This window comes from Lissotriton helveticus, chromosome 1_1 (genome assembly GCF_964261635.1).
Source record: "Lissotriton helveticus chromosome 1_1, aLisHel1.1, whole genome shotgun sequence".
In the NCBI taxonomy this organism is placed as follows: Eukaryota; Metazoa; Chordata; class Amphibia; order Caudata; family Salamandridae; genus Lissotriton; species Lissotriton helveticus.
The window spans coordinates 132,003,673-132,125,568 of record NC_136057.1 but is presented as its reverse complement, the minus strand read 5'-3'; the positions used below and the strand labels follow the sequence as shown (position 1 = coordinate 132,125,568).

At 47.1% G+C, this 121,896-nt stretch overlaps 1 protein-coding gene across 1 annotated transcript; it reads right to left on the bottom strand.

Annotated features, from left to right (window-relative positions):
• Positions 1-539: 539 nt before the first annotated feature.
• On the bottom strand, positions 540-118,137 carry LOC144769680 (uncharacterized). Its single transcript, XM_078653895.1, has 4 exons — positions 117,995-118,137; positions 86,331-87,739; positions 37,949-37,969; positions 540-3,185 (listed from the first exon to the last, which is right to left on the bottom strand). The coding sequence occupies exons 2-4, from the start codon at positions 87,022-87,024 to the stop codon at positions 1,732-1,734; spliced, it is 2,169 nt and encodes a 722-aa protein (XP_078510021.1). The 5' UTR covers positions 87,025-87,739; positions 117,995-118,137; the 3' UTR covers positions 540-1,731.
• Positions 118,138-121,896: the final 3,759 nt, after the last annotated feature.

The following is a 121,896-nucleotide window of genomic DNA, read 5'->3' as shown; positions in this document are numbered from 1 at the left end:
CGAAGCACACAGCCTTTGACCGTGCGCAGCGTGAGGTTAGCCACAGGACCTCGCCTGCTGCCAGGCCCTGCCTCCAACTACCTGAGGGCAGCTAACCCCTGCCGTGCACGTTCAATAAATTAAAGGTTTTGTGACCAGGCCCTGCATCCAACCCCTCGCACACATGCAACCCAATGCCACACATGGTCTTTGGCCATGCACGTCATGATATCGTTAGCAGGCCTCCCTCTGGACAGTCTCTGCACTAACCTCTTAACCCCTTGGGTGCTCATGACGAGCTCAGCTCATCATGAGCTACGGCGCTCCGGTGCTCATGACGAGCTGAGCTTGTCATGACCGCGCCCGCCCCGTGGAACGCTCGCACGCTGGGCTGATTCCCCTGCTGTGCTGAACGTTCCATGGGAACGGGTGTGACCATGACGAGCTCAGCTCGTCATGAGCACCGAGCGCCGTAGCTCATGACGAGCTGACCTCGTCATGAGCACCGGGGCGCTGTACGCGCACCCCCGCCCCCCAGCACAGCGGGGGAATGTGCCCTGCAGACAAGGGGTTAAGTGCAGCAAACCCCACGCCACACACAGCCTTCTGCCATGCACAGGGTGTGGCTGGTCTTGCAGGCCGCACTTAGGGAGACTAATGATTTTGTCACAGCACCAGAATATATAAAACAAGTGGACCTATTGGCTCCATTAAGGGGTGAGCATATCAATATACTTAAAGCATATAAAGCATATTATATATAAATCATCTTTCTCCAAAAATCATTAATGTTTTTAATCAAATCTATATTTCAGTAATTCCCACAATGCAATCTTTAATAACAGTGATTTTACAAAAATGTTAAAAAAGGTTTTAATAAAAACAATCATCATGTCTATGAGTCTTTTGTTTAACATCGTTTTTATTATCAAAGTAGTTTGCAGTCTGCAAAATGTTAAAAGAAAGACCCAAAGACTTTTTTATTAAACAAAACCAATATATCCCTGAGTCTTTCTTTTAACATTTTTTCAGCTCACAAAATGGTAGCAAAAAAAACACAAGAGGGCCTTGCACACAAGCTGAAGACCGTAGAGCTCCAACTGGGAGTGTTTTTGAAAAATATGGTAAGTTCTCCTTAGGTCGTGGATTGAAAGACCCTGGGGACTTACTTTTTTTATCCTGCTAGAAAGCTGCTGCAATCCATGTAGCTCCCCCCACAACATTAAACACATGCTTGGTGGTCCCCTATGACCTTCTAGGAGCGCCACCAAAGTGTACAAAAATGCTTTTAAAGCCCTCACAGGGCATTATGGGGCACTCTTTCAAGAAGCAGCGAATAATAAATGTATGGCTCCTGCCTCTCATTTATTATTCTTTTATTTTTTGTTCTTTTTATCTTGGTTGTTCCATACAGCTCTACTCCCCGAGCCTTTACAGACTCTAGGGACACCATCTCAGGAGCGTATGCATTTATTTAGGCAAGCGGGTGTGCACATCTGTGAGACCTCAACTCAGGGCTATTTTCTACTTTATAGGGAGGGAGGCTGTGTACCCCCTCCCAGAGCTTCTGAAGATTCCATAAAACTACTTCCACATTCATTGCAATGGTATAGTTTATCCCCAGTGTTTGTTTGTTGATGTCTTTGTAGGTCTGATAAGTGACTAAAGCTCTTCACTGTAATTGAATGTTTTTCCCTGCATGTTTGTTGATATCTTTGTTGGCCTGATAAGTGATTACATTTCTTCACATATTCAGTGCAATTGAATGGCTTTGCCCTCTGTGTGAGTTCCCTGATGAATCCTTAATGACGACAAGTGTCTAAAACTACGGTCACATTCATCACAGTGGTATGGCTTTTCCCCTGTGTGGGTTCTCTGATGCATCCTTAAGTTTGAGGAGTTACTAAAACTACTGCCACATTCACTGCAATTGTATGGTTTCTCCCCAGTATGTGTTTGCTGATGTCTGTGTAGGTTTGATGATCGACTAAAGCTACTTTCACATTCACTGCACCTAAATGGTTTTTCCCCTGTGTGAGTTCGCTGATGTACTTTTAGGAGTGCTTTTTGACTAAAGCTCTTCATACATTCACTGCACTTGAATGGCTTTTCCCCTGTGTGTGTGCGCTGATGTCTTTCTAAGGTTGATAAGTGACTAAAGCTCTTCACACATTCACTGCACCTAAATGGTTTTTCCCCAGTGTGTGTTCGCTGATGCTCTTTTAAGTGTGCTGATTGAATAAAGCTCTTTGTGCATTCGCTGCACCTGAATGGCTTTTCCCCAGTGTGTGTTCGCTGATGCTCTTTTAAGTGTGCTGATTGAATAAAGCTCTTTGTGCATTCTCTGCACTTGAATGGCTTTTCCCCAGTGTGAGTTCGCTGATGAATCCGTAATGCTGAAGGGTCACTAAAACTACTGCCACATTCTTTGCAATGATATGGTTTTTCCCCAGTATGAATTCGCTGATGAACCTTTAATGCTGAAGAGTCACTGAAACTACTTCCACATTCACTGCAATTATATGGCCTTTCCCCATTATGTGTTTGCTGATGTCTTTCTAAGTTTGCGATTCTACTAAATCTCTTCACACATTCACTGCACTTAAATGGCTTTTCCCCTGTGTGTGTTCGCTGATGACTTTGTAGCTGTGATAACCAACTAAAGCACTTTGCACATTCACTGCACTTGAATGGTTTTTGACCTGTGTTTGTTCGCTGATGAATCCTGAGATTTCCAAATTCATTGTAATGGTATGGTCTTTCCCTTGTGTGTGTTCGCTGATGTGTCTGTAGATTTGATAACTGACTAAAGCTCTTCATACATTCACTGCACTTGAATGGCTTTTCCCCTGTGTGTGTTCGCTGATGAATCCTTAGATTCGAGGAATCACTAAAACGACTTCCACATTTATTGCAATGGTATGGTTTTTCCCCAGTGTGTGTTCGTACATGTTTTTGTAGGTCTGATAACCGACTAAAGCTCTTCAGACATTCACTGCACTTGAATGGCTTTTCCCCTGTGTGAATTCGCTGATGAAACCTTAATCCAGAAGAATCATAAAAACCACTGCCACATTCACTGCAGTGGTATGGTTTTTCACCTGTGTGTCTTCGTTGATGACATTGTAGGGTTGATAAGTGACTAAAGCTCTTCACACATTCACTACATCTAAATGGTTTTTCCCCTGTGTGTGTTCGATGATGCTCTTTTAGGTGTGCTGATTGACCAAAGCTCTTCCCACATTCACTGCACTTGAATGTTTTTTTTCCTGTGTGAATTTGTTGATGACATTTTAATAGAGGTGAGAAATTAAAGCTCTCACTAAATGTGTATGGTTTTTCTTTCTTGGTTAGAGTCTGTGGGTCAGGTATATATCTGTCTACATCACAAGACTGTGTTTCCTGATGGGCCAGCATGGCTGATAAAGCACTTGAGTTATTCTAATGTCCTGTATGTGGTGGTATTTTGCACGTTTGATTTCTGATTTAACAATGACGTGCAATATCCATTAATCACTTGCTACACTCATAATATGTATAAGGTTTCTTTGTAGACAGTTGTGTCTATAGACTGGATAATGATTATGCACGCTTGTGGGTAAAGATTCATCTTCCTTCTGGCCAGTGCATATTTGGACAGTCTGTTGTTTTGCAGACAGCAGAACTCCTCTTTCCTTTACTCTTCAGTTGCCTGGCTCCACTCCGTTGTGCTTTTCTCTTGCTCCTGTGGTTTGGCCAGGAGGAGTTTACAATATACCTACAGCACTGAATGATGGTCTGTTCTTACTTTAAAAAACAAGGCACCGCTATAACCACATCATACCGATCCAATTAATTTTCTAGGGGTCGTTTCTTAGTTTTGTCGCACAGCTCACACTCTTACATCCACTGAAGTGCCCTTGATTGCTTCTTCCAGGCTCTGTAAGTTTATGTGCAGGTTCCTCTGTCTCCGACTGCATAGATGTTTTCCTGAATAACAGAGCTCATGGTTGGTGAGTGTTGTTTGCTGATTTGCAGTTTTAGTTTCATTATTCATGGTAATTACATGAATTCAATGCAAGTTTTCTGTTGGATGTAAAGACACATAAAATTACTAACACAAAACATAATGGAATGTGATTTCACAATGTTTAACTGTCTGTAAAAGAAATCTCTTCTTTACCATCTTTAAAACATAGCAAACAATTTTTCACCATAAACTGATATTTAACTAAAAGTTCTGTTGCTCAAGTCAGATCTTATTAACTTCTGAAAAGGAGGTGATTTACCAGTGTTTACAGAGTAACTTAGTAAAGAAAGGGCCTCACAGAGCAACCATGTAGAACAAGGTAGAACTTAAACTAGATGCACAGTGAGAACATTTAATTTAAACAACAACAGATTGTGGAAAAATTGAGGAATCAGGCTGTTATTTCAGTAACTCTTCAAGAAGTATATAACAAAGGTTACTCTTCCAGAAGGTTATAACAAAAGTAACTCCATTCACACACTTCTTCTCAATGCTTTCCTGTTCATACTTGATCAGCTCAAATGCCATCTCCTTTCCTTACCTTGCAGTTCATTAAGTCACCTTTGACACTTTCAACAGCTCCTCTGGTTCAAATATATCTGGATTCTTGTCACCTGTAGAATTTGAGCATTATTGTGGGTTGAGGTGGGTTTCCTATCGCCATAACATTTGTCCATCTCCCTATAACTGGTGCAGCTTTCAGGGCCTGGTTATGGCCCTGAAATACAACTTAAAAAAGCAAGTCTTAAGTTTTTCCTAAAGTAGATAAAGTTCTGTAAGATGCAGCTCCTTCCAGGGCTTTTTTGTAAAACAGAATGAGGGGTTCATTTTAATGCCCATCTTTTACATTATAGGCACAGATAAGGCACACATTGTTTCACATCATTAAATAGTCAATGATATCAGCCATTTAGTCCTTATAGAGAATCCATCCCAACCAATAACTTACCTCTCATATTCCCGCATCAGATGTGTGCATATTAATCTTTTTTTCCCTTTTTTCTACCTTTATATGGTATCTTACTTAACATTGTCTGATTGGGGTCCAGGATATACTTTGTGACTGAATGGGTATTTGGTAGGGCGGGAGGAGGTGTCCATTGTTCACAGGTGATGCAGAAATTCTACTTTTTCATATTTCTTATATTCAAGTTGACCTAGTTTCCTGTCCTTCAGCTCCCCTACACTGTCTGCATCCTCACTACGCAGGGTTCAGCAAAAGTTAGATAACGGCTTGATAGTCAAGAAACATCAGGTGTCAGCATGGGGATTACGAGCTTCAATTCAAAGGTTTGCCTGGGAGGCACTAACAGAGGAGGCGCACAGTTAGGTGCTCATGAGGTACAAAAAGAGGAGGTGTACAGGTAGGTGCTTATGAGGTACAAACAGAGGAGATGCATAGGTACGTGCTTGTGAGGTACAAACAGAGCAGGTCCACAGGTAGGTACTTATCAGGACTAAACAGAGGAGGGGCTTATGTAGCTGCTTATGAGGTATAAATAAAGCAGGTATACAGGAAGGTGCCTATGAGGTATAAACAGAGGAGGTGCACAGGTAGGTGCTTATGAGGTACAAAAAGAGGAGGTGTGCAGGTAGGTGATTATGAGGTACAAAAAGAGGAGGTGCACAGGGAGGTGCTTATGAGGTACAAAAAGAGAAGGTGCACATATAGGTGCTTATGAGGTACAAAAAGAGGAGGTGCACAGGGAGGTGCTTATGAGGTACAAACAGAGGAGATGCATAGGTACGTGCTTGTGAGGTACATACAAAGGAGGTGTACAGATAGGTGCTTATGAGAACTAAACAGAGGAGGGGCTTATGTAGCCGCTTATGAGGTACAAATAGAGCAGGTGCACCGGTAGGTGCCTACGAAGTATAAACAGAGGATGTGCACGGTAGATGCTTATGAGGTATAAACAGAGGAGGTTCACAGGTAGGTCCGTGTTCCTCTCTCGGTCTGCTACCATCTGTTCTAGACGGGGTATTGGTGTACACTGTATTCGATTCCTGATGCCTCACATGGGCACTTGCTGCATGGGTGTTAAACCTTAATTTGAGGTGGACAGAGCCTCAGGAAACACAACACCAGGAGGCTGCCTGCCTCAAAGGTGAGAGCCAGGTGAAGGTTCAGGTATCAGATAATATGAAGAGAAAAGCATCTGATGAAACACTCACGGACATTACAAGAAGAGATTGAAGGGTTAATTTGCTATCAATCCTCTCTCTCAAACTCAACCCCCTTTTTCCGTGACTCTTGGACTATATCTGCTTCTCGGCCCTCTTTTATTGCTGCTGGTTCTAGCTCCTTCTTCAAAACTAGTTGCAGACTTAGTGCCTGATATACACTTTCTCAGACAGGTTATTGCCTCAAAATGTGACAGATATTCCGCCCTCCTTATTACAATTGCCACAGGATTAAATGCACTTTTAATAGAGTGGATGGGATAGCAGTCACATTTGTTAGGGAATACACCATCTGCTCAAATATAAATGTTACTTCCTGTCGATGATGAATGGTACTGCTGCCCATCTGTCCCACGACTAAAATTCATAACTAAGATTGTTACTCCTGGGGTCACGCTTAGAATCTCCTCGCGCCCCAGCGTTCCAGGCGGAGACTCTTCCGGCCTTCAGATGACTGTCAACCAACCCCCCCATTCCTACCTGTCCTGAGGAAGACCCGCTGTGACCACCAAATGCGGCACCATAGGGTTGAAACATCAACACTTATGCTAGGTCCAGTACTACCGGGATTCTATACAACGCAAGATAGGAATCTCTGGAGTGAAATCAGCTTCTGGCCTACAACACACTTGTATGTATATAAATAACCATGATTTCACTGTATATTTTGTACACCACCTGTGCACAATTGTCACTTCTACTCACTTTGTATTCCTGTAAATAAGTTATCCTGACAGTCTACCTGTGTTTTGTGAATATCATCTAATAAAGTAATTCTGATATAAATAATAACCACAAACCAGTTATATCAGTTCTTGTTCATTAAGTGCTAAGTAATATAGCTCAGTTCTTATTCTTTAAGTGTTGAGTGTTTGACCATATGATGCGTGTTCCAGAGATTGCTTTCCAGATTGCATTTTGAGCATTCTCAACTAACGTTTGTTCTACCCGACAGAACCATTTCTTGTTTAAATTGAAACGTACCCAGATTCTGAGGGACACAGGGTTACCCCTTTATACTTAATCAAATATAAATCAGACCCTTGTTACACATTGGGTCTTTTGAGTGTTTTAAAAGGCTTCGTTTTATTAAAGGCAAGATATTATCTCACCACTGCTGTGACCTGCAGTCATAATGCCATTACCTAAATTGGGAGGACATATGGACTTTCATGATGGAAGTGAGCAGGTTCCAGCATCTACTTTGGTCCACACTGCTTGTGAATACTATATGGGAAATAAAAACGTCTGAACTAGCAGGGGCCTGATGATGGTATCCCAAAAATCACTACTGGACCAATTGGAGGAGATGTACCATGTGTTTTGCCTGTACCTGACTGAAAATCTTTCTCTTCTACTAGTAATGAATGAGCCTTGATGAAGTTCCAGAGTGAGAGGAAATTCTGATAGGAAAGTGGTTTATTTCATGGTGTGATTGTGCATCCTCACCATGGTATGAAGGCACAATTTTGTATTAGACCCACTCAGTTTTATTTGTAAAACCTTAGCTCAGTCCTGCGTAGCTGTAGCTTAAAGCAGTCAGGCGTTATCAAAGGAACAAGTGTAAAGCATTAAGAAGTATCAAACAGTCGAATAAAAAGGAAATACAATACAATAAAAATTTAACAGCACTTTATATACAAAGATTCTAATTTTATCTTTAAATAGACACCTCAACGACAAACATCCACTAGAGTGTTCTAGAGATATGAATTCATAAATCACTGCTTTTCACTAATGCAATAAATATTTGGTTATCTATTGTGACTCATGGTTTGGGGTTAGCCATAACAGGTAACTTGAAAGTGGGTTCAAGGGCACAATTGTGTTGTCTGACTTCATAGGGAGCCAGTCACAGGGAACAGTCAGGTCCAGTAGTTATCGCTTGGTTTAAGCTGTCTTCAGGGCCACGTCCTACAGGCGAACTGTCGTAGGAATCAATGGAGCGGTCCTGATGCAGGAGATGCAGGATGCTGAAGTTCCTATGGTTGAACTGCGATAGGAATCAATGGAGTGCTCCTGATGCACGAGATGCAGGATGCTGAAGGTCCTATGGGTGAACCATGTTAGGAATCAATGGAGTGGTCCTGATGCACGAGATGCAGGATGCTGAAGGTCCTATGGGTGAACCATGTTAGGAATCAATGGAGTGGTCCTGATGCACGAGATGCAGGATGCTTAAGGTCCTATGGGTGAACTGCCATAGGAGCCAATGGAATGGTTATGATGCAAGAGATGCAGGATGCTGAAAGTCCTATGGGGGAAGGACCGTCACCCACGCACTCATAACCAGTAGACTCGAATACGGCAACGCCCTAAACGCCGGAATCAACAGAACCCTTCTACACAAACTCCAAACCATCCAGAATGCTGCAGTCAGACTCATCTTCGGGACTCCGCGGCACGAACACATGACCCAACACCTACGAGATCTCTACTGGCTCCCCGTCGAGAAGAGGGTCACCATCAAACTCCTCACCCACACCTACAAATCCCTCAACAACATCGGACCCAAATACCTCAACGAGAGAGTATCCTTCAACGCACCCAAGAGGAACCTCCGCTCCGCCGACCTCGCCCTGGCAGAGGTCCCCCGCATACGCAGAAACAGAACAGGCAGGAGAGCCTTCTCCTACATCGCGGCCAAGACCTGGAACCATCTCCCTGTGAACATCAGACGCTACCCGACCCTGCACGCGTTCAGGAAGGACCTCAAGACCTGGCTCTTCAACTGATCGGGAGCTGCTTCCCCTCCCCCACCCCAGCATCTTGAGACCGTCATAGGTGAGTAGCGAGCTTTATAAACCCCTGATTGATTGATTGATTGATTGAACTGCCATAGGAATCAATGGAGTGGTCCTGATGCTAGAGATGCAGGATGCTGAAGATGCTCAAGGATCCTGAGGCTGCAGAGCTAGTGTCATTGGTCTTCCTGTGGCGACCCCTTGGTCTAAGAGCGCGGGGGAGTGGCTTTGGCCACAGGGGTCGATGTCCCGTAACGTCTAGTTGACTAACAGTAGAAAAACCAGTTGCCACTGGTCTACTGGTCTTCTGTTACAGCAAAACCAGCAGTTCCTAATAACTTGAAGTAAATGTTAAGTTATGTTAAGATGTTTTATAGAGAGCACAGCTGCCCCAGCAAAGGGGCGTCCCAGCGCTAATAGAAGACAGAACGGGAGGCAAGCGACAGAAGGAGGCCTAAATTGAAGGGAAGAAGTGGGTCTTATTAGCCTTACGAAAAGCCAGGTAATTATCTATGCTGCAAATGTGTATAGGAAGTGAGTTCCAGAGTTTATCTGCTAGTGTGCGGAAAGAGCGCCCATCAGCTCGAACCCTTCTTACCCGGGGAACAACCGCCAGAAGATGACCTATTGAGCTGAGTTGGCGAGCGGGGTATATGATGAGAGCAGGTGGGCCAAGATGCCAGGAGAGGAGAAATTCAAGATCTTAAACGCAATGCAGAGAGACTCAAACTACACTCATCTTGCCACTGGCAGCCAGTGAAGCTGACGAAAGGCACTGGTGGTGGAGAAAGTTCTAGGAAGATGAAGAAGAGTTCTGGCGGCTGCATTTTGGACCCTTTGCAGTCTCACAATCTCAGACTTGTTTGCATCCAGGTAGAGCGAGCTGGCGTAATCCAGTCTCAACAAAACTGAGGCCTGAACAATAACCTGCCTGATGGATGGATCGAAATAACCCAACAGCGGTTTGAACCCCCATAGTATACCAAAACACGTCCCTGCCACTTTCTTAGTTTGGACCTGGAAGCTGAGAGCCGAGTTGACCCAGACACCTAGGTTTTTCACCACCTGTTTGGGGGCGGGTGCACAACCCAGGGAAGCAGGCCACCAGCATTCACTCCACAGCTCAGGATCTTTCCTCACTAGCAAGACCTTGCTGGAATTGAGTTGGAGCCAGTTGGCAGTCATCCACCCAGCGACAGCACCAAGATCTCTCTGAAACTTATGGGCATCCTGCACACAGTTCTGTGCTAGGCTACCAAATTGCACTCTGACATCTCTTCCTGGTCCAGCAGACTCAGGCGCAACTTTTGTGGGTCAAGACGCGGTTTCTCAGGCTGCACCTTGGTGTCCAGTGACGTTCAGGCTTTTTGGCGCTGAGCTCTCAAGGCTGCAGGCTTACCAGTTTTAATGGCTTTGTACCTGTAACAGGGAGTCAGCCATCTGACTCTTGGGAGTCACCTGCTCTGGTTGGGGCTTGTAGACAACTTCTCCATTAGGGGTCAACACAGGCACAGCCCTTTCTTCGCTAGTCCAAAATTAACGCAGGCCCAGTCCAGGCGTTGGTGCAGCCTCTTTTTGCTGGGCACAGAGAACAGCAGGGCAGTCCTTCTATGGTCTTCTCTCTGGTAAAGACGTTATCTGAGGTCTGGGCGCCAGTTCTATACCCACTACTAGCTTATGGAAGATGTGGCGACTAACTAGCCAATGGGCTACAAAATCCCCTCCCAACCTGGCAGAACAATTCTCTCAGTGTGTTGGACGCCCTAGCACAGACCAGAGGTGTGGTTACATAGAGGTACACTTTGCTTCAAAAAACCATTTAATAAACTTTGCGATTGGTTTCATCTTCCCTCCTTATTATTGCTACCTCCAGGTGGATCATGGACTCCAAATATATTTAAGGTACCACCTACTCTAAAAACAATGAATGTTTGGAAAGACAAGGAAACGTTGTATATGAAAGAATACACAAATAGCAAAAGGATTAGATGTTGCTTTGTCATTGTGTATTCATGTAATTCTTTTCGTATTTTTATGTTATTGTTGTTTCTTTTTTATATTATTTGCATTGGTATTTGTTTGACAATAAAATTAAAGTATTAACAAGTTCACACAAGCAATTGAACAGAGAGAGACAGGTTGTATCAATTATGTAGTTGAATAATTTGAGATGATAAATTCATGCTAACATAATCGAATTAAGCTCGATATGTGGTCAAGTCATCTGGATATTTTCCTCACACTTTCCACATTATCTGGTTGTGCTAAAACAAAAGAGTAGCCCCTTCCATGTGGGACTATTGTTTGCAATTTAAAGGAAGCTTCCCCTTTAAAGCTTGCTATGGGCACACACCTACTCTGGCCATCCTGCCAGCTGACGTCACACCTCTTCCCTCGGCAGGTCCTTTGTTCCTCTTCCTGAGAGTCATTCTCATATCTCCCCAGGAGGGCAGAAGGATGTCTCCGGGATGCAGCTTGTTTGTAACCATAAACGGCTACAGAAAAATTTTGGGCAACAAAGTATCAACTTTTGTGCAAGAGTTACAATGATTTGTTTGATACCTTGAAGTTCCATCCTTAGTAGTCTCATTTGGAATGTCGCTGTGCTGAGTTGTCTGTGTGTAACTCCATTCTCGCCAATGGGGCTACTTGCCTTTCCAGAGTTAAAACAACATTGTGGATTTTTTACTATCAGGACATATGAAGTCAATAAAACACATGTCCTTCTTTTTAATATAATGCATCCTACCTTTAGATAAAGGAAGGTTTTGGGCTTTGCCATTGGTTTAAATGGAAAACTTGAGTTAGCAAGTTAAAAATGCTCTATCAGCCGGCAAGAGCGAACTGGGAATCATATTTTACTTGGTCTCACTTGTGGTGGCACAGGAAGTGCTGAAGTCCACGGGGGACACATAACTTACAGGCACTAGGTATGCCTGGTACCATATACTAGGGACTTATGCTAATTGTGGGTAAACCAATTAAACATATATGTTTTAAGGGTCAGAGCTCTGGCACTGAGGTCTGAATGGCAGGACTTATTGCACCTTCAGATTTTAAAAACTAGCCAATCCAAAGGTTTAGGGTCATCATGCAAGCGCATTGGCTGTGTCTTTTAAACTGGATTTACAATGAAGAAGTCTTTTTCACTAACTGGTGGACTGGCCGTGAATTCTTCTGTCCTGGAAATTTCAATGCACTGTTCACCTCTCTTGTGCGATCTGCATGTGAATAACAAACAAGGAACCCTCAGGACTTGTACTTCTCAATGTTGATGGACAAATACAAGAGACATTTGTGAGTGCTGCACTTTTAAATCTTTGTATTGATTCAATAGACAAGACAAAACAAAATGCTTTTGGCGAAGAGCCCAGCTTGTGGGCCATGCTCAATGAAACGCTACATGGTGCATTTACAATGGAAGCAACCAATGGAAAAGGAACAACCCAACACTCCCCTCGCTCTGGGCTCTCACCACACCTCCCCTCCTGAAACCTCCCCCCCACCCCTGTTACATCCGAGAAGGTGTCTAGAGCCTATAGTGGAAATGTTAGAGGCCCTACGGTTGGGTGAGATCGTATGAAAGCGAAGAAAGTCGCAAGAGGCGCATGTACCTAGGGCAGGTGACTTCGCAGAATTCAGAGCATTGGAGAGCGATGAAAGGATGCCACAGTTCCAAGAAGAAAACTCCGTCGCCTTGGAGGGAAAAGGATATGCGCTCCATCCCCAGCACATACCACAGCCTATGCAACCATCTCTATATCGAGGGTGCCCTATCTGATCCACATGCTGGCAAGATATTCTGTAGGGCAGCCCATAAAGTTAAAATACCTATCTGTTCCGTTTGCGTGATTTGAGGGGGCATGTAAGTCTATCTGAGACACCTAGTATGATATCTTCCGGGAATCGTAAAATAGTGGTTTTGAAGGGTGGTCTATGTCATCTAGGACCTGAGGCCAGTACGATTGATGCTTAGGATATTCCCATAGAATGTGCAACAAGGTGCTGGTCGCTGTGCATCCCCCCTAACATCCTGCCAGTCAGTTGGGGTATCTCTTCTGCATTCTATGTGGAGTGAGATACCATATGTCACTATCTTGGTAGCAGACTCTATGCTAGAGGTATTGGGTGCTGAGTGCCTAACCCTATAGTAGATATCGTCCCATTCTTTCTGGGTCAGTGTGCGCTTCGTTTCTGTCCCGCGGACCTACCCTCATGTTCCGGAGGGAGTAAGATATGATAGAGTTCTGTGATGAGTCCCTTAGTGGATTGTTTAGGTAATAGACAATGTTCATAGGGGGTTAGTTTTCTCTCAGCTCCCTGACGTACCTGGGGCTGCATCACCCAATGCCCTCTTTTCTGGTAATGGTACCCTTCAGTCTCTGGAATGGCAAAATCCTCTCTGAAATCTTCAAAGGACAAGGGTCCCTGCTCATTAAAAAATGTCCTATTAACCTGTGGCCGTGCTGTTCCCATTGGCGAAAAGCCATCTGATCTAGACCTGGGGTAAAATCAGGGTTGCCTGATAGGAGTGAGAGGCGAAGGGAAAGTGGTGAGGCTGTTGCGAGTGGCTATGGCATTCCAAGTATTGAGAGTGACTTGTACTACCGGGGAGTCGTAGAGAGCCGGGGCCTGGAAGCCTCACGCAGGAAGGGGATCTTCCACAGAGGCTGCCCAGCCTGCACTCTCTCCATAAAAAGACATTGATTCTCGGGCTCCGGCTGAGCCCACTTCAGCAGGCAGCGAATCTGAGAAGCCTTATAATCAATCAATCAATCAATCAATCAATCAATCAATCAATCAATCAGGGGTTTATATAACATGCTACTCACCCATGAGAGTCTCAAGGCGCTGGGGGGGGGCGGCTCATGATCAGTCGAAGAACCAGTTCTTGAGGTCCTTCCTGCGCGAGTGCAGGGTCTGGGAGCATCTGATGTTCACGGGGAGCTTGTTCCAGGTCTTTGCTACGATGTAGGAGAAGGCTCTCCCGCCAGCTCTGTTTCTGCGGATGTGGGGTACCTCTGCCAGGGCGAGGTCGGCGGAGCGGAGGTTTCTCTTTGGTACGTGGAAGGAAACTCTCTTGTTGAGGTATTTGGGTCCGATGTTGTTCAGGGCTTTGTAGGCGTGGGTGAGGAGTTTAAACGTGACCCTCTTCTCTACGGGGAGCCATTGGAGGCCTCTTAGGTGTTGGATAATCTGTTTGTGACACAGTGTCCCGAGGACAAGTCTGCCTGCGGCATTCTGGATGGTTTGGAGTTTGTGTAGAAGAGCTCTGTTGATTCCGGCGTAGAGGGCGTTTCCGTAGTCCAACCTGCTGGTTATGAGTACGTGGGTGACAGTCCTTCTGCAGTCGGCGGGGGATCCATTTGAAGGTTTTACGGAGGATGCGCAGGCAGTTGAAACTAGTGGAGGCGACGGCGATGATCTGGCTGCTCACGAAGAGGGAGGAGTCCAGGATGATACCGAGGTTTTGTGCGTGGTCTGTGGGGGTCGGTGGATTTCCGAGGGCAGAGGGCCACCAGGTGTTGTCCCAGGAAGAGGTGCAGGGTCCAAGGATGAGGACCTCGGTCTTCTCCAAGTTGAGCATGAAGCAGCTGTCTTTCATCCAGGCTGCCACATTCTTCATTCCTTCCTGTAAGCAGAGTCTGGTGTCTTCTGGATTCTCCGTAAGTGAGAGGATGGGCTGGGTGTTGTCGGCGTAGAATACAATGTTGAGCCCATGCCGTCTGATGATGGCGGTGAGGGGGGCCATGTAAATGTTGATGAGCGTAGGGCTGAGTGATGATCCTTGGGGTACTCCGCAGTTGATATCGGTGGCTTTCGAGAGGAAGGTAGGCGGATCCTCTGGGTTCTGCCGGAGAGGAAGGATTGGATCCAGTTGAGGGCGCTTTCTTGTATCCCCGCGTTGTGAATTTTGGCTGCGAGGGTGCAATGTGAGACAGTGTCAAAGGCTGTGGAGAGGTCTAGAAGGATGAGGGCAGCAGTGTGTCCCTGGTCGAGTAGCCTGCGGATGTTGTCCCTGGCGGCGAGGAGGGCGGTCTCAATGCTGTGGTTGCAGCGTAATCCAGACTGGGAGGCGTCTAGGATGGAGTTCTCTTCAATGAAGGTGGTCAGCTGAGTGTTTACGAGTCTCTCTGCGACTTTGGCCACGAAGGGGAGGAGAGAGATGTAGTTTTTAAGGTCTGTAGGATCAGCAGTAGGTTTGACCACTGCCCGCTTCTAGTTGTCTGGGCAAATGCCAGCAATGAAGGAGGAGTTGATGGTCTGTCCTAGTTCAGGTGCGATGGCGGCAGCGGCCCTGTGGAATATGTGCAGTAGGCATTGGTCCATTGGGGCCCCTGAGTGGGTTTTCTTCATGGTTGCGGTGATGTGTTCAATGGTGGCGGGATGCCAGGTTGCGATGGTTGGCTTATTGGCGGCAGTGGGGGTGGTGGTGGTTTCCTGGTGTCGGTTTGCTGAAATTGTCGTAAAGGGTCTTGATCTTCAGATGGAAGGAGCTGAGCTTGTCGCAGAGTTCCCGGGAAGGTGTGATGTCTGTGGCTTCACTGGTGGGTTTTGCAAACTGCTGTATGACGTTGAATAGTTCCTTGGAGTTGGTTGCATTGGTCTGGACCTTGACTCTTATAAAGGTCAGTTTGGTGTCTCTTATGCGCTGGTGATATTCCTTCAGTGCGCTTCTGTGGTTATTCCGTGCTAATAATAATCAAATTTGGGCATTCCCTCGGTTTGGGATCTAAAGCACTTGTTCCTGCTCATCCTCGGTTTCCTATCTGCCATACAAAGGAGAAGAACTCAGCCTGGAGTTGGTTCAGCATTCCCAGGGGCGGCTCGACAGGCAGTGTCTGAAAAAGGTAAAGGATTTTGGGGAGTGCGTTAATTTTGAGAACTGCCACCTGGCCTAGCCATGAGAGGCTGAATGGGCGCCGGTGTTGTAAGTCGCGCCGTATCTGTGCTAGCACGAGCGTGTAGCTTAAGGAGACTGTCTCCGCCGTTGAGACCGCACTCATAAATCCTAGGTGCAGGATAGTTTTGTGATCCCATCTGATGGGGCATGCCAGGGCTAGAGAAATAATGGTGGACGGCTGTACAGAAAACCCTAGTGCTTGTGATTTGGAGACATTTACACGAAAGCCCGATGAGGAGGAGAACTGTTCTAGTTCCGCAAAGAAGGGTGGGACAGATGACCCTGGGGTCTCGAACATGGCTATGATATCGTCCCCGTACAGGGTAATGGTGTGCCTTTCCCCTCCAAAAAGAACCCTATTGATTTGCTGGTTTTCCCCTTATCTTCTGGGCCAGTGGCTCCATGTAGAGGATGAACAGGAACAGGGAAAGCGGGCACCCCAGTCGCCTGCCACTGGCTAGCAGAAATGGATCAGACGTATAGCTAATCACTCGGACAGTGGCCGAGGGGTGGCTATGATGGAGCAAGGACTCGTGGAAAAGAGACTTGCTCGGAAGCAATCCACTCGTTTAACTCATTAACAAGTTATTAATACAGTTTCGTGAAAACTAATGCGCACCACATGAACACGCGGGTTAGTGAAGCTTGCGTATGTATATACTAACGCGGATAACATTGAGGAAGGACTAATACCGCTTTAAACGGGAAATCTGTTTTGCGCATGTGTCAACTACATCTACGTAGGATGATGAGCTAATGTTTGGAGGGAAATTCTTGCTCATGGAAAGAAGCTTTTAAAATGGAGGCTTGAAGGCTCACATGCATGGCACCTGCTTAGCTGAAAATGAAAACAAGCTATTTTGCTAATGCGGGGAAAAGTATTAATAAATAAAATGGGATAGAGTATAGGTGGGTGGTATACAGTGCAACCACTTTATTTGAGAAACTAATATTTGTCTTTTGACTTTTATCATTAGTGCTTATTTGGGCCTCTCTTGTATAACTGAACTGAACTGGGTGATGGATGCCTGTGCATGCTCCTTGGAAGGGAACCATGAAAATGTTGACAGTGTACTTGAATAGAAGCCAAGGACAGGAAGGTTTCCATGGAAACAGGATGGTGCAAAGTTCAACTGTGAAGAGTTGTATTCATGAATAAGTTTATATGTTTCAACGTCTATAAAATTTGTGAATTGGAATATAATTTATGGATAAACAGTAAGGGGATGGGTTTGTAAACAATGACTAGACAGAATTTAGTGCAAAAGTTATAATTAAGATAGCTTTAGTTAGTTAGATAGAGCAGAGAAGAAGAGGCGAAGCAGACGTATGAGAGAAGGGGGAAGCGAGAACAAGATGCTGAGATGCTGATGGAGAGCTGAAGAATCGCAGACCTGGGTGGAGGGAGCCGATTGCAGAACCTGAAGCAAAACTCTCTATCCTAATTGATTTGGGTTAGATCAGAAGACTGCGGAAGAATCTCCAGGAGGAAGAGAGTGTCAGAGAGGGGTGCGAAGCAACCGTTGGTATTCTAGAGAGGTCTTCCACACCATCATTGGTAACTATAATTTCTCGTTGTGAGAAGTGGCCTGATAGGTGATGTTTCCAATTCTGGAACCACCTATTATCAGACCAAACAATCCCTTATGGTGTCAGGTTGTAAGTCAACCTTATTAGACAAGCTATCCTAGGGGTAGCATGGACTAAGCAGCCTAAAGGCTTAACTTAAGAGGTCGTGTTAAGCGAGCTGTTTTACCACATACAATCCTGTAATATCAAATGAAAGGACACCACACAAGTATATATTATAAAAATATATGTATTTATTACTAAAAACAATCCCCAGTATTCTTTATGAATAAAGGGGCACAAGCGTTAAATCAAAAGCACAGTTTAAACATACAAAGTTGCACAATTATGGATGAGGGCGGGGGGCCACTCAAACCATATACTAAACAAGTGGTATAAGAGATACCAATCGAACAGTGGTTAGGCCTAGGGCCTAGGGAATCGCTGGGAGCAGTCAGGACAAGCAGTGCTGAAGTCGGGAGAGGCCCACGGGATTCGGGAGCAGTGCGGAAAGCGCACGCATGCACTAATGTTAACCAATGGTGCGTAAAAGTTGTAAAGTTAAAGTTTAAGGACACTTCCGCTGAACCTAGAGGAACAAAACTTAAGACACAGACCCTAGAGATGTGTACCAGTGTGGGAACACCGGCGGAGCAAAGTTACCTCACCCACAGGAAGCGGGTGCACAGGGTCGAAGTTGAGTCGGGTTTCGTCACGCAGGCTCTTGGTGCTTGAAGCTGAAAGGGCTGCAGGCGGGGTGAAAGAGAAGTGTCCGGTGGAGTCCAAGGGTGGACTCGAGTCGAAAAGTACCTGAAAGCAGAGGGGACAGAGTCTGGGTCACTCAGCAGTGACCAGGGTGGAACCAGGACGGAACCAGGCAATGTCGGGCGCAATCAGGTCGCTGTCGAGGAGCTTCTCTCCGCTGTCACGTGGGCTCTGGGGCATCTACGACGTCCAGGAGCAGGTCACGATCTGTCCCACGCAGGCTCTCGCCATCGGCGCTGTCGGCTTCAAGATTGGAGCAAACAACACTTGGCAAAAGCAATCCACGCGGAACCGGGAGATTGCTTCTCACTCGAACCAGGAGGGTCAGAGTGGGGGCTCCTTTTCAGGGGAGCTGGTGCAGATCTGGAGCAACCAGATTCGCAAGTCGATTTCAAGTTTTCGTCGGCACAGGGGCCACTAGCCGGCTGGCAAGTGACCGGGCCAACGCGTTGAGCCAAAAGAAGCAGAAGGGCCCCACGCAGCACTCGTCGAGTGTGGAGGGCTGAACTTCGGTGCAAGTGTGGCTCAGGGTTGGGGCTTCTCAAACCCCGGTGTACAGCTTCGAGGGTCACTCGTGGGCTGCACGGTCAGCGTCTCGTGGTCAATTCAAGATGGCGTGCCCCACGCTTCCGGTCGCCTCCACGGGTCTCAGCTCTGCAGGGACTGTGGATCGGGCTGTTGGAAAGCAGGCAAGCTTGATCTCGTCGATCTCTGTCGCTCGAGTTCCGGCGGGAACTGCAACAAAGTAGACGTCGATAGCTGGATGGTGCCTGTTTGCACAGGGTGGTCACTCCTTGACCACAAGGGAGATTCTTCGGGCTTCTACGTCGAGTAGGATGTCGAAGGGTCCAGAATTTCGTTTCTTATGTTTCTTCAGGATAATCTGAAGTGCATTGGCACTGCTCCCAGTCTTATACTAATTTTGGGGGCTGGATTACCTGCTAGGTCCCCTCCTATGGGTGGGACCCAGGAAGTGGGTGGATACACCCCCTTCCTTTGATCCAGGCCGCCCTGGCACGAGGGCTGGAGTGCCCCAGAACCGGTTTGGCCGGATTATGCAAGGGGCAGCCTTGTGCGCCCCAAGCAGTGTCTGGTTTCTTTCAAACCTCCCTGCTACAATCCACTATCTCCTGTCTGGAGGGTGGTAACACCCCCCTGCGACAGGAAACCCTTTGTCCAGGCCCCATTTGGCTGAGTTTCGGTCAGCTGCAGGGGGTCAGACTCTTGTCTGTGGCAGAGGCATCCATTTTGTGGATCTAAGGCCTTTTTAGAAATTAACCGCATTTAAGCAAAGTAACATGTCTTACCCCTCTAGAGGGGTGGAATGCTATCCCCGTCGCCAGAACTGGCGAGGGGATAGTATTCCAAATTGTATGACACCTTACACGACATGTTTTGATAAAGCCAAACCAAAGTTGCTATATAACCGCGAGGATTATAAGGCACTTAAGAGTATATGGTATGGCCTTATCCTGAAACAGCTTAGGGAGTTGTTCCCGATGGCTGCAGACAGGCTCAGCTCATGCTAGAGCTCCATCTCACATTAAACCACGCACTCTGCCTCCAGGATTGATGAGGCCTTCCATAGGAGTGGCTCACAGGTTTATGTGTCCAGATATAGGTTTAGATATAGGTATACTATATCTAAGTAAGGGGTGCTTACACCACCTTACCCCAGCTGAGTGATCAGCCAGTTGTGTCAATTTAAGAACCAGCCAGGGGTGGCAAAAGATATGCTGCAGCCCCTGGTAGGCCTTGGTGGCCCCTAGGCCCTGGGCACCTATAGTGCATTATACAGGGGCTGACAAGGAGTCCATTTCCAATTGTGGTATGTACCTAGGGTACATGGAATCCATTTTACAGAGAGAGCAGATGGCCTGGGGCCCTGATTAGCAGGGAACCAGGTCAACTAAGTCAAAAAACCAGCTAAACACAGGCAAAAAATCTGGGGTAACCATAGTCAGGTAGCCACCTTCCTACATAACCCCCCCCCCCCCAAACGAAAGGAGATAAGGCTATCCTTGGCCAGGTAAGCCTATATTGCCTGAGTGGCCATATAAGGAAGTACCTGCACTAGCATGGGTACCCCCTGTCTCATGGTCCACTAAGCAGTCCCTCACCCTTGGGGTATTAGAGGGTCTCCACCATAGGGAATCACTACCTTGGGTGTGTTTATGCAAAGTTAAAGGCTGGTTTGGACATGGAGTATTGAAGTGGGGCCCCACTAAGTTAGGGCTCAGCTTCCTCCAATTATCTTCCACCATGTGCGCCTTTCTTTAACTGAGTTGCACTGTGCTCTCAGGGTCAACCTCTGGCTACCTAAAGCTGGAGGCTGGGTCCCTCTGTTTGGCTTGCTGGAGGGACAGTTCAGGTTTGGGCCCTTTGGGTCCCAGGTTTGGCTGTGCCCAACAGAATCCATCTGTGGGAGGTCCCTAACTGTTTTTAAGGGGGCACCCTCAGGAGTTTTTAAAGTTTTCACCTTACTAGGGCTACTAGTTTTGGTGCCCCTAATCTGTTGATGGGGGTGCTTTATTTGACAGGGGGCCCTCTGGGTCTCACTGTCCTTCTTGTCCTCTGCAGCCCTGGGCTGGCTAAGGCAAGGGAGAGAGGGGCAGGTTACCTGCTCCAGACTGGGTCCCACCTGAGAAGGGTCCACTGACATCAGAGGCTCTGTCAGGCTAGGCCTAACCACCTCTGGGGCAGTTCCTTCATCAGGGGTAAGATCAGTTCCCTGAGGAGGCTGATCCTTTCCTAAAGTCTGGTGAGGGGGAGATTTCTCTTCCTCCTCCATGCTCTCAGTTTGTGTGGAGTTATCCATCATTTCAGGCTTCACAACACACATATCAGTTTGAGTTTGGGCTGTGGCCATCACAGCCCCACCAACCTTTTCAGGAGGAGACTCAGTTTGGGTTTCTGCTGTTATCATAACAGCTTTGCTATTCTGTTCAGGAAGAGCTTTTGCTAAAGATGGGGCAGAGAGTTTCTCAGCCCTACCAACCTTTTCAGGAAGGACATCTTGAATTGGGGCTGTAGACATTACAGCCCCACTAACCTTTCCATTGGAATTTACCATTCTAGAATGGATTTCTTGTTCAACCTCAGCCCAGGCTGAGATTTCCAAATCATTACCAAGTAGGCAGTCTACAGGCAAGTTTGATGACACTGCCACTCTCTTTGGGCCAATGACACCGCCCCAGCTGAGACTTACTACTGCCATGGGATGATTGGTTTTGACGCCATCAATGTTTTTTACCTGGTATGTGGCACCTGGTAAAAGTTGCTTAGAGGGGACTATACAGTCAGCCACCATGGTGATGCTAGCCCCTGTGTCTCTAAAAGCTTCAACTTTCAAACCATTGATGATGGGTTCTTGTCTATATTTGCTCAAAGTATTTGGGCAATCAGAGAAGTTGGCAAACCCCCTGCCAGTCTCATAAACAAGATCATTTGGGGATGGGGACCTGGATAGGCCAGGGTCCTCCTGGGCTCCAAAGGTAAACCCACCCAGATTCCTGGGTGTGCTCCCACTTCCTGGGGGGTTACTGCTGACAGTAACAGGAGGTGTTGAAGCTGGCTTTGGAGGTATATTTTCTTTATTGTTATTCTTGGGACAACAGTTGTCTGTTTTGTAATGCCCAACCTGTTTACAGGCATAACAATAAGGCTTTTTCTCTGTTGAAGAAGTGTCTTGGGACCCACCCCCATTCTTGGAGTTTTGGGGCCCTGGGGAAGTCTTTTCTTTATTTTTATCCCCACCCTTATCTTGAGGCTTGGTAGACTCCTTCTTCTGGTTACTGTCCTGATTCTTAGGCCTAATCCTGGTTCTGACCCACTTGTCTACCTTCTTTCCCAATTCTTGGGGAGAGGTCAGATCAGAGTCCACCAGGTGCTGGTGTAAGAGCTGGTTCTGACAATTACTTAGGATCTGCTCCCTCATAATCAAATTATACAATCCTGTAAAGTCATGTACTTTGCTGCCATGTAGCCAACCCTCCAGAGCCTTAGTTGCACAATCAACAAAATCAGTCCAGTCCTGTGTCTGTGTCTTCTGGGTGTCTCTGAACTTCAACCTGTACTGTTCAGTGGTTAAGCCAAACCCATCTATTAGGACACTCTTCAGGACTTTGTAATTGTTTGCATCCTCATGTCTAACAGTGAGGAGCTTATCTCTCCCTTTCTCTGAAAAGGAGTACCATAAGATTGCTGCCCACTGTTCCTCAGGAACCTGCTGTACCATGCAGGCTCTCTCAAGAGCAGTTATCCACTTGTGGATGTCATCCCCTTCCTTGTAGGGGGGCACAATCTTTGTCAGGTTTCTACTATCATAGGACCTGGGTTTCTCTTTAGGAATATTGCTGCCACCAGTGGCATCTAAGCCACACAATTTTTGCTCTCTTGCCAAGGCAAGTCTAGCTTGAGCCAAGGCTACCTCCTCCCTCTCTATTTGGAGTTTGACAGCCCTCATTCTGGCCCTATGCTCTATCTTCTGAGAGGCAGTCATACCTCTCTGAGATTCTCTTGAGGCACTAGAAATATGAGAGTCCCCTGAGGGAGATCTCACTCTTCTGTTGCCTGGGAGAATGATATGGTTGGATCTGGGGAGGTGTTGGCCCTCTCCATTTCCCAGTAGGTCTAAGTTGGCCTGGTTAAGCCTGGCAACTTGGACCTGGCTACCCCTCTGATCCTGATCTTCTGGGTCCTCTACATCTGAGTCCTCCTCCTCCTCTTCTTCCTCCTCTTCTCCTTCCTCTTGAGGGGTATCAGTTACAGGGGGGTTCACTCCATCTCCTGATTCTAAGGGAGCTTCATTTCCCTTCTCTAAGTCATCCTGCTCTAGAATGGCTATCAGGATAGGACAGGTGGGACTTCTGCCCCTTTTTAACCCTCTTGATATGCACAAGGCAATCAAGTCCTTTCGGGTTAATTTGTCATAGCTGGAAGTTGCCTTGGTAAGGTCAACTGTCACAGGAGCAGACCCTGAGGCTTTTCCTGTGTCAGACATGACTCTAGTGTGGTGTAAGTGATGCACCTACCTACACTAAGTGTTTCCCTACTGTACCTTGCTAGTGAGTTGTAGTCAGGGTGTGCTAATCCCTTTAATCTACAACTACTAAGTTCAGTAGAACTTAAGTATGCTAAGCTTTTGATTTTATATGTACCTAGAGGTACTTGATGTGATCTTTCAATTTGATAAAAGATTGCAATGGTAAAACAACAGCAAGCTCAAATCCGCACCGCTGCTCACCAATGTGAGAAGTTGGCCTGATAGGTGATGTTTCCAATTCTGGAACCACCTATTATCAGACCAAAAATCCCTTATGGTGTCAGGTTGTAAGTCAACCTTATTAGACAAGCTATCCTAGGGGTAGCATGGACTAAGCAGCCTAAAGGCTTAACTTAAGAGGTCGTGTTAAGCGAGCTGTTTTACCACATACAATCCTGTAATATCAAATGAAAGGACACCACACAAGTATATATTATAAAAATATATGTATTTATTACTAAAAACAATCCCCAGTATTCTTTATGAATAAAGGGGCACAAGCGTTAAATCAAAAGCACAGTTTAAACATACAAAGTTGCACAATTATGGATGAGGGCGGGGGGCCACTCAAACCATATACTAAACAAGTGGTATAAGAGATACCAATCGAACAGTGGTTAGGCCTAGGGCCTAGGGAATCGCTGGGAGCAGTCAGGACAAGCAGTGCTGAAGTCGGGAGAGGCCCACGGGATTCGGGAGCAGTGCGGAAAGCGCACGCATGCACCAATGTTAACCAATGGTGCGTAAAAGTTGTAAAGTTAAAGTTTAAGGACACTTCCGCTGAACCTAGAGGAACAAAACTTAAGACACAGACCCTAGAGATGTGTACCAGTGTGGGAACACCGGCGGAGCAAAGTTACCTCACCCACAGGAAGCGGGTGCACAGGGTCGAAGTTGAGTCGGGTTTCGTCACGCAGGCTCTTGGTGCTTGAAGCTGAAAGGGCTGCAGGCGGGGTGAAAGAGAAGTGTCCGGTGGAGTCCAAGGGTGGACTCGAGTCGAAAAGTACCTGAAAGCAGAGGGGACAGAGTCTGGGTCACTCAGCAGTGACCAGGGTGGAACCAGGACGATACCAGGCAATGTCGGGCGCAATCAGGTCGCTGTCGAGGAGCTTCTCTCCGCTGTCACGTGGGCTCTGGGGCATCTACGACGTCCAGGAGCAGGTCACGATCTGTCCCACGCAGGCTCTCGCCGTCGGCGCTGTCGGCTTCAAGATTGGAGCAAACAACACTTGGCAAAAGCAATCCACGCGGAACCGGGAGATTGCTTCTCACTCGAACCAGGAGGGTCAGAGTGGGAGCTCCTTTTCAGGGGAGCTGGTGCAGATCTGGAGCAACCAGATTCGCAAGTCGATTTCAAGTTTTCGTCGGCACAGGGGCCACTAGCCGGCTGGCAAGTGACCGGGCCAACGCGTTGAGCCAAAAGAAGCAGAAGGGCCCCACGCAGCACTCGTCGAGTGTGGAGGGCTGAACTTCGGTGCAAGTGTGGCTCAGGGTTGGGGCTTCTCAAACCCCGGTGTACAGCTTCGAGGGTCACTCCTGGGCTGCACGGTCAGCGTCTCGTGGTCAATTCAAGATGGCGTGCCCCACGCTTCCGGTCGCCTCCACGGGTCTCAGCTCTGCAGGGACTGTGGATCGGGCTGTTGGAAAGCAGGCAAGCTTGATCTCGTCGATCTCTGTCGCTCGAGTTCCGGCGGGAACTGCAACAAAGTAGACGTCGATAGCTGGATGGTGCCTGTTTGCACAGGGTGGTCACTCCTTGACCACAAGGGAGATTCTTCGGGCTTCTACGTCGAGTAGGATGTCGAAGGGTCCAGAATTTCGTTTCTTATGTTTCTTCAGGATAATCTGAAGTGCATTGGCACTGCTCCCAGTCTTATACTAATTTTGGGGGCTGGATTACCTGCTAGGTCCCCTCCTATGGGTGGGACCCAGGAAGTGGGTGGATACACCCCCTTCCTTTGATCCAGGCCGCCCTGGCACGAGGGCTGGAGTGCCCCAGAACCGGTTTGGCCGGATTATGCAAGGGGCAGCCTTGTGCGCCCCAAGCAGTGTCTGGTTTCTTTCAAACCTCCCTGCTACAATCCACTATCTCCTGTCTGGAGAGTGGTAACACCCCCCTGCGACAGGAAACCCTTTGTCCAGGCCCCATTTGGCTGAGTTTCGGTCAGCTGCAGGGGGTCAGACTCTTGTCTGTGGCAGAGGCATCCATTTTGTGGATCTAAGGCCTTTTTAGAAATTAACCGCATTTAAGCAAAGTAACATGTCTTACCCCTCTCAAGGGGTGGAATGCTATCCCCGTCGCCAGAACTGGCGAGGGGATAGTATTCCAAATTGTATGACACCTTACACGACATGTTTTGATAAAGCCAAACCAAAGTTGCTATATAACCGCGAGGATTATAAGGCACTTAAGAGTATATGGTATGGCCTTATCCTGAAACAGCTTAGGGAGTTGTTCCCGACGGCTGCAGACAGGCTCAGCTCATGCTAGAGCTCCATCTCACATTAAACCACGCACTCTGCCTCCAGGATTGATGAGGCCTTCCATAGGAGTGGCTCACAGGTTTATATGTGTCCAGATATAGGTTTAGATATAGGTATACTATATCTAAGTAAGGGGTGCTTACACCACCTTACCCCAGCTGAGTGATCAGCCAGTTGTGTCAATTTAAGAACCAGCCAGGGGTGGCAAAAGATATGCTGCAGCCCCTGGTAGGCCTTGGTGGCCCCTAGGCCCTGGGCACCTATAGTGCATTATACAGGGGCTGACAAGGAGTCCATTTCCAATTGTGGTATGTACCTAGGGTACATGGAATCCATTTTACAGAGAGAGCAGATGGCCTGGGGCCCTGATTAGCAGGGAACCAGGTCAACTAAGTCAAAAAACCAGCTAAACACAGGCAAAAAATCTGGGGTAACCATAGTCAGGTAGCCACCTTCCTACACTCGTTAATTGATGAATGTTGTTTTCTCTCTGTCCTCTACCTCTCTGAGCATTGGTTATTGTATGAGTCTGAGGCAAATGTATGGAGTTTCATTAATTGAATTTTCCTTCCATGAATGACGGTGATTGCACTGTGTATTTGAGATGGTTCACATGCACTTGAAATTTAGATAAAGATTTAAATTACAATGGAGTCTGTGGTTATTTCATCATAATTTAAAGTATAAGTAAGTTAGTTTATGTTATTCTCACCATCAACTCGTTCAACTAATGGTCCATCGACCAGAGGAAAGAATTTTTTGATCCGTGAAGGATTAGTTAAAAGCGAACAGAGGTATTAAATAACTAATCCTGAATGTTGTGAAAATCAACAAACTCGAAGCCAGCGGTTTTACGCACTGTGAGTTTATGGGCCCAGGTTACTATATGGTAGTGGAGTATCTGTTGTGTTGAACCTCTGGATCTGCTATACCCTCTGAGCACCCATTTACGGAATCGGCTGCCTATCCCAAACCACCCCAAGGGTAGCCTCCAGGACACCCTATCAAACATTTTTTCGGCATCAACAGTTAGCACCAAACGATCTACTGGTTGGCGGTGTGCCTTGTCCAGGTGGTGGAGCAGCCTCCTGGTGTTGTCGTTACATTGCCTCGTTGCCACAAATCCAGCCTGGTTGGGTTCAATTAACCCGGGCATTAGCGGGCCAAGCCTGGCTGCCAATATTCCGGTAAAGAGCTTAAGGTCGATGTTCAACAGGGAAATAGGCCTGTATGAGGCGCAGAGCTTAATATCGTTCCCGGGCTTGGGCAGAACTACCACTGATGAGATCAGCATCGTGGGGGGCATCTCAGATCGTGTTATTAAATCATGTTAGCATTGGGTCCAGGACTGAACAGAAGGTTTTATTAAAAAAATGGGGGTGAACCCGTCTGGGCCGGGTGATTTAAGAAGCTTGACCCTTGCAATGGCTGAAACTATCTCCTCAATTCGGATCGGGCTATCTAGCAAGTCGGCCTGGGGGGATGACAGACATGAGGGTGTTAAACCCTGAAAATATGCAGGAGGATTCTGCTCTGGTATCTGCGGTGCTGAGTAAGGATGGGCATAAAAATCTCGGAAGGCGCAAGAGATATCCTCCTCCCAGGAAAGTTCAGAGCCCACCTCATCTATAATCAGTGGGACAGCCGCTGCCTAGTGCTGCGTGCGGAGGTTATGCGCTAACAAGCGACTGCATTTGTCTCCACCTGTGTAAAATGTATGTTTAAGCCTGAGGCCCGCATATTCTGCTCGGTCCAAGTCTAAGCTGGTGAGTTGTTCTTGTGCATTCTTTAGTTGCCTCCATACCCTCAGGGCGCCTGTTCTCTTGTGGATCCCCGCTAGTTCAGAGACGTGCTGTGAAAACTCCTCCCGCTTCTCTTTGTGTATCCTATTGTCTGCGGCGGATGTGGCTATTAGGTCACTCCTAGCTACCAACTTAAGTGTTTCTCACAGGGACACTATGGATACTTCAGGGGTGTCATTCTCAACTAAGTAGTCCTGTATCGCCTTGTTGAGAGGGGTGATGACTTCAGGGCGGTGAAGGAGCGTATCTCTAAGCCTCCATGAGAAGGGAGGCGAGTGATAGGGGGAGACAGCAGGGTCATAGTCAGAGATGGTGGTCTGAGAGCACCTGGGGCTCAATGTCTGAGTCTGGTATGAATGAAGGAGATATGGCGACCCTAAGAAATAATCCAACCGGGCATAGGTACCTCGGGAGTGAGAGTAGAAGGTGTAGTCCCTTGACAGGGTGAAGATGACGCCACACGTTGAGCATGGTCGTGTAACCATTGACGCACATTGTTAGAGATAGCGCCAGATTGTCTCAGCCTCTGAGCCGAGCGATCCCACTGCCCATCGAACACAATATTCAAGTCGCCCCCATGAGTATTTGTCCATCGAAGGAGGATGTCAAGTCCGCCACCACCTCCCAAGAAAACGCCTCCTGGCCCTGGTTGGGGACATAGATGGTAGACGGCGTGAGATCACGCTGCCCCACCATTAGTGAGAGTGCAAGAGTCTCCCAGTGATCTCAAGCAGCTTTGAAATGAGAATGGCCACTCCGGCTTTTTAGTTGGGAGGGAGGAGAAATATTGCTGAGGAAAGGCCTTGGAGCGTAGCCGATGTGTATCGCTGCGCAATAGGTGGGTCTCCTGCAGCAGGCAGATGTGTGCCTTGGAATTCTGTAGATGAGGCAAAACGGCTCTGCGTTTAACAGGGTTATTGAGCCCCTTCCCGTTAAGGGTCAGGAATTTAATACTCATCTGGGCAGGTGGGGTAGACGCAGCCCGTGGTGAGTGCTATAAGGAGAAATGCAAAAAACAACAAGTGATGGACTGAATGTGGATCAATGTCACACACTCCCCCAGTCAAAAGATCTGGGCCCAAATCCATCGTTTTTTTGCACTCCACACCACCCTGGGTCAGATAATGGCTTTATGCAAATCAGCTCTGACCCTGTTGCCCCATGGGAACAGTCCAGTCCGAACTACAACAGCCATATCTTTCCCAGACCGGAATCAAGCATCCGAGGACCGGACCGGTTTCGAGGTAACACCTCTCTTCAGCCCGGCTAGCTTGACTCCAAGTGGTGTGGAGTGCCTGGGACCCACGTCTGGGCATCCCCAGCGCACTTAGGGCGGCAATTGCAAAAAACAACAAGTGATGGACTGAATGTGGATCAATGTCACACACTCCCCCAGTCAAAAGATCTGGGCCCAAATCCATCGTTTTTTTGCACTCCACACCACCCTGGGTCAGATAATGGCTTTATGCAAATCAGCTCTGACCCTGTTGCCCCATGGGAACAGTCCAGTCCGAACTACAACAGCCATATCTTTCCCAGACCGGAATCAAGCATCCGAGGACCGGACCGGTTTCGAGGTAACACCTCTCTTCAGCCCGGCTAGCTTGACTCCAAGTGGTGTGGAGTGCCTGGGACCCACGTCTGGGCATCCCCAGCGCACTTAGGGCGGCAATTGCAAAAAACAACAAGTGATGGACTGAATGTGGATCAATGTCACACACTCCCCCAGTCAAAAGATCTGGGCCCAAATCCATCGTTTTTTTGCACTCCACACCACCCTGGGTCAGATAATGGCTTTATGCAAATCAGCTCTGACCCTGTTGCCCCATGGGAACAGTCCAGTCCGAACTACAACAGCCATATCTTTCCCAGACCGGAATCAAGCATCCGAAGACCGGACCGGTTTCGAGGTAACACCTCTCTTCAGCCCGGCTAGCTTGACTCCAAGTGGTGTGGAGTGCCTGGGACCCACGTCTGGGCATCCCCAGCGCACTTAGGGCGGCAATTGCAAAAAACAACAAGTGATGGACTGAATGTGGATCAATGTCACACACTCCCCCAGTCAAAAGATCTGGGCCCAAATCCATCGTTTTTTTGCACTCCACACCACCCTGGGTCAGATAATGGCTTTATGCAAATCAGCTCTGACCCTGTTGCCCCATGGGAACAGTCCAGTCCGAACTACAACAGCCATATCTTTCCCAGACCGGAATCAAGCATCCGAGGACCGGACCGGTTTCGAGGTAACACCTCTCTTCAGCCCGGCTAGCTTGACTCCAAGTGGTGTGGAGTGCCTGGGACCCACGTCTGGGCATCCCCAGCGCACTTAGGGCGGCAATTGCAAAAAACAACAAGTGATGGACTGAATGTGGATCAATGTCACACACTCCCCCAGTCAAAAGATCTGGGCCCAAATCCATCGTTTTTTTGCACTCCACACCACCCTGGGTCAGATAATGGCTTTATGCAAATCAGCTCTGACCCTGTTGCCCCATGGGAACAGTCCAGTCCGAACTACAACAGCCATATCTTTCCCAGACCGGAATCAAGCATCCGAGGACCGGACCGGTTTCGAGGTAACACCTCTCTTCAGCCCGGCTAGCTTGACTCGAAGTGGTGTGGAGTGCCTGGGACCCACGTCTGGGCATCCCCAGCGCACTTAGGGCGGCAATTGCCAAAAACAACAAGTGATGGACTGAATGTGGATCAATGTCACACACTCCCCCAGTCAAAAGATCTGGGCCCAAATCCATCGTTTTTTTGCACTCCACACCACCCTGGGTCAGATAATGGCTTTATGCAAATCAGCTCTGACCCTGTTGCCCCATGGGAACAGTCCAGTCCGAACTACAACAGCCATATCTTTCCCAGACCGGAATCAAGCATCCGAGGACCGGACCGGTTTCGAGGTAACACCTCTCTTCAGCCCGGCTAGCTTGACTCCAAGTGGTGTGGAGTGCCTGGGACCCACGTCTGGGCATCCCCAGCGCACTTAGGGCGGCAATTGCAAAAAACAACAAGTGATGGACTGAATGTGGATCAATGTCACACACTCCCCCAGTCAAAAGATCTGGGCCCAAATCCATCGTTTTTTTGCACTCCACACCACCCTGGGTCAGATAATGGCTTTATGCAAATCAGCTCTGACCCTGTTGCCCCATGGGAACAGTCCAGTCCGAACTACAACAGCCATATCTTTCCCAGACCGGAATCAAGCATCCGAGGACCGGACCGGTTTCGAGGTAACACCTCTCTTCAGCCCGGCTAGCTTGACTCCAAGTGGTGTGGAGTGCCTGGGACCCACGTCTGGGCATCCCCAGCGCACTTAGGGCGGCAATTGCAAAAAACAACAAGTGATGGACTGAATGTGGATCAATGTCACACACTCCCCCAGTCAAAAGATCTGGGCCCAAATCCATCGTTTTTTTGCACTCCACACCACCCTAGGTCAGATAATGGCTTTATGCAAATCAGCTCTGACCCTGTTGCCCCATGGGAACAGTCCAGTCCGAACTACAACAGCCATATCTTTCCCAGACCGGAATCAAGCATCCGAGGACCGGACCGGTTTCGAGGTAACACCTCTCTTCAGCCCGGCTAGCTTGACTCCAAGTGGTGTGGAGTGCCTGGGACCCACGTCTGGGCATCCCCAGCGCACTTAGGGCGGCAATTGCAAAAAACAACAAGTGATGGACTGAATGTGGATCAATGTCACACACTCCCCCAGTCAAAAGATCTGGGCCCAAATCCATCGTTTTTTTGCACTCCACACCACCCTGGGTCAGATAATGGCTTTATGAAAATCAGCTCTGACCCTGTTGCCCCATGGGAACAGTCCAGTCCGAACTACAACAGCCATATCTTTCCCAGACCGGAATCAAGCATCCGAGGACCGGACCGGTTTCGAGGTAACACCTCTCTTCAGCCCGGCTAGCTTGACTCCAAGTGGTGTGGAGTGCCTGGGACCCACGTCTGGGCATCCCCAGCGCACTTAGGGCGGCAATTGCAAAAAACAACAAGTGATGGACTGAATGTGGATCAATGTCACACACTCCCCCAGTCAAAAGATCTGGGCCCAAATCCATCGTTTTTTTGCACTCCACACCACCCTGGGTCAGATAATGGCTTTATGCAAATCAGCTCTGACCCTGTTGCCCCATGGGAACAGTCCAGTCCGAACTACAACAGCCATATCTTTCCCAGACCGGAATCAAGCATCCGAGGACCGGACCGGTTTCGAGGTAACACCTCTCTTCAGCCCGGCTAGCTTGACTCCAAGTGGTGTGGAGTGCCTGGGACCCACGTCTGGGCATCCCCAGCGCACTTAGGGCGGCAATTGCAAAAAACAACAAGTGATGGACTGAATGTGGATCAATGTCACACACTCCCCCAGTCAAAAGATCTGGGCCCAAATCCATCGTTTTTTTGCACTCCACACCACCCTGGGTCAGTAGTTCGGACTGGACTGTTCCCATGGGGCAACAGGGTCAGAGCTGATTTGCATATCGCCATTGTCTAACCCAGGGTGGTGTGGAGTGCAAAAAAACGATGGATTTGGGCCCAGATCTTTTGACTGGGGGAGTGTGTGACATTGATCCACATTCAGTCCATCACTTGTTGTTTTTGCAATTGCCGCCCTAAGTGCGCTGGGGATGCCCAGACGTGGGTCCCAGGCACTCCACACCACTTGGAGTCAAGCTAGCCGGGCTGAAGAGAGGTGTTACCTCGAAACCGGTCCGGTCCTCGGATGCTTGATTCCGTTCTGGGAAGGACATGGCTTTTGTAGTTCGGACTGGACTGTTCCCATGGGGCAACAGGGTCAGAGCTGATTTGCATATCGCCATTGTCTAACCCAGGGTGGTGTGGAGTGCAAAAAAATGATGGATTTGGGCCCAGATCTTTTGACTGGGGGAGTGTGTGACATTGATCCACATTCAGTCCATCACTTGTTGTTTTTGCAATTGCCGCCCTAAGTGCGCTGGGGATGCCCAGACGTGGGTCCCAGGCACTCCACACCACTTGGAGTCAAGCTAGCCGGGCTGAAGAGAGGTGTTACCTCGAAACCGGTCCGGTCCTCGGATGCTTGATTCCGTTCTGGGAAGGACATGGCTTTTGTAGTTCGGACTGGACTGTTCCCATGGGGCAACAGGGTCAGAGCTGATTTGCATATCGCCATTGTCTAACCCAGGGTGGTGTGGAGTGCAAAAAAACGATGGATTTGGGCCCAGATCTTTTGACTGGGGGAGTGTGTGACATTGATCCACATTCAGTCCATCACTTGTTGTTTTTGCAATTGCCGCCCTAAGTGCGCTGGGGATGCCCAGACGTGGGTCCCAGGCACTCCACACCACTTGGAGTCAAGCTAGCCGGGCTGAAGAGAGGTGTTACCTCGAAACCGGTCCGGTCCTCGGATGCTTGATTCCGTTCTGGGAAGGACATGGCTTTTGTAGTTCGGACTGGACTGTTCCCATGGGGCAACAGGGTCAGAGCTGATTTGCATATCGCCATTGTCTAACCCAGGGTGGTGTGGAGTGCAAAAAAACGATGGATTTGGGCCCAGATCTTTTGACTGGGGGAGTGTGTGACATTGATCCACATTCAGTCCATCACTTGTTGTTTTTGCAATTGCCGCCCTAAGTGCGCTGGGGATGCCCAGACGTGGGTCCCAGGCACTCCACACCACTTGGAGTCAAGCTAGCCGGGCTGAAGAGAGGTGTTACCTCGAAACCGGTCCGGTCCTCGGATGCTTGATTCCGTTCTGGGAAGGACATGGCTTTTGTAGTTCGGACTGGACTGTTCCCATGGGGCAACAGGGTCAGAGCTGATTTGCATATCGCCATTGTCTAACCCAGGGTGGTGTGGAGTGCAAAAAAACGATGGATTTGGGCCCAGATCTTTTGACTGGGGGAGTGTGTGACATTGATCCACATTCAGTCCATCACTTGTTGTTTTTGCAATTGCCGCCCTAAGTGCGCTGGGGATGCCCAGACGTGGGTCCCAGGCACTCCACACCACTTGGAGTCAAGCTAGCCGGGCTGAAGAGAGGTGTTACCTCGAAACCGGTCCGGTCCTCGGATGCTTGATTCCGTTCTGGGAAGGACATGGCTTTTGTAGTTCGGACTGGACTGTTCCCATGGGGCAACAGGGTCAGAGCTGATTTGCATATCGCCATTGTCTAACCCAGGGTGGTGTGGAGTGCAAAAAAACGATGGATTTGGGCCCAGATCTTTTGACTGGGGGAGTGTGTGACATTGATCCACATTCAGTCCATCACTTGTTGTTTTTGCAATTGCCGCCCTAAGTGCGCTGGGGATGCCCAGACGTGGGTCCCAGGCACTCCACACCACTTGGAGTCAAGCTAGCCGGGCTGAAGAGAGGTGTTACCTCGAAACCGGTCCGGTCCTCGGATGCTTGATTCCGTTCTGGGAAGGACATGGCTTTTGTAGTTCGGACTGGACTGTTCCCATGGGGCAACAGGGTCAGAGCTGATTTGCATATCGCCATTGTCTAACCCAGGGTGGTGTGGAGTGCAAAAAAACGATGGATTTGGGCCCAGATCTTTTGACTGGGGGAGTGTGTGACATTGATCCACATTCAGTCCATCACTTGTTGTTTTTGCAATAAGGAGAAATGCAGCCTCTCAGGTCAGGCCCATGGGTGACAACCTCCAGGAGATCTCAACAAGACCAGTGTAGCAGGCATGCAGCTAGAGTAAAGGATGTGCATGGGGGAGGAAAGGAACACATAGTATACAATAAAAAAAATTACATGAACATTGAGGATGGTGACTTGCAAACAGTCAGTGTCCAGAGCGTACTGCTCCTGGGAGAGTAGTTTAGTGTACCTGTGGCCGACAAGAATTAGAGCTCTGAGTAGTCGGGACCAGCAGTGCGCCCAGAGTCATAAAACCAACCAAAACAGGTCGGACAAAATACAGGCGGAAGGCAAAAAGTTCAGGGATGACCCTGCAAAAAGGGCCAAGTCCAACACTGGTTCTCTCTACTACAACATTGGTTGCAGAATTGAAGATTGGTTTGGAGTTTGGCAGACTGGTTATTGCATCACAAATGTGACAGATATCCCAGTCCATCTTACTACAATTGGCACTGGATTAAATGCACTTCTAATGTGGCGGGCGGGATACTCGTCATGCTTGTGATGGAGTAACCTGTCCACCAAAATCTAAGTGAGACCCTTGGTGTACATCATATCCAGTGTCATTTAAGTGTCAGCCCAAGCCGAGACCACCATCTAACCGTCCCCATTTCAGCTGGTCACTGGTAGGTCAATTCCGAAGCCAATACCTTAGAGCAGAACCAAACTAGGCGCAGAGTCCAGCTCCGAGGTCTTGGGTAATAAACGGTTCCTATATTTCTCTGAACTGACCAAAACTTGCAGACTCCTCTCTAAACAGGTTACCCAAAGGAAGGGGGTGCGCACCTCCATGGGCCTACTCTACACCATACAGCAGACCGAGTCCTGATCCACAACTTTCATCGCCAGGGGAAAGAAAGCAAGTTTGAACGGCCCTTCAAAGTAGTCTTTTCAACTCCTACTGCTGACAAGGTCGAAGGGAAAGAGTCATGGTACCACTTGTCAGATATTTGCTTGGACTCATCACTACCACAACCATCAAAGGAGTCACCATCACAAACTTTTTCTAATATGAACTAATTACACTTTGGGGACAGAAGCGCCCGTAGGGCTACCTCCGGACTTTGCGAACACTTTGCAGAAAGGAGCGCCCCTAGGGCTACCCCCGGACATTACATTGACTCTTTCATATCCCGACTAAAAATATTCACCTGTGTATTGTCTTTTGCCCTATGTGCTTTTATGTTTCTTCAGCTATGAGTCACCGTACTGGAACAGGTGAAGTTCAGCAAAGGACACCAGGTAAAGTGGTCTAGTGAGTGTCCTGGGATCTAAACCGTTTAACATAGAACTTCACCACATACAACGATTACATAGTGCACTAATACACAGCACCTGGTCTCAACATATGATCTTAGTGGGGAGCAAAGCATCTACCCAACTCCTGCTATGATTGCTCATTCACACCCCATGCAGTGGGTTCAGACTATACCTGTCCCAGGAGGTACCGCCCAACACAGCCTCATGCTGAATAAAAGCCAAACTCCAGCCCAACACTATAGCAGCACAGGAAGTCACAGTGAACCTAACCAAGTACGTTATCAAACCTGAACTCCTTTACATCCTGACACAGCAGGATGAGATCCAATCCAATGTAGACAAACTCAATAAAAAGGGGAAGGCATGGTCTTAGAACACACACAGGGCCTAAACCCATCCCCTATAAGGGTTTCTTGGAGTTCACAAGCCCTCAGCCCTGTGCAATAACGTGTCTGCACAAGTACCAACCTATGGACCAAGGCTAGCCCATAGTGTAACTGGAGGTGTGTTTATGTACAACAAGTGGAACCCCAAGGTTCGGTTTACCTGCAGAGCCATAAATTTGGGGAACAAAAGTGACAACATGTCCTGTGGAGTCAGGATGAATGACACTTTCCTGACCTCATGCCAAGACTCCTGGAAATCAGAGGCAGGAGTTACACATGGATAGAAGGTAAGAAGAAACCCAGTGTGGTCAGGAAGCTACCAGTGTATTCCTTGTGTTTTAGGGGAAGGGGACAATACCTGTTGGGGTGAACAGCCAAATGCAAGAGTATAACCAATAATAATGATATGCAGTGGGGCACCTCCACCTTGATGGACTACTAATGGTAATGCAGCGACCACGCCTACACCCAGCTGGTCCCAGACTGGAGAAGGATCTCCAGTCACCGGCTACATACCAAAATTGGTGATACCGAGAGAAGATCTATCTGCACTGCATCACCACCCCATCAGCAAAGGCACCACGCTTCTACCCCAAGTATGCAAAAAAAGGTCAGCAGAATACTTTGGTTGGGACAGATTCAAGACATTCCTAAAGAGATCTGTCTCTTCACCGATGCGCAAATAGGTGTAGGAGGTTCAACCAGCTTCATCAATGGAAGGGTGTGTATGCGCCAAGATAGGTACAGCATGCTCTACCTTCATAACATGAAAGACCAGGACAATGGCACACTGTCAATCGTCATCCAAACACTGCACAACCTACAGCTGGTCATGATTAAAGAAGGATCACAGGTTTGTTTACCTGGGTACCAAGGTGGATCGCAGGCCAATGCAAAGCCTAGTTACCAGTGGTTGTAATCTTGCTCTTGTCTGCTGCCCCCTACAACTAATACGTGACTGTGGGGGGGCGCAAGAGAGCGCAAGGCAAGATGGCCGCTCTGTAGAGAAGCTCCACCGGCCGAGCCATCAATCCGCTTAAAATCATTGTCTTCCTGTCCTGGTTGACGCCCTACCTATAGGAACCGAGCAGCGGAGTGCTACGGGCTACTTTGCTCATGCTAATCTGGACTCTGCGTGGACAGCTGGCCGAGCGAGAGGCTGGTGATTCCCCGGACCCGCGCTGACAACATGGCGGCCCAGGAGTTGCTCTGAGCGTGAGGCTTTGGTGAGCTTCTGGTGGTGCCGGACGGGGCCTGTTGGCACTGTGGTGAAGTTGCGCTGCCCAGCTGGTGACCGGTGAGTAGTATCACTTTGATTGGGAGTGGCGGGCATCCCGGTGTAAGATATGTTAGTACCTGGGGGGCGGGCCGGCTTCTGATCCTTGCCTGCGCGGCGCACCGGTTGCGGGCTTCTGGAGGCGGTGTCGATCTTCTGCCGCACTGGGCTGTTGGCCTCGCCCGCAGCCAAGCTACCGTGGACCACTGCTGAGAGCGGCCCGGCAACCCGGATGAGTGCCTCAGTGTGCCTGCTTCTCAGCTGCAGCCTACCGCGCAGCTGTACCCTACTGGGCTTCACCCGGCTGCGCTCGAGGGGACTCCGCTGACATTCGCTTTCTGGTCTTTGTACGAGAGATCGTCCTGCGGAGGGATCGCCGCGCGCTGTGTGCACTGACGACCAGCGATGGCCTCGATCCAGGGTGAGGGATCTGCGTGGTGCACCCAGTGGGCCTACTTCTGCTGCGACCGGGGGGCCATTTGATCGTCCTTGCTGTGTGGCTGAGAGTGGCATCGCACTCAGCGAGACATTGTTGGGACTAGGGGGAGTGTGCGCTACCGCGGATAGGTGCCCACCCCCCCATTGGACACCCCTCACCACTCACCCGCTCCTCTGCTGACTGTGACCGTTCACCCCGCCATCTCTGCTTGTTCTGCCCCGAATAGAGGTGCGGTGGAGTGCAGCCCTGTCGGAGATCCAGCCCATTCTCTCTCCTCTTCCCTGTGGCGGTGCTGTCGCGTATACTCCTACGGTGACCGGTGGACCTGGCGACTCGTTTTTGGGCCTGGTCCATATTGTGCTTTGGAGCGGGGACACTGACCTTCCGCGGGCCTGCGCTCTCTCAGTGGCATTGTCCGCGCAAGTCTTGCAAGATACCAGCTGACGAACCCCTGATGCTGTGAGCTCGCACTGCGGATTGGGAGGCACTGCGGGCACCCTCCCAAGTACTGGCCCTGAACGCACCTCCACCATATCCTCACTATCTTGCCTTCCTCTTGTTGCTCGCCATCTCCATGTGCTGTGCCACGACGCTGTAACGAGGGGTGCTCCACTGGCATTCGTGCTGTGATTCGCTACTGAATTTCTGTCACTGCCCAAGATTGTTGGACACTGTGTGGCGGGCAGCCCCTAGCTGGTAATGTCCTCACCATTCTCTCATTCTTTAGTTCAGCGCTATCGCTATGGGGAAGTTTGAGCGCAGGCACCTACGCCTCACATTTGAGCCCCGCAAATCGGACAAACATCTCAACACACTGCCTCTGACTCGGAGGCTGATGTTCCCAGCAACCATTTAACGAATATTGATAAAACTCTTCATGTGGTCCAGGCCAGCTTGCAGTCCATCGATGGGAAAATTAATAATCTGAACGCATGCATCACATGTCCCCGAAGCTGGATAAACATGCGCTGCGCCTGGGGGAAGCGGAAACGCGTATTTCTGGCGCTGAAGATGGCTTGCAACAGGTGACCACCGGAGCAACATCTATGGAGAAGGTGCTGGCTGTTATACAGGCCCACAATGAGGATTTGGAAACCAGATCAAGACGTAACAACATGCAAATCACTCGCCTGCCAGAGTCTACAAACACGGGCAGTCTTGAGACCTATGTGGAGAACCTCCCATTAAGGCCAGTCTTTTGAATTATAGCGATGGGGACACTGTCCTCCGTATGGCTCGAGAGAAAGGTACCATCACTCACGAGGGGAACACTCTTGCCTTTTACCTCGACTTTACTGAAGCTGTCCAGGAGGCCTGGAGAGAATACCAACCTGTTAAGAAACTTCTCATCTCTGGGCAGATACCCTATGTTGCACATAGAAGTCAATGGAAAGCCAATTATCTTCAACAGCCAGAAATCAGCGATGGACATCCCAAGACTCTTATTCGCCATAGCCGGTCCCCCAACACTGCGGCTGGGGACGACGGTGGGGGCTCCGATGAGATGGCAATGACAAATCCAGGTCATGTGAGTTGTGGATGGTGTGCACCTCTGTTTCGCTTCACTTTTGGGGTGACCTATATCACCCTGTCCGTCTGTTATGGTGGGCTCTGGCATGCGAGCTGCAGACATTAAGCAAGCACTTGACCTGTATTGATGTTATTTACCTCATTGTTTGAACTCGCAATGATTATTAATGTGGGTACTTTCATATTGTTTTATGATATTGCGATACAGTGGCCAGGAACTGTTCTCAGACTTGCTCGGCCACCTCTCATTTCACCGGGTGGGGTACTGTGCTCCAGCGCTCCCTCATGGGTATTCCCCACAGCTGGTTATTCCCTTGGTGTTGCACTCAGGGATTGTTTTGGAGGGTTTGGATGGCTTTGGCATGTTGGGGACGCTAAAGTGGGTGGGGGGTGTTGGTGGGTGGGTTAAATTTGTAGGGTTCGTTTATGTGGCTGATCTTTTTATTGAAGCTGTGAGGATTGCATATGTACCTTCACTCACTACAGTGGAATTATGCTCAATGTATAACCCGCTAAAGTTCTGCATCTAGCTCACACTTTAATCACCTGTTTAACATTGAACATACGGGGACTTAACTCACCCAAAAACATTTGCCAGGTCTTAGCGTATCTGGATTGGCATGAGGGTAAAAGTAAAGTAAAGTCCACATTTGTAAAGCGCACAATCACCCGTAAGGGTCTCTAGGCGCTGGGGGCCGTCGAGAAGATTAAGCGAGCTATTGCCCAGAGTCACATGGTGCTGGGCTAACCTGCCGCCGGAGCCGGGGATCGAACCGTGGTCCCCAGATTCCGGCGTCGGTCGCCCTGGCCGCGGCGCCACAGGGTACAATTGTCCTTTTGCAAGAAACACACTTAACCCGCCTGTCTGAAGTTCACGTTGGGGAGCAGTGGGCTGGGTACCGTTTGGCCTCTTCCTACTCCTACTACTCCCGTGGAGTGCTCACGCTCATTAAGAAAAACCTCCCCTTCACGATGATCAAAACCTGCGTCGATGATGTAGGATGATATGCCCTGGTACAGGGGAAGTTGGCGGACAGTTTAATCACGATTGTAAACACTTATGGCCCAAAATATAGATGATCCCGCCTTCTTTGAGCGCATCATTTCCACGCTACGGGATTGGCCCGATGCGGTGATTTTGTGGGGAGGTTCCCTTAATACACACAATAGAGGGATTGCCTCGCACACTATCCCATCACAGCCCAGTCTGCCTTCGCCTACAAATTCCGTGCATTGTTCACAAATCATTCACCTGGCGCTTTCGGCATGAGGCTCTGCTGGACTCCTTTTATGTTGAAACTGTTCGCGTGGCTATAGTGCAATACTTTGATCACAACAAGGGGTCGGTTGACAGTGCTACGACCCTTTGCGAAGATTTTAAAGCCACTATTCGGGGCACTTGTATTGACACGTCAGCTGGTATCTTGCAAGACTTCCGCGGACAGCTTGCTAAGCTGGAAACAACCTTGCAGCGTCTTGAGCGTGACTATGAGAATGCACCCTGCACTCAGACACTGGCGACAATTAAAGAGTCCATTTTGGAATATAATGAGATGTGGAGAAAGAGGTTAAGTATATATCTAAGCGCCATGTAGCCCGTGCTTAAGTGGAGGGTGGATGGTCGGGACGCCATCTAGCTAACAAATTTAAAGTTCGTATTGATCGGCACACTATTACTAAGATCACCGACGCAGCAGGCCAGGATCACTACACCACTCAGGAGATTCTAGCACAGTTTAAAACCACTTATGCGGATTTATGCACCATTCAGGGGGGCGACCCACACTGAGGACCTAGATGCATACATATCAGACATAGCCCTTGCGTTGCTTTCAGATGGGCAAAGGTAGTTTCTTAGCCAACCAATTACAGAAGAAGATATTCGCGTGCCTATCATATCCTATCCAAACAAGAAAGCCCCTGGCTCTGATGGGTTTCCCAGTGAATTTTATAAACAAAACACAGAAGAATTAACCCCCCATATCTTTGCAAATTACTCCGAGGCATACGACACTGGTCAACTGCCGCCAACCCTTAGGGAAGCTCTGATTATCACATTACTCAAAAACGATAAAACGCCTTATCGTTGCGACTCTTACCGACCACAGTCGCTTATCAACACAGACGCCAAAATATTGGCCAAAATTATTGCCACCAGGCTGCAGCCACTCATGCAAGGCCTGGTCCTTCAGGACCTTGGCTCCAAGCAGCGGCTGTCATGTTACACACCACCAAGGCCTTTGAGTCCATAGAATGGGGCTACCTTTTTTATATTCTGGGCTTTCCTCCTATTTTAATCAATTGGATAGGTCTGCTGTACAATGACCCTGTGGTGTGGATCCGGGTACAGGGTAGTACTTCAGTCCCTATCTGCATAACCAGGGTGACTTGGCAGGGGTGCCCCCTTTTGCCCCTCGTTTTTGCGATCAAGCTAGAACCCCTTGCCAGTACAATTAGACAACGGCATCGAGCCTCAGGCCTCCAATTTGTCCACTGTCCCGTCAGTATCTCGCTGTACGCGGATGACATGTTGCTTTTTATACGGGAGTCACGCGATTTCATGGCACCAGTTTTAAGGGAATATATTCGCTTTGGGTTGTTCTCAGGCCTACACATTAATTGAACTAAATCAATGGTAGTGCCGCTAACAGAAAGCACCCTGACTCATGAGCTTGTGTTCCCGCTTGTGTGGTCCACGGACCCTGTTAAATATTTGGGAGTGTGGGTTCATAGAGACCCCGACACGGTTATCCGCGAGAATTATGGCACTGCATATACGAAGTTAGAACAACAGGTGGACATATGGGTGAAGCTCCCATTATTGCTGGCTGATCGCATTGAACTTATCAAGATGGTCGTACTCAATTTTTATACCTGTTCAGCAACATACCGATTCCACTCACTAAACAATTTTTTAAAACTGTGCTCCTCCGGTTGATTTGGAGTGGTAAACAGGCTCATGTCAACTGGGAGACACTTACTTTAGATTATAAAAATAGAGGCTTCAGCGTGCCTAACCTTTATTTGTACTATTTGTGTACTCGTGCACAATACTGGTTCAGGCCACACGATTTCATCCCACATGTGGCAGTGGGAGATCGAGACGCACACCCTGTTCCTTTATGCTCCATGCTGACTCACACTCATCGACAGACACCGCGCTCTGAGATCAACACTGTTGACACTACTATAGCGGCCTGGCAGGCCTTGGGCCACATGGCTGGGAAATTACCGTTATATTCCCCTCTGTTGCCGCTTGCATTCCACTCGAACTTAGCCGTGACGCATGAGGCGGGAGCTATGCACACTCTGCAGCTGGCAGGAATAGATAAACTGCTGGACCTAAACCACAATGGTGTTTTTTGACAGATGATGATCTTATTTACATGCAGAATAAAACACCATTATTTATATTCCTTTTCCACAGGTTAAAGAAAGCGGTAGAGACACATTATCTTACTTTCCCTGAAGAACCTCCCACTCTACAGACTCAACACATCATGCTTTTCAGTCAGACTCGAAGTAAAATCCTTACCAAACTTTACCACTCTGCTAGAGCAGAAAAGCCCCTGCCATACAACAAAAGTCTGGAGAAATGGAATACATATTTGACTCCGCCACCAACATTGCAAGACTGGGAGCACTGCTGCTTGCTTACTGGTACCCTAACTTCCAATGGCAATCTTCGAATAATTCATTTCAAATACATCCATCAGGCTTATCACTTTCCACATAAGTTGTTAAAATATGGGCTTAGAGACACTGATGCATGTAAGTGGATGCTGACTTCTGGCACTTAGCCTGTGTGGCCTGCAGGGTGTAGAAGTTCTGGAATGATGTGGTTCGTATACTATCTACTATGGTCAATGCCGAGCTACAATGCTCTCCGCACGTCTGTTTGCTGGGCTTGGTTCCGTCCTTGAAGGGAGCTACAGGTAAACGTGTGAGAGTAGCTTTACGCGTGGCCAAGAGACGCATGGCTATGACTTGGGAGGGCACGGCTGGGCCTTCGCCTGCACAATGGCTCAAGGATTGGGTGTACTGCCGGGACAACCTAGTGCTAGATGCTGAGGAACTCCCCACCTCCTCTCGGCCTAATGATATTTGGAAGACCCTCCTACAGTACTTATGATCTGTTGAACACGATGAGTCCCCCAGCTAATGTGGAACGCTGAGTATATTATTCCTTTGATTGCATGTACGCTACCTCACTACGATACACAGATTGTAACTCTGTCACTGCTGTTTGATATATGCATAATTGACACTGGTTGTTAAATGTGTTTTTACTTACATGTGCAGTTTGATGCTACCTTTGAAATTGCATATGTTTCAATAAAAACTTCCCAAAAAAAACTAATATGTGACTGTGCGAAGAAGGTTACCCTCAAAATAGGGGCAATACACCCGATTAGGACACCCAATGCCAAGGGAAACACTCACACCACAAGCCAGAAACAAGAACCGCCCATGCTCAAGCCACTGACACAAACAGCCAGGGTAGAAGCTGATAACTCAATTAGAGGGGGGAATGTTAGCTTCAGAGTAATTAATAGAAAGATCCTGCTCTTAGGAGTCCAGCACACCACAGAACAACTGTTGCCTGCACTACCTAAATAACCGTAAAACACTTGTTACGGTTTCAGTGGCACTTTATCAGATCAACATAACACAGCTACCCTCTGTTCACCTCTAGCACTTCATGTGATGGAGACACGAGATATGTAAAAAGCCTCAAACACACCTGGAAGTAATTCACAAATGGCCCGAGGATGTAATACCTAAAGAAACAACCCAGAAGCACACACTCAAATACAAATAAATGCACAGCAGAGAGCCTGCGTTCTGGCCAAAGATGATGCCAGCGCAGCTGGTCAGTTGCATCCATCAGATAAAGCCCACACAATGCCTAGCAGTAAACTTTCCCCTACATAACACACACAACACACTCGACCACCTGGACCAACTCCGAATGTGACCTCCAGTTGGTATTTATGGTCCTTTTTAGGTCTCGGCCTAGAGACGCGCGAAGCGCGTTCTCGGCAGAGAACTATTGTAATCATGTCAGCCGCCAAAGCCGACAAAAGGAGACAAGAGCTGGGCACGCGCCCAGCAATCCTAATGGGAGAGGGAGGGACAAGTGCTGGCCACGCGTGGATTCAGTCGCGCGCACGCTCACGGCGCCAGCGTCCCCGCCGCGCGCCGATCACTGCTCTCTTCCTGGCCGGCATCGAGAAGTTTCGCAAGGCAGTGAGGGCACTGAGAGGTAGGTGCTTGTTCAGAATGTTATGTCCTCTAATTGCATGGACTTGAGTGAGTGCAGAGTGGTGAGTGCAGAGTGGTGAGTAGTGAGTGAAGAGTAGTGAGTGCAGAGAAGTGAGTGCAGAGTAGTGAGTAGTGAGTGCAGAGTAGTGAGTAGTATGGTGAGTGCAGAGTAGTGAGTGGTGAGTAGTGAGTAGTGAGTGGTGAGTGCAGAGTGGTGAGTGCAGAGTAGTGAGTGCACAGTAGTGAGTGCAGAGTAGTGAGTAGTGAGTGCAGAGTAGTGAGTAGTGAGTGCAGAGTAGTGAGTAGTGAGTAGTGAGTGCAGAGTAGTGAGTAGTGAGTGCAGAGTAGTGAGTAGTGAGTGCAGAGTAGTGAGTGCAGAGTAGTGAGTAGTGAGTGCAGAGTAGTGAGTGCAGAGTAGTGAGTAGTGAGTGCAGAGTAGTGAGTGCAGAGTAGTGAGTAGTAAGTGCAGAGTAGTGAGTGCAGAGTAGTGAGTGCAGAGTAGTGAGTGCAGAGTAGTGAGTAGTGAGTGCAGAGTAGTGAGTAATGAGTAGTAAGTGCAGAGTAGTGAGTAATGAGTAGTGAGTGCAGAGTAGTGAGTAGTGAGTGCAGAGTAGTGAGTAGTGAGTGAGTGCAGAGTAGTGAGTAGTGAGTGCAGTGTAGTGAGTAGTGAGTAGTGAGTGCAGAGTAGTGAGTAGTGAGTAGTGAGTGCAGAGTAGTGAGTGCAAAGTAGTGAGTAGTGATTGCAGAGTAGTGAGTGCAGAGTAGTGAGTGCAGAGTAGTGAGTGGTGAGTGCAGAGTGGTGAGTGCAGAGTGGTGAGTGCAGAGTGGTGAGTAGTGAGTAGTGAGTGCAGAGTAGTGAGTAGTGAGTGCAGAGTAGTGAGTGCAGAGTAGTGAGTAGTGAGTGCAGAGTAGTGAGTAGTGAGTGCAGAGTAGTGAGTAGTGAGTGCAGAGTAGTGAGTGCAGAGTAGTGAGTAGTGAGTGCAGAGTAGTGAGTGCAGAGTAGTGAGTAGTGAGTGCAGAGTAGTGACTAGTGAGTGCAGAGTAGTGAGTGCAGAGTAGTGAGTGCAGAGTAGTGAGTAGTGAGTGCAGAATAGTGAGTAGTGAGTGCAGAGTAGTGAGTGCAGAGTAGTGAGTAGTGAGTGAGTGCAGAGTAGTGAGTAGTGAGTGCAGAGTAGTGAGTAGTAAGTGCAGAGTAGTGAGTGCAGAGTAGTGAGTAGTGAGTGCAGAGTAGTGAGTAGTGAGTGCAGAGTAGTGAGTAGTGAGTGCAGAGTAGTGAGTAGTGAGTGCAGAGTAGTGAGTAGTGAGTAGTGAGTGCAGAGTAGTGAGTAGTGAGTAGTGAGTGCAGAGTAGTGAGTGCAGAGTAGTGAGTGCAGAGTAGTGAGTAGTGAGTGCAGAGTAGTGAGTGCAGAGTAGTGAGTAGTGAGTGCAGAGTAGTGAGTAATGAGTAGTGAGTGCAGAGTAGTGAGTGCAGAGTAGTGAGTGCAGAGTAGTGAGTAGTGAGTGCAGAATAGTGAGTAGTGAGTGCAGAGTAGTGAGTGCAGAGTAGTGAGTAGTGAGTGAGTGCAGAGTAGTGAGTAGTGAGTGCAGAGTAGTGAGTAGTAAGTGCAGAGTAGTGAGTGCAGAGTAGTGAGTAGTGAGTGCAGAGTAGTGAGTGCAGAGTAGTGAGTAGTGAGTGCAGAGTAGTGAGTAGTGAGTAGTGAGTGCAGAGTAGTGAGTGCAGAGTAGTGAGTGCAGAGTAGTGAGTGCATGTGCAGAGTGCGAGTGCGAGTGCAGAGTTGTGAGTGCAGAGTGTGAAGTGTGTGAGTGTGTAGGGTGAGCAGTGTGTGAGCGTGCAGGGTTAACAGTCTGTGAGCGTGCAGGGTGAACATTGTGTGAGCGTGTAGGGTGAGCAGTGTGTGAGCGTGCAGGGTGAGCAATGTGTGAGCGTGTAGGGTGAGCAGTGTGTGAGCGTGCAGGGTTAACAGTCTGTGAGCGTGCAGGGTGAACATTGTGTGAGCGTGTAGGGTGAGCAGTTTGTGAGCGTGTAGGGTGAGCAGTGTGTGAGCGTGCAGGGTGAACAGTGTGTGAGCGTGCAGGGTGAACAGTGTGTGAGTGTGCAGGGTGAACAGTTTGTGAGTGTGCAAGGTGAACAGTTTGTGAGTGTGCAGGGTGAACAATTCCAATCCAAACCACATAATTCCATTACACACCACATGCATACACTCCATAACACATGGTTAAAAGACATTGCCATTTACAAAGCCATTAGCTTTAACTCAAATAAATCCGAGACCTATTGCATTTCCAATGCTTGTTTATAAGGGTGGAATAAAGTATCTAAACACGATATCTATGACCCACTGTACCGGTATTTCCGGGGAATTTCAGGACACAGCTGTAGGAGATGTGGCAGCTATTCCTCGCCATTATTGTTAAATTAAACTTAAATTGTTCCTGATTACTGAGTCTCGCTGTTCTCCTTTTTGATAATCAGAACCTGCTTCAACATAGCTATGGTTACAACATTCTATGTCAGTCCACGGAGGCTTCAGATTATGCTTCTATTTGCTTTACTGACATAAACAGTAACCAATAAACTTTAAAATAGCAGAACCCCGGAAGGACAACCCCCTTCATAGTATGCACCAATCACTTAATGGTCATTGGTATAAATGTCTGTGACGCAATACTTATTCCTCTTTCTTTGCTGCTGCAGCAGCGAGTTAAGTGCTTTATCTTTATAATTACTGAGTTTTAATGTTGTATAATTTGTAATTGGATTGATATTGGTAATAGTCGGGTACTGTATTCACGCTCAACCCGTGAGATCGTATGGGCGGGCAGCGTTATTATTGCTGACTATTGTGTTTAAAGTGTTATTGTGGTAATTTGACCGCATTTGATCCGTATGGTCTTAATATCATGCTGAGTTTCAAGTTATTGGCAGCGGTGGTTTGAGTGGAGCAGGAGCTAGTAATGTAATGTAATGTGTAAATGTGTTGGACTTGTAAAGCGCACAGCTGCCCGTGAGGGTCCCGGCGCTGAAGACCGCTGGGGAACCAATCCTGGCTTCCCTGTGAGATGGTCCCTTCTGGGTATCTCCAAGGTGAAACCAGGCATCCCCGGCGTCTGTGGTGGGCCGTTGTAGAGATGAGGCAAGCTTAATGCCCAGAGTTGCAGAGTGTGATCCCTGGTTAGAGTAGGCACCGAAGCTTGAATTGTCGAGTCCGCTGACCCTGGTCCATGACCCTGCCGCGTCGGGAATTGAACCCTGGTCCCGGGCCGTTCTCTGCTTCCGGGTCTGCCGCGTCTAACCAGTGAGCCACACCTCTCCGCAGGCACGCTTTGCGCACTCAGGGGCAGTCCGTTTTCTATGGCCCTTTGCCTCGCGCATAATCAGTTTCTCTTCTTGATTGGCTGAACGTGCACTCGTGAGTAAGCACTGCTCAAACCCTGGTCTCTAACGAACGCCGGACGGGGTTGAAAACGTCACAAGGCTCTGCCCTATGGGGAATGAATGGGTGGCGCCCTCCACTAAGAGAAATATTAATAAAAAGAAGATAGAATAGTTAGTTAGGGACATCAGGTAGGGGCTGCATTGGACCAGACTTTCAAAACACTGTACTCAGCAGAGTTGGGTTTGAAGCTCAGATTAAGTGACTGTTAAATTAGTCAGGGATTCAGGGTCGGTTCACCCTGGTCATTCCCCCCTAAAGTTCCTCCACATATCTCCGTATCACGATGGCGTACTACACCGAGGAGATTGATCAGTGAGCTGATTATTACGATTACACAGAGTTTGAGGTGGTGCCCTACGAGCACCAGATGGAGGAACAATTGGTGGAAGCCCTGGATACCCACGTCCAGGATTCTGTGAACAGGGCACTCGTCAAGGCGCTACAGCCATTTACGAAGCCCCTGAAAAGTTATGGAAAATGAAAGTTTAAGGCTTCCCTGGGTGAGTCTTCACAACTATCCTCAGGGGAGGGTACTTTCACAAGTAGCGTCCAGTGTCATTTAGGATCATGGGTATGGTGGCTCCATTCTTTTGGGAAATTCATTCCTGCTGATTCCAGGGGGGAGGCGGAGGAGTCTTCTCCAGCCGTCTTGGACACTTCAGACTCAGATCAGGACGCAGAGGAGCCTAAAAAGGCGACAAAGAGAAAGAGCAAAACGCATCATGTGAGCAGTGTTTCAACTAATAAGAACCTGCTTCTTGACCCCAGAAATATTGTACACCCGAGGTCTATGGAATGGGTAGCATGTGTGGAAGTGGCACACTATGTACAGGAGAACCTCCGACAGGGCTTTGAGCAGGAGCTGCGCACCACATTGAGATCTGAATGTCCTAGACCGGCCTTACTGGGCAAGGTGGCTGACACACCAGAACTGGACCTAATATCGCCACGTTCCTAAAAACGTTTTCTAAAGAACCCAAAAGGGCCTGGATTGAGCATGGAGAGGGTGCCAGGAAAAGTTAATAGATGTCTTTGGTCCTCTCATGAAGATTCTTGATGCGGCGGTACAGGACAAAGATTCCAAAACCCCCTTAGACGTGACAGATATATTAGAATGGGCACATAAGGCTCTCAGTTTCCTGGGCAAGTCAAATTGTGCACTATCGACCGAGAGGAGACGATCTTTCCTAATGAGGATTGACCCGCAACTGGCGGGCATGGCCACAACCAAAGCCAGAACCCTGGCGAACAGGTTATTGTTCGGCGACAAATTTGTAAAGGAGTTGGGGAAATATGTGGCGACATTCTCGGCACTGGACAAAGCCCAAAGTAATATTAAAAAGGTTTTCCACACTGGCCTATTTACCAGGACCGGACGCTTCAGGGGTCGAGCGACTGGCCGTGGATTTAATCAGACCTCCAGAGGTTTTGACCAGAGAGGACGTGGGGGAGCCCAGCGGTCCAATTTTTATCCCAACATAAATCGCGGTGGCAGAGGCAGACATCAAAAAGGAGATTATCGAGGACAGAGTAACAACAGAGATACCTCCTACTCAGGTAAACTTGATTCAGAGTGGGGATGTACAAGTGGGGGGTCAGATTGCTTTGTTTATACACAAGTGGGAGAACCTGACAAGCGACCCTTGGGTACATCAGACTGTAAGAGGTTTATAGACAATGAAGTGGCATCACTGATGCGCATAGGAGCAATTATAGAGACAGAACCTCACGATCACGGCTTCATCAGCACTGTGTTTCTAGTCCCAAAGAAAGACCTGGGCTTTCGGTTGGTATTAAATCTCAGAGAGTTCAACTCGTGGGTGGTGGATCGCTACTTCAAGATGGAGGGCATACATTTCCTTCGAGATTTACTTTTAGAAAGAGATTGGATTGTGCTTCTCGATTTAAAAGACGCATATCTTGTGGTACCCATTTTCCCTCCAGATGGTATGAATTCTCCGCAATGCCGTTCGGACTCTCGTCTGCCCCTTGGTGTTTCACCAAACTCCTCAAACCGGTAGTATAGTTCTTAAGAGAGAGAGGGGTCAGACTCATCGTTTACTTGGACGACATTCTTATCATGGCTCAGACTATGAATACAGTCTTTTGACATCTAGCATGGATGGCTCAACTTTTTCGGGAATTGGGGTTCGTCATCAACTCAGACAAGTCTATACTGACTCCAGCACAGTCGATGGAGTTTTTGGGGTTCCAGGTTAACTCGTTAATGGCATAGTTATTGCTCCCACTGAGGAAAAGAATTGCAATCAAGAAGGAATTGAGGAGAGCACTTGCCTCTCAGACTATATCCTTACTGACGCTGGTCAGGTTGGTAGGCCTGTTAGCGTAGTCGATTCAAGCCATCTTCCCAGGTCCCTTTCACTACAGGGCACTCCAAAGGTTAAAAATTATGCATTTACGCAAGGGCCTGGGCTACACGGAACAGATTCAGCTAAATGCAGATGCCAGGACAGAAATTTCCTGGTGGCTGGAACACATGGATGCATGGAATGGCAAGGCTATATTCGCGTCAGTCCCAGAAGTCGCGATCGAGTCCGATGCCAGCAGATGCTGCTGGGGAGCCCGCTGCGGCTTCGTGGAGAGGGGGGGGATGGTCTGCGGAGGAATTGAAACTCCACTTAAATTGTCTGTAACTTTTGGCGGGCTTATTTGCGATCAGGACGCTTTCCCCTCAGAAGGCGAGTTGTTGTACACTCCTGCGGATGGACAATACCTCAGCAGTGAGATATATCAACCGTCTGGATGGCACAAGAACTCGGCTGTTGGTGGAGATAGCCAAGGATTTCTGGCATTATTGCCTTGTGAACCACATGTCATGTGATGGCGGAGAACATTCCGGGCAACACCAATGTGGTGGCAGATTGGAACTTGCGCTTCCTTTGAGATTTCAGCGATTGGCAGCTTCACCCCACACTATTCCGACAACTGAACGACAAGTGGGGCCCTGGTTTGATAAATATGTTTGCGTCCAGGCTGAATTCACAACTGCCTCGGTTTTATAGTTGGCAACCAGATCCTCTGGCGAGCAACTCTGACGCATTTCTTAAATCATGGACGACGGTTATGCTGTATGCATTTCCTCCATTCGTCATGATTCAGAGAGTTTTGGCGCAGATCCGCAGATAGAGAGCGGAGGTGATGTTGATATCCCCGTGTTGGAGGGCACGCGCGTGGTCCCAGCAGTGCTGGCTCTGTCGTGTGCACCTCCACTACGTCTGCTAACGTTTCCAGAGATTTTGACTGACCCTCTGGATCTCCCTCATTCATTAGTACATCAGGGGCAGTTGTCCCTCATGGCATGGAGACTTTCAGGAGACGCTGGCAGATGCGGGGAGATTCTGAGGACACAATGTTTTTCTTGTCTCAATCCTGGGCCCCCCGCAACGCATAAGCAATATGAGTCAGCCTGGTGTAAGTGGGTTAGTTGGCGTGCTGAACGACAGGGGGATCCCGTGGGATCCGGAATCCATACAATAGTTAACTTCCTGTCAGATATGGCAAGTAAAGGTTCTGTATGCGCTGGAGTCTTTTCTGTAGTTTGGCAGTGGTTCCCGCGTAGAGGGTGTTCCCGTAGTCCAATCGGATGGTGACGAGTGCCTGGGTGACCGTCTTCGTAGGGGAAGAACTAGACCGATATATGATTTGCCATGGTTGGGATGTTCGTCCTATACCTGGTAGTAATTCTAATTACTTTTAGTTACATCAGTCTAATGATCGCAACACATTTGCTTCAAAATAGAGTATGATTGTTTCAATAAATGTATTGTAAACTTTGTGTATTTCTTAGGTTTACTACGGGCATGCATGAGGGAGTAAGAGAGTAATGAAAGGGGAGGATCCATTTCCACGGTTCTCTTGGGGATAGAGGGTCGTGTTTGAGATTGCTGAAATCACCTGTTACTCTGGGAAGATTAGGAGTTCAGTTGAGCACTGTGAGATATCAGGATTGGGCCGACAGGTACTGACATTGTAGAGAGACTCAGTCCCTACACTCTGACGTCCTGTCGTCCTAACAAACAGTTACAACCACAAAAGCAAAGAAACAGCTCAAGACACAAGTAGAAACAGCTGGATTCCTGATCGAGAGCACTTGCAGCAACATATGGACTTATGGGATAGACCACATCAATAGAGATAATATTCTCATGGATTAGAGTTCTCTTTAGAAGATCAACATCACTTAAGACTTTGTGGTACCCATTTCACAGAAATAGCTTTAAAAGTCAAGTATGTATGCTTAGATATGACTTTACAATATGTAGTTTGGCAGATTTCAGTTGTATTAGTAAATCCTGCTGACACTGTATCCTTTTCTCGGGTTGGAATTATGTCCCTGCAGTGACTTCGGGTCAAGAGCAGGTGTAAATAATGGCAGCAATGAAATATTTCTGTTTTTTTGTTATTTGAGGTGTTGAGACATTTGGTGAGAGTAGGAAAACTGAGACTTCTGGAAATGATCAAGATACCTGTGTGTGTGGAGAACAGGCGAACTCTGGACACCAATGGACACTTGAAAAGTATAATGGAGTCAGTGAGCCTGGAGGCTTGAAAAGTTACCAACTACAATAAAAGCTCTGGTAAGGACAGTAGAAGGAAGACTGGAAATTGGAATGAATCTAGTTCTGAGATTACCATCAACTCCAGAACTTTCATCCTCCTTTGAGACCCGAACTTTCACGTAGAGGACCGTCATGACTGAAATTCAAATACCCTCCTCAAAAGCCTTACGAACCCCAACCATACTCAGCACATCCACCACCTCTGGACAAGCCGCCTCTGCTGGAAGAACACCTCAGAGAAGGACACCTCTCAAAGCACAGCAGCAACAACCTAGTGGAAGACATCAAAAACTTCAATGAATGGATCACCACCTGCACCAACAACCTGGCTCCCTCAAGCAAAGGAAAAACAAATCAAGCTCACAAAAACAAGCCAGCTGGTATACAGAACTCTGGATTGTGATGCAGCACTGGAATCACTTGGAAAGCAAGTGGAGAATGATCCAAGACATCGCAGACAATGACGTCTTCAAATCTGCCCTGACATGCTTCCACCAGCATGTCTGAAATGCCAAGTAAACAGCCCTTACCAACTGCATTGAAGCCAGCAACAAATAAATCTTTTTCATGATCAGACAATTCATGGTGCTGCAGCCACCCCCAGCAACATCACCCCTTACAGGACCCACTGCAGCAAACTCTGTAACTTCTTTTGGCAGGCGATCACATCCACCTTTGCCAACGTCAACCTTCAACCTGACAACAGCAACCTCGCAGCCAGTCTTCCAATCTCAGCTGAAGAATGGACCTTGACCATGTAGAACGGCATCACCACAAACGAGACTGCTGCAACCATGAAGACCATCCACTCCGGAGCCCCATGAGACCCATGCCTCCACCACACTTTCAACAAAGGTCTAACCACCATCAGTGAAGTCCTCACTCCCATCCTGGATGACTCCATCAATGCGGTCCTCTTCCCAGAAACCTGGAAGCAGGCAGCAGTCATAGCCCTGCTGAGGAAACCCCCTGAGGACTTCACCAAACTCTCCAACTACTGAACAATCTCCCTCCAATCATACATGGCCAAAGTCCAAGAGAAAACCATCAAGAAGTGTCTGACCAGCTACCTCGTGAACCACTAGCTCCTCAAGGCCACCCAATCTGGACGCAGGCCCAACCAGACTATGGAAACAGCGCCCATTGAACCTACCTACGCCATTCGCATGATCCTAGACAGAGGAGAGGGTAAGGCCGTCATACTATTGAACCTCATGGCAGTGCGTCACATGGTACCACATCTCATCCTCATCAGGTGCCTTCACATGATCGAGATTCAAGAACCTGCACACAATTGATCTGCTCCTTCCAGATAAAAAGAACTCCGACAGTCAACCTGATGTCATACCCCTTGGAAACCAGAAATCTCATCTGTGGAGCACGGTTCACTCCTCAGCAGAACACTATTCAACACTTAAATAACCCCACCGACCAATGCCATCCACACCCACTACATCAATACCCTCTCCTACACTGACAATATACAACTAATACTGTCCCTCTCAGTCACAATCCACAACACAAGGAACAAGTTCACTGCCTTTATGATGGAAGCAGCCACTAGGATGAAGTTCAACCATCTCAAACTCAACACTGACAAGATTGAAGTGTTGATCTTTGGAAACATCACATGTCCATGGGACTACACCTGAATGCCATCCAACCTAGGACCTACTCCCACCTCGAGCTTGTGCACCAGCAACCTAGGGATCATCATCAACAAAAAGGTGGACAGGTTCACCAAGGTCAATGCCGTCACTGCTTCCACACCCTCAAAAACATTTTCAAATGGCTCCTGAAAATCACCATAAGACCGTCAGCCACACACTCATCTACAGTAGTTTCGACTATGGGAACTCTCTCTATGTAGGAATAATCAAACAGCTCACCATTGGGCTGCAAACACCCAAAACGCAGCAGCCAGACGTATCCTCAACCTCCCACTCAGAACACATATAACAGCTCCCTGGCTCCAGATACATAAGTGCTCACAGTTAAAACTCCTCACCCACACATTCAAGACACTACCCAACAAATCCCTGCCTACACAACTGCATCTCCTTCCAACAACCCCTTATGCACCTCCGTTCAGCCAGAATCATACTCAGACACATCTCACGCATACACAGAAACAGATCTGGAGGCCAACTCTTCTCATACATCACTCCTAAAGTGTGGAACGACTTCCCTCAACACATCAGAGCCTCCTCCTCACTTCTTAAGCTAAGCAAGAAGCTGAAGACATGGCTCTTCAAAAACATGTCTAGAGTTGGGACAGATTGAGGTGGTCTTGGATGCAAAATTGGTGCAGCTTAAATTTATTTCCCAGTTTATTTATTATTAGGAATTTGTTAGACTCAGCGGTTTCTGGCTGGGATGCATCGAAGCCAGGCAGAACCCACTCTCCTAGATACACTTGTCTGATAACGTACGCTCACCCTTGGATAGCTTGGCACAGAGCAGTCAGGCTTATCCTCAGGGTCAAAGTGTAAAGTATTGGCACAATCCTCAACCTAGCAACACCCTGTGAACGCTACAAAAAGACTCCACACGGTATGTATACAACACTGGTCTTTGTATTGCACACACATTGAAATCAAAACGACAGACACATTGTGTATATACTTTACAGTTATATAAAATGTTAAAACTTTTCCATTAGCAGCAGACCGGCATTCATATATATGTAATTGTCCTGGGTGTTCACTTGCACCATTATCCCTTCAGCCTTGTAAGCAACATATACCCATTTGTATACGTCCTCGAGGTGTTCACAGTACAAGCAGTCCCTTCCACATTAAAAGTAAAAGAAACATATATCCAGGCTGTTTAGAGGTATTCCACTTTTCCGTTAACACATTAGCATAAACCACAACATTCCCATTATCGCGTACTCCATGTGATTTTCTTATTTTTGAAAACAGATTTTATTGACTGTAGACCAAAGCACATATTATGCAAAGCTCTGCTGTCGAGAGTCAGTTGCCATCATCAATTTACCTACACCAGTTACAGTCATTTTCTACAATGGAGCATATCTACAAACAGTAAGAAACAGAGGGACGAAAGCCCCCAACATCCCCTCCCACCCCTCCATCCCTCCCACGTCCCCCTCGCGCCGCTGCCTGCTTTACATATAACATGTGGATCATATACAAGAACATGCCTAATACACCAATGCACTACCTGCAATACCATGGCATTCAACAGATCAGAGATTCAGGAGGACAATGTCTTCCGCCGGCGGGTCCAGGTCCAGTCCTCGATAATCCGCCCATCTCTTCCAGATTTTGAAGTGCTTTCGGGGGCAGCCCCTGGCAATGAATATAGGTTGTTCAAGCCCCATACAGAAGTCTAGCCCGTTCTTCCAGGCCATAAGCGATGGGGCTCTGGGTGCCTTCCATGATTGTGCAATGTCCCGTTTAGCCAGCGTTAGTCCCAGCAAGAGTAGATGACGTTTATATCTGTTGCCCCCTACCCCAGCCATAACATGTAACAGGGCCAGCTTGGGATCCCTCTGAAGCACCCAGGCCAAAACCTCATCTAGACATTGGAACACTCCTTCCCAGAATCTTCGTAGAGCCCTACAGTCCCAAACCGTGTGTAACAGTGTGCCTGCCTCCGTCCCGCACCTCAGACAGTTGGGAGACGCTACTAGGCCCGCCCTCCACAAGCGCTGTCGAGTGTAATAAGTGCGATGTAAGTATCTGAATTGGATGAGCCACAGGCGCGTAGATATTGCCGCCCCCTGGGACCCTCCAGTGCCTCCACCCAGTCCTCCTCATCTAGGTCCCCAACATCCTGTTCCCAAGTGGCTTTAAGTCGTTGCAGGTCTGAGGACCAATGCCGCACTAGCGTTTGGTAGATGCGTGACAGCTTCTTGTCTGGCAGTTCCCCCATAAAGATTTTAGCTTCCAGCGGACTGAACTTGGGGAGTTGCACCAGCCCCTCCAGATATGGTGTCAGGGCATGTCGGAACTAAAGATACCTGAAGAACTGAGTACGGGGCATCCCAAACTCGTCCCGCAAGTTTTCAAACGATTTGAGGACACACCCCGACATAACGTCCCCTAGGGTAGAAATGCCGATCGCATCCCATCCCCGGAAGCCCATCAGTGTATCCATTTGGGGTAGCCGGCCATTCCGCCACAGTGGGGTTTCTTTAATAAGAACATTCCACCAGCCCATCCTACGTAGGGACTGCCTCCACACCGAAAGACCACCTGCGTAATAGAAGGAAGGGACTTCCGAAGCGGTGCAGAATACAAGAGGATGTGAACGGACGCAGTTCCCATCATGGCCCTCTCAACCGCGTAAGCTGGATCGCTTCTGTCGCCATACCACCAGTCATTGACAACTAGGAGGTGGGACGCGTGATAGTACGAGAGTACGTCTGATGTGGCTATACCCCCAGTATAAGTCGAGAGAAAGCACGTCCGTAGAGCCACTCGCGCAGCGCCCCCCTCCCACAGGAACCCGCTCAGCGCCGAGTTAAGGCACCGGAACCAGCCGGGCGAGATTATCCATGGGTGGTTTTGCAGTTGGTACACCAGGCGCGGGAGCGCTACCATCCTAAAGATGGCAGACCTGCCGAGTATAGATAGTGGCATCTTCGACCACACCTTCAGGTCTTCACGTGTGCGATCCCAAACCGGGGCAATGTTACGCTCTCGGGCAACAGCCGCGTCTTCAGACAAGAAGACACCCAGGTATTTCACTCCTTCCGTGGCCACCTGGAGCCCCAATGCCCAGTCCCCTACAGTCTGCTGACCTCCCAATATCCAAAGCGTGGATTTCCCCGGATTCATATACAGACCAGTCGTTTAGCCAAAGATTTGCAATATACGCAAGAGTCGAGGCCTGGAGCGATTCAGATCAGTGAGAAAAAACAACACGTCATCGGCGTATAGGGCGATTTTATCCGCCAGACCTGCCGACCACCGAAATCCCTGAAGCTATGGGCGTCTATACGCACCCATGCCGCGAGGGGCTCAATGGCGAGCGCGAACAGGTATGGGGAGAGGGGGCAGCCCTGCCGCGTCCCACGCCGGATCGGGAAGGAACGGGACACTCCCCCCCACCCGCACTGAAGCCGTGAGATCCGTGTAGAGGAGCCGTGTATACGCCAGGAACCGCGGGCCGATATTAAGACGCTCCAGCAGGGCAAACAGATATGTCCAGCTCAGGGAGTCAAACGCCCTGTCCATGTCCGCAAGGAACAGCGCCGCCTGCTCCCCCAAACGCCCCCATGCTGATATCGCGACCTGGGCCCGTCTAATGTTATGGCGAGTGGCCCGCTGTGGCATAAAGCCCGCCTGGTCCGGGTGGACCAGGTCTGTAATGTACGGCTTAAGTCTATTGGCCAGGGCCTTAGCTAGGATCTTGGCCTCTGTATTGAGTAGGGAGATTGGGCGGTACGACGCGTGGCTCTCCGGGGGTCTCCCAGGCTTTAAAAACATCACCACCTCCACGTGTCGCCAGTCTAGGGGGAGTGTTCCGCTTTCGCACGCCTCTTCAATCACTGGTCGAAAATGAGGACTCAGCTGCGTCGCGAAGCGCCGGAAGAATTCCCTAGGGAACCCATTGGGTCCTGGTGCTTTGCCCGGGTTCAATTCTCCTAGTGCCGTAGCTAATTCGTCATCCGTCAGAGGGTGGTCTAAAAGGCCTCGAGCCTCGTCTGAGACAGTCTTCGGTGGGAGATCGTCAATGAACCACCGTATAACCCCAGCCTCTAGGCACTCCCGGGGCGCATATAGCTCCTCATAATAGTCCGCAAAGCTTCCAGCGAGTGCGGCAGGTTCCAAGATGGGTGTCCCTTCTGGGCTCACTATCCGGGGCAGTGGCTGGGCATGCATGATGCCCTGACACAAGCGATGTAGCATCTTGCAGGACTTGTCGCCCCACTGGTAGATCCGACTGCGCGTGGCCAGCCAGGCCTGCCGCGCCTCATCCAGCAGCACGGTAGCATATTGCTGTTGTGCCAGTGCCAGCTGCCGCCTAGCCGGTCTGCCATCCTCCTCCCGACCCCTGCGCTCCAGAGCCTCCAGTTCCGCCTCACGCCGCACCAGTTCCCTGCGCTTCTCCCTCCGCGCCGCAGCACACCATGAGATATCTACCCCTCGCAATGTGGGCTTCAACGCTTCCCAGAGCAGCGCCGGGGAGTCCACCGTCCCTACGTTGGTGGAAAGAAAAAGCTCCAGTGCCGTAGTCATATGGGCGCGGTAGGCGTCTTGCATCAGGTGCCAAGCCGACATGCGCCACCGAAACGGCTGCCTAGCATGGCCAGTGTCTAGTGTAACATATATCGGCGAGTGGTCAGAAAGTGCCCGTGGCATAATCTCCGCGGATAGCACTCTGTGTGCCAATACCCTCGGAACAAAAATATAATCCAATTTGAAAAAGGATTCCCGCGATGTGGAGAAATATGTGAAGTCCCTACTAGACCCATGCTTGTACCTCCACGTATCCTCCCAGTCGAGACCTGTGGCCAATGCCCGCAGCTTGGTAGCAGGACCCACCCCCCTCCCCAGGTCCTGGTAGTCAGCAGTACTCCGCCACCTATCACTACTTATGTCCATGACGTCGTTCCAGTCCCCCCCTACAAATGACAGGGCTGTGGGTATGTCGACCCAGAGGGACAGGAGCCTCTCCACCAGTGGCCACTGTAGTGGTGGTGGGGCGCATACGCTGCCAAGGATTACTGTGTCCCCTCCAATTTCTCCCTGCACAAATATGTATCTGCCCTGCGTGTCTGTCCAGGTGCGTTTATGTACAAAGGGAACCCTTTGATGAATGAGGACTGCCACCCCCCTGGAGTCCCTCGTAAACCCGGAGTGGTATGTGTGTACAAACCCACATCGCTGAAGGCACAATGCTTTCGTACCAAGAAGGTGTGTTTCCTGTAAGAATAGTACGTCCATCCCCGTCCTCCTAGCGCATGTAAATTCTACCCCCCTCTTCACCTTATCCAGCATTCCCCACACATTCCAGCTCAAGAGTCGTATCGCGCCAGGGCCTAACCGCCCCCCTCTCCTGCAGTAGACATTTGAACAGAACTACATGTAGTGACCTGGCATCACACCAGCACAATCGGCGATTAGCAAGGCAAGCAGCAAGTTTAGCTCGGTCCCGTCCTCCCCCCCCAAAACCAAACCTCAACTCCCCCCCTCCTTCCCCCCACCCCGCACCTCCCAAACATGGAAGCACCTGTCATGGTCGGATCGCGGCCCAGTCCCCAACGGGGAACCGAAAACCACCCCCTCCAATGGATCCCCCAGCTTCAGCCCATAAAGAACTAGGCTGTCACTCCCTCCCCCCCTCTAGGCCGGGTGTAGCTTCCAGCCTAAGCAAAAGTGCACCTGGTCATCTATTTCGGGCACATGCAGGTGATCATTGGCCAGTTCCCCCATAGTCAAGGTACATCTTCTTGCTGTTCCTGCGTGGCAGCCCCCGGGCGGGGAGCCGACCCAGAGCGCGAGCCACGGCTCGAGCGCGATCTCCGTCGGCGCCGACTCTGACTTCTGAGGCCTTCCCTGGCTGCACTGCTCGAGGAGGAGTCTGATTCCCGCCCTTTCGCTGTGTTAACCCGAACCTTTACAGTTTCATCCGTCCACTGAAAGACCTCTTCTGGAGTGTCAAAGAACAAGGTGCGGGACTGGAATACGACCCGCAACCTCGCCGGGTAGAGCAACGCATACTGAATCTTAAGGCCCCGGAGACGGGCTTTGGCTACAATGAAGGATTGGCGTTGTTGCTGTACAAGTTTTGTGTAGTCCGGGAAGATGAGGATGTTGGCGTTCTCATAGGCAAGCGTGCCTTTCAATCTCGCCTGTCGCAGGATGGTGTCTCAATAAGCATAGTTCAGGAATTTGGCGATAATTGGTCTCGGGCGTGCGCCAGCTGGGGGCTTCTGTATTAGCGCCCGATGAGCCCTCTCAACCATGAAGCAGTGGGAGAGGACGTCCGCAGGGATCCAGCCCTCCAGCCAGCATGCCAAGAAGCGCTCCGCATCACCCCCTCACAGTTCTTCGGAAAACCAACAAAGCGGAGGTTATTTCGCCGGGCTCGCCCCTCCGCTGTCTCAGCTCGTAGAACCAGGCCTTTCTGCGTTTTTTCCAGGGCTAAGACTCTCTTCTTCAGGGTAGAGACATCATCCTCCACCCCCGAGATACGCGTCTCCGCACCTGTGATGCGCTCCACTGCGTTCCGCAGATCCTGGCGGAGAAGCATAACATCGGATTCAACTGCACCTATTTTAGAATCCAGGGCTTCCCTTGATTGCGTAATTGCTGACAAATAGCGCCACGTTGTCAGGCACCTGTGACTGCGACCCCCCGGGGCCGACCGCCTCTGTGAATTTATCTATCGGCCCCTGCTTGCCCTGGCCTCCACCGGCTCCACCTCGCGTCATGATGCCTGCAGCGTGTGGGTGGATGCACTGGACGCTGTGTTGCCTCTGCCTGTCGTAAACCCGACACACAATGATGTGGCTGCCAATCGTCAAACCCCTGCTTGATTGAGGGGGGCCCCCCACTTGCCACCACCAGCACCGGGTCCCGCTATCCACGCCGTATCTCCCAGAGAAGGGCTTGTGTGATGTGGCCAGCAACCGGCACTGCCGTGCAGTCTCCAAGCGCCAGGTCAAAGGTGTCCCCACCAGACGGCCTGCACCCCAGCCCTTGCGCACCAGGGCCCGAGCTGACCCCCGAGGCCCCCGATACCAGTCGCCCTCGCCTCACTGCTTTCACTGGTCCAATTACTGCACACACTCGGTCCCGGCAGGGCAATTCCCGGAGGGCCCCAGCACTCGTCACTAACCTGGGGCTCTCGTCAGCGCAGCTCAGTCGCGCTGCCGGCAGAGGCGTCCTAAAATGGCGGTCGCTCGCCCTGGCCGCCCCGGGGTCTAGCCCCGGCCGGCAGCGTCTCTGTGTCCTCCTGCCGCTTTTCCGCAGCGTCGCTGTGTCGTCTTGCCGCCGACCAGCGCAGGACACGGTCCGCTATGCCTCCAGGCTCCCGGGCGGACAGTCGGCCCTTGCCGCTCCGGCTCTTGTCACCAGCGGCCTCCGCCAGCCAGGCCTCACCAAAATCGAGGCCCGGCTTTGTAGGCCCTGTCAGGCCGCTCCGGTCCCGCCCACCGCCGGGACGCTCCGCGATCGTCGGAGCCGATTTCCTCTCTGTTTTCGTTGTCAGGTTATGCCCCCGGGATCCAGTGGCTGCATGGGCTCACAGGTTGCCCTCTCAGATGACCAGGGCCAGGATTAATGGACAGGATGAATGCTGGCTGGTCGGAGCTCACACTCTACACGACCGCCATGATCGCCGGCTAAGCCACGCCCCCCTTTATGTGCTTTTAATGGTAAAAAAATCACAGGTTCTCTCTACACCTTGTGACTTAGCACCTCAGCCATTCAAACTACACCAGCAAGGATACACGTTGCCCCTGCTGTCGAAACTTTGATTAGATTAAGGAACCACCTAAAGCGGAAGGAAACAGTTACGTGTTTTCGTCCATCCAGATTAGGTCCTTAGGCACACAGTGGCACCTTCACGAGTGCAGGATCACTATCCTCCCCGGAGGAAAAAGACTGCAATACCAGAAACTGGCGGGCTCCCAATTTGGAGTCTGATTTAGCCTCTGACAGAGGTGGGAGCTACAGTTGCTCTAGGGAGCAAGTTGTGGGTGCACACAAGGCACAACGAAACCTCCAGTCACGCTATCCTTAACAATTTAGTACCTTGTGTTTTAGGTCCGGGGAGAAGAAGCGGTGACCTCAGACTGAGGCCGCGATGTCAGGCTCTCTCGTCCTCCCAATGTGGGCGTTGGACACAGCCTATGCTGCCAGCTTGTCTATCGCAGACTCTGCAAACTTCTTTCAACACTGCTCAGAAACCATACACTAAGGAATACTAACTAGTAGAGGTTTCGGGCTGTAAGCTCGGGCCCCTCAGACTCATCAAACTTCCCCTGCACCCTTCGAACTTGTCACGCTATAGCCTCCCCCCCTAGGTGTGCCATTGAACTTTACCAGCTCACTCGTCGGCACAGTCTAATGACTGCACGCGTCGGGAGGGTCCTGGTCTCAACCGACAATCACTAACAGATGTTTACACCTCACTCTGCGGGGTCCTTATGATCTTGTGGAATCAGGGAGATCTTTTTTGTCCCTTGGAACCCGTGAACAGGAGGCCAGCCAACCAGCCCTTGGATAGTGCTTGGGACCCGGGCCACAACAGTTGACATTTAGCTGCAGGCCAGCAACATCCAGGCAAAATCCACCAAGTGATAGTCCCCTTCCTAGAGCACAACAAGCCCAGGACACCACAAGTCAGCAGATAATCCAGTTGCAGCCCCCGCCCCAATAGTTTTTCTTGTTGATGTCGCAGCATTGAACCAGAGTAGTATGTTTCCAATCCCCACAGCTTCTCTAACCCCTATAGGCAGAGCCCCAGTGGTTATACCCACAATGACCTATGAAGATAAGATCAGCTCAAAAGGCCACCTTTGAAATGCACGGGCCCTCTTTAAATGTTGTCATGTTGGACATCCTACCCTGGGAGTCTTGATCAGTATCTTTAGTGGGGCCACAACCCTGCCCCTTGGAATGCAGGTGCCAATTCCACCCCCTCTTAACCAATACAGGAAGGCCCCTAAGAGTGAGAGGTCTACAGTATACTTTGAACCCTTAGTTTATGGATGTTTTATCAGAAATTTACGGATGTAGCCATCCCCCCAGCAGCCAGCTGTGAATTGGAGACAGGTGATAGGAATACAGAGCCATGAGTACAGACATTCTTACCTTTCCAATATCGTTTTTCCACCACCATCAAAATGTCGAATTCATTTGAACCACTGGAGCAGGTTCGCCATTACGAACTCATCGATATCAAACACTATACTGACACTCTTCAGCATACAGGAAATCCAGCTCAATAGCCTTTCCACAGATCCCTCAGGCCAGTCCAATACGAGGAGCAGGCCCTACTGTACCAAACACACTACTGTGTGCCATTCCCTACCAGTGTATGTAGCGGACACTCGCACATGCCCTACCCTTTACCGACACCGCACACTGTCCCCAGAGAGTACTCAGATATAGCAAGAGACATGCAGAACCTTGGCAAGCGTCTTCTTAAATGCCAAGCCTAGTAACAGTAACCTGCACACACAGGCCCCGTCATGGCACATCTGTGGCACATTTAAAGAACTACCTCCGTGGGTGGCACAATCACTTCTGCTGGCCCACGCAGGAGGTGTTGAGTTGCAAGCCCTGGGTATATGTCTTACCTCTAGATCAGTGTTTCCCAAACTGTGGGCCGCGGACCCCCAGGGGTCCCTGACACATTCCCAGGGGGTCCAAAGGCAGCAGTTTTAAAAGCACTGCAAAGTATCTTTTATAATTAGCAGTTTTCAAAGAACAAAAAAAGTGTCAAGATAACGCCTGTGATTAATGCCCCTGCTGGAGAGCGAGAGTTTTGTCCAATGGCAGCTTTGACTTATCTAATGTAGCACAGAGGGTTAATATGCCTACTGTAAAGAACGTGTACCATGCATTTTAAAAAAACTGTTTTTTTATATGCATAGGTCAGTGGGTTACTGCTTTTGTCACAGAGATTATTTTGCTACTGTGCATTTCATAAGTGACAATCGTAATCTAGCACAGTGACCTATAAACTGTCATCAAACAGCTGCTTGCAAACTGCATGGTACAAGTTAGTGACTTATGTTTTTCCCCAGTCTTTTATTATCCTGATACTGATAAAATGTTTTATTCCGGTGGAAATACATTTTTATTTTTAAAGTCAATACTAACCACTGTGTTCTGTTCTGAATCCTGAGTTTGTGCTTCTCCAGACCAAGCACTCTTTAAAAATGCCTACCAGTATGAATGACATGTGAATTCTACACCTTGTAGTCCCCTTTGTCTTATGTAACATTTTCTATTCACAGATTTACACGTATGATTCCACTGTATCTATATGTGTGTGTTGTAAAGTGCTCTGACATCCTACAATGGTATGAGAGATGCTATAAAAAATGAAATACACGTGACAGAGGGGCTATGGAGAGATGAGAAGCGCTGTTGGAGGGTGATAGTGGGGAAATCATTGAAGAACCCCCAGAAAGATTGTCGTATTCTGGTGCATAGCCAGGTCTTCATTTACTATTCTTTAAAAGCTAATACAATTCAATATATAATAATAAATGTGTTGTAGACTGCACCATTGTTTCCTACATTTTTTTTGGGGGGGAGCCTCCCAAAGACCCCTTTGTAGTGGTCAGGCTCACTCACTGCACTTGGTGTGCACTGAATGGGGACTGGTCTGAAACAATTTGCCAGGGCTGCTCTGGGTTTCCAGTCTGGCCCTGGCAGCGGCAGGAGCCTTGTACTGCGAAGTAAAACCAACCATTGAAAAGTTAGTCACGGAGATGCAGCACCAACCTTCCCATTACATTTTTTTCGTTTTCTTGCAAATTCTTTCAAGATAAAATACAACAGAAGTGGTGGAGAGTGTCGTTACCCTCCTTGGCTTAAATGTTAAATGTGAGCACCCTATCAATATGTCCTACGAGGAAATTTCAAACATAACGGCAAACCGTGCAGACACCTTCGGATTCGACATTGAAGAAACCAAAAGGATTTATTCACTTGTTAAGGAGGTGGACCCTACCTCATCAGGCACCTTTTCCAACCCGAGCATGTTAAAGCAACTACTATATATGTCAAAGAGAATCATTAACCAGCGTTTACACGCAGGGACATTGATCAGATACCATAAAGACCAACGCATCCCTAGAGGACTACGTATTACCCTCAAACCGACTCTCTGCAGGAACAACCCGAAGTTCTCGGAACAATGGTATGCCATTTTGAACCGTTGTTCACTTGACTTGATCCTTTTGATAGTGGAAGAATTATCAAAAGTTATCATTGATCTTGATAAAGAAATAGGCCAGATCCACTGCAACCTCGAGAAAAACATGAATAAGGATGAACTAGACAAAGCGCTCTTACTTTCCCATCCGATGGATGAAGATCTCAAGGTATTAATTTTGGAACTTATGCACTTCATGCTGTATCACAGTTACTTCAGCTGGAACAACGAATTCTTTTTGCAACTAGTTGGAACTGCAATGGGAAATTGTGCAGCTCCCAGCTATGCCAATCTTTTTATGCACCGTTTGGAAATCGACAACATACTGCAAAATACTGTATGGTGTAGTAAAATCCAGTCCTACTGGAGATACATAGATGACATTTTTCTAATTTGGGCTGGTCCACCTGAAGAGATTTTGGAGTTTCTGACCTATCTCAACCAAGTCGATGACCATATTCGATTTACCCACCACATTGACCCGAATTGTTTACCTTTCCTGGATGTTTTGGTTACCATCGATAATGGCAGATTGAAAACCTCCCTGTTTGTGAAAGAAACTGATCGCAACAATGCGTTGTTGTACACCAGCTGCCACCCAACCTCCTTGAAGAAATATCTACCCTTCTCACAGTTACTACGGGCCAAAAGGATCTGCTCTGACCAAGATGAATATTTAAGTTTTGAAGCCAACATCTTACTCAAATATAGCGACAGGAAACACCCTGAAGCCCTCTTATCTACTGCACAAGAACGCGTTAAGCAGAAAACCAGGAAAGAACTTTTGACGCCGCGTTCACGCCAGAAAAAAACTGAGAGACCCGTATTTGTGTCCAAATATTCATCAAGAAGTCCAATGATTAAAAATATCATTCTACACAACTGGTCCATGGTACAACTAGAACCAGATTTTCAGGGAATTTTCAATTGCACTCCTTTGTTCGCCTACCAAAGGGCGAAGAATCTGAAAAACATGCTAGAAGTTACACCACCATCAATCACATCTGTGTTTTCTGGCACTAAACCATGTCATAACTGCAGTCATTGCAACAATATAATCAGGGGCAACACCATTAACCATCCTCGAACTGGCAAATTGATACATCTCAAGACCAACGCAACATGCGATTCTATGAACTTGGTGTATTTACTGAAATGCCCTTGCGGCTTGCCCTATGTTGGAAAGACTGAGAGAAAATTGAAAATCCGTCTAACGGAACATAAAAGTACCATCAGAACCAAGAATTTGAAGTCTCCTTTGGCTGCCCACTTTATATCTGCTTCACACAACATCAGCCAGCTAAGGTTCCTTGCACTAGAGGTTGTCCCTATGAGACCGGGTGTTGATAACCATAAGAGATTGCTGCAACGTGAATTAGTTTGGATTAAATTGTTGGATTCCTGCCAACCTACGGGACTGAATGATCGTATCGAATATAGTTGTTTCCTGTAAATACATGTTCTTCTGTGGTTTTTTCACCACACTGAATCTATACCTTTCTTCATCCCATACGTTATATAGTGCTCCTTATTCTTTTTTAGTTCTACTGTTTTCGAGCTCCCACCTTACTGTCCGTCACCTGATGATTTTTTCTGCCTTTATAAACTTAATTCTCACCCATAACCTACTCATATATCTTTCAGTCTATTTTTCTCTCTCATCTTGGTAGCCAGTTTCCATGTTTTTCCTTTTCATTCCCTTCCCGCTATTTTTACCTGTTTATACTCATTCAGATTGTCTGAATACTTGAATGATTATATGACCTGATCGGGTTGAGCATTAGTAACTGTATTTTCATTTCCACGTTTTATTATTGTTCCCATGTCGATTGTACCTTTATTTTCTTGTACATCCACTCTTCATTTTACTGCTTGTTATTTTTTATTTATTTATTTTTTTATCATATAACACTTTTCGATCCCATGGGCTATTGTTTACTGTTTTTCGGTCATCCTATGAGTCTTTTTACCCTGTTCATCACGTTACGTGATCTTGTACCCAGTCCGTCACTTATGTCGCTCACCCGCTGTTCACAACTACTAACCTTGAATCCGGAAACGCTACTGTTTCACAGTTACGTGTGGTTTCGGGTAAGCTTTTCTTTCTCTTTTTTCGTTAATATAGTTTGATAACTAGCAGCGACAGACAGATGTAACCCGCATGCATGTCGGTCACTTATACCATCCGCTGTAACCTGCTTTTTAATCACTTTGCATGATTCTTTTGTGCCATGTTTCGGTTCCTACACGCTATCGGATATTTTATTTTTTCTGTCTTACCACGCAGTCACTTCACCATTCGGTCACTATTTTGCAATATCCGATTTATTTTTGAAAACCGACACACTGCGTCACACCGCGGTTTGGTACAGCTAATCTTACTCACCTTTTCTCATGCACTTAACGTTCACTATTTGGAGCTCTTTTCGGATCAGTTGTTCCTTTCTAATTCTTCTAATTTTACTACATTTTGAGGACGGGGCCCCCCCTAAAACGATGTTTATTTCCTCCATAGATCCCCTGAGGAAGGGACTGTTGTCCCGAAATGCATAGGGACTTGTTGCATTTCGAAACCTACATGTCGAATTTCCTAAATCATCAACGCTGGTCTATATGAATTTCAATATATGACTATGACCATATGGATTAAATTCGTCCAGAAACTTTGAATGTGTACCTGAGTAATTTTTGAAACTTTGAAGGCGAAGACCTTTAGGAGCTCCTCATGATTCCGTGTGGGGGTCTCCCCCACGCCTTCTCCATATAGTCTTCAAGTTCGTCTCTACTAGCCGGAAGAGACGCATACCTGCGGCGCCCAGAAAAATCGCACCCAACAGCGTGTTTGTAATACCTGTTTCTGAATAGACTGTTAAACTCTAGGAGTGCCACACCACCGTTCTTTTTGTATTCAATTTCTGGCTATCCAGTGTGAGCACCCTATCAATATGTCCTACGAGGAAATTTCAAACATAACGGCAAACCGTGCAGACACCTTCGGATTCGACATTGAAGAAACCAAAAGGATTTATTCACTTGTTAAGGAGGTGGACCCTACCTCATCAGGCACCTTTTCCAACCCGAGCATGTTAAAGCAACTACTATATATGTCAAAGAGAATCATTAACCAGCGTTTACACGCAGGGACATTGATCAGATACCATAAAGACCAACGCATCCCTAGAGGACTACGTATTGCCCTCAAACCGACTCTCTGCAGGAACAACCCGAAGTTCTCGGAACGATGGTATGCCATTTTGAACCGTTGTTCACTTGACTTGATCCTTTTGATAGTGGAAGAATTATCAAAAGTTATCATTGATCTTGATAAAGAAATAGGCCAGATCCACTGCAACCTCGAGAAAAACATGAATAAGGATGAACTAGACAAAGCGCTCTTACTTTCCCATCCGATGGATGAAGATCTCAAGGTATTAATTTTGGAACTTATGCACTTCATGCTGTATCACAGTTACTTCAGCTGGAACAACAAATTCTTTTTGCAACTAGTTGGAACTGCAATGGGAAATTGTGCAGCTCCCAGCTATGCCAATCTTTTTATGCACCGTTTGGAAATCGACAACATACTGCAAAATACTGTATGGTGTAGTAAAATCCAGTCCTACTGGAGATACATAGATGACATTTTTCTAATTTGGGCTGGTCCACCTGAAGAGATTTTGGAGTTTCTGACCTATCTCAACCAAGTCGATGACCATATTCGATTTACCCACCACATTGACCCGAATTGTTTACCTTTCCTGGATGTTTTGGTTACCATTGATAATGGCAGATTGAAAACCTCCCTGTTTGTGAAAGAAACTGATCGCAACAATGCGTTGTTGTACACCAGCTGCCACCCAACCTCCTTGAAGAAATATCTACCCTTCTCACAGTTACTACGGGCCAAAAGGATCTGCTCTGACCATGATGAATATTTAAGTTTTGAAGCCAACATCTTACTCAAATATAGCGACAGGAAACACCCTGAAGCCATCTTATCTACTGCACAAGAACGCGTTAAGCAGAAAACCAGGAAAGAACTTTTGACGCCGCGTTCACGCCAGAAAAAAACTGAGAGACCCGTATTTGTGTCCAAATATTCATCAAGAAGTCCAATGATTAAAAATATCATTCTACACAACTGGTCCATGGTACAACTAGAACCAGATTTTCAGGGAATTTTCAATTGCACTCCTTTGTTCGCCTACCAAAGGGCGAAGAATCTGAAAAACATGCTAGAAGTTACACCACCATCAATCACATCTGTGTTTTCTGGCACTAAACCATGTCATAACTGCAGTCATTGCAACAATATAATCAGGGGCAACACCATTAACCATCCTCGAACTGGCAAATTGATACATCTCAAGACCAACGCAACATGCGATTCTATGAACTTGGTGTATTTACTGAAATGCCCTTGCGGCTTGCCCTATGTTGGAAAGACTGAGAGAAAATTGAAAATCCGTCTAACGGAACATAAAAGTACCATCAGAACCAAGAATTTAAAGTCTCCTTTGGCTGCCCACTTTATATCTGCTTCACACAACATCAGCCAGCTAAGGTTCCTTGCACTAGAGGTTGTCCCTATGAGACCGGGTGTTGATAACCATAAGAGATTGCTGCAACGTGAATTAGTTTGGATTAAATTGTTGGATTCCTGCCAACCTACGGGACTGAATGATCGTATCGAATATAGTTGTTTCCTGTAAATACATGCTCTTCTGTGTTTTTTTCACCACACTGAATCTATACCTTTCTTCATCCCATACGTTATATAGTGCTCCTTATTCTTTTTTAGTTCTACTGTTTTCGAGCTCCCACCTTACTGTCCGTCACCTGATGATTTTTTCTGCCTTTATAAACTTAATTCTCACCCATAACTTACTCATATATCTTTCAGTCTATTTTTCTCTCTCATCTTGGTAGCCAGTTTCCATGTTTTTCCTTTTCATTCCCTTCCCGCTATTTTTACCTGTTTATACTCATTCAGATTGTCTGAATACTTGAATGATTATATGACCTGATCGGGTTGAGCATTAGTAACTGTATTTTCATTTCCACGTTTTATTATTGTTCCCATGTCGATTGTACTATTTTCTTGTACATCCACTCTTCATTTTACTGCTTGTTATTTTTTATTTATTTATTTTTTTATCATATAACACTTTTCGATCCCATGGGCTATTGTTTACTGTTTTTCGGTCATCCTATGAGTCTTTTTACCGTGTTCATCACGTTACGTGATCTTGTACCCAGTCCGTCACTTATGTCGCTCACCCGCTGTTCACAACTACTAACCTTGAATGCGGAAACGCTACTGTTTCACAGTCACGTGTGGTTTCGGGTAAGCTTTTCTTTCTCTTTTTTCATTAATATAGTTTGATAACTAGCAGCGACAGACAGATGTAACCCGCATGCATGTCGGTCACTTATACCATCCGCTGTAACCTGCTTTTTAATCACTTTGCATGATTCTTTTGTGCCATGTTTCGGTTCCTACACGCTATCGGATATTTTATTTTTTCTGTCTTACCACGCAGTCACTTCACCATTCGGTCACTATTTTGCAATATCCGATTTATTTTTGAAAACCGACACACTGCGTCACACCGCGGTTTGGTACAGCTAATCTTACTCACCTTTTCTCATGCACTTAACGTTCACTATTTGGAGCTCTTTTCGGATCAGTTGTTCCTTTCTAATTCTTCAAATTTTTCGACATTTTGAGGACGGGGCCCCCCCTAAAACGATGTTTATTTCCTCCATAGATCCCCTGATGAAGGGACTGTTGTCCCGAAATGCATAGGGACTTGTTGCATTTCGAGACCTACATGTCGAATTTCCTAAATCATCAACGCTGGTCTATATGAATTTCAATATATGACTATGACCATATGGATTAAATTCGTCCAGAAACTTTGAATGTGTACCTGAGTAATTTTTGAAACTTTGAAGGCGAAGACCTTTAGGAGCTCCTCAGGATTCCGTGTGGGGGTCTCCCCCACGCCTTCTCCATATAGTCCCTGACACATTCCCAGGGGGTCCAAAGGCAGCAGTTTTAAAAGCACTGCAAAGTATCTTTTATAATTAGCAGTTTTCAAAGAACAAAAAAAGTGTCAAGATAACGCCTGTGATTAATGCCCCTGCTGGAGAGCGAGAGTTTTGTCCAATGGCAGCTTTGACTTATCTAATGTAGCACAGAGGGTTAATATGCCTACTGTAAAGAACGTGTACCATGCATTTTAAAAAAACTGTTTTTTTATATGCATAGGTCAGTGGGTTACTGCTTTTGTCACAGAGATTATTTTGCTACTGTGCATTTCATAAGTGACAATCGTAATCTAGCACAGTGACCTATAAACTGTCATCAAACAGCTGCTTGCAAACTGCATGGTACAAGTTAGTGACTTATGTTTTTCCCCAGTCTTTTATTATCCCGATACTGATAAAATGTTTTATTCCGGTGGAAATACATTTTTATTTTTAAAGTCAATACTAACCACTGTGTTTTGTTCTGAATCCTGAGTTTGTGCTTCTCCAGACCAAGCACTCTTTAAAAATGCCTACCAGTATGAATGACATGTGAATTCTACACCTTGTAGTCCCCTTTGTCTTATGTAACATTTTCTATTCACAGATTTACACGTATGATTCCACTGTATCTATATGTGTGTGTTGTAAAGTGCTCTGACATCCTACAATGGTATGAGAGATGCTATAAAAAATGAAATACACGTGACAGAGGGCTATGGAGAGATGAGAAGCGCTGTTGGAGGGTGATAGTGGGGAAATCATTGAAGAACCCCCAGAAAGATTGTCGTATTCTGGTGCATAGCCAGGTCTTCATTTACTATTCTTTAAAAGCGAATACAATTCAATATATAATAATAAATGTGTTGTAGACTGCACCATTGTTTCCTACATTTCTTTTGGGGGGGGAGCCTCCCAAAGACCCCTTTGTAGTGGTCAGGCTCACTCACTGCACTTGGTGTGCACTGAATGGGGACTGGTCTGAAACAATTTGCCAGGGCTGCTCTGGGTTTCCAGTCTGGCCCTAGCAGCGGCAGGAGCCTTGTACTGCGAAGTAAAACCAACCATTGAAAAGTTAGTCACGGAGATGCAGCACCAACCTTCCCATTACATTTTTTTGTTTTCTTGCAAATTCTTTCAAGATAAAATACAACAGAAGTGGTGGAGAGTGTCGTTACCCTCCTTGGCTTAAATGTTAAATGTTAAATGTTGTATACTTGTAAAGCGCACAGCTGCCCCAGCAAAGGGGCGTCCCGGCGCTGTATACCGCTGGGGAACCCATCCTGGCTTTCCCTGTGAGATGGTCCCTACTGGGCATCTCCAAGGTGAAGACAAGCATCCCCGGCGCTGGTGGGGCCGTTAGTAGAGATTAAGCAAGCTATTGCCCAGAGTTGCTGAGTGGGACCCATGGTTGGAGTAGGCACCGAGGTGAGAATTATCGAGTCCGCTGACCATGGCCCAAGACCCTGCCGCATCGGGAATCGAATCCTGGTCCCAGGCTGACCTCTGCTTCCGGGTCTGCCGCCTCTAACCAGTGAGCCACACCACTCCACTACGCCACATCTGAAATGCAGGGCTGCACCATATTTACAAGAATATGGTGCAGCCCTGTATTTCCCCAGCGCTGGCGCTTCACTAAACAGCAGAAGATTGTTTATGTACAGGAAGGTCCCTCTTCCTGCACATAAACAATCTTGAAATGTCGTTTTGTCAATTTTATGAGTGCTGCTTCATGCAGCACACATGGAGGTTACAAAATGTCTTTTTTTCAAAAATATTGTTGATGTGCAGGAAGGGTCACCTTCCTAAACATAAACAATCCAAGGCGTTTTGAAAAAACGAGGAGAAATAAAGCATTTCTCCTTGTTTCGCCAAGTTAAGACCAGGTTTTCCCTGGTCTAAAATTTACGCTACCCTTGTAAATAGGGGGCAGCGTCAAAATAGATGGGAGTTGAAGGTAAAGCTCCCACTGCCCACCTCTTTCACGGTAAGCATTGAGTGAAAGGGGGTCTTATTTCCTTTTAAAAAAGTGATGTTCCCATGGTGATCCAGGATTGAAAATATGCCCCTAAAATACTTAGTAATTTGAGTATTTGTTTTGAGTGCACACGTGAGTTAATTTTTTTTCAAATTACTGTTTTAATGTTTCAAATTTAAATCCTACAAATTGCATGGGGGTCCCCGGCTTCCAGTGGTGACTCAATGGGGGTCCTCAGGAGTCAAGAGTTTGGGAACCACTGCTCTAGATAATGGACTCAATTTAGCCAATCATGTATACACTAATCACCAGTATATATATGACAAGCACAGCAGATTGGCACTCAATGGCAGTGTAAAAAGAGATCAAAGTCTTTAGGCTAGCACATAGATCAGCGGACAACCGGGAGGGAAAAAAAACAGAAAAATTGTTGAGGAAAAGCACACTAAAAAGGCACTTATTGGAATTGGTGTGTGTGCTACATAGGTAACACAGATCTGTGCCGTATGTGCATGAACCCACTTATCAAGGAGGGCGGTTGGAACCTGGGGCCTCTAAACTATCTCACTAGAGCTGAAATTGGTAACCCACAGGAAAATACATTGATCCCTCCATTTGGTTCATTTACACCGTTCAGTGATTGAGATTAAATCCCAGATCCATAGCTCTAAAGTTGGTTTAAATATTGGTACCACGAAACAGCCCATTACACCTATAACTCTTGAAGCCTCACATTGACGTCACACTTAAATCACATTTTTAGCTCAGAACATATAATTCAGCTTTTGCAATCTATAAATAATGTTCATCACATTTCTTTTCCTGGCCATCTTTTAGAACTCTCGCTCCCTCCCCAACAAATTCTTTCTTTCATATTTTGGCCGAAATCTGTTAATTACTTTACTCCACCCTTCGTGTGTTTTCTCTCTGTATCCCTCTTATTTCTCTTCTCTGGCCTCTTCTTGCTTTTTATGCTCGCTCATCCTGTTCTCCCCTTCCTGCTGATGTGACAACTAGAGCAGAATGACTTCAAGAGTCTCTTAGAATCCTTCATGTAGGTTTCATATCAGAACACAACCCCTTGTAGCATTGTCATACAAGTAGCCTTGGGTGCTTGTAATCACTCACACATGTGGAAGTTGTGCTGAAGTCTCACTCAAACCTGGCTAATTCTAACAAACTTTGGGGAAGAACTAGAACTTCACACATGAATTTGCTCAGACGTCTGCTGTGTACCTAATAGTTCCTGACTAATCTGCACAGAGCAGACCCTCTTTCAGCTTGTGATCATAAAGATTCCTGTACAGAGAGGAGAGGCCAAGAAGAGTGACTGACAGTCGCCAACATCTGTCAAGATGGACGCCCGGCATAAAGACACATAGTAGACACGCCTCATACACATACACACACACAAACACACAGCCTGCAAAGACAACTCTACCCTGTTCACATGCACACACACATGCAACCTGCAGAGGTACATCAAAAACAGAGACACGTACGTTCCACTGCTTGAAAGACTTCCTACCTGGCAGACCCAAGGTCAGTGCACACACACACAATCCCTGCAGCAGCCACACAACCTCTGCAGCAGATAATGCTATAAGCCAACCTATGCCGCTGGAAACTATTGCAATGACTGAGGTTTTACCTAGACTGAGATATGGAAACAGGGGCAAAGGGGCAGCAGGGAAGCCTTGACATTCAACTGCCTGGGTGACATGCTTCTGACATAGGGGTACAGGTGGGCAAGTCAACAAACTAACAGCGAGAGCCGAGCAAAGAGTGTGCACAGATTTCTCATGGTGCAGCAAGATGCACTGCATCGTGTACAGACTCCTCTCAGTCCAGTAAGATGCAGTGCAGTGGTACAGATTCTTCACAGTGTAGTATGATGCAGTGCAGTGCAGTGAGCACTGACTCCTCAGAGTGCAGTAAAATGCACTGCTGCATGTATAGATTTGTCACCGTCCAGTAAGATGCAGTGCACAGATTTCTCATACTGCAGTAAGATGCAGTGCAGTGTAGACTATGGAGAGTCCTATATCCGACCTTCTTTCCTTGGGAATCCGTCTAGAGAGACATACAGGAAAACCAATAGTCATGACGGTTGCATATGATAATGAAATGACTCAGTGATATTTACACACTGTTGTAACTTAGGAAATGCCTTCATGTTGCAGTTGAAATAATTCCCTAATTAGTTTTGCTTCCTCCTGTCCCTGTCGGATCCCCACTGTGTTGTTTAAATTGTATTTTTATCTTGTACTTTGAATGTCGGGTGAATGAGTGGTATCGTATGGAGTGAGTATGTTGTGATATTGTCTGAGTGTGCTAGGGTATGTTAGCTACATAGAATTGATGTGTATTAGAGTCCAATTTTGTACATCTATGTCAAAAATATTTGTGTGACTTATGAATTTAGCTCGAATTGTTGTGTGATTTTTGAAAATGAAAAATGAAAAATATATATATAAAAAATAAAGAATAATGTTTGTTTAATCAACATTATCATACCTATATGATTTCACTATAGATAGGACAACACTGTCTTTCCGTGTGGGGCATTTGTAAGCCATAGGCTTCTTTTGAAAGAAATATAGGTCAGATAGAGGACTCTCCATAGCCTTTGCCTGTTTTCTCCCCCTGCCTCTTGGACCTGAAATTAATATTATGGGGTACCTTCTTTATCTTTATTGAAAATGCAGTGCAGTGAACACAGTTTTCTCACATTGCAGTAAGATGCAGTGCATCGTGCACAGATCCCATCTTTAACACAAATGATGACCACAAACACCTTGAGGGCCGGACGGAAAGGACCCCAGAGGTCTCTGGATAGAAGAGCCTGGCTGTTGAAGATTTCCTCCAGGATTATTTAGTCTATTTCTACAAACACAGCACAAGGTGCTGACAATCTCCTACCTGAGCAGAAACCATTACAGACATTTCCAGACTCTCTCCTCCTCCTATGGCTGGGGTGGGGCAGGTGCAGATTTGGGGTCTGGAGGATGTGGGGTTCTGTGAGGGTCTGAAGATGAAGATAACTGCACAGACAGACAGGGCGTCCTTCCTCCTCTGCAGCAGGCTGGACACAGAGGGAAAGGCCGGAAGTAATGTCCTTTGCTGGTGCTGTCTCTGCCACCGCTGACCTGGAACAGGAAACCCTTTTCCCTTTCATACAATGTGCTCAGTGGATTTATCTCAGCAGGCGAGGCGCGCCCTCTGCTGGGCACTTAAAGAACCTTCCCATCCAGTCTCCAGGAGTGAATGCACACAAACAAGCATTTTGTGGCAGACATAGCTAAGTAAATAGAGAAAAATACCATACAGTTTTATTCACCAGATCATATACAGTTTGGCATAAGTCATATGTCAAAGCAAAAATTAAAAGAACAGATTTTTTTCAATCTACCTGTGTTTTAGGGTTGTTCCTTATATTTAATACCGTTTTATATCCTCGAACAACACTGAATTTAGGCCCAAATTAGGCACAGCTGCCAAGGTTTCAGATTGCTATCTGTGACATTTTAATATTTTCAGGGTAATTATGAGTGACATTTCAACGACTAGGAGTGACACTAGTTCCGTCACCACTGACCAGAGTCACCTGATCGTCACCGGCGTGGCCCAAGATACTTCTATCAATCAATCAGGGAATTTTAAAGCATGCTACCCACCCGTGAGGGTCTCAAGGCGCTGGGGGGGAGAGCTGATCCAGTCAGTCGAAGAGCCAGGTCTTGAGGGTCTTACTGAAGATGTTCAGGGTGGGGGCGCGTCTGATGTTGATCGGCAGCTCGTTCCAGGTCTTGGCCACGATGTAGGAGAAAGTTTTTCCACCCTGTTCTTGCTTTGCGGATGCGCGGGGGTTTGGTGAGGGCAAGATTGGCGGATCGGAGGTTCCTCTTGGGTACGGGGAAGGAGATATCGGGGTCCAGTGTTGTGGAGGCATTTGTAGGCGTGGGGTAGCATCTTGAATATTAATATTTTCTCGACGGGGAGCCAGTGGAGGTTACACAGGTGATGAGTGATGTGTTCATGTCGAGGGATGCCAAAGACGAGTCTGGCTGTGGTGTTCTGTATGGTCTGGACTTTGAGGAACAGAGACTTGTTGATTCCGGCATAGAGGGCATTTCCGTAGTCTAGTCTGCTGGTTATGAGTGTGTGGGTGACGATCGTCCTTGATTCGGGGGGCATCCATTCGAAGGTCTTTCGGAGGATGCAGAGGGTGTTGAAGCAGGTAGAGGAAACGGCGTTGACCTGTCAGGTAATGGAGAGGGAGGAGTCGAGTATGATGCAGAGTATTCAGACATGGTCTATGGGGTGGGGGACAACACTAGGTGTTGTCCCCATGCAGAGGGGGAGGGGACGAGGACCTCTGTCTTCTCTGAGTTGAGTTTCAGGCATCTGTTGCTCATCCAGGATGCGACATCCTTTATTCCTTCCTGGAAGTTGAGTTTGGTGGTGATTGGGTCCTTAGTGAGGGAGAGGATGAGCTGGGTGTTGTCTGATGATGGCAGCGAGAGGGGCCATGTAGATGTTGGAGAGCGTGGGGCTAAGCAACAATCCTTGGGGTACACCACAGTTGATTTCCATGGGTTCGGAGAGGAAGGGTGGAAGTCTGAATCTTTGGTTTCTGCTGGTGAGGAAGGAGGGGAGCCAGGCGAGGGCTGTTCCTTGTATGGTGGCTTTGCAGAGTCTGTCGATGAGTGTGCGGGGGGAGACGGTGCTCAAGGCTGCAGAGAGGTCAAGTAGGATCAGGGCTGCAGTGTGTCCTTGCTCAAGGAGTGTGCGGATGTCTTCTGTGGCGGCGAGTAGAGCGCTCTCAGTGCTGTGGTTGATGCGGAATCCGGATTGGGAGGGGCCTAGAATTGAGTTTTCTTCTATAAATTTCGTTAGTTGGAGGTTGATGGTCTTCTCTGAGACTGTTGCCGTGAAGGGGAGGAAGGAGGTAGATGGGTCGTAGTTCTTGAGATCGGTGGGATCTGCTGAGTGCTTCTTGAGTAGGGCTCTAACTTCTATGCGTTTCCAGTCGTCTAAAAAGAAGCCGGTGGCGTTAATTGTGAGTCGTAGTTCCGGAGCGATGGCGGTTCTGTGGAAAATGTGCGGGTGGCAGGGGTCCATGGGGGCTCCTGAGTAAAAGCTTTCATAGTCGATGCGGTGTCTTCGTGGTGACTGGGGTTCAGGAGGAGATGGTGGCATGGCTGGCGTTGCTGGAGGGGGGTAGTGGTTTCGGAGTAGGGTGTCTGGTCTCTGAAGTTGTCGTAGCCCTTGATTTTCTGATGGAAGTAGGAGCCGATCTTGTTGCAGAGGTCCTGGGAGGGGGTGGTGTCCGTGGGTTCGCTGGGGGTTTTGGTGAATTCCTGGATGATGCTGAAGAGTTCCTTGGAGCTGCTGAAGTTGGCGAGGATCTTGTTCTCGATGAAGGTCCTATTGGTGGATCTGGTGGTATTCTGTCCTGGTGTTTTTATAGGTGGTGCGGTCCTCCGTGGATTTGCTGTATCTCCAGTTCTTCTTGAGACATCAGCAGGTGTGTCTGGATTCATGGAGGTCGGCAGTGAACCATGTAGCTATTCTGGGGCGCTATTTGTTGGGGTTACATAGGGGTGCAAGCTCGTCTGTGCAGTTGGAGATCCATCTTTGGAGTTCTTTGGCGGTGAGGTTGGCATCTGTCGAGGTGGCGTGGGCATTGTGTTTGAGGGTGGAGTTAAGCTGCTCCTCAGTAATTTTGCTCCAGTTTTGGACACCGTGGGTTTGTCGACATAGAAGTGTACACAGTGGTGGTCTGTACATGGGGGTTGCATGGTGTGGCTGAAGTGGATGCTGCTACCTCCACGAAGATGGGGTCGAGGATGTGGCCTGCCTTGTGGGTGGGGGTGGTGACGAGTTGTTTCCGTCCGAGGTTGGCAAGGTTGTCCAGGAGGGTGGCCAAGTTGGGGTCGCTGATGTTGTCGAGGTGGAAGTTGAGGTCTCCGATGAGTATGTAGTCATTGGAGGCGATGGTGTGGGGTGCAATGAGGTAGGCGATGGTGGTGGTGAATGCAGTTCGAGGTCCAGGAGGTCTGTAGGCAAGGGTGCTTCTTAGGTTTGTTCTGGGGTTGGCATGGATCTGGATATATAGGTGTTAGGTGGTGGGCGGGCTGTCGCTCAAGTGCAAGGTCGTGAGTCGGAGGGAGCTCTTGTTTACGACGGCAAGGCCTCCCACTGGGTTGTTAGGGTGGTCATTCCTTTGGATCTTGTATCCATCGGGGATGGTGGAGGCGATGTCGGGGGGTCCCTGGTGCTGGTCACGGACGGGAGCACTATATCAAGACACCAGGGCACAGTAATAACAGACACAGACAAGGAAGCACAACAACAGACACGAGCAGAGAGGCAGACAGAGGCCTCAAACACCTACTGGCAGAGGTGCTGTGGGGTCAGCGATGGCGGCACAACAGCAGAGCTGCTGGGGGAGAGAGTAGGTCCCTGGCCAGGAGGTCAGGGGTCTTGCTTCTGATACAGATAGATAAAAAGTGAGCATTTGGATGTGGCATTTCTTGAGACCAGTTGTGAGTAGCCCAGTAGCTGGTCGCATTTCTCCTCAGTGAATTGTTTGCTCTAGGTTTCCTCCCATGTTCTACATTTGAATCACCTGGTATGATTCAGTTACAGCCTTACATCCAGTGACCAACCTACAGGTGGACTTACCGGTGGGCTTTTAGTAGGGTATTTGTGACACGTACAATTAAGGGATTTTTTGCTGAAAAAATCATGAGTATCCCACCAGAATCAGGTCTGTCGAAATGTAGGTTTCTGTTCATTGGTCAGTGCATTCTCCCATGTCATCCTCCGTTAAGAAACTGTTCTAATAAGGCTCTTTAATGAAACAACAGGAATCCTTGAAGGATAAATTGGTGGAAGAGGTTATCCCAGAAGGACTAAAGAAGACGAAGAAGAGGCCAAGAATCATAGAGACACCTCCTGCACCCTTATGCATGAGTAAGAGAAGAAAGCGTGGCCGTGGTTCTCATGTATAATCCATTAGCAAATTGTATTAAACGGATTATAAAAATAAACTGGAGCATTTTGGAGGTCGGTGAGAAGAAGCTATAAATGTTCCTCTCTGTTTGAACACAGGTCAGAACCTCAAGAACCCTCACAACAATGACCGACATACGTGGGGCCGTTGGTGTAAGTACATCAGACCGTCTGCCGTACTTATGGTACAGCAAAAACTACTGGGGGCTGGCTCTAATCAGTAAGGCTGAGCCGGAGAATCAACTAACAAGACAAGGGTGCCAATACTGATAATGAAAATTTCATCATCGATCAATGTACATCCTAAACAAGAACAAGAATTCAAGAAAGGGTATTTGCTACTTAATAGCTTTTTATTAGAAACATTTTCTGATAGATTTCAAAATTCAATACATAGTACAAAAAATCTACTTTTTCCAATGTACAAATGAAGCATAAAAATATTCAGCATACATTCAATCATTCATTCAAAGAAACAGGCATATCACAAATAACCAAGTAAGATTCATACACTCACATGAAGAAAGAAATTTTATGAACATATCCAATAGTACAACAGACAGAAAAAAGCCAAAGTCTACATATAATTTCCTAAGGTTATGAAAAGAACTATTTCATAAAGTACATTCCTATATATCTAACAAGCTTGTTCGAGTTCATTGTAAATTAATACCAGGAGGTAATGTACAAAAAAATGCGAGCTCCAGGTTGAACTGATTGGATACCCAGATGCTCCCGTAGACAAAATGTGGCAGGGCCTACGCGTTTCGAATCCCGCTGGAATTGTTGGGGATTCTCATCAGGGCCTATTGTAGAAATCAATATCTTTCAAAAGTCCTAGGCGTGTACTATAGGGACTAACTAGTCTTAAAGGGTCCTGTCCTATTCGTGGCTCAAAGGGAGCGTTCTAATGACGAGAAGGTCTGTATGCCGGAGTAAATGGACGTTAAAAACTCGAGTGAAAGAAGTTACTCCTAGTTATGCTTGATTGTGTATCAGGGCAGAAAGTTCACATTCACGAAGGGGATGGGCAGAGGTGTGAACGGTATGGTTGGATCGTTGAACTTGGCCCAATCTGATTGTGCGGTTTTAGTTGCCTGGATAGGAGGCGAGCGGGTGATTAACAATCGACACTGCACCCGTACTTGAAGCGGACTTCGGCGCTGTGCAATCGCGCCTAACAACGGCTTTGCAGCATTTTTGGTCCAGGGCGGCCACAAAGTTAGACGGCGTTCGACTCGACACTGATTTCTCGCGCATGCTTATGGTAGGTATTCTGACCTACTTGTTTCTCTTCAGGAACACAATGCTCCCTTGTAGAAAGCTCTCAGTGTAACAAGCACATTATTTATTGTTTTTACAAAAAGCAAACACTCACTTAGGGAGTAAAACCAAAATGTCTGTTGGGCAACTGTGTGGGAAATGGCAGCAACTCAGCAAACTTTAGTCGGTTTTAGAGGAGCTTCTGTTGCTCCTCTGAAGACACAGGGATAGCCAGGTTGGTGGAAATCACTAAATATGTTGGACGGTAGTCTAACGGGGTAGTGGAAGTTGTTACGCCTGCTCCTCTGGCAGACCGTGAACCACCTGTCAAACTATAAATGAGCGGGACAGTCTTCAAATGTAACTCAATATAGAAAAATCACTAAAGAAAGACGGGCGGGATTCAGGGCAAGCTATCAAAAATGCAACAAACCGTTATACCAGCCATACCAGCCGTCCATCCACCAGCCCGGTTTAGAGTTGGACGGATTGTCAGCCTTTCATCGGAAATCCCATTGGGTCTGTCGATGGAAAACTTCTTCCGAAGAAGAAAGGCGATCTTGAAGAAAACCCATCAGACATTATTAGATAAAGCAGCGCTATATAAGAACCTTAAAAAAAGACAATATTGTATTTGACAAATTCATATTTAAATCCCTTGTATGGCAGATTGCTTTCAAGTACTCAACATTCTGTGGTATTTTTATGGATTATTAACAACGAGTAGTGCCAGGATACAGACATATTTTTAGGTATCCTAAACAAATTGGGTATGAATTGGGTAGAAATGACTGAATTATGTTCCCAAAACAGGAGTCAAAGCCCAGATCTCAGTATTACTGGTAGCACTTCTCTCTTCATTTACACAGAAAGAGAGGTAGTACCATCTCAAGCTAAAAACCAACTTGCACTCTGATAGAAGGCATACTGGCGAGAATAGTCCCCTATGATTCCACCTGCGTCAGACTTCCTGCTGAAAACAGTCATGCTATTGAGATTTGACCACTCTATCTATATATATAAAAACTAATGTATGTCTGTCTGTCTGTCTGTCTGTTTGTCCTTTATGCATTACTACACCATTCATCCGATCGCCATGAAACTTAGGTACACTCCCACGAAGGTTTCTGCCATAAAAAAAAAAGAAAATACAAAATTTGGCGTGCCTATCATTCTTCTCCGAAACATCAATCCACCACGACTATGCAACGGTACAAGACTTTCGGTGAAAAAGATGATTAACAATGTCATCGAAGCTACAATTTTGAATGGGAAATTCAAGGGCGAAGATGTACTGTTGCCACGTATTCCAATGATCCCAACAGATATGCCATTTGAATTCAAACGTTTACAGTTTCCGGTGCGACTCGCTTTTGCAATGACCATCAACAAAGCACTAGGACAATCGCTGCAAGTGTGTGGACTAGATTTGGAGAATCCGTGCTTCTCACATGGACAACTGTATGTGGCCAGCTCAGGTGTCGGAAAACCTTCTGATTTATTCGTGTACGCACCAGACGGAAAAAAAAATATATTGTGTATCCACAAGCACTCGAATAAATAAACAGAATTAAAACGACACTTTGAAATGTTTATCATATTAAAATGAATAAGTTTCAATAAAAATGATACAATGTAAATTGAATGATATCATAACAAGTTTCCTTAAATTTCCTTTCTTCTGAGATCGTGCGACGAGTAAGCTAGTTGCCAAATAAACTAGGCTCCTTGCTGGCATCACAAATTATCTTTATAGTTTAGGGAATAAATCACATTTAAGATCTCCTATACAATTAGCAGTCAAATACCATGAATTCAAATAAATGTGTTATTTTATTACATATCTAAAAACATACATTTTGTATTAATATGTAAAATCTAGTCATCATTGTGTACATTTCATAGCCTCATGATTGTTCTTGCTGTATCATAATTTTGTTCACGTTAATGTTAAAGTAAATTGAGTTTGATCCTGGTACATACGTCTGTAGTGTGTTTTTTAAAGGCTCTTGGATGTTCATACATGGGTGGTGTTTGGATGTTTGGTTATGTATCATTAATACAGATTTCTAAAGTATTGGGTTTCAAATTTCTTATGCCACTAATGGCCCTACAAACCACTTGTTCAGTTTCGAACTTGTTGCTGATAACGTGAAAGTAAAGGGAGTTTGACCCTGGAGCAAACCCCTGTAGTGTGTTATGTATAGGATGGGTGTGCTGAAGAGTAGTCTCATTCCTGTTCTTGACTGGCTGTGTGGTGGTGTGGTGATGATGATGATGATGATGGTCGGCAGCAGGAAGAACATACTAGACTCAAGAATTTGTTAAAATGAACTCGGTGGAAAGCATTTGTTTCTACTATCTTTGGCTACTGAAGATGTATCCTTTCTTCTGATGTGCATATTATATCAGTGAACTTCTTCCTCTAGGCAATGCTGGGCTATAAGAACACTGTTTATATGACAGCTCCAGCAACACAAAAGCGCATTACAGATGATTCTGAATGATACGATCTATCTTATTTGTGGTCGGAGGACGTCCCAACTGCATCACAAAGTTTCACTGCTTGCTCACGAGGCAGCACATACTTTTTATGCCCATTCATTCTCCGGTAGTTTATAAAACAAAAGTTTCTTTTTACTTGTAAAAAACAAACCTGAATATCATTTGTGTCAAAAATCTGTATCTTTTGTGTTCTTCTACTTCTAAATCCAGATTTTTTTTCCAGTGACAAGGTTCAAGAAATGTAAAGCAGGGAGTCGATAGTTCTGGACTCTGAGAGCTGGAATTCTTTACTGCTCAAGATTCTTTACTTAACTGTCAAACTTTCAGAAACGTATTAAGAATTAAACTTTTTGTCAGCTCTCTCTGCGATCAATACTTTGCCCATCATGCACGGATTCTGTCCTTTCACCAGTTAGGAGTTGGTTGGGTGATTCTCTTTAATAAGAAAGGTCTAAAATATATTCATATAAAATTAATCTGGCCGTGAATCATTTACAGTCAGTGGTGAGCCAGCAAATTTCCCAAGGGTCCAGCTTGATATTGGACACCTCTGGGGAAGTGCTACTATGGTGGGGGCATTAATAGATGCATGTGAAGAGTGAAATGAGCAGATGCGGCTTCAGAGGTAAATGTTGTGCGCTGCAAGCATTAACTCCCAGAGTTAAAGGTCACAGTTTCCTACTTTGACTTCTTGTGCCTTTGGACGTTGTTCTCTAGCAGCTGTCATTGAACCAGTTATTGCACAAAATGACCAAACACCAAAATCAGCTAGAAATATTCTCCAGTCTGTGCTTGTTAAACTTATTCAAGTGTGTTGTGTTTATAGGTTTTATCACTAATCCCACATCACTTCCATATCCACTACAATGGTATGGTTTCTCCCCTGTTTGTGTTTGTGTAGTGCACTTGAATGCTTTTCCCCTAAGTGGGTTCGCTGGAGATTTCTTAATGTTGAAGGGGCAGTAAAACTACTTCCACATTTACTGCAGTGGTAGAGTTTTCACCTGTGTGTGAATGGTGATGGTTCCTTAATGCTGAGTAACGACTAAAACCACTTCCACATTCACTGCAGTGGTAGGGGTTTATCACATGTATGTGTTCGTTGATGTCTATGTATTTCTGATAATTGACTAAGGGCCATTTGTATGAAACTTTGGTTTTGCGATTCTCAAATACCAATTTTGAGAGAATCGCTATTTGAGAATCGCAAAATGCTATGTATGTAGGATTTGCAAATAATTTTGTGAATCCTACATATTCCTTAATTGCGAATCGCAAATTGCAATTCGCAATTAAGGAATACCTCCTCATTCATTCCTATGGGCCTAGAGGCCCATAGGAATGAACAGGAAGACATTCTCAATTTGCGATTCTCAATTAGAGAATCGCAAATTGAGAATGCAATTTCAAGGGTGCCAGTGTGTCAAAAGGACCCCTGTTGCACCCCTGAAATGTACATGTGTGCACATGTGGCACACAAACATGCCCTAAGGGCATTTATGTGTGCCACATGGCACTTTAAAAAATGCAAAAAAATGCATTTTGCCAAGAAATCGCAAATTACCACCGATTTGAAGTTGGTGGGAATTTGCGATTCCTTAAGGCCAAATTGCACTTTTTCTGGGCCTCATACCTTGCATTTAAGGATTTGCGAATAATTTTGCGATTCCTTAATATTGCGATGCGAAAATTTCTCATGCATCGCGTTTAGTGATTTTGTATTTGCAAACGCTGTTTGTTTGCGATTTACAGCATTTGCGACTTCAAAATCGTTTCATACATATGCCCCAAAGCACTTAACACACTCACTGCACTTGAAAGTTTTTTCCCCTGTGTGTGTTCGCTGATGATTCCTTAATTTTGAGGAACAACTAAAACTATTTCAACATTCATTGCAATCAGATGGTTTTCCCCCTGTGGGTTTTCGCTGATGTGTCTGCAGAATTGGTAACAGAATAATGCTCTTCATGCATTCACGGCACTGTGTGTTCGCTGATGACTTCTGAGATTTGAGGAATCACTAAAACTACTGCCACAATCATTGCAATAGTATGATTTTTCCCCAGTCTGTGTGGTCGTTCATGTTTTTGTAACGGACTGAAGCTATTCACACATTCACTGCAATGCTATGGTTTTTCTCCTGTGTGTGTTTGCTGATGTCTTCGAAGATTTGATAACACACTGAATCTCTTCACACATTTATTGCAATGATATGGTTTTTCCCCAGTGTGTGTTCGCTGATGTGTTTGGAGTTGTGATAACTGACTGAAGCTCTTCACACATTCACCGCACTGTAATGGCTTTTCACCTGTGTGTGTTCGCTGATGACTCCTGAGATTTGAGGAATCACTAAAACTACTTCCACAATCATTGCAATAGTATGGTTTTTCCCCAGTATGTGTTCGCTGATGTCCTTGCAGGTGTGATAACCGACTGAAGCTCTTCGCACATTCAGTGCAATGGTATAGTTTTACCCCTGTGTGTGTTCGTTGATGAATCCTGAGAGTTGAGGAATCAGTAAAACTACTTCCACATTCACTGCAATGGTACGGTTTTTCCCCAGTGTGTGTTCGCTGATGTCTTTGGAGTTGTGATAACTGACTGAAGCTCTTCACACATTCACTGCAATGGTATGGTTTTTCTCCTGTGTGCGTTCGCTGATGTCTTTGAAGAATTGAAGACTGACTGAATGATTTCAGACATTCAGTGCAATGGTACGGTTTTTCCCCTGTGTGTGTTCGCTGATGTATTTGGAGTTGTGATAACTGACTGAAGCTCTTCACACATTCGTTGCAATTGTATGGTTTTTCCCCCATGTGTGTTCGCTGATGATCATTTAGGAGTGCTAACTGGCTAAAGTTCTTCACACATTCATTGCAATTGCACGTTGCTTCTCCTGTGTGTGTTTGCTGATGGCTCTTTAGTACTGATGACAAACTAAAGCTCTTGCTGCTTGTGTATGATTTTTCTTTCTTGGTTAGTGTCTCTGGGTCGGGTTTATATTTGTCTGCATCCCATGACTGTGTTTCCTGAGGAGCTAACATGGTTTATAAAGCACTTGTGTTATTCTCACATTCCCTGTATGTGTGTGGTATTTTAGATGCTTGATTTCAGATTTCACAATGAAATACAAGACTCACCAACTACATATATTATAATTGTGGCAAGTAAAGCTTCAATGTAGGTGGTTATGTCTTTTGATTACATAATGGTTTGTCATTTTTCGGGTAAAGATTAGTCTTCCTTCAGGTCGAGGCAAATTGGGAGGGTCTGTTGTAGCTCAGAGACCCTCTCTTTCCATTACCCTTCAGTTGTCTGGCTCCACTCCCTTGTGCCTTTCTCTTGCTCCTTTGGTTTGGCCAGAAAGAGTTTACACTACACCTAGTGTGCTGAATTGTGGTCTGCCATCATTACAGGAAGCAGAGCAATGCTGTATTCACCTCATACCAAACACATGATCAAAGCTGGTGGTGGAGGCCCGTTTATACAGGAAGTGGTTTGTCAGTGTTGTTGCCATAATTTTCTAGAGGCCATTTCTTAGTCCTGTTGCGTTTAGGTGCACAGCTCAGACTCTTATATCCACTGAATTGCTCTGGACTCCCTCTTCCAGGATCTATCAGTTTATGTTCAGGTTCCTCAGTCTCTTACTATGCAGATCTTTTCCTGAATATTGGAGCTCAGTTTTTCCAAACACTTCTTTTCAGATTTGCACGATTACTGTCAATATTCATGATCATTTGTGCTTTCAAGGCTGGTTTCCTATTGGATGTAACAAGATTTAAAATCACTAAATGGAAAATGTAAGAGAATGTGAATACACAATATTTAACTAGTTGTAAAAGACATCTCCTCATGACCATTTATGAAAGTTACCAATAGATATTTCCCATACACAGTTATTTAACTAAATGTTCTATAGAATATGTCACATTTTACTTAATTCAGAAAATGGAGGTGATTTTTGCGGTGTTTACACGGTAACTTAGTACAGAAAGAGCACACATGGATTGCCCACTGGCTAGACAGCTTTACAAAGACGCACATGGCTAAGAATTCATTTAAACAAGAAGGGATTGTGTAACAAGAGATGGATCAGGATGTGCTGCTGTCACTTCAGTTTCAGGAAGTGTATAACAGCAGTAACCCTTTCAAGACTACATCACAAAGAAAACTATTCATGAAGTATATAATAAAGGTAACGCTCCAGGAAGTATATAATAAATGTAACGCTCCAGGAAGTATATAATAAAGGTAACGCTTCAGGAAGTATATAATAAAGGTAACGCTTCAGGAAGGATATAATAAAGGTAACGCTTCTGGAAGGATATAATAAAGGTAACGCTCCAGGAAGTATATAATAAAGGTAACGCTCCAGGAAGTATATAATATAGGTAACGCTCCAGGAAGTATATAATAATTGTAACGTTCCAGGAAGTATATAATAAAGGTAACGCTCCAGGAAGTATATAATAATGGTAACGCTCTAGGAAGTTTATAATAATGGTAACGCTCCAGGAAGTATATAATAATGGTAACGCTTCAGGAAGTACATAATAAAGGTAACGCTTCAGGAAGTATATAACAAATGCAGCTCCATTCACACTCTTCTTGACAGTACTTTCCAGTTTACACAGGAGCAGTTGAAGTTCCAACTCCTGTCTTTACTTTTCTGTTTGTTAAGTTATGTTTGCCACATTCCTAGGGATGGTTCAAGCATTTGTTGGAATATTGCAGCATTTATTATAGAGATTCCATCACAACCAGTAATATACCTGCAATATCTCTGCTACCAATACGTGTCAGCTTTTTGTCTTTTTATACCTTACCAGGGTATCTGACTTATGTCTTCCGTTTGGTGCCAGCATGATTCTCGGTCGGTGGATGGAGCATTGGAAAAGATGTCCATTGCTTTCAGGTGAGTGCAGCATTTACACAGTTGGGAATTTCCTAAAATCAGCTTTGCCTTACTCCCTGTTCATCACCTTTCATACTCCCTTACGTCTGCGTACTCGCTCAGCAGGGTTCATTGACAGCTAAAGCAGGGGAGTGACTCGATGAGCACAGCAGACATCAGGTGATGATCTGATAGACAAACGTAATGGTTGGCAGTCGAAGGATCAAAAGCGTCTTTAGATAAGCTCACCCGGGACATAAAAACAGAAGAAGTGCACAGGTAGATACTTATGAGGTACAAACAGAGGAGGCGAACATGTAGGTGCATGCTCCATTTTGGGTCTGTTTCAGGCTTTGACTGGGCTGGGAATTGGTGTGCACTGTATTTTAATCCTGCGGCTGATAACGGCACTTGCTGCAAGCGTGTTACCACTTTGACCCTTTACAAGAGGAGAGCAGAGCCTTAGAAAGCCCAACACCTGAAGGCTGCCTGCCCTGAAGGGAAGATGAGGGTCAGACAAAATCATCATGGGACATAAAAGGATCCTAAGAAACACAGAGACAGAGAGACGAAATCATCAGCCCAGATGGAGAAGAGCTGGGTCCTCCGCTGTTTCCGGAACAGTAAGTGATATTGAATCTTTCTAAGGTTAGGAGGCATAGAATACCATCAGGTCGGAGCTAACACATGGAAGGAGAAACCTCCCGTTCTGGCTCTGCTGTGACAAGGGATGTGGGCCAGGTTTAGATTGGTGGAGCGTAGTGTTCTGGAGGGCATGTAAAATTGCATCCAGGCAGCAAGGCTGGGTACTCCTTGATTCTCTGTTTTTTTAGTTGCGTTTTAAACAGTTGTCGTGTATCCATTTGTCCAACGCTGATACACAGTTTTTAGAACTGACACAAAAGCCAGTCGAATCTGCCGACAGGGAAATAATTAGCTGAGTGTGATCAGCATACCCAGGAGGTGCTATAGTGCCTCTGTCAGAAGAAAAGAGGTGCACAAAATGTCTGAAAGGACAGATTCATCCTTTGTTAGAAGACCCCTCACTCACCAACCTAGTTGGTGACATGCCTCATCATCGGGGTCCCACCCGGACAGGCGAGTGCCATCCTGGTGTGCTGCGACACCTGACTACAGCGGGTTTGTTTTTTTAAAATATTTTGTGAGAGTAAAAAAGGTAGGTGATATAAAAACTGTCCAGTAAGCTACTCACTATCAAAGCTTTATTCTGGAGCATCTGGGCAACTATAAAATTGTTATAAGCGGGACACCATGCCAGATTAGGTAGGACTTAGGAGTCAAAGCTATTGTAGTGAAAATAAAAATGGTCTACATGTTTCAACCGCTGTTATGAATATAGGGTTTTCATCAGGACCAGTGGTGGTAGCCCGGGTGGTATACACTCGCTAAGGTGTACCCTGCCTTGACTACGTGAAAAAAACCACCAAATAAAATTCAATGGGTGGTTGTAGAGTTACTTTTTCCTGGATTCCTAGAAAAAAGCACCTGCAAGGGAAGAAAAACCAAGACAAAAGACAAACAAACATTTCAGTACATTTGTTATAGGACGTGTGCGAAGTGCTCCTCAAAATACGACACCCAAAGTGATGGAGAAATACGATGGGTGTTGATGCATAGCTCATGAGTTGTCATGCATGGGTTTCATTTGGGTGTGCAACGAGCACCATTGGGCTTTAAATAAGGCCTGTGAATAAATATTACAACCCACTTAATTGCGGTGAGTCTGTGCACTCTTAACCCACTCACTAGTAGAACGTGAGTTGAGGTGAGTGCTAATTACAAGGAAATGCGATCGCTCCCTAATCTTTAATTATACATTTACCGCAAGTTCCAATTTACGTGGGTGTCCATGTGCCCGAAAACGGGCGTGATTAAAAAGTCACAAAACAGCATACCAACATCCAGTCCAACAGACGAGCAAAAAAAACAAAAGGCACGTATACATTCAGAGAGGGCAAGAAAAAACGCTTACTTGAAGCGCTATTGGAGTGTGCCTCATGGTGTTGGGTTTTCCACAGACCAGATCCTGCCACGATCTGGATTGGAGAACAGACGAAAGGGGGAGGGAGAGGAAGGCGGGGAAGAGAGGGGGTTAGAACCGGAGTCTAGATCCAAAATGGAGCCTACCCTCTACTTAGAAAAAAGCCTGGTGCCTGCCCATCCCGGTAAAGGTAACTTACTTGTGGACAGTCCTAATAGGCTGTTTCGCCTACCCTGCAAATCCCTTGGCGCCCCGTGTGTGTCAACCAGGAGCTCCAAAGCAGTGTTTAAGAAGCCGGCATTTCCTGGAGTGACTGAGGGCCTGGTCATACGCCGTGGCGTCATCGCTTGCGGAGTAGGCATGGCACGGTGAACAGTGTGCCCCTGTAGCTATGGAGACTGGGAACTCGTTGTCACGATAAAACGGGCTCAATAAATCATCACCGCATTGGGAGAAACAAAAATAAGGGATCAGCGCTATTCTACGTGGTTAAACCCAACCTTGTCCCTGTAGCAATGGAGACTGGGCGCTCGTTGTTAGAATAAAACGGGCTCACTAAAGCCTCACCGCATTGGGAGAAAAATGGGATCACCGCCGCTCTACGTGGTTAAGCCCAACCTTGATATTTTGTCCTAAATATAGTTTACAAAAATATTGTCCCATTGGGGTAGATTTGGGGTAGCACTGGTTTTGAATCAGCAGGGCACAATATTTACGTCCAAAATTACGACCACAGTTTTCTGGCACCATATCCACTCTGGAAGGAGAAGGATAAAGGAATTTACAAATAGGGTTTTTTGTTAATGACATTTTTTGAGAGTTTGTTAGTCTTCCTGCACCATGCATTTCTGCAGGATTTTGTTTTCTGTTTCCCCAAAATGTCCATACTATATTAACCCCTTCGCTACTACTACTTCTTCGCCCCCCCCCCCCCGTGCTAAGCCTTTTTTGGCTATTTGGGGTAGTGCGTGCCTAAGCTCCTGTAACTTTTTGACCACATAAGGTATCCACGCCAAATTTGCATCCTTTTCTTCCAACATCATGGGGATTCTAAAGGTTCCCAGGGTTTGTGGATTTCCCTGGAGGGGTCCCAGAAATTAGCCAAAATACAGCTAAATGTTGTTTTTTTGGGGAAAAACGGGCTGCAAATGAAAGCGTCTGGGTTTTTCCCTGCAAATGGTATCAAAAAAGGGTTTGTGGGGCTGAAATCACCATTTTCCCAGCTTTTAGGAAATGACAGACTTTTGTCAGAAAAGCTAAATTTCTACACAGTTTTGGCCTTTTTCTGGGACATAGCCTATTTTTGGTGCTTTCAACCTCATTCCAGTTAATGGTAGAAATGGGTGTGGAAACCATAATGGATCTTGGAAAACTATACCTTTTAGAAAAGTAGACAACATTCTGAATTCAGCAAGGGGTCATTTGTGTAGATCCATCAAGGTTTCTTTATGGAAAGTAACAGTTAAATATAGGAAAAATAAAAATTAGTTGAAAAAAAAACAGCATTTTGTAACTTCTTCTAATCATGACAGCTCTTTGAAAGCAATATACTGTTACATTCGCTGGACCTTACTGGTTGTGGGGATATATACGACTTGCAGGTTCACCAAGAACCCGACGAACCGAGAGTCAAAAACTGAGCAGAAATTTGCAATGGCTTTTTATTATGTACCTGGTATAAAGCAATTATTGTGGGAAAACATATACATGGAAAAATCGGTGTGAAAGACACCTGTGTATTTCTGAAATGGGAACAAATTATAGAGTTTAGAAACAGTAGATATTTGCACATTTTCGAAATTGAGAATACTCATACTAGCATGACTTCTTTTGTACACAATGTCTTTGATTTGGAAGGCAGAAATGCATCAAAAGTCAATAGGTAATAACAGTTGCTTTACAAATCTGAATTACCCTAAGTCTCCCGATAACAATGGTACCTCACCTGCGTGGGTAGGCATTATGCCCACGACAGGAAATGGCTCAAAACCAGACGTGAACACACCACATTTTCACAATGAAAAATTACCCTTTTTTTGCAAAGTGTCTAGCTGTAGTTTTTGAACCCTAGCTCTGCCGGCACCTAGGAAAACCTAGCAAACCTATGCATTTTTGAAAACTAGACACCCAGGGAAATCCAGGATGGGGTGACATGACTGCCTCCCACCAGGTCTGTTACCCAGAATCCCTTGCAAACCTAAAAAAAGTGTTAAAAAACATTTTCCCCACATTTCTGTTGAGAAAGTTCTGGAATCTGCGTGGATTCTCTAATTTCCATCCACCCCTTATTCCCTAAAGTCTTCTAAGAAAAATGGTCCCTCACTTGTGTGGGTCGGCCTAGTGCCCACGACAGGAAATGGCGCATAACGCAACGTGGTCACACCTCAATTTCGCAGTGAAAAATGACCCTTTTTTGGCAAAGTGCCTAGCTGTAGTTTTTTAACCACAGCTCTGCCGGCACCTAGGGAAACCTAGCAAACCTATACAATTTTTAAAACTAGACACCCAGAGGAATCTAGGATAGGGTGACATGACTGCCTCCCACCAGGTTCTGTTACCCAGAATCCCTTGCAAACTTAAAAAATTGTCCAAAAAAAACACATTTTCACCACATTTCTTTGGTGGAAAGTTGTGGAATCTGCGTGGATCCACAAATGTCCACCCACCCCGCGTGCCACAGTATTCCGAGAAAAATGGTACCTCACTTGTGTGGGTCGGCCTAGTGCCCGTGACAGGAAACGGCGCAAAACGCAACGTGGTCACACTTCAATTTCGCTGTGAAAAATGACCCTTTTTAGGTCTCGGTTAGGCAGCCCGCAGGGGCTGTCTCTCAGAGCCATCAAGTAATCTATATCTGGGGTGAATATCCGCCTTTTGCCGGGGAATTTCTCCCTCAGCTTGCCATTTGTAAACACTGGCATTGCTTTTGTAACAGGGATTATTATTGGCTGTAGAGGCGATGCGTCTCCTTCTGTTTAATCCGGAAGCAGCACGCCTAACTACAGTTTTCGTCTGCTTTCGTGGCCAGTTTAATTTCTACAGAGCTGCATCTGTTCATTTATGCTGCTGTACACTCACCAAATTCACCTCAAATATTACGCACCGTGGGTCAAAGTAGATATAATTCTTTCAAGTTGTATACACACTTTGCAATATGACACCTGTTTTTTTTCTGCTTTCCTCGTTGTTGTCACTACCCACCACAACCCGCCCCCCGCTCCTAGTTTACAATAGCGATCTCCCGTTCGCTTTCAGTGCACCATGTTTCTTTACCATTTGCTGTGTCTGTGTGTGCCCAATTTGTAGCTTTCAAAATCATGGTTTCTGATGACAGGATAATGCTACGGGTGTTGCTGTAAAATTGAGGGTATTGGTCGAGCTCGTGATTTTATTTGTGTTAGGCTGCTTTTGAAAGGTCGGTTGCGTTCCTTTGCTGCTGGTCCATTGCAGGGGCTGTGCGGCAGTGCAGAGGGTTTCCTCTTTGGCTGCCTTTGTGTGAGGCGGTGATTGTCTGCAGTAAACAGCTTCCTCTCTGTAGTCTAAAGCTGCCTTGTGATGAGTCAGGTGCAGGGCCGGACGGGCCGTAGCGGGCCCGGGCAATCCCCCGGTGCGCCGCACGGGTGGGGGCCGGTTTTGGGCCCCGGGGGGCCGATTTTGTTACAGGGCCTTTTTTGCACCGGCCCTGTAACAAAATCGGCCGAAAACCGGCCCTGGCAAAGAGCCAAAGAGTGGGGGGAGGGGTGGCCGAGCACTTTGCCAGGGCCGGTTTTGGTTCCCAGTCCGGCCCTGGTCAGGCGCTGCCTTTTCATGGTGGCCCGCGGGACCCCTGGTGTATTAATTTCCTGCAGTGCCTCCTGGCTCTTCACCCTGAAATATTAACCCCTCCCATGCTCGTGACGGAACCGCTCCGTCACGAGCCTCGGGTGGGCTGTGCTGGTGACGGAGCGGTTCCGTCACGAGCATGTGAGCGCCACGCGGCACCCCTCCCCCTAGCGCTGCGGCGGAATTGCCGCCGCAGCGAAGGGGTTAATGGCCACTTGTCCCTCCTGAGAGGTGCGCGTGGAAGAGGTCCCCGGGGAGAGCAGCGATCACCCTTCTGCATTTTCCTGTAATTATTTCTCTTCAAGAGCACGGCTAGTTTTGGTAATGACGCCTCAACAAGCAGCGGAAAGCGCCACACCGGGCGCCTGTCCCTTCATGTATATCTAGGTGTGTTTAAAGGAGCGTGTAGGGGGTTGTGAGCTCTTCGTTGTGTTGCCACAAGCTGTCTGTCTGTCCAGCGGTAAAACCGTGGGGTGGGGCTCCGTGCCGGCAGTCTGCTGTTGTCTTTGATGTGTGTGCAGTTTGGAGAGTGTATGTCAATGTTGTCTAGTGCTAACGTCTGCGTGTCTGTCCTGATTAACACTGCTGTTTTGTGGTTGTAGCTGTGTGCTCGTCTTACGTGTCAGTGTTTAGAAGTAGGTAAAACAACTACCTCCGCAAACACTGTTGTGGGCCGAGAAGCTATATTTGGTGGGGGGCTGGCCTGTGCATATTGATTAGTATGCTTATGTGCATTTGTGAGTCATTCCAGAGGCTTTTGCTGTCTATTTCTCTTGTATAAATTGGTCAAATGTTTAGATAACCTACTTACTCAGATGTCTGTTTTTCATAAAGATCTTTATTGGTACCAGCTAACTAAAAGGGGCGATAGAAAGACTGGATAGGTGCCAAAGACGATAGACAGGTTTGGGAAGCTCCTAGTTTATTGTATGACAAATGTGTTTACCAAGTTGTAATTCAGATTTTAAATCCCAGCACACGTGGAAATGGGAGTGACTCGTTCCTCGCTTCGGCAGCTGTGACCTAACAAGCGCTTATCCCTCCCACTAATGGCAATTTCATTCTCTTTTACTCACTATTTATTCCCTGCTGTGCAGTTAGTAAATCAGTCTTTTATTGATTCCTTCAGTGCCTGCGCCCATGCACCACCCTGAGCCATAAAGCGGCCTATTTCATTACTAGAGGTGTTCCTTTAAGTTTAAAGGGTGTTCTGCATTCACCCGAGAAATATTTCCAGGAGTGATACTAAGTGCTCGTGTAGCAGCTTCTCTAGTACTATTTCCTCCTCATACCCTCTTTCCGTGGAAAAAATGAGCCAAGACAGTCTCTCCTTCCAAGCAAGGAGTTTGAAAGGTTCTCTCGGTGTGTAGGGCCAGCATTGCTCCCGCCCTGAGGAACGAATGTCTGTCTCTCTTGTGTTAGTTTGTGGGGAGAAGAGGGTGCAGAGTCAGAAGTCAAGGCTTGAGTGCAGCCTGTCAAACTAAGCTGCTAGTTTTCAGTGGTATTTTGGGAAATGATCTTGAAGCGTTCAGAACTATTATTTTGGGTAAATAAGGAGCGTGAGTTGTTTATGTTAACTGTTAGGAGTTATACGACTAATGACATAGCAGTGTGACAAGTTTGGAAGATCTTTTTATGTTTGTATTTCTGCACCTGTAATCTACAGCATGCCAATTTATGTTATGTCATGTTATTTTATCAGCGTTTGTGTAGCGCTTTCATGTCGTATGCAAGGCCTCACACCACACTACTCAAGAAAAAGATCAGTGACGAGTTTCTTATTTCTGATGAGCTAGCTGCTTGAATGCGAATGGCAACAAATCCCTTGTTTTTTTGTTTTTGCTGTTTTACATAGTACAAACTCCGCTCAAGGGCACTGGAGCGCTTCACACGCGCATGTGTTACATCACACAAGGCTAGATTTTTTTTTTAGGCACAGGGGAGTAAGTGATTTGACCAAAATCACAGGATGTCGAGGCGACACCAGGACTCGGACTCTAGTTCCAAAGTCGGCAGTTCTAGCCATAACAGCACACGCTCTAAAGTAACAGGCATTTGCAATGCAATAGGTCTCGCATTATTGAAGTTTGAGCTATTGGTGTTGCATTATTATTAGCAAAGCCAATAGCTCAAACTTTAATAATGCGAGACTGATTGCATTGCAAATGCTTGTTTGGCAAAGTACCTAACTGAAGTTTTTTAACCCTAGCTCTGCCGGCAGCTAGGGAAACCCAGCAAACCTATACATTTTTGAAAACTTGACACCCAGGAAAATCCAGGATGGGGTGACTTGACTGCCTCCCACCAGGTTCTGTTACCCAGAATCCTTTGCAAACCTAAAAAATTGTCAAAAATTCACATTTTCCCAACATTTCTGTGGTGGAAAGTTCTGGAATCTGCGTGGATCCACAAATTTCCTCCCACCCAGCGTTCCCCCAGGTCTCTCGATAAAAATGGTACCTCACTTGCGTGGGTGGGTCAAGGACCCACAACAGACAAGGGCCCAAAACCAATTGAGGCGATATCAAAATTACCTATCACAAACCAACCTGGTTTTGCAAGGGGGGTTCCATGAGTTTTTGGCCCGGGGCTTGGAGGACATCTAGGGAAACCTACCTAAGCCACACATTTCTGGAAACTAGACAACCCGGGGAGTCCAGCGATTTATGGCTTGCGTGGGTCCCCCATCATTCTCCTACCCAGAATCCACTGTAAACCTCAAATTTCTCCGAAAAATTCACTTTTTTCTCACATTTCTGTGTGGTAAAGTTCTGGAATCTGCATGGATCAACACATTTCCTTCCACCCAGCGTTCTCCCAGGTCTCCCGATAAAAATGGTACCTCACTTGTGTGGGTAGGCATAGTCGCTGTAACAGGAAATGGCCCAAATCGTACAGTGGAGACTTCAAAATTACCTATAGCAAAAATACCTGGTTTTCGGGGGGCACCTGAGATTTTGGCCCCGGGCTCGGCGGCCATCGTGGGAAAGTACCAAACCCAAACATTTCTAAAAACGAGACACCCAGGGGAGTCCAATGAGGTGTGGCTTGCATGGATCCCCCAAAGTTTTCCTACCCAGAATGCCATGCAAACCTCAAATTTAGCTGAAAAAAACACATTTCCACATATTTGTGTGTGGAATCACCGAGCCGGCACAAATTTCTAAACCCACAGCATTCCCCTTAGTGTCCCGAGTAAAATGATACCTCACTTTTTTTGGGTGTCCAAAGCAGAACTGGCTAAAAACTTATTTTTAAAAAAATGTAGCACTTAGAATTCTCGGTCTATACTCTAAATCCCTATGTTTTGGGCTCTTCCTAGTCACAGGCCTTTGGCTCACCCACACAAGTGAGGTATCATTTGACTCGGAGGAACACGGGGAACGCTGGGTGGTAGGACATTTGAGCCGGCACGGTGATCCCATGCAAAAAATATATGGAAAAAGTGGGTTTTTTTAGCTAAATTTGAGTTTTGCAGGGAATTCTGGGTAGGAAAACATTGGGGGACCCACGCATGCCATACCTCACTGGACTCCCCTGGGTGTCTAGTTTTCAGAAATGTTTGGGTTTGGTAGTTTGGCATGACTGCATTGTCAAATTCCAGATATTCTTTGAAAAATATTGTATCACATGCATTATATGTTACACTTAATGACAAGTGTTTCCTAAAGCATGTGCAAAGTCAACTGAGAACGATTATGAGTGGATATTGAAGGTTTTAAAATCAAACTGTGTGTCGTAGAAATATCTAAACGCAACAGAATTAATAACACACACAGAAAGACTGGTGGCAAAAAAAGATGGATGCTAACCATTCTACACAGGCTGGTTTTTGATGCATGGCAATCAGGTATGGGAGTTTAGGCTATCATAAGGTATCTGGCAAAGGGTACTCCCACTATGCTCTCGATAGGATAGGTATTGTTAGGTAGGAGTAGAACAATAAAATCATATAACCACACAGTAATGTTATAATGGTTGAACCTGTTGCACAGATTGCGCTGGTAAAGCAGAACTGTGTGTTAGGATGACAGGACGTCAGAGTTTAGGGACTGAGTCTCTCTACAATGTCAGTACCTGTCGGCCCAATCCTGCTAGCTCACAGTGCGTCGCTTACCTGAACTCCTAATCTTCCCAGAGTAACAGGTGATTTCGGCAACCTCAAACACGACCCTCTATCCCCAAGGGCACTGTGGAAAAGGGTCCCCCTTTTGTTACTCACTCATGCATGCCCATTAAAACTATTGTAGTTTATTATGAAGCAAATGTGCTATGTGCTAATTATAATAAGTACCAGACTGTATATTATTATATATCTGTCTAGTATTACTCTTATTTTGTCAGGATAGGGATATATTTATGATCTCTGGGATTGGTCTAAGCCCTCAAACCTGGTGTATGTAGTAAAGTGGTCTGCATGATGAGTGTAAACTTAGTTTACGCAGGGTTGCATGTCAGGCACTGCTGTCATTCCAGAACAGTACTCTCTGACGGAATTCTCCTCTCTGCATCCAAGGGGACGGAACAACATTTGTAGGGTAAAACTATTGTGCTGGAGATGCCAACATGTTATGGCTAAATATTAAGCGCTGTTGCTAAACGAGCAAAGAAAACAGTTTACCAAGTTACGTATTCTAGACGACCTTGTACAAAATGTGTAGATGAAATCCCACAAAGAGTCCCTGAATAACAACATGGGAACTCGTGGAGTCCCAGTGGTTATACCCACAATGACCTATGAAGATGAGATCAGCTCAAAAGGCCACCTTTGAAATGCACGGGCCCTCTCTAAATGTTGTCATGGCTGACATCCTACCCTGGCAGGCTTGATCAGTATCTTTAGTGTGGCCACAACCCTGTCACTTGGAATGCAGGTGCCAATTCTACCCCCTCTTAACCAACACAAGAAGGCCACTCAGAGTGAGAGGTCTACAGTATACCTTGAGCCCCTAGTTTATAGCTGTCTTTTCAGAAAATGCACAGATTTAGCCATTAATCAATCAATCAATCAGAAAATTTGTAAAGCGCGCTACTTACCCGTGAGGGTCTCAAGGCGCTGGGGGGATGGCGGGGGAGCCGCTACTGCTCAAATAGCCAGGTCTTGAGGAGTCTTCTGTAGGTTAGCAGGTCCTGGGTCTGCCGTAGGAAGATGGGAGGGTGTTCCAAGTCTTGGCGGCGAGGTGGGAGAACGATCTGCCGCCGGAGGTCGCTCTTCGGATGTGGGGGACTGTAGCGAGGGCGAGGTCGGCGGAGCGGAGCAGGCGGTTAGGGGTGTAGAAGCTGAGTCGTCTGTTGCGGTATGCTGGTCCGGTGTTGTGGAGTGACTTGTGTGCGTGGGTGAGGAGTTTGAAGGTGATCCTTTTGTTGACGGGGAGCTAGTGCAGGTCTCTCAGGTGGGTGTAATGTGGCTGCGGCGAGGGATGTTGAGGATAAGGCATGCAGAGGCGTTCTGTATGCGTTGCAGTCGTTTCAGGAGTTTGGCCGAGGCTCCTGGGTAGAGGGCGTTTCCGTAGTCCAGTTTACTGCTGACGAGGGCCTGGGTGATCGTTCTTCTTGTTCCGGTGGGGATCCACCTGTAGATCTTGCGGAGCAAGCGGAGGGTGTTGACCTGTTTAGTCATGGAGAGAGTGGAGTTGAGGATAAACCCTAGGTTGCGTGCATGGTCGGTAGGTGTTGGAGCTGTTCCAAATGCGGTCGGCCACCAGGAGTTGTCCCAGGCCGAGGGGGTGGAGCCGAGCATGAGGACTTCCGTCTTGTGCGAGTTTAGTTTTAGTCGGCTGTTCTTCATCCATTTGGCGACATCTTTTATTCCTTTGTGGAGGTTGGTTTTGGCAGTGAGGGGGTCTTTGGTGGGGGAGAGGATCAGATGGGTGTCCGTCGGTGTATGCGATGATGTTGAGGTTATGTATACGGGCGACGTGGGCGAGCGGTGCCAGGTAGATGTTGAACAACGTCGGGCTGAGGGATGAGCCTTGGGGTACGCCGCAGATGATCTCGGTGGCTTCGGAGCGGAGAGGGGGAGGCGCACGCTCTGGGTTCTGCCGGAGAGGAAGGAGGTAGTCCAGAGCCTTGGCTCGGATTCCAGCGTCGTGGAGACTGGTGCGTAGTGTGCAGTGGCAGGCGGTGTTGAAGGCGGCCGATAGGTCCAGGAGGATGAGGGCTGCGGTTTCTCAGTTGTCTAGCAGGGCCCTGATGTCATCGGTGGCGGCGATGAGGGCAGTTTCGGTGCTGTGGTTGCTGTGGAACACGGACTGGGATGGGTCCAGTATGCTGTTCTCCTCGAGGTAATGGGTCAGTTGTTTGTTGATGGTCTTCTCGATGACCTTCGCCGGGAACGGGAGCAGGGAGATGGGCCGGAAGTTTTTGAGATCCTTGGGGTCAGCCTTGGGTTTTTTGAGTAGGGTGTTGATCTCAGCATGCTTTCAGCTCTCCAGGAAGGTTGCTGTCTCGAAGGAGATGTTGATGGCTTTCCGGAGATGGGTGTGATGGTGGTGCTGGCTTTGTTGTAGATGTGGTGTGGGCATGGGTCTGACGGAGATCCGGAGTGGATGGTGTTCATGATTTTGATGGTATCATTATGTTATGTTGGTCCAGGAGAGTAGGGGTTCGGTGCGGATGGTGGCCGTGGGGACGGAGGTTTCAGTGGTTGTCAGGGCGGTCATGACGTTGAAGCTGTCGTGGATGTCTACGATCCTGCGATGGAAGAAGGTGGCAAGGGAGTTGCACAGGTCTTGCGAAGGTGGGATGTTGTTGGTGTTGGAGCTGGGGTTGGAGAGTTCCTTCACAATGTTGTAGAGCTCTTTGCTGTTGTGTGCGTTGTTGTCTAGGTGGTCTTTGAAAGAGGCTCTTTTGGCGGATGTGATGAGTTGAAGGTGTCTGTGGGTGGCGTTCTTGTGAGCTACGTGGCTGTCCGGTGTCTGTTTGTGGTGCTATTTCTTCTCTAGCTTACGGCAGGTTTGCTTGGAGGCCTGGAGGTCTTCAGTGAAGCAGTTGGCTTTCTTGCTGGTGTGTCTGTTGGAGGGTTTCTTGATCGGGGCGAGGGTGTTGGTTCAGTCGCCGATCCATTGTCTGAGGTTGCAGGCGGTGGTGCCGGGGTCAGTGGGGTCCGCGGGTGGGCTCCGGGTGAGAGTGGTGGTTAGCTGGTCTTCGGTGACTTTGATCCAGCAGCGGAGAGGGATCTGTGGGGTGCGGTGGTGCGTGGTGGGTTTCCGTAAGGTGAAGTGGATGCAGCGATGGACGGTCCAGTGGATTTTGGTGGTGTGGTTGAAGGAGACGTGGGAGCTTGCGGAGAAGATGGAGTCAAGCGTGTGGCCGGTGGAGTGGGTGGGTGTGGTGACAAGTTGTCTGAGTCCGAGGTTGGCGAGGTTGGCGATCAGGGTGGTGGAGTTGCAGTCGCTGTTGTTCTCGAGGTGCAAGTTCAGGTCCCCAAGTAGAATGTAGTCTGTGGAGGTGAGGGTGTGTGTACTGACAAAGTTGGCAATGGAGTCGCTGAACTGCGGTCGGGGTCCGGGGGGTCTGTAGACGAGGGTTCCTCGGAGGGTGGTGTTTGAATCGGTGTGGATCTGGAAGTCCAGGTGTTCGGCGGTGCTGAGGGTGTCGTCGGGGGTTGGTCGAGACTCTGAGAGTGTTCCTATGGACGATGGCGATTCCTCCTCCTACTCCGTTGGCGCGGTCCCTGTGGGTAATTTTGTAGCCGTCCGGGATGGCAATGGTGATGTCGGGTGCCGAGGAGGGGATCAGCCAGGTCTCCGTCAGGAAGGCGATGTCTGGGGAGGTTGAGTCGAGTAGGTCCCAGAGTTCAACGGCGTGTCTGCGGGCGGAGCAGGTGTTGAGAAGAATGCATCTGAGGTGGTTGCGTTCTTTCCCGGTGGGTGGCTTGGTGGATTGGATGCGGGTGCAGCTTCAGTTCAGGGGGGCCAGGAAGCAGGTGGGAGATCGTCCGGTGTTGAGTGCGAGGAGGGTGATGGCTACGTAGCGGAGATGGGCGTCGTGGGGTTCGGGGGGGCCAGGGGTTCTGGCACTGCGCATGGTCCAGGCGTGGACGGGCGCAGACCGGCTTGCCTTAAGAAGAGGAGGTGGGAGGGAGGAGCAGCTGCGAGGAGGCAGTGGACAAATGGGCGGGCTGGGGGGTGGGGCCGCAGGGGGCACAGCGGCAGGAAAAATGGGTCAGGAACGGCGAGGGAACAGAATGCAAAGAGGGCACATAATCTAAGGGGAAAGAGAAAAAACAAACAAATTAAATGCTAAAAACAGAGGCAATACAGTACAAGCAGGGGGGATGGGGCCGCAGGGAGCACTGTGGCTGGAAAGACGAGGGCAGGAGTGACAAGGGGACGGAGGCAAAAGAGGGCACAGAATTAACAGTGCAAAACCGAAGGAGAAGAAAAACAAACAGTTTAAACAAAAACAAGCAGTACAGTGGAAAAACAAACAGTTAAACAAAAAACAAGCAATACAGTGCAAGCATACCTACGGCCAGCCACTGGTCACCAGGGATGAGGTGCAGGTGGTAGCCTGCGGGTGGAGGAGGGCCTCGAACTAGCGGCAGTGGCAGCAGCAGCGAGTAGGGAAACACAGACACTACAGGTGGTGCTGTTGCGGTATGGGGAGCAACCTGCCTGGAGCAAGGTCAAGGGTCAAGCCATCCCCCCAGCAGACAGCTGTGAATTGGAGACAGGTGGATAGGCATACAGAGCCATGAGTACAGACATTCCCACTTTCACAAAGTGGTTTTTCCACCATCATAATGTTGAATTCACCTGCACCACCGGAGCAGGTTCGCCATTATGAACTCATCGATATCAAACACTATACTGACACTCTTCTGCATGCAGTAAATCCAGCTCAACAGCCTTTCCACAGATCCCTCAGGCCAATCCAATATGAGGAGCAGCCCCTACTGTACCAAAACACTACTTGGTGCCATTTACAACCAGTGTATGTAGTGCACACACTACCTCTTCTCGATATCGCACATTGCCCCCAAGGAGTACTCAGATATAGCAAAAGACATGCAGAACATTGGCAAGTGTCTTCTTAAATGCCAAGCCTAGTAACAGTAACCTGCACACACAGGCCCACTCATGGCAAATCCGTGGCACAATTAAAGAACTACCTCCGTGGGTGGCACAACCAGTTCTGCTGCCCCAAGCAGGAGGTGCCCTAGGTATATGTCTTACCGCTAGACAAGGTACTTACAGCTAACTCAATTTAGCCAATCTTTCATACCCTAATCGCCAGTATGTATATGACAAGCACATCACTTTGGCACTGAATGGCAGTGTAAAAAGCGGTCAAAGTCCTTAGGCCAGTACATAGATCAGCAGAAAACCAGAAGGGACGAAAGCAAGAAAAAGGGAAAGCACACTAGAAATGGCCATCTCCAACAGAATTTATTAGGATTGGTATGTTTGATACAAAGGTAACACAGATCTGTGCAGTATGTGCATAAACACATTTATAAAGGAGGACTGTTTGAACCTGGGACCTCTTAACTATCTCACTAGAGCCGAAAATACATTGATCCCTCCCTTTGGTTCATTTACACCGTTCGGTGATTGGGATTAAATCCCAGATCCATAGCTCTAAAGTTGGTTCAAGTATTGGTACCACTAAACAGCACACTACACCTATAACTCTGGAAGACTCACACTCACATCACACTTAAGTCACATTTTTAGCTGCTAACATATAATTAAACTTTTAGCAAACTATAAATAATGCTCATTACATTTCTTTTCCTGGCTATCTTTTAGAACTCTTGTTTCCTCCTGTTCATTTCTTTCTTTCATATTTTGGCCGATATCTATGAATTACTTTACTCCACCCTTTATGTTTTTTCTCACTTTATCACTCTTATTGCTCTTCTCTGGCCTCTTCTTGCTTTTTCTGCTTGCTCATCTTGTTCGCCCCTTCCTGCTGAAGTGACAAGCAGAGCAGAATGACTTCAAGAGTCTCTTGGAATCCTTCATGTAGGCTTCATATCATAGCACAATCCTCATCAACACACTATTGATGAGAGAGTGCAGCAACCTATTGTAGCATTGTCATACAAGTAGCCTTGGGTTCTTTTGGGCACTCACACATTTGGAAGTCGTGCTGAAAATTCACTCAAACCTGCCTAATTCTTCTGGGGAGAGGAGTTGGCCTAACGGCTAGGGCGCTCAACCTCGGACCTGCGGATCTGGGTTCGAGTCTCGGTAACAACGCCAAAACATCCTGTGATTCTGGGCACATCATTTAATCTTCCCTTGCCTAACAAAAATGAATGTGTGTGCTCATGTAATGTAACTGGTGCTATGTAAAGTGCTCCGATACCTGATTCGGGTCAAGTTCGCTCTATATAAAACTCTGAAGAAAAAAAACTGTGGGGGAAGAACTAGAACTTTACATGTGACTCTGCTCAGACACCTGCTGTGTGCCGAGTAGTACCTGACTATTCTGCACAGAGCAGACCCTTTTACATCCGGTGATCCTAAAGGTTTCGGTACAGAGAGGAGAGGCCAATAAGAGTGACTGACAGTCGCCAACATCTGCTAAGGCAGACACACTTCAAAAGGACACACTGTTGATGCGCCTCAAACACACACACAGCCTACAAAGACAACTCTACCCTGTTCACATGCACACACACATCCAACCTGCAGAGGTACATCAATAATAGAGATATGTGGGTGCGTGGCTAAGCCGTGAAGCATGTTGGCCGCAGCTTAGTGGAGCTCGCAACTCCCTATCATCCCCCGTCTATCCGATACATTTATCAGCAGCTCAAAAGTACAGTCAGTGGATGGGAAGGTGTCCGGTGCAAGATCCTGAGGTGGCGGACCCCAAACATCGATCAGAGGCAGAGAGACAGACGTGTCTGCAGTGAGGCCTGGGCGGTACGGTGAAGCCGGGCCTCGTGTGGTGGTAAAGGTAGTGAGCGAGTTTCTTCCCTGTGGCTCTACCACAGAGTATCATTGACCGGGAGGAGTCCGGTGTACATCCCTGCAGCGACCGACCGGAACATCGATCTGAGGTCCGGAGCAGGCGCCACATAGGCTGAGGTGAACGCCGGGGCCTCGGGAGGAGGCACAGACGGTAAATAGCCCCAGATTCCCCAGTGATCAGACCCGTGACTGACACCGCGAGACTAAGGCCCCACGGACCGGAGGCTGTCCGGAGTTTCCCCCACCCCCCTTCCTCGGGGTGAAGACAGTAGCGATGTGTGCCAGGTCCAACAGGGCGATAAATCGCGACGGAGGCCTGCGGGTGAAGCGAGAGCCAGGATTACACATAGTGGCAGAGGTGTAGTGGGGGCACACTCACTCGGCCCTCAGTCTCGTGGCGGCCAGGTCGGCCATGCCGCCAGGCTGAAAGCTTTATCTACCCATAGTTATTGCCTCGTGCCAGCCCGAGGGTGCAGAGAGGCGGGGGCCCCATTTAAAGAACAGTGACTTCAACGGCACCTACTACCCCACTACAAAAAAAAAGGGCGCAATCAGGGCACTCAGCAATCGGGAGCAAGGCTACTCATCTAAGACACTCTTAAATGTGAGCCGGGTTACACGCTACTCCCACTGGTGGGTGCCTGCCAGTTTGTTTCCCCGACGCAGGGACCGGAACAGTGACTGACCTATACCCCGCCAGGGGGCACCGCCATTGCGGCCTGTCACCCGGTGTTTGCCATTGACTCTTCAAGGGGTGCAACTTAGCATAGCTTCTGTACTCTTGGCCCCCTTGAGTTGGGGCGTGGGTGAGTAGGGCCAGCAGCCAAACGGGCACAGGAGCCAGGTGCCAAAACCGCCAGCACCTACCCGATCTCCTCCTGTCTACGGGGCTGACCCCTGGGAGATCACCAACAGGCCCGGGTGGGATGGCAGGGTGGTCACCACCGGCGGGAGTAAATCAGCACTGTTATCCTTGTTGTGATCCATCGCTGTTGTCCTATTTGATGATAGGTGTTCATGGATTGCGCAAGGAGGGCGAAGAGAATTGCTATGGCTAGATCAACAGGGGTGGTTCTTGACTTTACCCAGAAGCTGGGTGCCAAGCCCATGCAGGCCTTGTTGAACATTTATAAGGCCAAAAGCATTGCTATAGTAAAGTACGGCTCTGAAATGTGGGGCTATAATAACTGCACAAAGCTTCAAATTGTTGAAAATAAGTTTCTAAGAAGCCTGCTCCCCGTCCCCCAATCCACTTCCTCGTATATAATTCATCAAGAGGTGGGTCTCGACTATGTTTCTGATCTGATTAGAATGTCTCCCATTCTCAAATGGATCTGGATCTGGTCTAATCCTGATTTGGTGTTAAATAAAGAGATCATACAAGATTGCATGGCTTTAGATAGGGCAAGTAGTATGCCATGGTTGAGACATTTGAAAAGCACGGCGGAGTGGTTAGGTCTACCAAACTTGTTGGACAGCCCAGAAAATATATGTAAAAAAGATCTTGTGTGGGCCAAGACCTCATTTCAGCACATAGCATCATCAGAAAGAGAGGCCTTGGAATTATTGAAACCCACTGTCCGTGCTCACCAGCTCCTAAAAATGTCCTATTTTATGGAGCCTTACTTGGATACTGTTACCAAGTCCCAACATCGTTTTCTTTTGACGAGATTTAGGTTTAATTATTTAAATTGTTTTCTGGCTGATCCTTTAGGCTGGGCCAAGATAGAAGACCTGGGTCCTTGCGCATGCGATTGTTTTTCGAGGCAGGATACTATGCATTTTGTCTTATTCTGTGACTTTTATTTACCTATTCGCAGGCGTTATATCCTTCCGGTTTTAAAAAAGAAAGGTTTTTTGCAGGCGAGACCAGATCTTTTATACCTGCAATTGCTGAGCAATCCTTGGGAAACTTTCAGTATTGCTAGCTTTTTAGTAGCAGCAGTTAGAGCACGGAAAAAAGGAAGTAGCAACTGAAACAAGTTTATGTGTCCGGATTCTGTTACGTATGTTTAGCCCTATTTCACATAAAATGTTTTGATATTGTCTGTATTTTAGAGTGATATTTGCATATTAGGAATTGTGGCGATGTTATATTAATGGATGATTTTATGCAATAATTCTTTTCATCTTGTAATGTCGATGAGTATTTTTAAAACACTTTTATGGTTTTTAATAATAACCGAATAAAGTAATTTTGACTGACTGACCATTGCTGTTGTCACACCCGGGACAAGGTAAAGCAGTGCAATGTTGTCAACTAGGGGCAACAAACCTGTGCAGCAGAATAGATTGGACAGATAAACATTCCCCAAAGCATTTGTGCTTGACCCCTCCCCTATGGGCAAGGGTGGGGGAGCACAAGGAGAAGTAGATCCGGAACCTACGCTCAAAGACGTCCTAGAAGCGATCGCCAGGATCAAGACCTCACTGGAACATAAGATGAACGCCATTACCGTGGAGGTCAATTTGCTCAGCACAGATATGAATAAACATACTGAACGAGTCAAAGAAGTTGCACTCACTCCCGTGAGCCTATCAGACTTAGAACGTTATACCGCTGCTGCAATCGGAGAATCGTCATTGCCATTGCTTTTACACTGTTTGCTGGAGGCTAGCTCCTTTTAAAAATATATTTCTGTTAAAATTTGTTGACGCTCGAAAAAATTGTTTTTAACTGCTTTAGAGCTCGGTTTATTGTTTAGGGACCCCACACCCCCCCATCTCTCGCATTGCCTGCACTATAATCAAATTAAAAGCATTTTTCACCACTTTGGTGAATCTTTCGCCGCCTCACGCCGGTCCGCCATCTTGGGTGTGGGCTAGAGACGCTGACACCACGCTTTGGGGGTTAGCAGGCTAGTTTTTGCAAGTGTCTCGAGCCACACACTATAAATAATCATCAGTATGCAGGCGCGCAGCGATCGCGCCGGAGGAGCGCCAGAGGAAAGCCCGTCTGTGCCCGTCCGGGCCAGGACGGGCCCAGGGGCCACAAACTCTGGTCAAATACGTACATACTCGCCTGATGTATTATGGGCACTAAAGACTGATTCTATCTGTCTAGATGAAGCTACCTTGGCCACCTTGCAAGCCGATGCCCTGGTTCAGACTACAGGTACAGGCCCCAGGATTCTCCCCACATTTACTAGCTGCCAGCCACATGGCCTAAGGTTCGCGACACTTAACACGCGCTCTTTACAAAAGCACCACTTAGAAGTCTTCTCTCTACTGCTTGAGGGAGACATTGATATCCTCGCCCTTTCTGAGACTTGGCTTGGCTCCGCCTCTACGCCCGACATCTTGGCTGCCCTACCCCCAGACTATGACGCGATCTGGCATAACCGCCCAAATTACTGTAAAGGTGGGGGTGTGGCCTTTTTGTTTAAAAAATGTCTTGTAGTGGAAGAGGTTATAGCACAAAATTGTGCCTGTGCGGAACTGTTAGGGATTAAGGTTTCGTTTAAATCCTCATGCATAGTAATACTGGTGGTTTATCGCCCGCTGCAAAGTTCTCCGGATTTCAATGACATCCTTTTTGAACTTTTGACGGACTTGGCCACCAGATACAAGTCCCTTCTGGTGGTAGGTGACTTTAATTACCACTGGGACAAAGTACCCTGAGACCCCATGGTGACTGAGTTCGAAGCTAATCTTTCGGCGCTCAACCTGCAACAGTTAGTGGTGGGTCCGACTCACGTGAAAGGGCATACACTAGACCTTGTTTGGTCCTCCCTGCCTAACACAGAAATAATGGAGGTTAGCCCATGCATTTGGTCGGACCACTTCATGATAAAGTGTTGGGTTCCAGGTGACCCAGTGAGGGATGCCCCGAATAAGTCACGGAGGAAAATTCGTCCTTGGAACAAGGTAGAAGCCGACCTTCTAATTACGACCCTGCTCTCCTCTACTCCCACTAACATGAGCGGTACAGATTTGGACCATGATGCTAGGATGCTAAAGACCTGGATGCTTACTGCTCTGGATAAACTTGTCCCTGAGCAGTTGGAGAGTATTAGAACTAAAGGGAAAGGAGCGCCATGGTTTGACGCCTCCTTGAAACAGAAGAAGCAAGCCCTCCGTAAGGCAGAGAGAAGGTGGAGACTCCACTACTGTCAAACAGAGGCTGACATTTTTAAAACTTTGCTCTCAAAATACAAGGCAGACATCCTGCAAAGAAAGGCTGCTTTTTATGAGGGAAGAATTAGGGAAGCAACAAACATACAGCGAGAGACCTTTAGGGTTAAGGGAACTCACACAACGTGAAGGGAAAATCTCGGCGTGTGACCAACCAGACTGTGACTCCTTCCAAACTTTCTTCCTTCGGAAGGTACAGGATAACATCACTGACATCAATGCACGGCCAGCTACAACCATGCTGCCTAGTCAGACTACTCAGCTGCCGTCCATGACTCTGAATAGCTTTCCTCCCATCGACGACAAGTGCCTAGTGGAACTGGTCGGACAAATCAAGTCAGGTTCAAACATAGACCCATGCCCCCCTAAAGTTTTCAAAATGGCCCTGCCAGGCATCCAGCTTCAGGTACTGAGTTTACTGAACAACTCATTGAAAACAGGTTATCTGCCAACTCGGATGAAAGAAGCCAGGGTCTCCCCACTTTTAAAGAAAGCAGGAACGGACACGAAAGCCTTAAAAAACTACAGGCCCATCTCGCAGTTACCTTTTCTAAGTAAGATCTTGGAAAAGCACGTCCTCAGCACTCTAGCCGGCCATCGGGAAGAACATCGTCTCCTTCATGCCAGGCAGGCGGGGTTCCGGCCCCAACATAGCACAGAACTAGTCATGGCCTCGGTCGCCGATGAGCTAAGAGTCAGGGTAGATAATAAACAGCCATGCGCCCTGATTCTCTTAGACTTATCGGCGGCCTTCGATACGGTCAGTCATACCATCTTACTGGACCGTATCACGATATTGGGGATCACAGGCCAGGTGCTAAAGTGGCTAGAATCCTTCCTGTCAGGTCGAACCCAGAGAGTGCAGCTAGGAGACCAACTGTCTGAGATCAGTGAAGTGACTTGGGGGGTGCCCCAGGGGTCGGCTTTATCCCCCCTGCTTTTTAACATCTACTTACAACCATTGGTGGAGGAGCTTATGCGTATGAACTGCGAATTTTTCAATTACGCAGATGATACCCAGCTATGAGTCCGGCTGGATGATACCAAAGAGGCCCAGGAATCAGTGAGGAATGTGCTCAGCTTCACAGTCAACTGGATGACTAACAATCTGTTGAAAGTGAATGCTGACAAAACGGAGGTGCTAGTGATCAGCAACAAAGAGGACCCCTGGAGTGACCTGTACTGGCCTCCTGAGTTGGGAACCACCCCGTCTCCTGGTACTGCAGTAAAAAGCTTAGGGCTAAGGATCGTCACGGATCTCTCAATGGCCCCTCAAGTCTCGGCTGTCGTCGGATCCTGCATTGGTGTGTTGAGGCAACTACGAAAGTTAGTCCCTATACTATCTGCCTCCACCCTGCAATCGATCGTATCTGCCACAGTCATTTCAAGGCTCGACTATGGCAATGCCTTATATCTTGGCCTGCCACAGAAGCTGTTGAGGAAGCTGCAGGTGGTGCAGAATGATGCAGCTAGGCTGATCCACTCCCTGCCTAGAAATTCGCATGCAACCCCCCTGCTTCAGAGGCTGCACTGGCTCCCAGTGAAATTTCGAGTCCAGTTCAAATGTCTCTGTGTGGCCCATAAGGCACTCTTTGGGAAAGCCCCAGAGTACATTAAGCAACATTTGAAGAGGTATATTCCTGGGAGACCGTTGCGCTCAGGAACAACCTCGAATCTGATTCAACCTAGGTTCAAATTAAAAACTAAAGGAGGTAGGGCCCTGTCTGTGCTTCTTCCACAACTGTGGAATGAGCTCCCGCATACCTTGAAGGAGGAATCACAGCTTCTATCCTTCAGAAAGAAACTAAAAACCCATCTTTTTAGAAAAGCTTTCATGACAGTCTAGGCGGTGGAATACCTGAGGGTTCTATGGGCACCAGTGTGTTATGTTCTTTTGTTAAGCGCTTAGAGACCGGCGGTGATAGGCGCTATATAAATATTCTTTAACATAACATAGTGGAAGATACCTTCCAACTACAATCAGATGTCAAAGACCTGCAAACGTTCTGGAAATTCGCAGAAACCAAGCTGGATGCCTGCAGCAAAACAATGTGCAAATCGTAGGTGTCCCGGAAAAATCAGAGGGGCAGCCCACCACCGATCTCTTCGTGGAATAACTCATCCTTAAACACATGTAGCCCAAGGGGCTCATAACATTTTTCATCATCGAGAGGGCCCATACAGTCCCCGGGGGCTGGCCAAAACCCGGGGCCCCCCCTCGTCCGGTCCTGGCCAGGGTCCTCAACCTCCGAAACCGAGACGTTATACTTCAGCATGCCAGGGCGAGGCCACCCTTAAAATACGAAAACGCGGACATAGCCTTCGTCCCGGACTTCACCCAGCTAGTCCAGAGGCAGAGAAGCTCCTTTCTGGGGATCAAAAAGATGGCGAGAGACAAAGGTTACAAGTACGCCATGCTGTTCCCAGCCAGGCTTCGTGTGGAGGTGGACGGCGGGGCCTGGTATTTCGAACACCTAGAATCAGCGGCGGAATGGTTGGAGAGTCACTGATTGGTGATCCAAATGATTCTGGGGTAATACAGATGGGGGGGTACGGGTGTGAATAGAGGGCGGGGGAGACGTAGATGTTGGCCTATGTGCTAATTTCATCAAGATGGAGGGTTGGAACTAGCGCAGGGGCTCACCAGCAGATATATCTGTAAGTTATGAACCTTTCTCAAGCATAACATTGAGTGACATTTTGATTCACATGTAAGGGATTACACAATTGTATTCATTGTGATGGAGGGGGCACCACATACCCCACTTTTCTACGCTTAATTACCTTGTGGGGCGACAGACACTCTGCAAGTTGGATCATGGGCAGTTTGAAGCCCAGAGTGCCGGGACACAGGGTGTGGGGCGGTTAGGGGGGAATGTTAATGTTAAGTTTTGAAACCTATGCAAGATTTTTTCGATCGACTACATCAAGTTTTAATGCAGTGTAGGAGAGATTTAATCACATAAGTTCAGATGGATGATGTGAATAATGTGAACCCACAATCAAGATGGATCACTAGATCGCGCTTACAGAATACGATTTGTTGTTATTCTAGTGAGTTTTGGTCCATGATTCTAATTATAGGTTTTGTACAAATACTTTTTTGGATAATATTGAGATATGAGGCTTAAGGTCTCCTGGGTACAGACTGTGCCAATATGGCCGTTGTATTATGTAAGCGCGATCTAGTGATCCATTCTTGATTGTGGGTTCACATTATTCATTGGCATGTTGGAGTGACGGTTTTGTCCCCTTGTTTAACTATTGGCTTTATGAAATGCAAAGAATTCCCATGTTTTGGACAGTATACACGTTCAGTTATATACTGGGCAGTCTGTCTAAAGATGGCCGCCACCCTTTACCTTGCAATGACGTCATCGTGCCCTTAGCGTTTTATTCCGGAAACAATGGCGATTACACGTGACCCTCGAACTTAGCAGTCGGGAGTCCCTGGGCTAAGCATGGCTGGTTCTCTAACATCTTTATAAGAAAGTACAAGTAGCGCTGTTTGTATTCATGGACGTTTTGATTCCATTTATGGGTTCTTAAACTGATAAACCGATGCTAACTGTGTGACACGTGTTGTTTTGCAGGCAACTTCATGGCTTACTTTTTACGTGAGTTAAATTGGAATATTTATCACTCGGGTGTATCACTATTGGTGGCTGCAGGGTAGTTATAATTAAATAATAATTGTGGACCATATGTTGTTTTTTTAGATGACCCGTCTGCCATGTTTTTCCACGTGAGTAGCCCTGTACCATTTGATAAAAAAGTTTGGACGTATGATTTTAGGGCACTCTTTAGTTTAATGTTATTGTGGTTTGCCTTTACAGATTTCACAGTGTGTGATTAGCTAGACATGTGAGTAGCGCTGGTCATTTATTGTATTTTATTTTGCACAGTTGTGGCATAGATCTTTGGCACTCAGTTTCTCTTGAGACACTTTTTTGAATTTTATAAGGGATTCAGTGTCCCTGGAGACGTTTGAGTTACCTGGTTCTGGTGTTTTGATTGAAGCTTTTCCTTTTACTTTTCATATTACCTTTCGATTCACGCTATTCACATCTGTGGTCGATGGTTTTTAGCTGGCTCAATTCTTTCTGTTTGAATTCACATTAGTGGCATTTGCGCACTTTTGTTTTCTTTGTGTGTTGAGCAGACTACATATACGTCTGTGTGTCATTGGGTGATATGTATCATTGTTGTTGTTGTTGTTTTTATGATATTAGATGTATATGTGCAACTTTTCTGTCCTGACGATGGTCCCAAGGATCTGCTAGACCAACGGGGGACCGAAACGTCAACGCCCAACACTGTTTTTGCATAATTGTTAAATATATTGGATGCTAATTTAACTATATGTTGTGTTTAACTCTCATCAATGTGGTTTTATTGATTATTCATAACTAATGCGAAAGGTGTTTATATATAGTACCGTCAAATAATATATGATTGTGTCGGTAGTATGTTCTGTTGCCAGATATCTATTTGATGATGTTACAAGTGGAATAAAAATATACAGTTTTGATATATTCAGGTATATCTGCATTCAATCCCTGTGACTTTTCAGACTAAGTGTTCATGTATATGACATTATCAGAAATGATTAATAATTCTTAAATGTTTCCTCTAAGGACAATGTGCTTTTGTTATTGAATATACCCAGTCCCGAGGGGATTATTGGGTGGCTCTTTTGGATATCTATTACTCCGTGATATTGCACTCCCCACCCTCACAGACGAGAATCATGAGTATCTGAAGTCTGCTTTCTCGGATGATGAGGTGGCTCAGGCGATACGGGCGATTCATTCGGAGAAAGCATCAGGCCCCAATGGCATACGAATCGAGTAATACAAGCTGAGACTCAATGTTCATGGATAGCAGGGAAAAGGGGACACTTCCTATAGATCAAAGGATAGCAAACATTGTGGTCATTCACAAAGAGGGTAAACCCAAAGTCTGTTCAACCTATGGACTGATATCACCACTCAGTGCAGAACCCAAGATCCTAGCAAAACTATTGGCAATACGTCTGGTAAAAGTGATTGACAGCCTAGAACACCCTTACCAATCAGGCTTCATGCCGCACCGCAACACAGCCTTAAATCTACGCAGACTGCACGGAGTGTTGGGCAGACCCATAACTATCCTAGAACCAGCATTACTAGTATCGCTAGACGCCACCATGGCGTTTGACATGGTGGAATGGCCATATCTCTTTGCCGTAATAGACAAATTGGGATTCGGACCGCAATTTGTGAGCTGGATCCGGCTATTATACTCACAGCCCATGGCTCAAGTTGTCGTGAACAATAGCAGGTCAATGACATTTCAACTAAGCCGAGGTACGCGCCAGGGGTGTCCTCTACCGCTTCTCCTTTTTGCTTTAGCCCTGGAGCCCCTGGCGGCATGGATCCACAGAGATCCAGTGATCCGCGGTATGCGCTGGTCCCTGGATTGGGATGATAAGATATCACTATATGCAGATGACATTCTGCTATGTCTGAGCTCCCCGAGAGCCTCTTTAATATGCCTGCTGGACATCCTAGCAGTGTTTGTCAGATACTCCGGGTTTAACTTAAACTGGTACAAATCCGTGGTTTATGTCTTGCAGGGAGAGCCGTCTGTCCTCCCAAGGAGCTGCCCGATCCAGATAGCGTCAGATGGCTTCCGCTACCTAGGCACATTTATTAGATTAAGCTCCACGCTCCGCTTCACCCACAACCTCCTACACCAATTCAGAGATTGAAAAGAGATATCAAAACTTGAAATCTTTGCCCCTTTCTTTGTTGGGCAAGGCTGTCCTTTTCAAAATGATGGCTCTGCCCAGTTTCCTTTACACTCTCCGGAACTCTATGGATCCAGTTCCCAAATCATATTTTAAAGCGATAGAGAATCTTCAAAGAGATCTCTTATGGGACGGTAAACCCTGGATTGCCCTAGCGTAACTCACCCTCAACTGGTACGATGGTAGCATCAGTCTCCCAGATATTAAAAAATATTATTGGGCAGCCCATCTAGCTGCTATAAATCAGGGAATGTACGGTCTTCCGGACAACCCTAGGTAGGCTATGGATAGAAGGCCCCTCCCAGGAGGGGACTATAGTAGAGCACTCAATTCCAGGCCCCGTAAATACCCCCTCACAGGTCCGACCGCACATTCAGTCCACATATAGCATGTGGTGAGCAAACATCTGGGATGGGACCGCAGATGCACACTGGCAACTGCCCTCTGGAATTCTGAAAAATTGAGCAACCTGTGGCAAACTAAAGGGGTTTGATAACAGGACCTTATTGAATTTCCCAGATTAAAGACCTCTGGGTCAAAGATGAAATCCTTCCTTTTACCTCCCTACAACAGCAATATAGTCTGACGGACACTGAGCACTACAGGTATCTCCAAGTTCGGCACGCGCCTCCATGCGCACCTCACTAGTAAGTCCCCCCTCCCAGAAGCCACCCCCTTAGAGGATAGATTACTTGATGGTCACCTTCCCAAAAAAAAACATCTCCCTGATCTACAAAAAATGAATTAACAATATGGAAGACCCCCTCCAGTCCCTCAAGGAGAAATGGATGAGGGACAGCCTAGAACTGGATGCGGAAGACTGGCGAGCGGCGGTGTGGCGGTCCAGGCAAGGTTACGTTTAGTACAACTTAAAATTTTACACAGGGTCTACATAACTCAGCCGAGGTTGGTCCATATGGACAGGACAGATAGTGGGGAGTGCAGACGTGAGTGTGGGGAGGTTGGCACCTTTATCTACATTATATTGGAATGTGAACTCAAACAAACTTACCGGCATGCCTTACATCGCACTCTTCGTGAGGTACTCATAATCAAGTTACAGCCGGATGCACGCAGGTGCCTCCTCAACATTTGGGAACCGTCAGACCTCACCTCTTACACCAAGCAATGGGCAGCTCAGGCAGTAATGATCATTAAAAGAAACATTGCAGAAAATTGGGAGGCCCACCAACCGCCCACATTAGGAAAATGGAAGGAAGATTTAGACTGGTGCAGGTTCCGGGAAAAATCAGTCTATGTAGCCAGAGGGTGTCCCAAGAAATGGAACAGAGTGTGGGGGCCTTGGAACTCATATAGAGGAAATATCCGCACCCCACCGGCACCCATGGATGAAGACGAGACTCTTGTAACCCCCTAATGGTCATATATTGTTCATTGTGACTTGATACTCTGTGACCCGAGTCGGAAACATGGAAGATGTAATGTCTCTTGCTCATGTGTCGATGTGATGTGTTGGGTCAATGATGTTTAATAAAAAGAGTTATTAATTTAAAAAAACAGAGACATGTACGTTCCACTGCTTGAAAGGCCTCCTACCTGGGAGACCCAAGGTCAGTGCACCCACAATCCCTGCAGCAGACACACAACCTTTGCAGCAGATAATGCTATAAGCCAACCTATGCAGCTGGAAACTATTGCAATGACTGAGGTTTTACCTAGACTGAGACATGAAAACAGGGGCAAAGGGGCATGGGGCAGCAGAGAAGGTTTGATGTTCAACTGCCTGAGGGACATGCTTCTGACATAGGGGTACAGGTGGGCAAGTCAACAAACTAACAGCGAGAGCCGAGAAAAGAGTGTGCACAGATTTCTCAAGGAGCGCTAAGATGCAGTGCAATGTGAACAGAATTTTCACAGTGCAGTAAGATGCAGTGCAGTGGCACAAATTTCTCAGTACAGTAAGATGCATTGTAGTGACACAGATTCCTTATAGTGCAGTAAAGTCCAGAGTGCACAGATCTGTCACAGTGCATTAAGATGTAGTGCTGCGTGCACAGATTCCTCATAGTGCAGTAAGATGCAGTGCACAGATTCCTCACAGTGCAGTAAGATGCAGTGCAAAGATTTCTCATAGTGCAGAGAAATGCAGTGCAGTTTGCACATATTTATCACAGTGCATTGAGATACAGTGCAGCGTGCACAGATTCCTCATAGTGCAGTAAGATGCAGTGCACAGATTCCTCACAGTGCAGTGAGATGCAGTGCACTGTACACATATTTCTCACAATGCATTAAGAAGCAGTGCAGTGCACAGATCCTCTCTTTAAAACAAATGATGACCACAAACACCCCCAGGGTAGGACGGAAAGGCCCCCCCCCCCCCAGGTCCCTGGATAGAAGAGCCCGGCTCCTGACAGAGATTTCCCCAGGATCATTCAGTCTATTTCTACAAACACAGCACAAGGTGCTGACAATCTCCTACCTGAGCAGAAACCTGTGCAGACATTTCCAGACGCTCTCCTCCTCCTATGGCTGGGGTGGGGCAGGTGCAGATTTGGGGTCTGGGAGAGGTGGTGGGGGGGCTTTGAGGGTCTGAAGATGAAGATAACTGCACAGACAGACAGGGCGTCCTTCCTCCTCTGCAGCAGGCTGGACACAGAGAGAGGCCGGAAATGACGTCAACATCTGCTGCTTGTACTGTCTCTGCCACTGCTGACCTAGAATAGGAAACCCTTCGCCCTTTCACAAAATGAGCTCAGTGGATTTCCTCAGCAGGCGAAGTGCGCCCTCTGCTGGCCACTTAAAGAACCATCACATCCAGTCTCGAGTGAATTCACACAAACAAGCATTTTGTGGCAGGAGATATCTGGGTTTTTAGAAGTCAAAGAAATGAATGCTTTTAAGATACATACAGTCCTCGTACAGGGTCTCACCCTTGGTTACTGCTGTAAAAAAGTATTTACAGCTTGTCTTCATATGACCATCTTCAAAACACTGATGCAGAGGACTACAGAGTATTTACAGAGATTGTCACGTGAAAGTGACAGTTTATATTTCATTGAATATATGAGAATACGTGTTAGTGGTGCAATTAAACTGATCAGCTTATTAAGTTTAACTTTTTATTTTTTGAAACTCATTATTTATCTGTTTTTTTCAAATGCACAGCATGGTACATAGCAAAGTAAATAGAGAAAAATACCATGCAATTTCATACACCAGACCAAATATAGTGTGACATAAGTCATATGTCAAAGCGAAAATTTAAATAACAGATTTTTTTCTAATCTTTCTGTGTTTTTGGGTTATTTCTTATCATAGCTGCCAAGGTTTCAGATTGCTATGAGTCACATTTCAATGACTATGAGTGACACTTTCTGGCCAGCATAATTAAGCGAAGAAGAAGAGGAAAGCATATAAATATCAGAAATTACACCCATCTGAGCAACAAGATATTAAAACGTTAAGTGCTGCAAAGCACCAGAAATGGAAGGGCACCGACCTAGTGCCCTTGTAAAGTCAGAGGCACAACACTACTGTCAAATGCTGTAATTAGTTAAAATATTTAAAAACACTCCTAAAACCATTTATAAGCAATAGCTGTTTTTTCCTTTTTTTACCGAGTTTTATTTAGCGCAAACTTGACCCGCTTTACATAGCACCAGTTGCGTTACTTGAGGACACATTCATCGTTTTGTTAGGCACGAGGAGATTAACAGCCTGATTCATCAAGCTTAATTGCGCTCGCAAAGGGCCAGATTCTGAGAATCTGGCCCTTTGCGAGTGCAATTTTAGCATTTGGGATTCATCATCCCAAATGCAAAATTCGCTATTAAAGAATTCGCATATTTGCGAGGAATTGCATTTAAGGAATCTCTATTTGAGATTCCTTAAATGCAATTCATGAACCATTTTAAAATACCGAAATCGCTATTTTGGGCCGCTATTTACCGCGCGGTCAAACCTCGTGGTAAATAGCGAAAACTCAGAAAAATGCATTTAAATTTGCATGTTACACACACACATGTCCTTTGGACATGTGTGTGCGCAACACCAATGTAGATTACATTTCAGGGGTGCTACAGGGTGTCCTTTGGACACCCCTGGCACCCTTGAAATCGCTATCTTATTTGCGATTAGCAAATTGCTATTCGCAAATAAGGAATAACTCCCCATTCATTCCTATGAGCCTTTAGGCCCATAGGAATGAATGGGGAGTTATTCCTTATTTGCGATTAGCAATTTGCTAATCGCAAATAAGGAATGTGTAGGAATCGCATTTCTTTATGCAATTTCTACATGAATCCCGTTTTGCAAGTCCTTAATAGCGATTCCTTACGAATCGCTATTAGGGGCTCGCAAAACGGGAGAATGATGAATCAGGCTGTAAGTGATTTGACCAGAATCACAGGACTTTCAGTGTCATTGCCGAGACTCGAACCCGGTTCCCCAGATTTGAGGTTGACCGCCCTAGCTATTAATTTTCGCCATGCATGCCATGCAAGCTATTTCTGTGATAATGACTGATGGAGCTAAATCTGTTTGTCTATTTCTGTATTAAACATGCAGCACAAATGGTGTAATTCATAAGTATATATGCGGAATGCTGTGATTTATGTCTCGAATCAGGAGGCATGCTGGACGAGAGAGGAGCTCTCTGAACTGGTGGATATCACCAGCTTCAAACTACTACTGTTGCCAGGCGACAGCAACAATTCCAGGGGCCCGGGCAGGCAGGAAATTGAACTAGGGACATGTTGCCACAGCTTCAGATACCTGTTGGGAGGATGGGCCGGTGTTCTAAGAGCACAAAAAGACAGGGAGCTCAGAACAACGTTACACCCGCAGAAAAGCAATTAGTCATTCCAGCTTTCACCAGCCTTAGTACACCCCCTGGGCCCTAGGCATTTTGCTGGCAATCAATCGAGGCAAAGGAGGAACTTCACTGGCCAGGCGGATTTCTCTGTCTCATGCTGGACCCGGGTCCAGTCTTGTAGAATGTGAGCGGCCCGACACAGATTTCCACTGCCTCACCCATCATAATTATAGTCAGCTAACAGAGTCTAGGTCACAGCCTGGCAGGCTGCTGTATTTCAAAACACACTCACTAGCAAAATAAAAATCTTTCATTACAGCTGCCACATGCACCGGCGCGCCACGGGGCACGACCTCAGTTTAGTTGCATGAGTATGGCCAACCCTGCCGCATACCAAGCATCAGGCGTTAGACTAATGCATTTCAGTGTGTTGGTCCGCATCACTGCACTGAAATGTGAAGTCACTCATTATAGCGCCTCCTCAGCTGCTATAATGCACCATGGCTGAGTGGCAATGCATGTTGTGCACTGTTCCCGTTAGGTTTCAGGGGCGTGCTCATGATCTGCTCCTCGCAGCTCTCTACTTTTTTACAATGCATTGGGACTGGACACACCACGGGCCAATACGATGCCCCATTACTTGGCTACTTAGATACTTAAATATTATTGTGAAGCCTGGAGACATTTTAAAAAGTGGGTGGTGGGGTTGAGTCACGGGATCAGTCCTGCAGTGCTGCCATCCCATGCAACCTGCAGTGGTGCAAGTGCGTGACATTTCAGGAATTGTTCACTGACACTTGTCAGTGTGTTGGGCAAATTAATGTTAACGCAGGACCTCTTCGCCGCTCACACCACAGCATTGTGGATGAGGATCGATTACCGGAAACAGAGTTGGCCACACCTGCCATTTTGGTGTAGCTGGTCAGAATTGCCATATGCTCACTAGCCCAGAGGTATGGATTCCGTGAGTTACCATGTCACACACAGGCTGAGCCCACCAGTTCCAGCAAAAAAGCTGATGCCAGTCCGAGTCAGCAGCCTGCCCCCTGCCAGAGTGAATACTGTCCCCGCAACACACACAAAGGAGTAGGAAAGTGGATAATAAAAGTTGGCACGCGCTCAGTGAGAAAAAAGTACCCTCACTCACAAAACTGTGACATGCCTCCTCATTGGGCTTGCTTACAAACAATCTTGCGTTCCATAATGCCCTTTTGCCTCATGAACATCTATCTGGAAATAAAACTAAATAAAATATGAGAAATACAAACAACTGAACATGCTGTGTGGCTAAAGAAAAAACTTGATGAATGAAAACATAGGAGAGACACGAGTTAATGCGAACCTTAGGTGTAAGAACACAGAAGTACCATTAGATGTCAGAAATCCAATACAAACTTTACTACACACTACCTAGAGGAACACCACACAGTAAATGACCTATCCTGGATGGTGCTGGACTAGCCCAGAATCAGACCATGTACAAGAGATAAAAAGAGATTACTTCTAATGGGGGAACAGAAGTGGGTGTACAGACTAAAAACCCACGTGTTGGGATTGACTGATGATAT

Excerpts from the sequence above, each read along its gene's own strand:
- LOC144769680 (XM_078653895.1), bottom strand. The coding sequence starts at position 87,024 with ATGTTAGCTCCTCAGGAAACACAGTCATGGGATGCAGACAAATATAAA. Across the intron at positions 37,970-86,330 it reads TGATTGTGGAAGTAGTTTTA|TGCGAGCTCACAGCATCAGG; the intron begins GTGATTCCTCAA and ends CCCAATCCGCAG. Across the intron at positions 3,186-37,948 it reads GCGAGCTCACAGCATCAGGG|AGCATCATCGAACACACACA; the intron begins GTTCGTCAGCTG and ends CACACCTAAAAG.